General features: G+C 39.3%; 4 protein-coding genes across 12 annotated transcripts; 1 reads left to right on the top strand and 3 right to left on the bottom strand.

The window, feature by feature from the left end:
- Positions 1-613: 613 nt before the first annotated feature.
- On the bottom strand, positions 614-36,713 carry ip6k1 (inositol hexakisphosphate kinase 1). Of its 2 annotated transcripts, none has more exons than XM_062415580.1 (9): positions 36,586-36,713; positions 13,981-14,228; positions 13,304-13,449; positions 13,028-13,154; positions 7,856-8,096; positions 7,581-7,762; positions 5,468-5,643; positions 4,037-4,270; positions 614-3,326 (listed from the first exon to the last, which is right to left on the bottom strand). In XM_062415580.1, exons 3-9 carry the CDS (start codon positions 13,418-13,420, stop codon positions 2,814-2,816), a joined length of 1,590 nt encoding a protein of 529 aa, XP_062271564.1. In that variant the 5' UTR covers positions 13,421-13,449; positions 13,981-14,228; positions 36,586-36,713; the 3' UTR covers positions 614-2,813. The 2 variants fall into 2 exon arrangements, with proteins under 2 accessions (XP_062271564.1, XP_062271563.1); XM_062415579.1 differs by having other exon boundaries at positions 5,468-5,655.
- A 1,453-nt stretch (positions 36,714-38,166) lies between these two features.
- Positions 38,167-51,556, top strand: ccdc66 (coiled-coil domain containing 66). Of its 8 annotated transcripts, none has more exons than XM_062416568.1 (21): positions 38,167-38,281; positions 39,715-39,773; positions 40,287-40,312; positions 40,834-41,085; positions 41,202-41,451; positions 41,654-41,810; positions 42,211-42,305; positions 43,329-43,384; positions 43,918-44,010; positions 44,260-44,394; positions 44,926-45,203; positions 45,380-45,464; positions 45,557-45,715; positions 46,092-46,170; positions 46,553-46,633; positions 46,746-46,998; positions 47,538-47,742; positions 47,972-48,024; positions 48,471-48,634; positions 49,032-49,162; positions 49,526-51,556. In XM_062416568.1, exons 1-21 carry the CDS (start codon positions 38,271-38,273, stop codon positions 49,625-49,627), a joined length of 2,724 nt encoding a protein of 907 aa, XP_062272552.1. In that variant the 5' UTR covers positions 38,167-38,270; the 3' UTR covers positions 49,628-51,556. The 8 variants fall into 8 exon arrangements, with proteins under 8 accessions (XP_062272552.1, XP_062272554.1, XP_062272553.1 ...); XM_062416570.1 differs by having other exon boundaries at positions 49,035-49,162; XM_062416569.1 differs by having other exon boundaries at positions 46,749-46,998.
- Positions 51,557-53,578: 2,022 nt separating this feature from the next.
- Positions 53,579-85,476, bottom strand: tasora (transcription activation suppressor a). Its single transcript, XM_062416005.1, has 28 exons — positions 85,042-85,476; positions 78,411-78,556; positions 78,025-78,117; positions 76,409-76,481; positions 76,041-76,132; positions 75,513-75,644; positions 74,474-74,604; positions 72,325-72,356; positions 72,047-72,152; positions 71,015-71,118; positions 70,732-70,835; positions 70,191-70,263; positions 69,885-69,959; positions 69,355-69,542; positions 68,435-68,722; positions 68,145-68,334; positions 66,971-67,096; positions 66,521-66,675; positions 65,728-65,920; positions 64,729-65,367; positions 62,505-63,973; positions 61,065-61,187; positions 59,744-59,903; positions 59,412-59,520; positions 58,891-59,069; positions 58,597-58,746; positions 57,106-57,934; positions 53,579-55,876 (listed from the first exon to the last, which is right to left on the bottom strand). The coding sequence occupies exons 1-28, from the start codon at positions 85,349-85,351 to the stop codon at positions 55,327-55,329; spliced, it is 6,819 nt and encodes a 2,272-aa protein (XP_062271989.1). The 5' UTR covers positions 85,352-85,476; the 3' UTR covers positions 53,579-55,326.
- Positions 85,477-89,495: 4,019 nt separating this feature from the next.
- Positions 89,496-113,249, bottom strand: arhgef3 (Rho guanine nucleotide exchange factor (GEF) 3). The gene is made up of 11 exons (XM_062415061.1): positions 112,787-113,249; positions 107,712-107,774; positions 97,136-97,243; positions 96,705-96,956; positions 96,133-96,195; positions 95,928-96,024; positions 95,273-95,349; positions 94,898-95,155; positions 94,250-94,420; positions 93,940-94,129; positions 89,496-92,894 (listed from the first exon to the last, which is right to left on the bottom strand). Exons 1-11 carry the CDS (start codon positions 112,817-112,819, stop codon positions 92,128-92,130), a joined length of 2,079 nt encoding a protein of 692 aa, XP_062271045.1. The 5' UTR covers positions 112,820-113,249; the 3' UTR covers positions 89,496-92,127.
- Positions 113,250-124,219: the final 10,970 nt, after the last annotated feature.

Below are 124,219 nucleotides of genomic sequence, written 5' to 3' on the forward strand. Positions count from 1 at the left end.
ACCAGCAGGGGGCGCTGCTGCGTCACAGCCGGCCTCTGGACACTCAGTGAAGGAAGCATAAATGGACCGATGTGAATGTTTACACGTCTGATCGATCAGAGGAGACAAATGGGGACGTTTTGTTTATTAATCAGAAGGCTGGGCTGGGTGATAACTCAACATATTTATCAGCTTTCAGTGGATTCATGATGATTTAAATACATCATGTTTTATAAACTGATGTTTAAATTAATCATTCAAAGCAAATTATAATTTAAAAAAAGTTACATAAGTTTTTGTTTTATATTCTGATCTGATTTAAAGTTAATCAGTCTGATTATTTTGTGATTTTACAGATTGGCCATATTGTGATTTCTATCATAAAACATATCTATATTTATATATAAGCTATATATCAGAAAAATATTCTTCTTCGTTAATATCGATACATCACCCAGCCCTATCATAAAGAATATAGCTCTGTTTTTATTTTATATTTTTTTATTGTCAACAAATCCCATAAAAAGCCCAAAAACTAACAACGTGTTGGTTCGACCCCTCGTCATCACGTGAATCTGTGACGTCCATTTAGTAGCTTTTCTGGAGCTTTTGATTGTAGAACCACGATCAAATATTTCCTTTTTTAATTTTTTTTTTAGCATTTTCAGGACTTCTCGTTCACGTTGGGTTTAAAAATGAACACCTTAAGTTCATTGTTGACGTTGGAAACAGCTGATGACAAAACATTTGTGTTATAAAGGTGCATTTAGTAGATGTACCGGAGCTTTCAATCACCAGGAAGTCTTTTAAAAAAAAACAACAAAAAAACCCCCATAAAATTTAAACATGTATAAATCCACAACAACTGAGCAACTTCATCTGCTACAGAAGACTGAAAGCTCTGGAAAAGCTACTAAATGGACTTAATAAAGTAGATTATTTTTGTGTCATCTGCTGTTTTCAAGATCAAACTCGACCTTTTAGGCTCACCGTGGCAGTTTAAGGGGTTTAAGGCGTTGATCGTGAACCACTGACGTCCCCGTCACCTCTCTGCTGTCTGCTATTAAATAAAAGGCGTAAAAAATGTCATCGAAATAATTATATATATTTAGAAAAAGAACTTTAAATCTCACAAATATATAGTGTAATTTGTAATAATAATAATGATAATAATAAAAAAAGGCTGGACTCGTGTTAATCAAATAGGAAATGTGTTTGTTTGCTATTTTCAACAGCGGATTCATTTGAGTTATTAATTTAGGATTAATTTGATTTGGTGCTATTTTGAGTATTTCTGGCAGCAGGATGATGTTTGTGGGATTGAGTTAAAATAAACTACAGTGTGTGTGTGTTTTCATGTCATCTGGTGTAACTAACTAAGTGACTGATGTGTTTTTTTAATAGTTTTTTTGGACATCGACGGAGCTCTACGGCACGAAGCCATAAGATACTTCAGGCTTTGGCTACACAAACTAAGATACTTGTTTAGTAGATGAGTTCATTCTTGGTTTTTTGGGTCTTTTTGTGGAATTTGTTGACATAAAAAAAAGAAGAAAATGACCAGACTTATCCTTTTTGAGACGTTTCATCATGAGACAATTTGGGTAAAGTAACACTTATGCTTCCAAAATTACACAATAACCCAGAGGATGATTTTTACAGGACACCAACTACTAACGTTTCTTTGAATTAAGCCCCAAAAATGGACAATACAGCGTTTTGTTTTTTTTTTGTTTTTTTTTAAAAGAAATCATCTCTATTCTCTCCTTAAACTCTACTTCTATGATGCACTTTTATCTCCCTGTGGGGCACGACGCCGCCCCTCTGCACTGCTGAAGAAAGAAAGAAAGAAAAAAAAAAAGTCGCTGTCTATCATCGCCATCTATTGCTTTAACAGATGTTTGGATGTGTTTCCGGGAGCGTTTCCAAGGTAACGCTAAAAGAGTCTGTTCACCTGTCCAGGTTTGGTTTTTGTAGAGAAGGGAGAAGAAAAGAGGAGTGGATCTGTGAGAGGGAGTGAGAGTGGGGTGAGTGGGGAGGGTAAGGAGTGAAGAAGAAGAGGAAGAGGAGGAGGAAGAAGAGGGTGGCGTGTGGGGGGGTTAACGTGAGTGTTGGCCAACTTCAGTGGGCGGTCCCTGGGATTCAGCTGATTGGTCATCAGAGAGGACGCTCTGTCAAACAGCTCCACAGACAACTGTTCCCAGGATGTGTGTGTGTGTGTGTGTGTGTGTGTGTGTGTGTGTATCGAGTCATCTATCTTTGTGAGGACAAATCTGAATTTCAGACCTCAGGAGCGAGGACATTTTTGGGGTTTTAGCTGTTCAGTTGAGAAGTTAAAAGTTAAAGGATAGAGGGGGGGGGTGAGGAATGCATGATGTAAATGAGGGTCCTCACAAGAATAGAAGTGCAGTGTGTGTGTGTGTGTGTGTGTGTGTGTGTGTGTGTGTGTGTTGCGCAGAGCCTCAGACAGACAGGTTCTCCATATATCAGCTTTAAATTGCAGCCATTTCAGCTCCAATTGTCCCACCTCCTGGCCGTTGCTATAGTAACTACTTGACTGTCGAATGCCCACGTTGCCATGGTGACGCTCTGGGAGGACCCCCCCCTTACCCCCGCCCGTTCCATATTTACAGCCGAGGCGTCTCGGTTATTGAGAACACTGCAGTACAACCTGCACTGACTGTACGACCTGAACAAACTCACAACATGTGTTCGTGTGTGTGTGTCCCTGTGTGTGTCCCTGTGTGTGTGTCCCTGTGTGTGTCCCTGTGTGTGTGTGTGTGTGTGTGTGTGTGTTTGTGTGTCCGTGTGTGTCTCCGTGTGTGTGTTCAGGACTATGGCAGGTTGTCCTCCTGCAGGCTCTCCAGGATCTCGATCAGGCTCTCCAGTCCGAAGACGTAGCCCCGGTCCGGCCCGTCGTGCACCGCCGTGTCACCGCGGAAACCCTTACAGGTGGAGTGGGCGAAGTCGATCATACGAACGTCCACCAGGGGGGGCTGCTGGGGCTGGGAAACGGGGGGAGGCGGGAAGGGGTTTAAAACGGGAGAGGGCGCGGAGGAGTCTGGATGGGGGCGAGGCGAGGGGGGCGGGGGCAGGAAGGAGTGGCAGTCTGACTTGGTGGGCGGGGCCTGTGGGGGAGGATGAGACGAGGGGGGGAGCGGAGCCGTCAGCCCAGGTCCCTGAGAGGGCGGTGGCCCCGGGTTCTGACTCATGTCCGTTTCACAGGGGGCGTCGGGGAATGGAGGCGCGTGCGGAACGGGGACACAGTGGGGCTCTGCGGGGGCCGCGGGGGTCTTCTGCCAGGATGAATGCTGCCCAGAGCCGAGGACTGAAGGGCCCTCAGGTTCCTACAGAGAACCAGACACAGTGAGACCAGTGAGGCAGACCCGGGGGGGGGGGGGGACTTTAGAAATGTAATAGGTTACAGATTACTAGTTACTCTGTTTAAGATGTAATAAATAATGTAACTATTTCAATTACTTAATCAAAGTAATGTAACTTATTACATTTGATTATTTTTCTATTTTTCTAACCAATGTTTTCAACTGTTAGGGTAATTGTAAAAGCAACATTTATCTCTCATTTGAAAATATATTCATTAGTGTAGATTTTGGAATATAAAATAAAGATTTTATGAAAAAAGTCAAAAGTCTGGTATAGGCTTAACTGGTACTGTGACACCATTTAAGCCCATGTCATGATTTATGTACAAAATATAAAACATATTGATTTCAAAGAATTAAAAACACCAATATATGTATTCAGTAACACGTTAAATATTAAAAAATGAGGTAAAAACCCTCCTGAGCAAAATCTTGAAAGTCTGACTTCAAATATAACCTCCTTTGTTATCATCAACATTTTCATAACTAATTGAATTTCTAAATGTAACGGATAACAGTTACATTTATTTATTTATTAAAGGGGACCAAACATACTTATATATATACACTGTTGTAATGTTAGACGTCAAAGATTCAAAACTTGAGGTGAATATATGTTTAAATCCAGGGCTCTTTCACTCCTCTGGAGCCACATTTTATAGTTCTCGTCTCACCTTTCCCTCATAGATGATGAGCAGTGACGACGAGTAGAAGCGATACGACGCCTGCCTCTCCAGCACCGTCTTCAGGCTGCGAAGCTTATTCAGGATCGGCTCAAAGAGGTCCCGCCTCATGCCTTTGCCGTTATGCATGTACTGGTAGAGGGCCTGGCGGAAGCCCTCGATCGACAGGCCGCGGCCGTAGTACTTGTTCCTGCAGAGGTAGTGACCGGTGCTCAGCTGGTACACCTGCAGGGACGAGAGGAAGAGAGCAACGGCTGAAACGTCTCTCTTTAAATTCAACATTAGATTATTCAATATGTAATACATCATATCTGATAGTATTTTAACATGCAGTCAGATTCTCAAAATAAATTCAAATCATAGTATCCCTTTTTAAACCTAAATGAATACTGACATTATAATGCAGTGTTTGTGTTTGTGTGTGTTTCATTTGGGTAGGTGCGGTTACCATGGATGTATTATAAGAGCTGGATACCAGACCAAAAATGTTGCTAATTCAGTCCTATAAGAATTGCTCGGCTGGTGCATACGCCAGAAAAAGTTTCTAGCTTCTGGGTTTATGTGTCCTGTCGTTATGTGTCCCATTGAATAAGTGGTTTTGGGTTTTTTTTTTGCAGGTCTTCCCCCAAACTGTTTAACTAATGAACTTGGTCTGATCCCCTTATCCCACACACTCACTGGAGGACTACAAATCAAATCTCTTTTTGTGAAATAATATAAAAGTATGCCTTAAATACATATGACCTGTTACCACAAGCACGGCTGCTGTTTGCACCTTTTTATATTGCATATTGCACTTTATTGCCCTTATAGATTGTCAATGTTTATTTATGACTTAAATTGTTTTTAATTGTCTTAAATGTTGTTATGGCTCAGGGAGTGTTATCTAAATTGTGTGATACTGTCTGACCTTTAATATAATAAAAATAAAGCTACTAACTACCTACTAGTGTTTCCTCTACTGGCCCTGCCTGCAAGTTCCCACTCGGCCCACATGCTTTACATTGTGATGACAACACTGTTTTTTTAATAACTTTTCTTGGCTTGAGGAAAGTTTTACACATATAAAATCTCAATGGAACAAAAATTCATAACAGAAAGAGTCAATTGATCTTGTCTGCAGTTTGAGGTGTCCTCTCAACAATTTACAGACGTCTCTTTAACAGTGGTGGTCTATGCAGGAAAATGCTATTTGGGGCACTCAAGGCTTTTTTGCTGCAATACCGCAAGCGACCTCTGGGGGAAAAAAAACCGGCTGATGGCTGAGCAGCGGCGCCCTATCCAGCCCTTCTTATGCATTCATGGCAGTGACTCATGCACTTAAGACGTCTCTGTTCACTCACAGGAGTTTTACATTTCATTCATTTGTTTCGAGCTCATCACTGAAAAGCTCATTACAGTCATTTAAAAAATTTGCCCTACCTGCATGCCACACACTCTGACTCCAAGCGTCCCTGAAGTGCTCTGTTCACATTTCTTCATCTGCCTGGCCGCCTTCTCCTCGGAGGCGTCGTCTCCGTGCTGCCTGGTGCCCATCTTCAGGTCCAGGATGCAGGGGTAAGAGAAGTGGTGAACCACGTTCTCCAACAACAGGAACTCTGGTAGAAGTGCTGCCGTTAAGAAACAAATATCGAACCAATATCTTTCAATTCTAGTTAAAACACAGATTTGTCTTCTCTTTATGGAGGGTGAAGGGATAAAACCAACAGCTTATATTGTTCTATACTTGATCGAACACTTATTTATTGCAAGAAGTGGACCACATTTTTTAGAAGCAGATTATATTAAATGAGCTAATGTGACGCTGCAGGAGAGCCGTGCCAGTTTAAAGATGAATGCTCAGGTTTATTGATTTGTCTGAAAGTCAAATAATTGATTCCTATTCCATTATTTTCCTATTGTCTATTAGGAATCTATTGTTAATAAAAAAAACTTCCTGCATATGTTTTGAATTTTAAAGTCAATTAGAAAAGGGGAGGATTGTGTCCTTTGAGCAACTGAAACATCTGCAGAAACTAACAGAAAATTAACATTAACCAAAAGTGAACAAAGTAAAAAAGAATGTGTCAGTCAAGTTGTTGTACTGATGGAATTAGCACAATGGAAATGTACATTAAACTGGATTTGTCAAGACAACAGTGGAGGAAATGCTCTTTTGCCTTACACAAATATGCTAATTGTTTATATATTTTCCCCTTTTATTGTATTTCCACATCTTTGTCACAGTGTTATTGTGCTTTGTGTCACACATAAAAATGCCATCTTCTTTTTGTCTGTCTGTGTCTAAAGGATTTAAATTGAGCTCTTGTTTTTACAGAAATGGCTTAAACACTGAAAAAGCTCTTTTCTTCTCCATAAAACTCAGAACGAGAAAGTCTTATCATCCTCGGAGATGTACGCTGCACGCAGATAATTTCAATAAAGTGAACGTATCATACATCTGTTGTGATGTGGAAAGCTATCTTTCATAATACGAGCTGACAGCAGCCTTGTTGAATCTGTTTTGATAGAAGACAGACCGACGTTGTTGAGGACACGGTGTGTCACTTTTCCTCAGCTGTGTTTTCCAGGCAGCTGGAGTCTGGTCTCTTTGAAGCTTGAAGATCAAAATATGACCTTTGACCTAATAACCGCAGACACTCCGAACCCTCCACTTCATTCCTGCCCTCCTCCACCTCCACCTCCACCTCCACCTCCTCCACCTCCTCCTCACAGTCTCACTCACATTTACATACAGCGCCTGCTTCTTATTGTACAGGTAAACAAGGTTTCTGCCTACTAAAACCACTGAGTCACAGTCAGAGCTGTAGGCAGCAGTAATATGACTTTAACTGGCATCACTAGATTTGCAGCAGAGCTTTTATATATTTACATTATTTATCACCCTTTACCAGCCCTTTGTCACAGCTGCAGCTCAAATACTTTCTGTTCTGCTCAGTTAGAGGCTTTGAAGTGATCTGAGCACCATTTCACAAGTTCAATATCTAATGTGACCCTAATTTGAGCCCACAGCTTAATGAGTTCAGTTTGAGAACAAGGTCAGTGGTTTTTATTTTTACTTTCTCTCAGATGTTTGCTGTCAGATTCACACAGAAACGCAGAGGTTCCCAACAAGTACTCCTTCATCAACACTGAACTGGATTTTATTTCATGCTTCTAATTATATAAAAGAAGATGTTGTTATTCAGAAATTGTTGATGTTTGTGGTTTCTAATTTCAAAAGGTATGAGTGACAGAGGATGAAAATTTATAGATGATAAAATGTACTACTGTTCTTTTGATTGCATTATTTTTTGCATTAGTATTTATTAGCCAAAACTGTGAGCTCTAACGCATAATCTTAGGAGGTGAAAGTTTACTCTTGATCTCAGAAACAATACTTTGACATACTAATGGTTTAAACTGTATCTCATAGTCTCCCTCAGTGGATGGATGTTTTAAAAGCTAGAAAGTGAATCTCTATTTAAGATGATTTTTTTTCAAATGACAAAACAACATTGAGTATCGGTGGGTGTGACTGTCTGGAAAAGGATACTGAAGAGTTTGCGGTCCTTTGATTCGGACCTCATGCGACTGAGCTGCTGTTTGTGGCAGCGGAGGCTCCAGGGGTTGTGGCTGATCTTCTCCGAACTCAAACCGCTGTTCCAGTCCAACATCTGGAAGGGGACGTCTGAGTGGATCTTTGGGTCGAGTCTGGGACTCTTCAGCTCTCCAAGACTGCAGGGAGGAGGAGAAAGTGAGTATAATTAATACCGCAAAAATGCTGCTTGTGATCCTCTTGTTTGTGAAGCAGATCTAATATGATCTTACTTATCAGAGGAGTCTGTGTCATGCGCCTCCCTCCTGTCTGCCCGCTCTTCCTTGTGGTCTGAGGTGGAGGATGATCGATGAAGGCTGCGGCGGGAGTGTTTCCTCCTCGGCTGTTCCCTCTCAGGGGGATCACGCTCCTCGTGCTCTCCAGCCCCTCCCTCCATGTTGCTCTCTCCATAAGGGTAAGCTACCAAGTTGATGTAGCCGTCGGAGTCGCCCTCGAAACACACCAGCACCACACCTGACAGGACGGCGAGAAATACAGACAGGATGTTTAGAAATATCCGACATACCGTACCTATTAACACACCAAGACAGACATATTATAAAATACTTGGAAATATCTTATGTAATGTTTGACGTCTGAAGCCTAGAAACAGCAGAGGTTAGAAAAGTTACAGCAATGTGACTCAACAATGGAAAGCAGCCAACAACTGCATTTAAAAAAAAAAGGGGGCCTCAGTTCTTAAAAACCGAGACGAGTGCGGCTCGATCCAAATTATGTTTAGCCTAATCAAGCCTTGTAGGGTCTTATTGTGTTGCCACAGATCTGTATTTCTTTATTTATTTTTAATTATACGTACCAAAAAAAACCCAACAACTACACATCTGTTTTTAGAGATACACTAAATGTTCTGGAAATTCAATTGAGGAACTGTTTATGCATTAAATAACCAGATAGGAATGTCTTACAATGTTTTATTTAAACATTAAGCTGTTATTTTTAGCCACAGACACAGAGTAGAGCACATCATCCCCGCTGAGTGAAACGCCAAACATCCTCCCTTTTTGTCCAAATTAAATTTCACCGTCAGTCGGCTCACTGGAGGGAAATCAACTGAGCACACTGGGAAGTAAAATATTTGAAATATATAACGGTATAGAGTGGCTGCTATGTAAACAGACAGTCAGACTTCTTCTCCATCTCCACACTTACGACACGAGGCAGTAAATTTAATAAGATAATATAAAAAAAGGTTTCTTGGGGGGGAGATAAACTTGACAGATTGAGAAAGTCGTTCCTGGGCAGCTGTCTGTCTTCGGTGATTCAATCAGCAGGACAATGGTAGTGGGCAGAGATCCAGAGCTAAATATAGACTCCTTATGGACCGCTGTTGTCATGGCACTGGGACCCATAACACTACACAAGGTGGACTGGTGAGAATACTAGACACACTAGTAACTGCAGGTCAGCGCACTGGGAATTCTCCATCCACACAAACCTTTCCATTATGTCTCATGTAAAGTAGCTCAGTGCGGCACGGGCTGAATAAACCGAGTGGAGTTTCAAAATAACAGCTGATGACATTTTGATAGAAATAAACTCTTTTTTTAAAAAGGTCAGATTTTCTTTTTCTTAACCAAGTGATTAGTTGTTTAGTCTATGAAAGAGCAAAGAATAGTTTAAAAGAAATGCCTCGAAAATCGTCCAAAGTCATAGCTTGTTTATTATTGTCACTCATCTGAGACAAGAGGAAGCAAGGGTCTTCAGCTACGTATAGGAACTCTATGAGGCTGTACAATACATGCTGATATTTAGCAGGTATAATGTTTACCATGTTGCAATATAGGTTTTGAAAGTCAGTATTACATAGTTAACATGTGTGGTGTCAGATGTCAATCAAACTGCAGCGCCACAGCCAAATAAACCACTCAAGAGAAAGCAAAATAATGATTTAGTTAACGGCATTTAAAAGTCCCTGCTACCCCCCCATAGGTGTTTCTACTTATTCTTCATAATCAGGGTTCTGCTCTGGTTGAACTGGGGCTGAGCAAAGCAGGAATTACATGATGTTGAATTAGAGAGATATTAAAAAGCTATTCATTTTTCTCACCCCAAACAGGTGCAACAAAACCAAAAGGTACGGTTAATGAGAGTCAATTCACACACACACACACACACACACACACACACACACACACACACACACACACACACACACACACACACACACACACACACACACACACACACACACACACACACACACACACACACACACACACACACACACACACACACACACACACACACACACACACACACACAGTTAGAAGAGGTCTATTCAAGCACACAGGTCTAATCAGTGAAAACAACCTACAAGTGCACTCCGTGTGTGTGTGTGTGTGTGTAGGGGATTTAATATTTAATATTTTGTTTTTTTAAAATCTTTTCAAAGCTTTCTCACCAGGCTTTGTAATTTATAGACCTTTTTTTTTAACTTCAGATATTTAACACATCCACCTCTTTAGAAGCACATAATTAATAACATGAATAATGGCTGCACTCCTTTTATGTGTGCAGGTATCATATCAGGGTTCGGTGCACGCTGGCTTTCTAGGACACAAAAATACAACAGAGCCACTGTTAATGTTATTAGTTACACCTGTGCCTTTACTGCTATGACAAGTCTGCTGTTGAAAAGAAGCACTTCCACTCCCTTTATGCGCTACATTATGGGACAAGACTCACCTTTTCAAATCCAATTTTAATGTTTGATTTGTTTTGTCTTTCTATTTTGTTTCTTTTTCTCTGCATTTCTTTTATTGATTAAGTTTTAATTTATTCTCTTTGCTTTTATTGTTTTGATTCTGTAAAGCATCTTTGAGTATTGTTAAAAGTGCTCTAACAATAAAATGTATTATTATTATTAAAAGCACATTCAAAAATTCGATATTTTTTGTCTGCATGCTGATTTTGTTTTGAGTAATTGTCAGTTTTCCTGTGTGACCCCACAATATAATAAAAACCTGTGATTAGATTCAGTGCATAAAATGTCTGCAGTGTCTAAAATGCAAACATTTCGACCTCAAAGAGAGATGAAACTAAAATGATGACTCCATTCGATCTTAAGTGTTTCAGTGTCAGGGCCCGGGCGTTGTCTATGTGGGCTCACTGCAGAGATTTACAGCCACACCTAAATGGGACAGAGCCATCATTTATAATATTAGTTACACCTGTGCTTTTCCTGATATGACATGTCATCTCCCAGCCTCTCTTCATTCCTGCCTTCCTCCTCTCCTCACTTTCGTCATCTTCTCCTGTCTTACATAATTCGCGGACATGATTAATAGGTCCCATACAGGTAAAAGAAGATGAGATGTGTAAAACTGTGTGTGTGTGTCTTTAAGTGTGTGGGTGTGTTGGCTATCACAGTGTGTTTGGATCTGTTACTACAGCAAAAAAAGCAAGTGGAAACAGCCACGTGCTTGGCGATGAAGAGCAGAACAGCTAAACCACTTCACTTCCATTAAACATCCGTACTTCCTTCACTCGCTGCCTTCTGCCAGCCACTCCATCAGTCACCAAAACCCATCAGAGTAAAAGATTATTTAGAGCCATGTTTAACTTACACAGCAGTTTCCCTAAAAAAAAAAAACTCCCAGAAAGCAACAAAAAAAACCTGGATATATCTCTTTGCATCTAAATGTGTGACAGGTGCAGCTGAGGGGCCACAAAAGTAGAATTAAAAAACACCCACATGCTGTCTCTGTCTCTTTTTAGTGCTGCCTGATTTCATTATTAATGCAACTTTTCAGTGAAAACCAGTCTAGTCTTCAGTCTAGCAGTGAGCAAGATGGTGCATGAGATTTTCCACTTCTATTGAAAGCAGCTCTAATCCTTCAGTGAATTATAAAAAAACATAAAAACAACTAAATAATTTACAGTAAATGCACTACTTTTAAATGTGTGTGTGTTCGGCTCTTTGAACTGGTGTTTATCCTCTATCAATAACTGATTTAGACAAGGCAGGGTGGGTTATTATTATGTATTAGTGGCTGTGAGCCGTTTTCATTGTGTGTTTTGGTGTTAAGTATTGTTTGGATCTGCTGTCAGATTAGATGGATTTATCCAAAAGTAAACTCATCTGTAATCTTGTGTTGTGGCTGCAGAGGATTGACCGCCGCAAACCGCTGACAGTTGTTGACACTCAAGTGAAAGAGCGCTCTACGAGAACGTGTGCCACATACGAGTGCCTAGAAGTATATTTTGTATAAATGCTACCAGAATAATAATGACTAATCATCCTGCTACGGCAGACTGACTGCACTCCCCTTTGTGGCCCTGAGTCAGTGTAAAGTGTTGTGATTGAGGGTGCATGAAAACTAGTTAGCAAGTAAGCAGAAAAGATCTAAATGGAGAGCTGATAGTAACACATGGATGCTTCTGACACTCCAAGCGATAGTAGATACAGATACAAATCTTGATCAAAAAACAGCCTAAACACAACACACATAAAGCCAAGATCAATAAGTCTTCACTGGAGTCGCTCTGCTGCAACAGATCCAACACATCTGCTGTTTTTTCTGCAGTGAAATACGATAAAACAGGGATGTCAAACTCATTTCAGTCGAGTAAAACCATTGCATATACACATTATATATATTTATATATGTTGTAGCCTGTTCTAGCAGCTCTATATACATTTCTCACTTTAAAATCTGTGCATTAACAATATCAAACTCAGGTATATGATCATTCAACACCAATATTAGTCTTACATAATGTTACTTTTTTTTTTTACTACTATTGCTTTTATTGCTTTTGTACTTATTATTATATTATCTATTGTTCTTTATTCTTTTTTTATTGATGCTCTTCTATTTTTACTGCCAGCTTTGCTTCTGTAATAATGTAAATTCCTCCACTGTGGGACTAATAAAGGAATATCTTATCTTATCTATATATATATATATATTATAGCTTTACTATAATAAACCATTCAGGAGGTACGCTGATAAGAGACAGAGATAAAATGTGTCTAAGGCCCTCTCAAGGAAAAATGTGTTCTTCAAATCTGAATCACGTAGCAAGTCAATTATTAATTTGAACGTCCATGGCCAGATCAGGAGCCTTGACTGTGAGTGGTGAGTGAAAATAAGCAAGAATAACAGTATGTTTTATTTAAAATCTGTAATTACTTTTCTGCAATATTCACACTTTGCATAGTTATTCAGTGGGCCTGATTGGACCGGTTCTGGCCTGCGGACTGTATGTTTGACACCCCTGATATGAAACATGTACTGACAGGATATGATGAGAGGATACTTAAACCCATCTCATAATAGAGCTGTAGGGAAACGTCACACAGTAAGTATTGAGAAGAGTTTTTAGGTATCAACAGTTGACCAACACATCCAGCAAGCATCCATCAGAGAGTTGAGATTGACCTTTATACTCCGGAGTGAACTCCTTCATCTCTGGAGGCAGAGACTCGTAGAAGCGCTGCTCCCTGCTGATTAGGGGCTTACACACCGTGTGGTCATCGTAGCGCATCATACTGGTGTGACCCCCCACCTGAAAACAAACAAACAGACACACACACACAGTTAAGAGAGAAAAACAGCTGTTCAAGGTGGTTTTATTTGAGTAAAAGTGTTTTTTCCAGACAAAAATGAAAGAGGCTCTAACTTTCTTTCAGCCTTTCTGTAAACGTTTCTACCCACCTGGTGTATGAAGGGCTCCAGTGGAACGCCTCCTCCTCGTGAGCGAAGTGAAGCCCCTCCCCCCGGCCCCGTCCCCTGTAGCTTGCTGTCCATGTTGTTGGTGTGAGGGAGGCACATGGCTCCTGGAGGACGCACCACGCCTCCTCCTGCAGAGAAGAAGAGGAGGATTTAACAAGAAAGGTGACAAAGAGGAAGGTAGCTGCTTGTATGATGACAGGGTTTGGTTTAAAATGTATTGATGATAACGTTTTTCTATTAATCAATACTAAAATTATACTTCTTTGATATCTTACTTTGAGAAATATGAATACAAAAGTGTTTTTATTTTAATTTTAGTGCCTAAACACAGACATTTGTACAGTCAATACTGGCAAAATATGATTTAAATCACAAACTATCTGATCTAAGAGTAAGAAAACAAGATAACAAAGCTGACCACGATATCCAAAACCTAAGACAATATCTAGTCTCATATCACAATATTGATATAATATCAATATATTGCCCAAACATAGTTCATGACTCTTGGTTTGCTTGAAAAAAATGGAAATTACTTCTACTAAAACATTTTCTGCTTTGGACCAGATAGACAAATTTAAACTACAGGTGTGAACATTGAAAATTCCTCCATCACCACTGTAATATATCAGGGTCCTAAGTCCTGGTCCTGGTCTTACCCGGGGCATTGGCTCTGGTGTGCAGTGATGGGGAGGGGGGGGCGCAGGGCACCACGGGCTGCTGGGAGCGCACGCCGGCCCCGGGGGGAGGCGGCGCCAGACCGAAAAACCACCTCGCAAAGCCTCCAATTAGAGTGCTCCAATCCACCGCCGGCAGCACTGAGACCCAAACGGGACAGGGGGTGGGGGGGCAGAGTTTGGGGGAGGGCAGGAGAAGCAGGGTGTCAGCAGGGCAGGGTCACCGCTTCCTAGAGAGAGAGGAAATGACACGATGTTGAGTTAAAGCTGCATTATTTATTTTTTATTGAGGCGAGAAAGAATCTGGGTATAATACATAAGATCCTTCAACATAATTATCATTCTTTCTATTAATTACATTACATGAATTTGTTCTGCTGAATATATACACACACTTAAAGCTGCTTTAATAGAGTTTTTTGGCCTCTTGCAGTAAAGTAAATGAGCTGATTTTTATTTTATTATAATACGAATCATTATTTTTATGCTGAACTCTCATATTTTAGTCAAGCTTTTTGCTTTCTTGCTCTCTTCTTATTTTTCATTACTGTTTTCTTTTTATATTATAATTGGATTTTCTTGTTTTTAAAAAAATTGTATATTTTAATGTTTCCAATTTTTACTTTTTAAATATTGTGTATAAAACGCGATATATAAATAAAGCTGCCTTTCCTTGCCTGAAAAAACAAAAATATGAGCTAAAAGAGGCTAAAACTCCAAAGAGCTGTTCTGTACTTTTTAAATCAGGTGATAATTAATCCTTACAAACCCCCAATTTCACATTACAGCCATCTGATCCATTGCGAATATAAAATAAGAAAATATTTGAGATTTTCTTCCATTTTTCCCCCATTAAAGTGAGTTTTTCTGTATCTGAATTGAGGGATATCCCCTAAAGGTTATAGGATGTATTACTGCACACATTATAAAGACCCTGTGATTTGATATTTGGATATACAAATAAAAACTGACTTGACTTAAACCAGTAAAGGTTGTTGGGATTGACATATAGCTTGCGTGTAATAATGAAAACAGGGGAGGGGGAGGAGCTATATACGTTATCATAAATTACGTCATCTTTCTTTCTCATTTACAAACAGTCCTGACCCAAAGATCCACGCAGCTTCTACTCGCCTCACTCGTAGAAATAAATAACACACACACAGTTTTCTGGGCACGCTGCCACAAACAGTCAAATGCATGACAGCTTCCAACAGACTGTCACACCCGGTCAGCGGCCAACACACACACACACACACATATACACACACAGAAGGTACATGAATACCGACACATATTTTGATACTCTGTTCAGCTCTGCCAGGTTCATAAAAGAAATGTCCCTTTGTACATTATTTTCGCTTTATTGTTGGTTTCTAAAGATTTGGAGGGTTAACAAAAAGAGTCGCACCATTCAATAGATGAATTATTATATTATTTTAACTCATTGTGGCTCTCCGTTTGGAGAGCTTCTAAATTAAGGAGAGAACTGAGCCATTTATTAAGCAAGGAGACCTTTTATAAAACCTGCAGTGGTGAAGTCAAAATGTGGAAAACTGGGAACACTAGTAATATGATTAAACATATTCTTCTGCAACATTGCTTCATTGATTCACATGATGGGTATTAAATTAAGTTTAAACTCAACAAACATCATCGGTAATCTCAGAGGACGTTTTGTGATGATTCAGGATTTATTCCCCGACATTTTAACACAAATAAAAACGAGCAACAGAAAGGATTCAAAGCTCGTCTGTTGCTGCTAAAACAAAAAAACTGCCTCTATAAATAATTATAATTTGAAATAATGACACTAGAGACAAAAAACAATGAAGTACTAGACTGTTATTAGCACATCAAACAGATAAAAACACCCCACAAATGTAACAGGGATTGTTTCTATCATTCAATGACATGAATTATTCAAAATGATCCAGCCTTTAAAATTGTCCTAATTAGTCCAATAAAGGTTCCCAAAAAAAGAAAAAAAGGTTTTGGTTTCATGTTGTGCCCATTTTCTAAAATTGGGTTTTGTATTATTTATTATTTTAATGTGAACACGAAGCTTTAAACTCATCATGAAACTCCTAAAACTGCTTCTTTTCCAGGTTTAGAGTCGTTATTATTATAGATTACTTTACTTTGTGGTTTAATCAATTAAACTTTACATATATAGCAGGTCTGAGGCTGTTTTTCCTCGTTTGTCCACTTTAACCCTTTACATACTGTTCATATTTGGACTCATAATTAGTGTCTACGACAATTCACATTCATAAATTCCCCCTTCAGACATTGATTTTTGATTTTTAATTAACACAGGTCAAAATTACACATTAGCATATACAAATGTGTATCAGCTGCACAAAAATATATATATATTTTTTTAAATTGATGCATTTTATCTCTATTTTTGTACACACTGTGGGTCACATTTAGGAGAAGTCCAGCTTAAAGAAATATGTGTTTTTATAGCTATCACATGTAAAAATAAACAGTATGTAAGGCTTAAGGATGATTCTGGTGTATTTTAAACCTGATTTATTTCCCATAAATGTGTTTTTTTGTGGCTCTTTCGGTCACACGCATTCTACACTCGTCAGCTCTGTTGTTGAGATTCAGGGAAAATGACGACTTTAATGAGGAAATAAATCATTTTAAAATACACTTTGTCTCTGAGTCTGACTGAAAGTAAACACAGAAACTAGACATTACGGCTAGATGATCGAGGATCTACATGCAGGCTAACCTAACCACCTCCACCACCACCCTGCGTATTCATCCACCAGACGACTGGAGTCTGTTATAGCAGCAGTTTAACACCAAATGGTTTTAAAATGACACGTTCGGCTATCACATATGGGTGTTATATTCAGGTGTGTAAATACTTTTGGGTGTATTTTCATGATGTCTTTTATTTATTTATTTATTTTTTTACCTAATCTCCTCTCCCCTCTCTGTCTGTCTTTTCTCAAATCCTCTCTCTCCTCCACTCCTCTTTTAAAAATCTGCTGCTTAATTCTCCAAAGCTATCATAGACCTCAAAGCTGCCCTTCAATGACTCATCGCCTGCCCGAAGACAAGAGAAGAAAGGATGAAAGAAGAAGAAGGAGGAGAATAGAAGGAGAAAAAAGGGAGCAAAGAAGAGGATGAGTGGGAGAGAGAGAAACAGACCTGTTAATGATGTCACAACCTGCTCTTATGTGTGTGTGTGTGTGTGTGTGTGTGTGTGTGTGTCTGTCATAGGCTACTTTTGGGGACATATTTCAGAGTCAAGACCAGTTAATTGGAGATGGTTAAGGTTAGGAAAGCAGTAGTTATGGTTATAGTTTGGGTAAGCCTCCAGGAATTAATGTAAGTTTATGTAATGTCCCAAAAAGTGAGCTAGGACAATTTTCAGACTAGTCCACTTAACCAGTTTGGTTAAGGTTAGGGAAGTAGTGGTTATGGTTCGGGTAAGTCTTAAGTCTCCAGTAAAAGAATGTAAGTCTATGTAATGTCCCATAAAGTGACCTAGGACAATATGTGTATGTGTGTGGGTCTTTTATATGCTTCTTTCAGGGACAAATTTCAGACTAGACCAGTTAATTATGGATGGTTAAAGTGTTAAAGTTGTGGTTATAATTAGGGTCTACAGGAAATGAATGTAAGTCTATGTAATGTCCCAAAAAGTAACATAGGACAACATCTGTGTGTGTGTGTGTGTGTGTGTGTGTGTGTGTGTGTGTGTGTGTGTGTGTGTGTGTGTGTGTGTGTGTGTGTGTGTGTGTGTCCAGGGCTCTGGCATAGGCTGCTTTTGTTGAGAAATTTCAGACTCAAGACCAGTTAATTATGGATGGTTAAGTTTAGGGTTAGGTAAGTACTGGTTATGGTAAGTCTTGAGGAAATGAATGTAAGTCTATGTAATGTCCCAAAAAGTGACATAGGACAGTAATTGTGTGTGTGTGTGTGTGTTTCTGAAGGCATGGTCAGTGTCAAGGATTTAGCGAGGTTGCTGTCAGTCGCTGATGATGTCATAGCGCAGCCTCAAACTAATAGAATAACACGGAGCACAGACCCTGACGCAGAGCTCCATTACCCGATCTGGGCAAGTGAGTTAATTTCTCTGGGGGCAATCAGACCTTAATGTTCATCCATGCAGAGATCTGCTAGATATGCAGCATTTAAACCCCCCCACCCCAAAGTGTTAGCAAGTCCAGCTGGTTAATATAAGATTTAAACTAACTTCAGCTCCAGGCAGACTCTACTGCAGTGTTACTCAGTGTGTGGCTCACCAAGCTTTAATTGGCGGCTCGAATCGCAGCTAAAAATGTAGCCGGTTCACAGACTTCAACACAAAAAACTATGAACATAAGATGAAGTAAGTCAATTAAATGTATTTCTGCTTACAGTGTACACTAGAGGACTTTTCCCCAGATTTTAAGTCCCAGAGAAAAACTCTAGATTCATTTTCTAGTCACTTTATAATCTTGAAAGGGCCGTCGACACTGAGGACAATAACTATGACGACAACGATGTGAGCGTCCACACTTATGAATGATAACGTCCTGTAAATAGCACGCGCTCCAGCTGTGTCTGAAGCTAATTATTGATGGACTGTCACTGCTGTAGTATGTTGTATGGAGAAATAAAAAGAAAACCACAAGAGTTCAGAGGTGTGTGCTGATTCAGTTTGTTGATCAGAAGTATTTCAGACACTAGTTGCTGTGATGTTTCAGAATTTACAGACCGAACTGACCCGCAGCAGATGTTGAAGCGAGGTGTATAAATGTGCACCGCTGCAGCAGTGACACACAGTATGAGCACAGATCCCCTAACTTTGTTGTTTTTACATTATAATAGAGAACAAAGCTACAGCATCTTTGTATAATATAGAGAGACAAACCTATCTAAATAAATCACCTCTGGTTTTCATTATGCTCCAATTTACAGCGCGTCAGTCCGTGGTGAGAGAGGAGCAAAACTGCATTCAAATAAATAAATACATCAGTCAGGGGAAGGATTTCAGTCTGTCAGTGTTTTTAATCATTCATCGCTCTGAAAGTGATCTCAACGATATCGTTCTCCTCTATCGTTGTTGTTATAGTTGTGGTGTGAACTCCTCCATCCACTTGAGTGTGAACGATATTTAAAACTATATATTTAACATTATTGTTCTCAGTGTGGACGGCCCTTTAGTTGGCTTTAACAGTCCTGTGGTGCGTCCTATAAACGTAATTTTGTTTAAAAAAAAGACGGGCATTACACAGTCGTGACATGTGAGCTGCTCTATAATTCACAGACTGTGTGAAGCCTAATGCTCCTTTATAATTATTATTTATTTAAATTTTAAGACTTAAAAAGAAAACCAAATTTGGGCTTTTACAATCAAGATCTTTCTCCAGTGATGGGGTTGGGGGTCCTATCTGCTCCACATCCTTAAAGGAGAGTCCTGCCATGACAAACATGCTGATAATAAACAGTGTCAAAGGTTAAACTACCGCTCAGTGTCCACTTTCAATTTCAATTATTCATCAAGGTTTCACACTAAAAGCTTTGCAGCGGTTTACTAATGAAAGGCTCCTACTATAAATGTGTCAGTGAGGTTAGCAGCTGACTGTAGATTAATTGTTGATTAATTATTCGATAGAACATCAATAATTTTTTAAATATAGACTTTTTTGGCACTTTTTTGTCTGTATTCAGGTTTTAAACATTGCAACGAAGATAAGACGCAGCTACAAGTGAATCTGTGGTTAAATGAGGAGCTGCAGGCACGAGACGCTTCCTGCAAAACCTCCAACAATTCAGCACAGTAAGAAAATATCTTTGCGGTTCACGTTGTGCAGAAACACACAAAGAAACCACACACACACACACAGACACATCACGGCCTGCGATCACGACGGCTCACAGCAGGCAGCACGTATTCAACCACGAAGGAAAGTCAACATCCAGCAGTGTGATCTCAAGTCAGCTTGACCGAGCATGAGCCCCAGATGCAGGCTGGAGAACACACACACACACACACACACACACACACACACACACACACACACACACACACACACACACACACACACACACACACACACACACACACACACACACACACACACACACACACACACACACACACACACACACACACACACACACACACACACACACACACACACACACAGTAAACAGTGTCTCCCATGAGCGATGAATGCTAAAGTTAGCAGCAAACAGTAAACATCGGGCCACATCTGTTCTGGGATCGGAGAAATCACCTTGATGATCCATGACTCCTCTACACACACACACACACACACACACTTCAAGGTGTTTATGTATGCGTGTGTGTGTGTGTGTGTGTGTGTGTGTGTGTGTGTGTGTGTGAGAGAGAGGTCTGTGGTGCAGCTGAATATTCAAATATTCATGATGTGCCAAAAATAATTACTGCATTAATGCTTAAACTTAAAATGTATAACAGTTGATATTTTATAGCTAAAAGATATTAATGCTCCTCAAAATCTCACACAGCATAAAGCCACATTAAAAAATGATTTAAGAGGCCAAACCTTAAAATAAGTACCTGTAAGTTTAATCACCTAAAATACAGTAAACTACAAGTGATAATGTAATGCTGGAAAGTAAAGAACAGCAATCCAAAATTAACATTCCTTTTCCGGCCCTACTGCATTTCAATAGTAATAAAAACAACATCAATTCTGCTTGTTTTTAGGTCTTTAACGAAGCCAGCGGTGGTGAAGTCATTAGAAATAATGTTATAAAGCTGCTCAGCTGAATAATGTTAAAGTATTTATGTCACATTTATTTACCATACAGATCACTGAATCAAACACATTGAAACTTGCTGTTAATAGTTATTTGTGCACAAAATACTGAATTTATGATGTTTTATTTAACACTTTTAATGTGAGGGCAGAAATTTTTGTTTAAAAGTAAAAATTTAGAAAGTCAGTTAGGCTTTTTTGAGCCAAAATGTCTGCAAAATACTGTAAATAGATAGAGATAGATGGATAGATGGGTAGATGGATAGTTAGATCGATGAGTCAATGATGTGACGTAACCCAGTGTCAATTGGTGTAACCAGTATTTTTCATTAATATCTGGTTATATACACAGGAAAATAAATGTGAAAATGACATAAAACCCCCAAAATACAAAATGTACATTTGAACAAACCTGATGCTGCTTTTAAGACTATTGTTTAAGATATTTCATCTTGCCGACCCTTATTTGTTCAGTTTAAACACAGCAAAATCTGACAAGGGGCACATTTGAAGCATCTCACTGTGTATATTATCATGTAACAAAATAGCCCACGGACTAATCAAATAAACTCAGATCCTTCAGTAGTGAATGCTGAGACTCCAGATCTGGCCGTGGTTCAGATCTAAAAGTATCGGGTCAGACAGAGGTGGGATATCAGGGGGTACTCGGTGAACAGCTGGTGGTCTTATCTCTGTTAGTGGATCTATATGCGTCTCTATTGAATTCCTGGCACACAGACAACAGGTGTGTTTGGTTTCGGCACGCAGCGAGACCTGAATGCAGCGTGATGCGGAGGGCTGGGAATAGGCTGCTGGAGGGCGAAGTCAAGGACGACTCGCTCCTCTCCCTCCTCTCTCCTAAACACATCCTCCTCCTCCTCCTCCTCCTCTCTCCTAAACACACCATCCTCCTCCTCCTCCTGTTTCCTTCAACACTCTCCACAGATCACCACAACCCTCTTTCAACTCTCTGTTCTCCTGAGGCTGACGGACATTAAAGATCAGACAGTATAAATATCAAATTTTGACCTTATACTGTAACTCAATATTGACCTATATATATATTTATTTATATATGTACACTGACATATAGGGGTGGGAATTGATAAGAATGTATTGGTACCAATGCCATTATTAATTCTGTTGATCAGCCTGATTATTTATAGATTTCCTTATCAATTCCTGTTAATTTTTTGTGTGTGGAAAAAACTGTTTTATTATCTCTTTTACTATTTATTATGTTTATCATCTATAAAACAAAACTGCATAGGTAAGATAAATGGTCCGAAAACTCAAGTTAACCGCATTAATTAATGAATGAATGAATTTGAAAGCATCTTACAGTCTCCTGCCTCAATGAGAATAACAAAATAAGGGGGAGTGACCTTCTATAAATATATAAGGGTTTTTTTTGGATTTCATGAACTTTATGGACATATTTTGGTGCAGTAACTTCTACATTTCAGTAGGAAACTTCTCACTCTGACAGCTGCCTCCGGGTCTCTGCAGGTTTCTGTCCAGCGTCACGTCGTGTTGCAGCTGACGGTGTAACATCACCTGTAGGTTATAATATCCTCTCCTCTAATATCTCTGCGGCTGTCACATCCCTTCACCGCCTCTCGTCACGGAGCGCCTTTGCTTTAGAAAAAAATATGTTTTTTAGCGCCTAGCTCGACATTAAATCCTTAACTCTGTATTTATGTCACAGTGCAGAGCTGCTCTGATGACTTGCGAGCTGGATTTCATGTCCTCTAAATGTTTCAGGTCTCTTACTCACTTACTCACTCCTATATCTGATACATGTTTGTCTTCTGATTTCTGAAAGTAGGACTTGAAAGCAGGACTTTTGTAATATTGTATAATTGCTGCTTTTTGTTGTTTTATCTATTTGTTTAATGCTTCATCTATTTATGCTTGATGATTGTTTTTATTGTGTTTTTGTGCATGTTATTCTGTTAATATCGGATAGTGTGAAGCACCTTGTAACTTATTATTATCATCATTATTATTCTCATCTCACAAACATGAAACGAGTGATTTATGACAAGCAGTTCATACTTATAAGACTCGTCAGGAGAGTTTTAGGATAAAAAATAAAGTGAAATATATTGATTGACTGATAAGGAAAAAAGTAATGATAATTAAAGTTTTTGCCACATTTCTCTGCCCTATAACGACATGACGCTGCACAGAAAACTTGAAAAACTACACTAATAAATGTACACATTAAAACAACGTCAGACCAAAAAAAAAAAAGACCGAAAGAAGGAAACAAAACAAGCAAATCTCCAGGAAACTGTGGGAGAACGTCCAGTCTAGTCCACCGTCTCAACAAACAAACAACCCAATCTCTAAATCGGCCTCCTGTGTCCTAACCCTAACCCAGGTGTGTTTGAATGACCTGAGCAGCCAGCCAATGAGCTTAGTGGATCTGAGCGAGCACCGCTGACGCAATCAGCCATCAATTGGACAAAGCTGTGGGCGCAACTACGGCTCTACTGATTAAGCCGCTATTTCTGACTGACTGACTGACAATGTGTGTGTGTCTATGTGTGTGTGTGTGATTCCTCCTGCCCTTCAGTAAGTCAGAGAGAGAGCGATAGAGCCAATTAAGGACTTCCGCAAATATCTTGAAGAGTGGAGGTGTGTAGTTTGGCAGTCTGTTGCTGTCTGTGTTGAATTTTAAGGGTTACGGAGGATTTGCGGCAACCTCATCATTTCCTAGGAGACATTTTCAACCTGGTAGAGGAGTTTTAATGACTCTGTTTAAATTGAACATCACTCTTTGGTTTGTTAGGAGAGTTTGGAAACATTGTGCCGACTTGCAATAAAAAACTTCAGGAATTTATTCCAATTAAAAAAAAAAAAAAAAAAAAGAATTAGTGAGAAATACGGGTTGGCAAGATGAGCAATTCAAAAATATGTTTAAAAATTGTCTTAAAAGCAGCATCGTTTGTTTAAATGTACATTTTGTATTCTTCTTCGTACATTTGCACAATTTATTTATCTATTTTTTTAACCAGAGGTAAGCCTGAATGCTCCTGAAAATGTCAAATGGTGTAACCACAAAAGAATGATAAATATTTAATAATTTTACACTTTTTTTTTTTTTTTGCACTAATACAAATAACTTCATTATAAAAAAGTTGAAATGGTTCCCGATTGACATGATTCCCCAGATTCCCTATATAAAAAAGTTATAAGGTAAGATCATGCCAACTAGTTGATATGGTGTTTTATTGAGAATTTAGTGTTTTTAAGCAAGTTTAATTATTTGGTACAAAGTTTTTATGGTTACACCACTTAGACATTTTTGCCATAATCCTCTAATATATTCTCTCAAAATGGCTTAAAAGCAGAAATGTTATGCTGGGTCCACAAAAAAAGAATGTGTGCAAGTTATTCATACACACATTTTAACCACTTTAAATTTGACTAAACTACATGGACACAGTAAAACATCACTGACCCATATAGACATATGCATGTTCCGGAACTGTATGTATTTACATTGAGAGTGCATTAAGTAATCAATAACTCTAATAGCTCTAATAGCTCTTCTTCATTAATCTTAATACATTTTTATAGCAGAAGACGTCTCTCAGCTGCTCTCGCTCGTTTTATCTTGGCGGACACTTGACTGAATGTGGATACAATCAACAAAGACGCCTGCTCCACCTGCATGAAAATCATCTGAGGTAATCAGATTATAATCTTTCAGAGGTCGACCAGATTATAATCTGTCACAGGAGCCTCGCGCTGAGAACCGGAGGCAGTGACGACCACATTAATGAAGGACGGTCAGTCTATATGTTTACAGGGAACACTTAAGCCGAGCGACGCCACGAACACACTGACGAGTGTCGAAAAGAGGCACAAATATCATATTTCTGTGGCGGGGCGGTGTGACCTTTCATGTCTGTCATTCTGTGTGCCGCAGTAATAAAACACCAAAACCATCGCTGACATATCTGACGTTCTCTGAAGTGAGATAAGTTGCCACACAGATGTCATCCTGCTAAACTTTATTTTCTTTCTTTCTACTATTCTTATAAATAGTCTAGATCCTTAAGTAGGGCTGGGCAATAAATTAATATTACATCGATATCGTGATATTTTATATATATCATCTTAGATTTTGAATATCTTAATATGGTGATATGGAATAAGTGTCTTTTCCTGCTTTTAAAGGCTGCGTTACAGTAAAAATTAAAATTTCTGGAGTTTAAGAGACTGTTCTATTATTTGCCTTTATCCACTTGGCCATTATATCCACATTACTGATGATTATTTATCAAAAATCTTGTGTAAATATTTTGTGAAAGCACCGACAGTCATCCCTACAATATCGATATCGAGGTATTTGGTCAAAAATATTGTGATATTTGATTCTGCCCATATCACCCAGCCCTATCTTATAGACATTATTTGCTCCACAGAGAGAAACATCTCTCTTGTGTATTTGAGGAGGTAAATGTGTCTGTGGGTGTATCACACCCTCCAGACCCGGGGAGTGATCATGATTTCACCTACGTGCCCGACCTAAAGTGCCTGTTTCATCACTTGTGTGCGAGGTGGGTTTGAAGTTGAAGCAGAAAGACAAACTAGTGCACTAAAAATGATCCAAATATTGACTCTCATGCAGCTCGGTTCAAACTCAGCAGCCACACCAAGCAGACTGGAGATCTCTGTCCAATCAGCCTTATGTTTTCTGCATCTGTGACTGTATACTGTGTCGTCGTGCCGGATGTGATGTGCAGAATCTATGTGTTTAATGTGTTTAGAGCAGGAATAAATTAATTGACACGTCAGACGACTCTGTGTGTTGATTGGCTGCAGGTTCAAGGTTCAAGGTTTGTTTATTGTCATTCAGAAACATCTTTTCACATGAACAGAACAAATTGTGCACTCAGGTCCCAGCAGTGTAATTAAATGACAGTGATAGAATAAATAAAAATATTTGGCTAAAATTCGCAGCCGATGGTTTACGTAGAAATTGCACGACAGCCCGCCTCAGGACGCTTTTCGCCACTCTTCAGTGTTTCAAACAGGTGAAGCAGATGCCCAAAATAATAGTAGCAGTCGTGCCAGTTTGTAGACCATCATTGGTTATTTGATTACGGTTCACTTTGTCCTCCGATCAAACGTCAACAAGGCTTCAGTGCTGACTGAAAATGACACTGAAGGGACTGAACTGAGATTGATTTAAGAAAAACAGCAGCTAGCATGAACACAGTGTCACAAAACAGCAATTCAGTCAGATTATCAGACTGAATCTTTTCATCTTTAGTTTCACTTGTGGATTAATTTGTTAGTCGTGTCTCTGCAGCAGTAAATCATTCGTCCTTCATCGCTGCGTGACAACAACCAGCTGTGTTGTTTTTAATTTTACATCCGAGTGGTCGGCGCTCGCTGTCAGGAGGCAGCCACTCCAGTTTAAGAGCGTACTTATCTCTCTTCATGAAGTGAAGTTAGAGGGATTAAATCATCAGAAAACGGTGGGAAAGAACCACATTTAGCTGCAGCTGCTCGGTCACATAAGAGCTTTACTGATGGAAACTAATTACAGCAAGTGGATCCAAAGTGAAATAGTCCTGGTATCTTTGGTTCTCGTTTATGAATAATGATAGCTAGCCAGGCTAATCGCTCTCGTCGGACAGATTTGCTTCACTGACCTGAGGCGGTGGCCTGTGTATGTTTATTAGCGGTGTGACGATACACTAAACGAGACGAGATTTTAACACTATTTTTGACAAAACTTCCATTATGAAATATATGACTGGAAAAATAGATTTAATTTGACTGAAAGTCACAAAATGCAAAACAATGCAGATGCATTTTGAAAAGTTTGAACTAACCATCTTGTAATGAATGTCACTTCAGTTCTCCTTTAAGTATTAAGTATTAAGTATAAAGTATATAGTATATAAGTATAGATTAGCAATATGCAGCACTGAAAAAACCCCAACCTCCCATATAGGTAGATATTTTATAGATAGATCATTTTGATATTTATGGAAATTAAAACCATAAATACCAAAATCATATACAATCACAAATATAAAAAATTAAGTATGAACAATAGAAATAATTCTAGTATATAAACATAAATGAAATAAATAATCAAATTATAACATATTGCTCTTAAAAACACAGAAATAAAAGTAAATTGTACAAATCCTGTATCACACAATCAAACAAATGGATCAACATACATATAAATTGTGGTTTAATTTGGTAGTGCAACTAATTTTACTTTTTGCATCATTAGGCTCCCATACATGCACTAGATTCCTCCGCTCCTCTTACCTCAGGCTTTCAGTGTAGAGACCTGAGGTCAACCTTTCCCTGCTCATCTCCTACTTCTGAGATTCTGTTATAATCCCCAAAATTCAACATACAGCCATAGGCCTTTAGAGCTGAGACATCATCTTCATCATCATCACCCTCATCACAATGTCTTCACTCAGCAGCTTTGTGTGTGTGTGTTTATTGCTGAGTTGGTCGTATTAGTGAAGCATAGCCAGGCTAAATAATGCTTAATAAGGGCTGGAGGTATGTACTGCTGACACACACACACACACACACACACACACACACACACACACACACACACACACACACACACACACACACACACACACACACACACACACACACACACACACACACACACACACACACACACACACACACACACACACACACACACACACACAGACACACACACACACACACACACAGAAAGAAAGAACACACCGTCCTGTCAACAGTTCAGATCCGTCAAAACTACCACCAAGACCTCACGTCCACCAACTGGGATCATTACTCACCACAATCCTCACACAAACAAACAAACAAACAAACACAGAAAAACAAGTTTCAACTGAGTTCAAGTGTAACTGATAAGGAGAAAAAGGATGTAAACAAAGAAAGAAAGTGGATGGAAGAAAGGAGCAGGAGATGAAAGGAAATGGTGATGAGTCGAGGAAAATAGACAAACTTGGGGCGAGAAGGGCGGAATGAAATAAGAGGACAAAAAGAGGTAGTGAAGTAAAAGAAGAGGAAATGATAGCGTGAGGATGGAAAGAGAGAAGAGAGGAAGAAGAGAAAAAAAAGCTTTCTCTTTATCGTTCAGCGCTGTGGGAGAGAATCCCCCAAACACACGGTTCACAGTTCAGTCCCCAAAATCACAAAATATGCCGTGAAAAAAACACAAAAACATACACACAGCTGTTGCCCTGCGTCCCCCGACGAGAGTCCAACAGCTGCTGACACATACACACACACACACACAAACACACAAACACACAAACACACAAACACACACAGAAAGAAAGAACACACTGTCCTGTCAAAACTACCACCAAGACCTCACGTCCACCATCTGGGATCATTTCTCACCACAATCCTCACGGCCCATCCTCATACATGTGTGTGCGTGACGGACAAGTTTCACTCACATGTGTCACAGAGAAGAAAAACCAAACACCAAAACAACCCATCCAAAATCTATCAATCGAGCCAGCGGGAAACAGTCTGTGTCCAAAGTGGGGTTTTTTGTCCCTTTGATTAGTGAAGCGATCTCCACATGAGTTTCTATGTTCTGAATTTATGAGCGGTATCTATTATTGATTGAACAGGACCCCCTCAGTGTGGCCACGAGCATGCTGGGAAATAATTTAAACTAATCAATAATTAAAATCATGCAGATTTCTTCCAGCAGCACCACACAAAAATATTTTTGTTCAGTAAATATCTGCTATCAACTCGGTGAAGACAGTTCAGCCGAAGTTTGACGTGAACGACTTACACGACACTCACGTCTCCCTTTTCTTTGATGCCGACTCCCATTAAGTAACTATGGGATTACCACGGCAACCAAAACTTTCAACACAGTTTTCAAGATAAAGTGACCTTTCAATCTCAACTTTTCAGCCAAAAGAGAGAGTAAGAGAAGTCCTGAAATTTAGAATTAGAATTTCAACTAGGGGGAAATTTATCTGCTGCTGATGAAGATCATGTGGTACTAATGAAAGCTCCAGAACAGCCTATCAGCGTTGAGATTCACCCGACGTCACTGACGTATAGCCCCAGTTAGCATAGCTGGCTTTCCCGAGGGAAACTGACCAATACATCCAGAGCATCTGTGACTCAAATAATAAGAAAGCTATCACAACATATAATTTGTGCTCTTTATTTACTGTATTTATTTGAATAACCCCCCTGGCTGCTGTTCATTTGTTTGTATGTACATTAATAACACCCTTTGTACTGAAATATTATTGTCAATAAAGATTTATTGAAGGAAAAAAAAAATAGCTGGCTTTCCCAGCATAAAGTTACTGGTTTACTAGATTCAACAGTTGATTTACGTGTGTTTTTGTCAGCTGTTGTGTGTCGCAGGAAATGGAAGAGCCTCAGGGACATATGAGAGAAAAGAGGAAGTGATCTCAGCCATGGTTGATGAGATAAGAAGCAATGTTGTTGTTATCTAGTGAAAATGGGCGGGCTCGCTTCTCGCGCGAGTGACGCAATAACGCAAACTTACATTATGGTCTCACGTCCAAACTCGAGCGAGAAGCGCGACGGATTCTCGTTTGTCGCGTGAGTAATCTCCTTTCCATGCGTTTGGTGGGAATGCCCCTTTAGTCACTCAGCCGTTTCTCATTCAGCAACCATGAAAAGATAGCGCGAAGCAAATTCAGCCCAAAAACGTGATGCTAGTGCTACTGAAGCTGCAGTTGCTCTCCTCCAACTCATACAGTATTTTTATATATATGTATATATTACTTAACTATAATAAAGTTCAGAGAATGAACTAGAAAATTTAGTCCAGAGAATATAAAACAACATAACTAGTAATTACTATATAATAAATTTAATTGAATACCTTATCTATATAATGTACATTCACTGGCCTCTTTATTAGGTACACCTCTGCAATCCAATACAACAACTCTGCTTTAAATGTATGAAGTTTATACATTTTAAGTTTTTGTTGACATTGTCAGGAAGGTGTATACAAACATTTTATCCGAAGATTTTCCTACTAGTCATTAGTTCAAGCCCTTAATCAACTAGTCTTTGCATATTTATAATATTGATTATGGTGAATACTTGGCTGTATTAAAGAAAAATACAAATTTCCCCTTAGAGTGAGACATCTGTCCTCTCTCCCGCTCTCTGCTCTAAACACACATAGCTGTTAGCGAGCAGCTGCTCTCTCGGGTCTCTCTGTGTTCGTCTCTCGCTCTCTGACAGCCGGCTCTCTCCGTATGTCTCTACGGATGGCAGGCGGGACGCTGCAGTTCTGGCTCGTACCAGTGTCTGCGTGAGTCTCAACACGTCTGGACACAGAGGAGGACTCTCAGCCTGAAGCTCGCTGTTAGTAACATGTTCTCGGCTTGGCTGGTTCAGCCCCATCCCTTCATATGCGGAGTTGCGGACACTGTAAGGAGAACTCCAGCGCTGGACCAGGACGACAACGCTTGGTTCGGTCCTTTATAAACAGCAACACCTAACTACTCAAAATACGACTATTATTTGGTCCTAATTAGTATGTAAAACAACGTTAACTGGTAAAGCGCCATTCGGTCTGTTTTCTGATTCTTCTTCATCTTCCGCTCAGTTCGGCATTAGGGCTGGGTGGAATCATATTTCACAACATTTTTGACCAAATACCTCGATATCGATATTTGGATAATATTGTAGGGATGACTATCGGTGCTTTCACAAAATATTTACGCAATGATATTTTTGATAAATAATCATCAGTAATGTGGACATAATGAGTAAGAGAAAAAAGGCAGATAATAGAACAAGTCTGTTAAGCTCAGAAATTTAAATTTTTACTGTAACGCAGCCTCTAAAAGCAGGAAAAGAGACTTATTCCATATCACCATATTACGATATTCAAAATCTAAGACAATATCTATAAAATATCACGATATCGATATAGTATCAATTTATTGCCCAGCTCTATTTGGCATTCATACAATATAAAAATGGAGAGTTAATTAAGCAAATATCAATGTTTTGTCGGGCAAAGCGACTGAAAGATGGCACATTTCTGGATGACGTTCTGTGTTCAAGTTATTTTCCACCTGTGACAAACCAACCAATAAAATACTTGGTCAATTAAGACTTCTCATTGATTAACAGCTTGAGGAGGCAGTACTTTTGTTCCTTTTAACCCGTTAGCAGCCTGCAGCAGACGTGGAAGGAAATATACTGCATGAAAAACCAGAACTACTCGTGCTGATGTAGAGAAACTGCAGAAAGCTCTGTGAGACTAACGAGTGTCAATGAATTATTAGAGGCTCATTTTTAAACATGCAGATAATCTCCCTTTTTAAATTAAATAGCCGGTTACTGCCTGTCACTCCCGCACAGTGGGAATATTTTTTATTTATGTGATACTCTCATCTGACTTCATTTTATAAAGATTGTCTATTCATCGAGTCACATCATGTTCCTCGGGGCTGCGCTGATGAAATATAACTACAACACTGAGAAATGTTGAATTTTGTTATGTATTTCTACAGCAGTGTTTCCTCTATCATTTCCTCGGAGGGGCGGCCCACCCGGCTAGCTGAATCCCCCCCCCCTTCTAAAAAAAGGGCTACAATTGTTTATTTACCCAATTTATGTGCATTAATTTAATGTCAGTTCAGTATGAAGGTTGCTAATGTCTGAGTGCACAGTGAAAAGATGCAACCTGTGCTGTTGTTTTAATGAATATTGTAATGATGATAGTCCAAAATTATGTGAAAATGCTACCTCCTGACAACACAGTATTTTCATGGGGGGGGGGGGGGGTCAACCAATCCTCCTGACAAAAATCCCCTCTGCACAGGTAACAAGCAGCGATGTTTTATAACCAGCATGAAGCATTAGTGGTATTACAGCTGGAAGTGATGAAAAAAAAACAACCTGTTCAGCCCGTTTGTTTATTAAGAAAATATTTATAGCCGTTTTATTCTATTTTTATTTGATTTATTTTGATGTTTTAAAATTTTACTCTACTTTTTTAAATGTAATTTTATTATCATTCAGTTTTTTTCTTTTAATCGATTTGATTTACTTTGTCTTAATCTCTTTTTTAAATTTAGTTTAGCTTTTATTAAACTTAATCTTTTATTTCATAATTCTTTTGTCTTTTTAATATTTTTTAATCTTGCTTTTTAATAAACTTTGTCTTATTTTCTTTTTTTTCTAATTTATATAATTATAATTTTTTATCATTCTTATTTTCGCTCATGTGCATCGGTCTCAATTTTTTCTTTGTTAATTTTTTCTTTCATCGTTTCTGTGTTCCTTTTCTTTCTGTTGTCACTTGTTCTGTCTTATTATCAGCTTGTAAATCAGCTATGAAGCACTTTGAAGTACATTAACTATGAAAAGGTGCTCTATAAATAAAGTTTCTGCCATATTTGTGGGACCAAAGAGCCAAAATCAAGTCCAAAGTCAGTCTTGTAACTTAAACATTAGCTGATTTAAAACTCCTTCTTCATGGTTTGTTCCAGCGTTAAATAATCTACTAACATGCTGGATCTTCCTGGTTTCTGGCTCCACACTGAATGCAGTCCTTGATGTTACGATCACGCCAGATGTTGGTCGGTTGGTTGCCGGGAAAAAGGCTAAATTATCAAATTATAGACTTGAGGCTAAATTATACTTGAGCCATCCGACAGACGGTTGTCACACATCTTTCTTAATTTATAGTTTGGCGACAGAAGACGCCGACGCCGAGACCGGCTGAGGTTTGTTTACATTCCTCAAAACGAAGCAGCGGCAGCGCCCGAGAAAAGGTTTAAGAGTTTGGAGAAAGAAATGTTTTATTTGTAATTTTGTTGAGATGATAAAGTGATATGAGTGGTTGTGGTGAGTCAACAGTGGAGTCAAGCTACAGAAAATGAATCACAAACTATTCTGATATTGGTTTTGAGGTTTTTTTAAGAGGAAATGTGAATATTTTCTTGTTTATTTCATTTTCTATGATTGTAAACTAAATATATTTGGGTTGTGGTCTGTTGGTCAACACAAAAAGGCTTTTGAGGCCATCATCTTAGGTTTTAGGAAACTGATCAACATTTTTCACCATTTAAAAAAAACAACATTTTATTGCCCAAATGAGTGATTGATTCATTGATTGATATTAAATTTGATCAGGTGAGCGAAACACTTAAATAAATTGTAGTAGTGCATCTTTGTAAATATTCAAGGACAGAATAGCTTTAATTTGCATAGGTTTCATATTGTGTTGCATATACCTGTCTAGTGGGTATAATCGTCTTTAATTTAACACAAAAGAAGTTGCCTACACCTAATGTCAAGATTTTAAATTTACATAATTTATATCAAGTTCATTTTGATCTGTCAGCCCAATATCACAAATCTGTCTCAGAGGGTTTTACAGCCTGTACAGCAACACAAAATCCTTAAAACCTTGATTCAAATAAAGAAAAACGTTGACAAATAATAATAAACTTAACTCAAAGTTCAACACTCGTTTGACACTCTCCTACCAGACCTGTGTCATCATGCTTTAGTCCATCAACTTCCACAGAAACCCAGACCTTTGAATTTACTTGCACACACTTTATATCATCACTAAACTGAAGCATCAAAGCAGACTTAATGTTAAAATATTTGCTGCAGGGACGTCCCCGACTCCCTCCTCTCATTTCCTGTTGTGGCTTACTGCCAGAGACTAATGACGGCATATAAAAAGCCCAGAGATCATATTAAAGCATATACAGTATTCCTGTGCTACAGGGAACTGGTGACTTTCAGCTTATTAACTGTTATTAAGGGAATTGTACATATTTATTCGTCTCTAAATGAAAAGTTATTACCATTAATAAACCTCTATAACCACTTTAAGTATCTCTGCAGCTGTGGAGATTAATTTAAGGCGGTGAAGGATGAAAGTAACAACCAATATTTTCGATTGACATTTATTTCTCATGCTAATTTACTACTGTTCTGAAGTTATATCCAGAATCCCCAAAAGACACTTATAACCAACGTGAATAAAAAAATAATACAATATCTTAAAGTAATTGTGAAAAATCCAATCCAGGCTGCTCTTCATGACAAAATGTACAAACTCGTCATTCAGTGTGATAATTTCAAATAATAAAATATAAAACTATTACAGCCAAACCTTTTAATTAGGTATTTTTAATCAAGCAAACAGCAATTTCTAGTGCTTAAAATCCAAAATGTCAGAGTATGGAGAATTGGACATCAGCTTGAAGTCCACTGATGCTAAGAGAAACCAGACAGACATGAAGGAGGTAACTTTCTGTGCATTTAAATGTGTTATACAGTGTTATATACATCTCATCAATCACAATCAACCCTGCTGACTGGTGTGAATTATAGAAGGAATCTAGGTTTTTCTCAGCATGATATTTAGAAGAATTATACTTTTCTCATCCTGTTTTTTTTCCATGCTGCACTTCTTTAATTCTTATCTCTTGTTTTAATCTGTACACACAACATTTTAATGCATGCCTGTCTTTCCTTGGAGAGGGATCCCTCCTCTGTTGCTCTTCCTGAGATTAAAGATAAGATAAGATAAGATAAATATTTATTTATCCCTTTGGGAGAGATTAAAAGTGTCACAGCAGTGCAGTAGTAAAAAAAACGGAGCAATGTTAGAGTGAAAGTGATCAAATAAAATAAAATACTATTTCCAGTAAACAATCTCAATTTTCCCCCAGTTAAAAACACTTTTAGGGAGTTTTTCCTTATTTGAATCAGGATATAGTGGATGTTGTATTGCTGTACAGATTGTAAAAAGCATGCTGTGGAAAAAATGTGTGATATTGAGCTTTACAAAATAAAACTGACCTGACTTGACGCTGTAATAAAAAGAGATTTAAGAGCATAAACAGTATCACAGCCTCGGCTGCCACTTGATCCCACCTACAGTTATGACAGTCTGTTTATTTGCAGCTAATACCACTGTGGTCATGTGAAGAATACCATTATAACAAAGCTGTGTGACAACAAATAAACACGACCAGCAGTGCGGTCATCGTCACACACATTCACATTGACCAACCGTGCAACTTTTCTGGCTATAATAATCACACCTTTTGTCCTCCTGGGTCAAAATTGACCTGTTCTGGTTTGACTGTTTATAGAAAGTACAAACTATCACTCAATTCAATGAAACAGGGGATGATTATATTTGCAAATAATGCAGTATGGAACCATCTGTGTGATTTTCAGGCAATTCGATGAAATAAAATCCATATTTCTGATATAAAAGCTTTTTTTTTTAAACGGTCAAATTTGACCCGAGGACAACAGAAAGGTTAACTGACTGTTCATTTCAACACTGATATACTGATTTTAGTGTTTGTATTTCAGTCTTCATGCAACCCCACTACTCTTTAGCTAAAATATACAATATAATGGTCACGAATCTCATGTTTATTTATTTATTTCTAACAAGTTCATCCCTTTTCTGTGTGTATATTTGGGTACAGCTATCACTATAAATTAATTGCTTGTTCATTTTAACACTGATATACTGATTAGAGTATTTAGTATACAACTCCTTTGCTAAATTATCCAATATAATAGTCACGAATCTCATGTATGTTTAATTCCTGATAACTCCATCCCTTTTTCTGTGTGTATATATGTGTGTAATGCAATTAAATAAATAAATAAATCACACTCAATGCAGCTATGGCTAGCTCGTTAAACCTTTTAACCCAGTCAAACCCACCAAAGCTCCTCTGTTAACATGTCATACAGTAATAACCATCTATACAGCGATGCTAACCCTGTCGTACACTAGTGTACCTCTCTAATAAACCAGTCCTGTCTCAATCCAGCCTCTGATACAGGAGGGTCAAACTCTTCTTCATTCAAGGGCCACATACAGAACAATTTTATGTGGGCTGGTCCATTAAAAAGATTGAAGGAAGGAAGGAAGGAATGAAAGACAGATGGAAGGAAGGAAGGAAGGAAGGAAGGAAGGAAGGAAGAGAAGACAGGAAGGAAGGAAGGAAAGACAGGATGCTAAAATGGAAGAAAGATGTAAGGAAGAGATGGCAGGAAAGAAAGATGAAAGAAAGAAAGAAAGAAAGGATAGATAAGAGGAAGAAAGGGAGGAAGGAAAGATGGAAGTGAAAGACAGATGGAAGGAAGAGAAGACAGGGAGGAAAGATGGAAGAAAGAAAGAAAGAAAGATGGATGAAAGAAAGGGAGGAAGGAAAGATAGAAGGAAGAACGAAAGAAAGAAAGAAAGAAAGAAAGAAAGAAAGAAAGAAAGAAAGAAAGAAAGAAAGAAAGAAAAGGACAGAAGGTAGGGAGGAAAGACAGATGGAAGTAAGGAAGGAGTGAAAGACAGATGGAAGGGAAAGAAGACAGGAAGGGAAGTGGGCCGGATTGGACCCCTCGGCGGGCCGCATGTTTGACATCCCTGCTCTAATATAAAACACCTTAAATTATATTTACACGGAGCTAGCTTCAAAGCTACTGAAACTTTTAAAAAGACTCGCCTCTTTAATGTTACATACCACATCATCTACCTCTGATATTAACCTGAGAACAAGCTTATCCAGCTCTGATGATAAATACCAAGCTGCTAACACACAACAACACCTTTAAACTCTCTCTCTCTCTTTCTCTCTCTCGTTCTTTCTGTTTTGGTAGCACGTTTAGTTAGCTGTTAGCTGTCAATACTGGCCAGCTCTTCTTGACCTTAGCTTGACAACACGGCTAGCTGTAGCTATGTCAAGCTATATATAAACGCTCATCTTTAATAAAAATCATCAGCTTAAGAATAAAAAGTTAATACCTCTCATTGATCCATGTCCTCTCTTTCTTTTTAAAAACAAAGCTCTCCCTCTTCTTTAGGTGGTGTAGGTGGAGCTGTGTCCCGGGACAGCAAGCAGGAAAACACACTGACGTTTAGCTCGACAGCAGCCGCCGTTTAAGTAGCCTCTGATGCTACATGCTAAGCTAATGCTAAGCTAAATGCTAAGCTAACCCAGAGCTAGCATCCCCGTTATTTGACGTTACGCAGTCTCTCTCTCTGTCACGATAATAACAACATACCTTTTCAGGAGCACCGACCAGGGATGAGGGAGGGAGAGACACTGGGTTGGTAAAGTCACGGTGGATGTGCTTCAGATACCGGAGGAGGAGGGTTACATGGATGTTGGTGTTTAGAGAAACTGATTAAGGTTGGAAAAACAACATCCAGCAGGAGGCTAAAGCAGCCTCTTCTTACAGTTCAGGTCATTTGCATGGTGGTGGTGAGGCTATGGCGCCACCTGCAGCCTAAAACATAAAACCTGCAGCATAAACCCTAAAATCTACAGCCTTTGACCTAAAACATACAACCCACAGCCTTCAAATTTCAACCTAATAACTAAAACCACTGACAGTATATAAAGATTACAGTCATTATTGACTGATTTCATAAGATTATCTATATGCACAAACCTACAATCTTCCCCTACAACCTACAATCTTCTCCTACAACCTACATCCTAAAACCACTGACTGTATGCATATTATTTATGTATTATTATCTCTATATAGTCAATGCCTGCAACCTAAAATCTCCAGCCTTCAATCCACAACCTAAAACCACTGACTGTATATACATATTATTTCTATACAGTCAATGTCTAAAACCTACAGTCTTCAGTGTACAACCTACAACCTTCAGCCGCAGATATCTTCATCTGTCTCCTCCTCCAGGGACTGGGGGATTGTGTTGCACTCACTCCTCAATAAAGCCCTATAATATTTAGGGAAAGGGACAGTTGAAGGTAAGAGTTAAGGTCAGAAATATATTACGTGAGTCCTGTTGTGTGACAGCTGTCATAGGTGATAAATACTGCTAATAAAATACAAATATTGTGTGTTGTGTTACTTATATTATATGTACCTGTGATGGAAACAGCTACATGTAAAATATAAAGTTATCCATAAACTTTATATGGTGTTTTATCTTATAGGTTGCCTTCACTGGCCTTTAGTAAAGCCTAATCGCCGTAGAGGGTTACTGTGTCCGCGGGAAATGCCAATTGCATATGCTCTACAGATGATTTGAGCAGCTGGTCGTCTTTAACAAAGATATTAGCAGTACTAATCGTTTAATAAGTAAACGTCAACGGTAGTAGCATCAAACCGTAACAAGTAATCGTTATATTTTGGCTTACATCTCCACCACTTTTAAATAAATTCCCAGTGACTTTAAATGCATCATCGTCTAACCTAAACTTTCAAATGAAGACATCTGATTGGTTGTTAGTATCGCGTTGGAGAGAGAATCAGCCAATCAGCGAAGCCATTTTTGGTCGTTGACAGCAACCAACATACACAATTTACCAGCTAGGAACTGGCGTGAGCTGCAGGCAGAGGGGGACAAAAAGGCGTTTTCCTTCCTATTATAAATTATTTATTAACAGTTTCTGGGGTTTTATAAGGTTGTCGGTAAACAAGCCGGTAAATAAACCAGTCTCTGTCGGCATGAATCTCGGGTGAGTCTGTTTTCTTCAGTAACATTAGCTCGCTAGGCTAACACGTTGACGGTATGTGTCGCAGTCAAATGGACAAAGATTATACATTACATCATTATACAGTGTTATCTGTATGAGAAAACGGCATGATATGTTTATATAGTGTTATTTATATAACGTAGTATGCACAGTTATAATAAGAACGTGTTACCTTTAGTCCACATTTTTGCTTTTCGTTGTAAAATCACTGAAACTAAGTTGTAAACATTAAAGGACATGTTAATGATTTTTCTAGTCTGTCTTAAAACAATAGGAAAGTGCCAAAATCAACATTGACACATGTGTTTTCTTGCCATAACAATTCGTTTAGTTCATACTGACCATTAGAAGATCCCTTAATAATGGGGGCTCTGTAGATAATGCTCTTAACATTATAAGTGCATTATCCACAGTCCTCCTTCTGTTAGGACAGCATCCACAGTCCTCCTCCTGTGCAAAAAAATGTATTTAAAAGTTTATTTGAAGCTTCAGATGTCCAAATGAGTCACATCAAGTACATATATTTCAATGTTACAGTGTTTTTAGTGCCAAAGTTCCTCTTTTTGTTACTATACTTCCACCACAGCTCAACAGGGAAACACAAAGAGGGAATTTGTCTGTAAATGTAAATGTGGCAGATATCCACTTAATATGACTAACTCAGACTGCTTCAGATCAACTTTTAAATGCATTATTGCACAAATTGACTGTGTGCACACACTGTGGATTTTGGACCCCATCACTCCCATTTAAAGCACATTTAAAGGAGATCTTTTAATAGTCAGTATGAACAAGAGGAATGATTGCAGCGAGGAAAACCTCTTTCAGTGCTGTTTTAAGACACACTTTTAAAAATATGAACCTGTCCTTTTAATATAGCTGGAGTGAAGTAAAACACAAAACACAGGGATACTTAAATAAAATAAAATCAGAGCGAAATTATATGAAATAGGCCAATATTGTCTGTGGTTACTCAGTGTTTGAGTTTGATGTGCTGCACCTGCACCATGTGACAATATGTACTGTAATCACCTGGCAACCTGATCCAATATTTACTGTTGTATCTCTGCACATCAATGAAAATGACAAACTCTTATTGTCAAGCAGTAAGTAAGCTGGGTAATTGAGACCTCCGCCACCTCTGACCTCCAAATCCAGTGCTAATGAAGTACTGTTTCAGTGATTCTACTCCCATGTTAAGATTTTTCTTTTGAGCAGTCTGTTCAGTTTAGTTCATTTCTGTCCCACGAAAACATATTTTTGCAGGAAAAACAAAATAAGCCATGTTAGAGACCATTGAAATGTTGGTTTTACACGCACAATACAGAACACAATAAAAATGTTCAGTATGATTTCTACTTTTCTGTCGTTATGTTTCTGTTGTTCACTCAGATGTGTTGTGTCTTTGTGATCAGGGACGGCCTGCTGTTTGAACTTGAAAATGGAAAACCCAAGTTGATTGTACTCAGTCATGGTGAGAGGCTTCAGCTTTTTAACCTTTATCAGTCCAGGGAAAGTTCACTCACAGACCTGCTCTTTACATCAGGTCCTGTCAGTTACATTACTGTATTTCGAATACTTTTGACGATTATTAATGAGCAATTTTGACATTAGTGTGCTGCTTTGTATTTTGTAGTTTGCATTCAATGAGACTTTATCTTCAAATGACAATTTTTTTATTTTTGCAAAAACATTTTCTCACTCATTAAATGTACATATTGCACATACTGTCATTTTACACAGCTTTTCTTTAAGGATAGTTTGTTTTTTACTTTTTTAGTTGATGAATATTACATTTCAATACATTATGAACACCCAGCACTCATAGACACACGTTGGATAAAATAATTTGTTATAGATTTTCTCCACTTGAGTTGTTAGACTAAACCAGTCTTCACACATGTTTTCTGTATCGCTTTATTTCTCTCTGACAAACCTATCATGTAACATATTCACGGCTGTTCACTGTTACGTCTTTCCTCCACAGCAGGTGTTGAGAAGAATCCAGTAAAGGTAGGAATCTTCCTTAAAGTCTGATCATGATAAATCTGCATTTCTACATGTGAAACACAAGAATGGAAAATATAATCTGCTCTGCAGAAACCAGACTTCCTCACTGTGAATCAATGTCTTATTAGACATTTTAGGAAACAGCTCAGTAATTGTGCAAATTAAAAATAATGTATTGATTTTTTTTGTGTCTCTGAGCAGCTTTTATTGCATTTTGTAACAAATTTAGGCTCCCAGGAAATTAGTAAAGCTTAAAATGGAACAGACACTCAATGTGTTGCAATGTTAAAGTAACCTAGATGTGCGCTGTATGTCCAAAAGTGTGTAGACACCTGAACCTTCCAGCTATATGTGATAGTTCAAAATCATTAGCATTAATCTGCTGCTATAAAAGTATCCACTATTTTGGGAAGGCACAGGTTCATGTTTCCAATAGGGAAAAAAGCTGATAGGAAAATTCAGACACTATCTTTTTGTCATCTCTTACTGTTTTGTCTGATATCATTTTAATTTAACACACACAGCAGCTGGCCTTCAGGCCCAGAGCGGCTAAGATCCTGAGCCCCAGGCAGCCGTCCTGTGTGGAGGAGGTGCAAGTGGAGCGTCCAGCCAGGCAGCAGGCAGGGAAGCGCAGACACGCTCGGGTCAAGGCAGGAGGTGCAGCAACCTCCTTTACCTCCAGCATCACTGCTGATGGGGGAATAAGCACCTCACTGGCAGTATCCAAAACACGGGAGCATCACACAGCAGGGGGCGGTGCTAAAGCTGAACCCAAGGTAAATCTAATCCTAACCCTGCCGTATCCCATTTATTTGTTTTTTACTCTTGACTGTTCCTGACATCACATCTGTGTGTGTGTGTGTGTGTGTGTGTGTGTGTGTGTGCGATGAAGGTGAAGTCAGACAGACACCAGCAGAGCTCCACTGTTGGATCCCTGAAAGCCGGTGGGAAAAAAGGACAGCTTCAGACTCAAGGTGGTGGAAAGGAACGACTAAAGGACACGCTGGCCAATGGGGACGCAGGACTGAGGGACAGCATGGTGTGTCTGACCAGTGAGCAGCTGCAGCGCATCCTCAACACTGTCCAGACCTCCAGCAATGGCCAAAACCCACCAGCGGACCACAGGAAACAGGGGACTGATAGTGAGTGAGAGTTAGTAATGAAAAGGACTGCAGCACAGAGAGAAGTGGACATTATAAACTCAGACAATGGTGGCAATAATCCAGCAGAATCTGCAACAAAAAAAATACCAAATGATATCAATTAGGTACAAATTCATATCAGACAGTAGTCTTTCCCTCCTTGTCAATATAATGTGCAGCTTCATGTCTTTTTCTCTGTCAGGAAATGAAGCAGACTCAAAATCTGGCTCTTTGGTTAATGATCGAGGAGGAGGAGAGATTAAGGAGGAAGACGGAGGAGGAGGAGGAGGAGGAGAAGAAATTAAGAAGGGAGGAGGAGTAACTGATAGAGCTGGAACCTCACAGGATAAAGACAACAGGTGAGGAGCTCAGCAGGCAGTTTCACAAGATGTTTGTTTCCTCTGGATAAAGAAAGCATTTATGATGGTGGTTTTATAACTGCAGCAACACTTTGAAGAGATGGAAGAAAAACTTTAGTGTGAGACTAATATGTAGGAGTTTTGACCTCTTTAGAAGCAAAATCAGCTTGCTTTTTCTCTTAAATCCAAAATTACACAAATTATTATATTATTTGATTACATGACACTTTATGTTTTTTTTCCATTACCCCAAACTATGCTTCTTTATATATGTGTTTAGCTGTTAATGCTTTGGTGTTTTTTTGTGTTCTCTTTGTGCAAGAAGCAAAGTAGTTTTTTTTAAACTCTGTATTTCTAAAATGTTGGTTAAAAGCAGAATACTGTTACTGCTGTTGTTCAGGTCGTCTGGGTGTGTGTTCAGCTGGCTGGAGGAGCGACAGTCAGTGAGCAGAACTGCTATGGACGCCAAGAAGGCTCAGTGGAGGAGAGAACTCAGTAAATACACACAAACACACACTATAATCTTAATGCCTTAGTAATTCATACTTTTTTAGCCTCTTTTCGGGCGTAGTTTCGGTTTTATAATGGCACATTTACTGCTTTTGGTTCAGTCTCAGCTCTGATAAACCCATCTTACACCACCGCCCTGCACCAAACAGCAGACAGGCATATTTTTAAAATTACTAAGAAATTACTACATGTAAATTAAAAGGTGAAGCATGTAGGTCTGAACCCACAGAAAATCCACTGCAATTCTCCAGCTCTGCAGCTCTACACACATAGTTTTGTTTTTATGGCACATTTAAGATTCAGTCTCTTTGTTTTCAGTGAATCAGCTCTGATAAACTCACCGTACACCACCGTCCTGCAATAAAGGGCAGACAGACAAAGTTATAAATTGGAGCATGTAGTCGCTACAGAGATCTATGTTTTTCTTAGAAGTTGGTGGAGGCTGAATCAGAGCTAAAAGGAGAGTGATGATTGCTTATATTCACCAGATGGACACAAGCATGACTCCAATGGGGTGGTAATGGTGCTCTGTGTCTGCTGGATTTGAAAATAGGAAACTGTTTGCTAACATGTTTGATTTATACTTATACAACTTTGTACAGTGATAGTATGCCAGAGGTGTATTTCCAGCTCGGGAAGAAATAATCATTTGATGACACTTTAAATACATCAAGGTATTAGGCCTACAAACTATTTTATTTAATTAATGGCTTTTAATTTTTGATGTTGAATAATCAGTCTCCAGGCTCTCACAAAGATGTTTAAGGCTCAAACCTTCTTCCAAATGTATAATCCCACACATATATTCTCACTCTCTCTGATGAAGAAGGAGTCAGGACTAGTTTAATATAATCTGGATATAGTTGAGCTCACTGCTATAATTAATGACATTTATACCCTAAATAATTAATCAATCAAAAAAAGATACAGTTGATATTTGAAAATAACTGTTGGATGCAGCGATTTAATGAAGCACTTCTGACAAATGAAATCTTGTGTGTGTTTTAGGTGAGCAAGTGGCTCTGAAGCAGCAGCAGCAGCGTTCAGCTCCTGGCAGACTGCAGGTATGTCGTGTATTTCACCTTTGAACACTGTTGGTTGCATCGCTGTGGGAACGAGATCAACAACAGAACAACTCTGATAACAAACTGTTGCACATACTGAAGTGTGGAGATCATTGCTTTCTGTAAACTGAAATAATCACAAAAAAAAGTACTAGTTAGAATTGATTAGTACATGCAAATGTGTCTATTTAAGTAACAGGTAGTGTCAAAACATAAAAAATGATGTTTCATAGTCTGTTTTTACCTTCCTTTCTGTGTGGGAGAGACATTAGTAGAACATTTTTGGAGATTGTGTTGAAACAATGAAGTCAACAATAAAACATGTCCCTGATATATTCAGTGAAATATCAGGTTGTCATTATGACAAAGGTTGGAAACCAAAACAGTGACACACATAATATCAAACCTGTAACCACAGACAACCAGAGAAGACCAGACTGACATGAGATCAGATTAAATCCAGTGTTGACATAGCTAGGAAACCTATTTCTTGTCATAGAATATTTCATAACCTGTGTGTGTGTGTGTTTCAGGCTGAGGATGACGCAGAAAGTGTGTTATCAGTTAGAAGCTCATCGAGCCACAGGGAGCAGCCTGCAGCCATCAGATCCAGCCTCAGACTCGGGGTAAACCTGTTAATACAAATCTTTGTCACACCGAGCAGCCTTTCCCCCTCTTCCTCCTCCTCCCCCTGATCTTCAACTAAAGATTTTAGGAATAAAATCATTTTCCTCGTTTATTTCAAAGTGAATCATAGGTGTCACACAATGTGCTCCATAAATTTGGCGTTGAATAAACACATCTGACAACAACAAAAAACAAAAATATCTAAAAGATTTATCCAGAACTCTGAACTGTGTTGTGTTTTTTTGAAGGAGTTCACTCCAATGGAGGAGGTACTGAGTGTGGAGAGGAAAGAGGAGCAGAGGAGACGCTGGCTGGAGGAGCTGGACCGACAGAGAGACGAGATGACTGAACGCAAGAGACGAGAGAAAGTGCTGCAGAACCAGGTGCAGTAGAGACACAGTAGAAACTTGACAGGTGCAGTAGAGACACAGTACAAAACTTGACAGGTGCAGTAGAGACACAATAGAAACCTGACAGGTGCAGTAGAGACACAGTAGAAACCTGACAGGTGCAATAGAGACAATAGAAACCACACAGGTGCAGTAGAGACACAGTAGAAACCTGACAGGTGCAGTAGAGACACAGTAGAAACCTGACAGGTGCAGTAGAGACACAGTAGAAACCTGACAGGTGCAATAGAGACACAATAGAAACCACACAGGTGCAGTAGAGACACAGTAGAAACCTGACAGGTGCAGTAGAGACACAGTAGAAACCCGACAGGTGCAGTAGAGACACAATAGAAACCCGACAGGTGCAGTAGAGACACAGTAGAAACCCGACAGGTGCAGTAGAGACACAATAGAAACCTGACAGGTGCAGTAGAGACACAGTAGAAACCTTCATTGATTCATGTTGATATTCTTCTGTGTTCTGTGTTCTTTTTGACATGTGATAATCCGGGCTCTCTGCAGACGGAGGACCACGAGCTCTGGGCCACGCACTTCGACTCCCTGCACAGGAGACCTCCTCCCGTCCAGACTGCAGCTCCTTCAGTTCCTCCTGCAGCTCCTTCAGTTCCTCCTGCAGCTCCTTCAGCTCCTCCTGCAGCTCCTCACTGTGAGTCTGAGCGGAGGGAGTGGGAGCCCTCCTCCAGCCTGTCGCTGGTCTGGGAGGCTACGAGCAGCTGTGGAGCAGAGAGCGTCGGAGGAGCCAGCGTGGACACGACTAGCGGACACCCGACCAAAACCAGGTAGGAGGGAGAGGTGAAGACCAGAGGGAAGATCAAAAGTTTGTGATTGGATCTATTTAAAGGTCTAAAAAAACGTTTAAAAAATAATTGAATCAGGTTTTTCCTTTAATTTGTCACCTGTCTGTATTTACTGCATAAGAGTAAATGTTATTTTTCGTTTCCCTGCCTCTCCTCAGCTATCTGAGAACCATGACTGCCCTGCTCGACCCCGTGCAGATCGAGGAGAGAGAGAAGAGGAGGCTCAAACAGCTGGAGCAGCAGGTAAGAAGAGGAGGAAGGAGGGAAGAGACGAGGAGTCCATTCATATTTTATTGGTCAGCTTTTTAAATATTTTACTGTCTCTTCTCCGCCAGCGAGCGATCGAGGCCCAGGTGGAGGAGCGGCGGCGGCAGAGGGAACAAGAGGAGGCGAAGAGGAGGGAGGAAGAGGAGGAGGAGGAGAGGAGAGTGGCCCTGGAGAGGGAGATGCTGCAGAGACAATACGAGATGGACACACTGAGGGAGAAGCAGAAGGTCTGTGAACAGCGCACACACACACACATGTCTGTCTATATTTTTTTTTATTTTTTTAAGTTTTGGGGAATTTTTTGCCTTCTAATGGAGAGTTGAAAGTGGAGACACAGACAGGAAGCAAGGGGAGAGAAAGAGAGGGGGGTATGACATGCATCAAGGGTCTCAAACCAGGGAGGCTGTACTTATGTGGTTTATGCTGCAACCTTTCAGCCGGGCCGTTCAATTAAATCTAATTCTACACTGAACCTGAAAGCAAAATCTTGACTTTCAAACCAGCCAAAATGTTCTCACTGGGATAAAACTGAAAGTGTTCATTTTGCTGCAGTTGTATCAATGTTTGACTCAGTACGTGTTTGTTTGTGTGTGTGTCGTCCAGGAAGAGCCAAGCCATGAGGGAGAGGAGCCAAACGAAGGTCAGGATTATGGAAATCTGCAGGAGACGCAGGAGCCCAGAGGTAAGAAGAAAAAAAAAAGTCCCCAAAATCAGCATTAAAGTGCTTCACACCTGTGTTTAAATGAACTTTGTTAAGTTTGCTTGTTTGATTGGTTCAATGACCGACTGAGACCACTGTAAAAGGTCCAGCCATGCAGCCACAGGACATTTTTATAATAGATCTGTGATTTTGGCTCCAATTCAAAAGATAAACTACAATTAAATCAGTGATTTTGTCCTGAAGCTCCTTGAGAAATTGCATCTGCCTTTACAAAGAATTTCTCTGCAGAGATTAAATTAAATTGTGTGTGTGTGTGTGTGTGTGTGTGTGTGTGTGTGTGTGTGTGTGTGTGTGTGTGTGTGTGTGTGTGTGTGTGTGTGTGTGTGTGTGTGTGTGTGTGTAGCAGTTTCCAGACAGACTGAGTGTGTTGAGGTGAAGGTCAGCAGCCCAGTCTTCCCATTAAAAGACACTGCTGTACAGACAGGTAACTGAACCATTACTACTACTGCTACCATACACAGAGCAGCAGTAAATAAAATACTATAAAAAAAATTACTATAAAAATACTATATCTGTCTTTTTCTCTTTCTGTGTAGAAGAAGCTGCTCCTTTTCAGACTTCTGAAGTCTCTGCACAGAACCAGCCGCCTCCTTCTCTGTCTGCTGCTCCTCCAAACAACAGGAACCGAGCTGGAAGGACAGGAAAGGAGAACATCTGTCGGCCAGCAGCAGCAGGAGGTGGAGGAAGAGGAAGAGGAGGAGGAGGAGGAGGAGGAGATCCATATGAGGAGTTTGCCAGAACAGAAAGAAACAGGAGAGAGAAGAGGAGGCCTGAGTGGAACACACAGAGGTAAATGATCACTGTAATAATGTCATCAGAGATTTTTACATTCAGACACGATGTGGACAAGAGTTATAAAAGCAACTTTCTCTCATTAACAAGAAGACACACGAGTCTGGTTCTTGTGTATTTATTACCACCACCTACTGGACTGGAGTGTGGAGCAATGTATGGCCAAGAAACAGAAACAAATAAGTATCCTTTTAACAAGGATGTAACGTGTGGAGTTTAAAAAAAAAAAAATGTACGCCAATGTTTACTGCATCTGCCAGATCTAACAATTCTGTTGAATCAATTTCCTTCCTCTTAAAATATTGCAAATACTCAGGTGTGCAGATTCCTTTTGTTTTATTTTGTTAACCATGAAAAGAAAAACATTTGAACACAAAAAAGTGTTAAAATCTGGTTTTATTCAGTCCTCTCAGTCTCAAAGAAATCCTAGTCCTCTCTCCTGAGCTTCGTATTGTCTTAAAGAACGAACTCTCACTCTCTTAGCTCAGACCCATGACACCAGTATTTAGTCTGATCCCTGCTCTCTGCTCCTTCAGGCCCAGCCGTCGCTTCGTCCCGGCCTCGGAGCGTTACCCGGCCGCTCTGCAGAGGAACAGACAGGAGAATCGACTGAAGAGGCAGGCCGAGCTCCTCGCCCTGCAGGAGAAGACCCGTCTGCCCCGAACCGACCCTCCTGCTCCGAACCAGGAGCCTCGTCTCTGCTCCAACCCTTCACAGACCAGAACCAGTTCGGCCAGGAGGGTAGGAAGACTTTCATACTGAATTCTAAAAAACTGCTTTTGTCTTAATTTTCTTTTCGTCTATTTAAAAGAAGTCTATTTTAAAAAGTAACACCAGAGTGAAAGTTTAATTTCACTCTGGTGTTACTCTACTTTTTTTTGCTTTTACTTTTTACTTTTTGACAATTAGAAGTTTCTTATTTTCCGTCTCTGTCAGCTGTGTTTTATATGTTAAATGTTTTTTGTTCCAGGTGGAGAGTGTTTCCAGAAGACAGGGAGTCTCTGCAGCCGTGTACACTGAAAGGTGAGACTTTTTTTTGTTTTTTTGTTAAACATCTATTTCAGGATTCATAAGTCGGAGGTTTTCTTTCCCTCTGCTGAGTCTGTAACTTCTGGACATGATTAGAGGTGAGAATGTAATTATCAAACTCAGCTCTGATTAGGAAGTTATCTTCTCGTGCTTTTTCAAAAAATGTTTGTACATGTTCTGTTTTTATGTCAAAAAGTAGAAGATCATCACATTTTTCAGCAGGCTCTTCAGTCAGGCTCTAATTCAGCTCTAGATGAAAGGCATTCTGATACTTTTAAACCTAAAACTAAAACATTCAAAAGAGTCACACAGAACTGACAAGAAGAGTTTTAATCTAATCTTAAAAACTGGGAAGGACAAGCAGTTAAAACTCTTGGAAATAAAAATAAAACATCTGTCCAGTTATCAGCAGCTGTTTTTAATCTTGTTGTGTCCTCCAGGGGGCGCTCTCCTCCCGTCCCTGCTGTTAGACACACTGTGCAGAGCCAGCAGGCCTCCACCTCTCCTCCTCCGCTAGAGTTCATTCCTTACGTCCGGACCGATGAAGTCTTCAACCTGAACCCGCTGGACCCGGCAGACACACCCCCTCCTCACATCCCCACAGGTCTCACACACACACACACACGGTGTTGTGGGGTAAAAAGTGGACAAATATAGTCACACATGTCCTGAATTCATGGGTATTTTAGATGTTTTAAGTGTTTAGATTGAGTCAGACAGATTTGAGTGCTTGTTAGTCTTTCTTTTATCACTCTCATATCGCCAAAAATAACAAATATGCTTCATAGAGCTTTACAATTTTGGCCACATACAACAGCATTGATCCCTTGAGCCGCTGCTAAGATAAACTTCCCCAGAAACAGGAGAACAGGAAGAGAAACAGAGGAGGGATAGATGTCAGAACTGATAATAAAATGATACTAACATCTTTTCATTGAGGCTTATGGTACTTTGTAATGTCTGCTGCATATAAATAAAGTTAATTTTCTTCTCCCGGTCAGAAGCTCCTCAGAGGTCAGCGTCTCCTCCTCCTCCATCACATCGAGACCCCCTCCTCCACCCGGAGCTGCTCCGAAACTCACACACACACCGACAGCAGGAGATCCTCAGAGGCCTGGCCCAACTACGGCAGGTAACACACACACACACCCACACATAGACACACACCCACACATAAATCTGAATCTGCTGCTGCTTTGATGATTTTATCAACAGGATAAAAGTAAATATTTGCTGCAACAACAGATTAATGATTAAAATATGAATAATTATTTCAATTAAACATCCTCCAACCAAGATCAGCACAGAATATAACATTAAATGTGGTTTAAAGTCAGTAAATCTAAATCTAACTTCCAAAAACACTGTATACTACATTTCCCATAATGCATCTGGATGGGTTATTTTCATTTAACCTCTACCTTCCTGGTTAAAATAAAATTAAAATGAGGTTAAAATTGTCCTCACAAGTATAAATATGTGTGTGTGTTTTTAGGGTTTACTACAGAAGCAGAGAGAGCTGGAGACGGATCTGAACCCTCGACTGAAGCGCCATGACAACAAGCTCCGGTCGCCCTCGACAACGCACCATATGTGACCTCCTGCGACTGAAATTTCACACCTGGCTGCTCCGTGTGTGTGTGTGTGTGTGTGTGTGTGTGTGTGTGTGTGTGTGTGTGTGGATAATGATTTGTGAGTGTGTGTCCGTGCTCCTCTGAGGATCTCACGAGGTCACTGGAAACTGTTCGATGTGCCACGACATGGACAAGTTAACCGGGAGCGTTCTCGACTCACCTGAAGATCAAAAAGCAGACCGCAGCATCACCGAATATTGTTACGTTACAGATCCTAACCAACCACATCTTTACATTAATACACTAAATCACAGCTCAGTGAGAATTTAGAAATGTTTCCACCTTTAACACCTGACGTTCACCGGGTTGGGATGTGTGTCGTCATGGCTGCTGCTTTTAATTTGAAAACCAAACTACTGTTCAAATGCAGATAAAAAGGTTAATTAAAGTCACTGACAGTCTGATGTATTGATGTCAGTAAATCAGACTGCTGCTGTTGACCTGTTAAACATGACACAAAACCAACTGAGGAGTAATGTGAGGATGGATATTTAAGAAAAGTAAAATGCTGGTTTTAAAGTGAAGTAAGAAAAAAGTCTGCACACTGCAGCTCCCAATGCAGGTAGATTTAATAGGATACGACAAATGATGTTTCAAGCTCAGTGCTCTTCTTCAGACTTAAGGGTGGAGGTCGGACTTTACTTGGATCAGTTTTTGTTTCTTTTGCCTCTACAGACGACGTTCAGCTGCAGATCGTTTCTATCAGATCACAACAGCTGCATCCAGCGGACACTAAAGATTATATTTACTACAGTTCAGGCATCTCCAAACTACTCCATAAAGGGCTGTAATCTGTCGGCAGGTTGTTGTTCCAAACAATCAGCTGTCTGAAAACTGCAGTCTCCAGGGTGCAAGACAAATGCTCTTTTATAGCATAGGAAACCTAATTCAGTCAATTTGGTTCCTATATTAAAACAGGAACAAGGTTGGTTTGGACCAGACTTGCGGTTAGAAGTTTCAGGTCACCAAATTGAACACTTATCCTTCAAAAAAGAGGAAGGACCCCTACCATCTGGACAGTGTTCTTGAAAGGCCAAGGGGTTACAGAAAGGGCAGAGAGGCTAGTGAAAGGCCAACAGCTGACAATCAACAAGAAATAGAAGTATGAGCTCATCTTTTTATTTTCTCTCATTTTTTCCATTACTGAGTTGATTAAATGAGCGGAGCTTTGTGTGCTTCTGCTCGGTTGGAGTGAAAACCTGCATCCACATTATGGACCTTTATTGAGTAATTTGGACATTTCCTGCTATAGTTAATCATCATCCTGCAGTTAATGAGGATGAAATATGATCGGCAGTAATAGTATAAATGTCGTCATAGCAACAATGATTACATTTGATTTGCTTTCAGTCTTAAACATCTTTACACTACTCTTTACTCATTGTAAAATCTGGAATTTAATCAGATTGTTTTGATTTTCATCATTGAGCTTCAGTTTGACACCTGACTGAGATTTTAAATGTTTCACTACAAACATTGACTTTAATTCATCTGCTCCTTCAGTCCTACCTCACGTCATTTAAACCACCCCCCCCCCCCCCTCTGAAGACGCTCGCTGGTTTCTTTTCTGTTTTTCTTCCACCAGGTGTGATTAAAGAAACACGATTTGTTCTGTTCAGACTGAATTTATACGAGTGAGAAACTTTTAATGAGCAGATTGTATTTTAACATTGTTTTTAATGCACTTTTCAAATCATCCTTCCTGCAGAGAAGTACGATTAAATCAAGAATTTTAAATGTTGTTATTTTCCGTTTCTTTAGCTTCCTGCTGGCAGAGGAGTTACATGTTTTGAGTTTGGGTTTATTTCTGTGTTGTGTATTTTTTTCTGGTTTAATTGTATTAGTGTATTTTTATTTATTGCAGATGTAATAAATAATGTTAAGTGCATTGAGACCCCTGACTCTTGAATTTCTCTCCCCCAAATGAAATTTAATGTGTTGAATTTTAAAACTCAAGAAATGTATGACTGATGAGAATACATTAATAGGTATATCTGGTTTAAGCTTTTATAAATACACGAATAAATGAATGAATATGTTATTAATATTTAACTAAAGTAATTCCTCTCAGGTTGTTAATTTGTCAGTTTTAAAACCTCAAACATCCTTTTGGTTTGTTCTGTGTTCACATTACGAGTGTTCAGACGACTTTAGGCGGTTATATGATTAAAGTTGGTTATGTGAAGGTTACATACTAATAATATGACTTAACATCTATTTAATTTATGTCTAATTACCTTGAACAAACATCGTTATCTGATGTGAGCCATTACTGCTTCTGTATTAGTTAGCTCCAGATCAATATGCGTTGTAATAATCATAATGATATAATTATTATTAATAGACAAACTCTCAGATTACTCATCAGACTACCTGTCCTGCTCCATTTTAAGATCAAGTTTCATTCACAAAAATGTCACCGAATAATAAAAAGGTGGAAACAAAAAACTCTACTCACCAAATTGATGCTGAGATCAGAGGAGATCAGGTGTGCTCACTTTCAGGTTTAATACTTCCCTCCCAAGGCTTTGACTGTGACGGACGGAGGAAACTTTGAGCTGAAGACAAACACAAACAGAACAGATCACAAATTAAGTTTATATTTAATTATCAGATATATTTGGCAGGAATTCAACAGACTTTAAATAGATATTTGCAGTAGAGGTCCGTCTCTTCTCTTCAGGTAAAGTAAATAAACTTAACATCCTTTAACCTCAACATTTCCCCACAAGTTTTAACCTCAGCTTTCCCCTGCTGGTCTCCAGATTGGGTGGGGCTGCTTTTGAAGGAAAATCTTCTTCACTTCTTTAAAAAAAAAAGGTGATTCTTCAGGACCTGAAATAAAAGGTGTCAGTATGCTTCAAACGAGGTCAATGATGGGACAACTATGTCCACTTTAAGCAGTGATTGGCAGAGTGTAAGGCTACAAGCAATGATTGTTTTCATAACTAATTAATCTGCAGGTTATATTATTGATTAAATGGTCTATAAAATTAAAGAAATAGCCTCAAGCACAAGGTAACTATAATTTAAGACCAAGAAAAGCATACAATTCTCACATATAAGGACATGGGACCACTAAATATTTGGCATTTGTACTTAAAAAAAAAAAAGTCAATTATTCAACTATCAAAGTAGTTGCTTATTAGGGAGCTAGCTGCAGCAGCTCCAGTCAGGTGTGTGGAGGTGAGACAGTCAGCAGGGTTTGAACTTCAAGCTCTTCTTTTTTCATTTTTCACACATTTGTAATTTTAGTGAACACGATGAAAGCTTTCGAGGAGTCTAGAAGTGTGCAACCCTAACACTGCATCTCCATCACTGATCGTGTCTCTTACCATAAAAACAGCTGTTAACAATCTATCTGCCTCAAGATGAGACCTTAATACTGCTTTTTTTTCTTAGATTGATTTGTTTGAGCCAATTGATCTTTACCTTTACAATCGTGCACGCACAAAAACACCAGAAACCTCGGCTTCCCTGTGTGCAGATGCATGAAAAGGTAATTTAACACATTTTATAGTCCTCTTACTCCTCATGATGTGAAAATAAGACTTTAAACACTTCCAAGTGATCAAATACGAAATATACACACAGGAACTGATATGCACTTATTTTGTATTCTTTATTCTATTCTAATGTCTTTTTACCTTTGTGAGCACAAAACATTAAATTGTGCCAAATTTACCACATCTTATGGAGACAAGATAAAATAAAAACTAAATTATATGTTAGATTTAGTAAATGATGAAATAAAGATAAACTTTAAGTCCTTTTGAATTGGATCTAAAATGTTGTTCTCAGCCTGACTCCGTTATGAGGAACCGAGCGGACCACTGAAGACTTCCCATCATGTTAGTGACTCTATCTGAGCTCAACAAACTCTGGAGGCAAAGCAGCTGTTTACGCAGGCAAGTTTTAATAAAAAAACAAGAAAGGAAACAAAACCTCTGATGTAAAAAAAAAACATAAAAAATGATTATTTTTTTTAAGTTAAAACCTCTTACAGTCACTTCCTACATAAAACAGCAACGTGAACACCAACAGCTCCCAGGGCAACAAACCAAAACATTCAGTACAAAAAATATTTTTTACAAGACATGAGGAGTGTCCACTGGAAGACGTGTAAGGCAGTCTGTCCGTCTTATTCCTTTAATTTTTTTTATTTTATTTCTCCCACTTTTAAAGTTCTTCCATCGTTTCCACTTTAAGATCACAGGTCTTAAAGTCACAGTCTCTCTTCCATGATGCAAAAAAAAAGAAGAAGAAAATGGTTCGGTGCTGTAGAAACATCTTCACAGGTTCCTTTATAAAGAAATAACCTTTAACGAGTTCTCGGTGTTCCCAAAAAAAACAACAACAATCTGTTTGTCATGGTGGTGCGTTCAAGAAAACGTGGAGTCAACAAGGGGAGAAAACCCAATAGGAGAAAATGTGTCAAACTTTAGACTATGACGAGAAGTCATGAGAACAAAGACAGAGCTGGAAAGCGCTTTTAAAGAAATTAAATATAAGTATTTGTACAGTTTAATGTGAGTGAGTGAGATTAAATAAAGCTTAGTTATTATGAATGAAAACGTGGCACATGTCCAAAGGTGAGATATGGCCTTTTTTTCCTTCAGTGTTCTTCGTAGCAGGTGAACAGGTAGTGGTTTCAACAGGTAGTTAACTCGTTAGCTTGTAGGAAAACACTACAGCAGCTGATTGTACGCAGGCTGGTGTCAAGTGTGACTCTTTTTTAGTTTTTTGTTGTTGTTGTTGTCTCTGCTCGTCAGATGAAGATGTGGCTGGGAACTAGAGCTGTAACCAACAATTATGTTTTCATTATGGATTTATCTGTTCATTTAAAAAAAAACTTTTATTAATCGTTTAGTTTATGGAATGTCATAAAACAATGAAAACCAGGTTCGTCTAGAACAAAAAAACCCGGATAAATACAGTTTACTATCACATACAACAGAGAAAAAAGCAGCAGATTTCTACAATTAGAAAAAACTGAAGACAATTAACTTTGAACTTTTTTTCTTTTTTGCAACAAAAAATTGACTCAAACGATTAATTGATAATCAAAATAGTCGACGGTTAATTTTCTGTTAATCGACTACTTATCAAATTGGTTGTTTCAGCTCCAATGGGAACATCGCCTGACCCTGATCCAGGAACGTCGTACGGCGCATCGCAGCCTTGGATCTCCGCCTCTCAGATGACGGGATCGGGTTCATTAAATGAGGTACAAGCCGAATATTTTAAAGTATAAACTCTTCGGTTTTAAACAATCAAACCATTTTTTTCTTTACTCAGTCTTGCTTCTTCTGGCACGTCTATCAAAGTAAACGATGTATAAACCTGACTTCAACTCAACCTAAAAGTCATTGAGAGGGCGTCTGCTGGTCTGGTGGTTAAGGCGCACGTTCGATCGCCCCTGGATGGTGATTCTGAAGGTCCGTGATATGTACCGACCCTCCTGGATCAGGGCTAGACTTGACCCCCCGACTTTGTAATCATAAATTTAAGAAAAAACGTTGAGAGCTGCATGCAGTGTGGAAAATCCTTCCTTGAGTCTGGTGCATTTCCACTTCTTCATATGACTAGATCGAGACCGGGTTACTCCTCTTGGACCTGCTCCCTGGGCGGATCAGGAGGTGTGTAGGTAATCTGGGTCCTTTTACATCCCATTAAAGCCTCCTCTTTGCCCCCCTCCTCTGTGTCTATGGCTGCTCTGACCTGCGGGGGTGTGGTAGTCCCCCAGCAGTGCAGAACCAGTGACGTCTCTACCAGTCCTTTGAAATCCCCAAACCAGCGTGCCCCTCCGAGGACCCAGGCCGCCTGACCAGACAGGTGGCGTCCCCAGGAGGCCCCGCGCTCTGCCGTGGGGAGCCAGGGGCCGTGGCATGGGCGGGGGCGGTAAAGGTAGGTGGGGGCGGTGCAGCAGGCCGTCGCCCAACCACTGCTGGCTGTAAAGTGGCGGCGGCGGATACGACGCACTCTGACGGATCTGCTCGCTTGGCTGCTGCTGTTGGCTCAGTTGCTGCAGATGTTGAGGCTGTTGGATCGGTTGGGGTCCCGGCTGAGCAGGTTGATTTGGGTTGTCTTTTTGGTCTGTTACCATGGTGATACTTCCTTTTACCTGGGCGCTCCTGGAAGCTACCGTACCGCCGTAACCAGGTGTCGATCCTTCTCCCCTTACTGGCGGTTCCTGGCCTGACTGTGTGTCTCTACAGGGAGGTAACAAGAGGAGATTCATCATCATCATCATCATCATCATCATCATCATCATCATCATCATCATCATCATCATCACAGTGGTGACAGAGAACTGGTGGATGTTGAAAACTTGATATTAAACCTCAGTGCTTTTTCGTACTAAGTGAGTTAGTACCGGCTAAAACCAAAGCCTGTACTCTGCTTTAATCTTACTTTTATTTATTTATGATGTAAGCCCGTAGGAGGGCACACTATCACTCTTTTTCTGTGTATTCAAGCAAGATAAATGGTAAATGGACTGTACTTGTGTAGCACTTTTCTAGTCTTTTAACCTGCTCATCAGGAGGGAGCTAACATTCATTTCACACCCATTCACATACTGTACAGTTTCCTGGCTCATAACTATTTCATGTGAGTTTTCCTCTATCTATACCGGTCTTATACGTCAATATGCCCCAATTTTGGTTTTCAATTTTGGTTTTCCCTCTCTCTGATAATCCTTGGGGTAGTACTACATGGCCTCTCCTTCTGGGATGGGATTTTCATTGCCATTTATTTGGGTTGAAAAAGCATCTTTGTGGCATTTTTTGTTCCTCAGAGTTACCCAATCTGTATCTCCTGCCTGAAACACAGGAGGAAGAGGGGTTTGTGGCTCTGGGTTGGGGTTCTACCAGTTTGTGCAGCTGGACTTGGCTGTGCATGGTAATCAATCCCACTAGGGTTTCCCAATCATTAGGGCAACTTTTAAGTATCTATTCCTTGTTAGTCCTTATTGCTCTTTCTGCTACCAGTGGTCTCTGGTTTGTTTGGTATGAACCAAATAGGCTGAATACCTATTTTCTTGGAGCTCCAACACCCTCTTATTTTGAAATGTGTCCCATTTATTTGAGGGTATTAACAAATCATTCATCATTTAAAAGGACCAGCCACATCAGCACTGAAATTGACATACGCATGTGATTGGATGTGGTGTATAAGAGGTTTGTTTGAATCTCTCGCTTAGTACACATTGACTCATTATTCTACCTTTGGCACAGTTATTTTCTGTTTGTCTAACTATATTCTAACCCTTTTATTTCCAGGGTGTACTAGGGCCTTGTGCACTTTAGTTGGCAGTTTAGTGGTTAGTCGGTTCATGACATTTTAGGGTGAGCGCCCACATATGTGCATCTCACACTAAAGTGTAGATAAAGAGCAGAAATCAAAGTATGTCTTCAATCAAATCATGCAATTTACTAACCTTGATATGTCACCCTCTAGAGGGCAGGAGGTGGAACTGGAGGACATGGCACCATCTTTAGCTGCTTTGGATAATGCACATTCCCCTCGCTGATCTGCTTTTTCTCTCTCGTAACTGGTGGAGTCTGTCTGGCCACTTGGTGCTGCAGCTGTGTTTTGATTGGATGAAGTGGTGGACGTACGGACGGAGCTGGATATGTCACTATTACTGGGACCCTGGTTTCTGCCCGACGACCCCACCACTCTCACTGGAGTATCACCTCTCTGACTTCCAGCCTCTCCTCCCTTCCTCTGTCCCTCTGTGGGCGGCTTCGCACCATCTCTGTGCTCCCTCCTTTGCTCCTCCCCTTGCTCTGTCTGCAGTTTGGAGTGAATTAACTCTAGAGTGGCTGCCACTGCTTTCCTTCCAGGATTGATCTGGACTGAATCACTGAGAACAGCCTGAGTTGAAGGAGGAAACTGACTGCCATCTGTACGAACAGGACAGGGAAGGAAGATTTTGCAAGGGTTAATGCTGAAATCAGCCTGGGCATCGAATTGCTTCTGTAGCTGTTGTTGCTGCGCCTGACGTTCAGCCCGTAACTGTGAGATGGCCATTTGCAGTATTTCAAGGTCTGTGTCTGAATGGTTTGGCATTCCCTCCTTACAGGAAGCTTCTGGGACTAGCTGGTCAGATAGATGGGGGGGGTGGGGGAGGCTAGAGCCAGGCTGTTGGAGAAGATGTTGGGCTTGTTCACCAGAGGAGAGGGGGTGGATGTGTTCTGGGAAGATAGACGGAGAACGTTCAGAGCCTGACACACAGTCACCATCACTCCGCTGTTTAATGACACCTGAAAACAGAAGAGAACACTGAGTAAAACACTGAGGCAGAGGTTCCCAACTTTTTCTGACTAAACAGACCCAATTTCAGTTGTGAGATTATTTGTGATCCAGGCTACTTAAATATGGACATTAATTTGCCATTACAACTTTTGAAGTAAATGACGGGAATTTTAATAAAGCATCATTTTAGTACATCAACTTCAAAGGAAAACTGCACCAATTTTCCACATGAAAGTCTGTTTGCAGATGTCGGGCAGTAGTGTTGCATGTATGGGAAAAAAATTCTACAAAGCCTTTTGCTACAGAGGCGCAAAATCTGGTAAATGCATCTCTCTAACTCCACTTTGATTTCATGCCAACAAGCGCATTTGATCCAGCTTCACAGTAAGTGTTGAAGTTTTAAAGTGTCTCCTCTCGCTCTAAACCATAGTTCCAGGTGGTACACAGCAATAGCGGCATAGTTGAATGACTTTTTATCTAACTTGTAAATAACAGGAAGACTCACTTCCTTTACTAAATATAAAACTTTGCTGATTACCAGATCCAATCAACATGCTCAGTCGTGTGAAAGTCAAAGCTTATATAGTTTAAGCATCACGGAATATCATTTACATTTTCTTAGCTGGGTTTTTTTTATATTTTCTAATTTAAATTAAATACTACAACTGACCTTTGGGTGCAATCAGGTTGTCTATGATTGGCTGCTTGTCCTTGATGTCGTGGTAACCGACCAGTTTGGTGAAGTTGTGCAGAATTTCTTCGATACTGGCCACGATGATACCGCTACTGGAGTAGGCAGGGAACTTCTCAAAATGATGATCTGAGAAAAATAAAAAAATAAAGAATTTCAATACTTAAGTTCAGGTGGTAAATCAAGTTTTTCAAACCTCAGCAGCTAATCGGGTAATCAATGAATCCCTGGTAATGATAAACAACCCAGGAGGGCCAATGCTGACGAACGCACCAGTCAGGAAGATTGTGTGTCGGTACTGTGTGTATCGGGCCTGGAGCTCGATAAGACAGTCCAGGTCAGATGATTGATGGTTCATCATGTCGCAGTGATGATATGGGAGGAATTCAACAACCTGCCGCTTCTGATAGACTGACAGTATGTCCAGTAAGTTGGCTGCATCTCTCCTGAACCTGGCAACCCAACGAACACACACACACACAAAAACATTAAAAAGACTGAGTACCACATGAAGGCATTTTTGAGTCATCTTACTAAGTCAGAAAATAATGTATGAAACGCCAAGTTATGACACGCAATGACTGCTGCAAGCCTGTAAGTTAAAGGAGTGAAAATCAAGCAGCCAGCTTTGGTTTACGAGGGTTAAAAAGTTCAATGCTCTATGTAACAGGCTAGAAACACCACTGTGGCTGTAAATCCATTCAGCTACAAACCATTAACCATGTTACAGTCTCATCTTGTGTCTGTCACGCTGTAGTGTCTGCCATTATACAGTGCAGCCGTGGAATTAGTACCTGGCTTGTTCTTTTAATTTCTTGTGTGTTTTGCAGTGAACTCTCCATCTCCAAACACTGTCTAGAGAACTGTGTTTTTCCAGGAACATCAGCAGTGAAGCCAGTCGATCTGCAGAACAACATCTCATCAATTCAGGTGAAATAAACACAGAATGTGAGTTCTATACCAGTAATGCATTTCACTCATGAGATCACAGATGCAAATATTACCAAAATATGTTTTTGTCAATATAAGACTGATGTAGGAGTTAGAAAACTGCATAAATTGTTCCATTATTAACTTAAGATACATTTTGCTGGATACTGCTGTTGGATTCTGATCCTTGACCTACCGGGACTGATGAAGTCCGGATTGAGGAGGAACTCGTCAGAAACGATGCAGCCTCCAGAAACAAACAGCTCGTTGTAACTGTTGTTCCTGATGTCGTCCAGAGTGTCGATCCCCACAAACACCACCGACGAGCGTCGCTTCAGAGACATCAGACCTGGGACCTGATGTGTACACAAAAACACAAACCCACCTACTGTTAGTCCACTTTCATCCAGTACATCAGCATGAAAAAAAAAAGTCAGTCAGACTGTAATCAGTGAATTCTTTCCTGTGACAGAACACAAACTGGAAACGTCTCCTCACACACAGATTATGATCTATATGAACAAGGTCATACAAGATGTAAGCCTCGCTATCATGTAGTGTCCTGACTCCTAGTGGTAATTATTTTATTGATTAATTGACAAATCATTTTTTCTATAATATCTCATAAAACAGTGAAAAATGCTTGTTATAATATCCAATAGTATACAATATCTTTAAATTGCTTTATATACAGTTAAACTCCAAAATGATCAATTTACTATTAAATAAGACAAAGAAAAAAACAGCAAATCCTAACAAGTGAAAAGCTTGTTTTACTTGAAAAACAACTTAATAAGATCAAATTAATTTGTTTTTTAGCCGACAAGAAACAGGGAGAGAGAAAGAGGGGAATGACCTGCTGCATATGTGCCTGGCCGGATTCGAACGAGGGACACTGCGATTATTTGGCATGTGCTCTAACCACTCGACCACCAGGACGCTCCAAGATCAAATGATCAGTTATCAAAATAGTTGACTAATCGTTTCAGCACTACTGTCAGGTTGTGTATTCTGGTTCATGCCTCTGAGAACTGCACGTACAGCCATACACACTGGGAGGTGCTGTGATACCATTTGCTCTCATTCCTCTACTGGTGCAGACACAGAGCTGATCTCAGTGCCTCGGGGGCTCCGGCACATTTACAGACATGACTGATTTCTGCCAGTCCCAGAGCGGCTCAGGTTCATTAGTCAGAACACACATCTGGCAGAGCCTCGTTCCCACCCTGCTGGAGGAGGTCAGCTCTACTCCTGAAGTGTATTAAACTAAATTAACCAAACAGAATCATTAGTTAGTTTTTTGGAGTGGCGGCTCCTTTGACCTGACTGCTACACACGATTTGAACACCTGGCAACCCGAGGACCTGAGAGGGCAAATCAACTGTAGTCATGAAAGGAGACTTTGTTCAGGTGAGATCTGAAACTGCACAAAGTGTGAAAAGGTGCTTTCACTTTGTCTACTGCCACTTTAGTCAGGATGGAAAGAAACAGAAGTAGTTGTTAAAGTGATCATTAACCTTGTGTATGTGTCCAGCTATGTCCTTGTTCTTAATGACGACCAGCAGCTTGTTGTCAGAGTTCTCTTGGTTCATAAAGGCCACAGGACTCTGCTCAACGTTGCCCTGCTTCAAGAGGTATTCCTACAGCAAAACAGTACACACACACACACAGTATGTAAACTACACAAAAATACGATTATACATCAATTAGAGCATGACTGATGCTGATGAACTGGACATCATCAGCACATCTGTTAATACAAGTAAATGATTATCTAGTGTTGGCAAAAACCCTCAAAGATTCAGCTTCAGCATGATCAATTGTTGATAAACTCGAGTCTCTACCTGAAAATGAGCCGAGTGGGAGAAGATATAAAATGTAGATTAAAAATGTAATTAAAAACTGGGAACTACTGACTTTTTTTATTTTTACAAATTGCTTAAAATATATCGATACACATAAAAGTTTAACTGGGAGATTTTAACCCCTGACTTTGATGAGATGCAATTAAATTGTTTCAGTTTATTTTCTTGAACTTCTAGAAAGCTTACAGTGTGGTCATCACTCAGAGAGGTCAAGGGTCTTTAAACTTGCTGGAGAGGGCGCCGACAAGTTAGGACAAAAATACTTTTGGAGAGGCCCCAGATCATATTTTGTGTAAGTCACCCCGTTACGTGATGGAAAATAGCCGTCATGCTGGGAATACTATACAAACTGCCCCTTTTTCTGTTTGTCCATGCACGAAGATCCTAGTCTCGTCTCATCATTAAAATAATTCAGCATCATCACAAATCATCCTCACACTAACAAATGCTCTGTGAGAGTACAGACAGAACATTTTCACTTTCACAACAACACCAGCACTGCACCTTCTTTCTTAATTAAGATGGTGATGTAACTTGGGAAGTGGTGCTCTCTGAATTAAAAGAAAATACTAGACGTCTAACAGTCTTTGTGAGTCTCTGCCATCACAATATAATCACTGTAATTGATGTCTAGGTTTATTCATTTATTGTACGTTCTTTTAATAATTTTAAAGCAATTATTTTATGCTCCAGTCATAGTCTAGCTTTTTCTTTTCCTGGGGTTTGTTCCCTTTTTTATTATAATTTTCCTGTTTTGAATTGTATGTTTTAATGTTTCTAAGTTTTAAAGTTTAATGTTTTGTTTTATGTAAAGCACATTGAAACACTCTGTGTATGAAATGTGCTATGTAAATAAAGCTGCCTTTCCATGTCTATTGTTTGTTTATTGAGGTTGTTATATCATTACCTTTCAGTTTTCACCGAGCTCTATAATTTGTCATATTTTTCAATATCTTCAATCAATCACTGTCCTAACATTCATTGATAAAGGATTAACTGTAGAAACTAAAATATAAAAATCATTGTATGTGTTTATCATCTACTTTTAATGACTTATGAATTAAATGTGAGCCATATCGCCCGTGTGGTTACCCTGACGTCTTCATACACCTGGTCCTCTGGCTCAGTGCTGTGGAGGTAGAACTGCAGCGAGTTTCTCTTGACGTCTTTGATGATCTCCACCAGGCTGTTGAACACCTCTGGCTGCAGCTGGCTGATGAGGGAGCTGAGAGCTGTGACAGGGGGAGCGGGGCTCGTGCCGGGCCTGGTTAGGGGCCCTGAGGCCGGGCTGGAGACGCGCTCAGAGGGTGGTGAAGATTCTGCGGAGGGTTTAGAAACACTAGAGAAACCTGGAATAGTCACCTCGCGTTTTGCACCCGCGAGGCTACTTCCAGCTTCTATTCCACTGTGAATATGTACAGCCAAGTTTGTGCTGTTATGTGGTGTTTGTCTAACGTTGTGAGATACTGTCCTGTTGATCTCTAAGGTGCTATGGCTTTGCTGTGGTGTCCAGTGACACTTTGAGGACTTGTTAGGAGGAGGATGGAGGACGGCAGTGTTGGCAGGTTCTTGGCTACAACCAGATGCCGAGGTAGGAACAGATAAAGTGACATTAGAAGTTGGGGGATTCCTGTTGTTTGCAGCATCAGGAACCTGTTTGGTGATTGAATCCGGCCGCCACCCTTCACTTCCTTTCGAGAGTGCAGGAGTTACACTAACTGAAGCACCGACACCGGCAGCCGTCAGTTCGCCGCAGGGAGCAGAAGCCTCATCATCGCTGCCTGTTTTAGCATTGCCTGCTCGGATGCCGGCCACAAAAGCACTTACATTGTTGGCCAACGTGGCATCAGTCTCAGTCCGCCTGGTGTCAGGCTTGCTGCTCTGCCAGCCATCAAACTCTGTCATCATGCAGTCAATGCTATCCTGTAGTGAGCTCACGTAGTCCTGAACCGGCGGACAGGTGTGGTAGAATGACACATACTGTGAAAATTGAGATATTGAGGTGTTTGGGAATGTTTGTTTAGGGGCGGAGATCTCTGTGTTTGAAGTGGAGTGTGGGGACTGTGGGCAGCTGTAGTACACGCTCTCCTCCTGCAGCAGCAGCTGTAACTCAGAGGAAAAGTCCCCCAGATGTTTGTCCACAATGCTGTCGATATCTCTGAGAGGACGAGCAGAAGGTGAGGAGGTGGAGAGAGAAAACGAAGAGCCACCTACCAGTTCCTTTGAGTCTCCCTTTTGCTCCTTATCACTAGATTCCTCACATATCATGTCCACCACCTCCACTTCATCCTGCTTACCCTCTTTGACCTCATCTTCCCCTCGTTTACACACTTTTTCAACCTGCGTTTCTTTTCGCTCCCCCAAAAGTTTTGTCTGTGTGTCCTTCACTTTCCCCATTTCCCTTTTGTCTGCATCCTCCACCTCTCGCTCAGGGAGTGATGGTAAGCAGCTTGTCCTCTCTGAAACTGGAGGGATAAAAGGCTGGTTGGATGCAGAAATGGATGGTTCCCCATTTTTCTTTTCTTTCCCTTGAGGTTTCTCTTCTCTGTCCTTTGATATTCCTGTATGAGACAGATGTTGTTAGATGTTGACTGGTAACATATTGCATATGAAGCATATTGACTAAAGAGTCTGTAAAACAACACAAGTCCTGACTACTTTGGTCAAGGCCTATCTTAAAAAATATACCTAAGAGGTGAAGTGAAAGGTTTTCCAATTGAAGTACATACACACAGATGATGAATTAAGAATAAACAATCGCTGGTGACAACAGAAGAAGACGTAAGAAGAATGAAGCACTTTTTGTAGTGCCATGGTCAAGGGTATTGATGGGAGTATTAACTACAATATACGTGTATTTGATACATGCCACATAACTGCAGCCTTTGTTGCATTTGCTATTTTAGTTTCTAACTCAAAATCTGACGATGGGAAGACACACTTGGAGCTGAGGTTGAGGTACTGAATGTGTATGGAGGAGGGAGGGTTGAGGTGAACAATAAATCAAATATATGACAGACTGTAAGACTTCTGAAACTCATGTGTTCAAATGCAAAATAAGTGCATGGTGGTCCTAAGATTTCCCAAAAAAAGCTGACAGATGTGACATCAAACTAAGTCTGACTGCCATTGGCTTTGATAAACACTGTGACAGGAAATAAACTTGGTCCCATTTTCAAACTTTGAGATAGAAACTGAAATAACAAATATCACATTAGTGGCAATCAAATGAAAAACTGTAGGTGGTGTTACAGTCTAAAACGTGAACAGGTGCAACAAGCTGACCCTGAGAACAACTCAGTGAGGCTGAGATTACCTGCAAACTCCCTGGAGGCTGTGGGAGCTAACCGCTCCTCGTTAGCACGACTGCGATCCTTGTTAAGTGGGCTGAGCTCATTAGACTCGGGGGACTGACACCGGGATGGGGAAGGGGGAGGGCTGAGCTGAACCGAGGGGGACAGGGAAGAAGGAGGAGGATGGCTGGGCTGTTGTGTTGGGCACTGGGAGGGAGAAGGGTGAGGACTGGGCTGTGGAGATGGGCACTGGGAGGGAGAGGTGGGAGGGCTTGGCTGTGGAGATGGGCACTGGGAGGGAGAGAGGGGAGGACTGGGCTGTGGAGATGTGCACTGGGAGGGAGAGAGGGGAGGGCTGGGCTGTGGAGATGGGCACTGGGAGGGAGAGGGGGGAGGACTGGGATCTGGGGACGGGCACTGAGACGGGGATGGGGGAGGGCTGGGCTCCGGGGACGGGCACTGGGAGGGTGAAGGGGGAGGGCTGGGGTCAGGTGAGGGGCACAGAGACGGGGAGGGAGGAGGGCTGGGCACAGGAGACGGGGTGGGGCTCTTCCTAGGGGGTTTGGTTGACGTGGTGATGGCTGTTGCCGTGGCGAGGTGGTGGAAGCGGGGGTCCTGAGGGATGTTTCTGTCTCTCTGGGTGTACCTCTTCGAACACAGACCTGAAGACAGAGATCAGAGTTAACCTGGTGAGGATCTGCTGCTTTATATCCAGCACTGTAAACCACTAGTAGTGTGCTAAATAATGCATGTAGTAAATGTCACTAAACTGTTAATGGACTTAGGACTCTGTATTGTTCATCACAGATTTACATTATGGCAGTTGGTGTGTTTCCCTTTATATTTTCCTATGTAATCAACACTGAACCATGCTTCCATAGTCTGTATGCAAATAAAGCAAATGACTCCACTTCAGTGGCTCTAAGTCAACTTAAGGAAATATAAATTACATATGTTAAGGGAGTCTGTGGCATTGTTTTTTTGCCGATTTAAATTTTGAAAATTCAGGTCGGCAGACAAACCTGTAATGGGGATGAGGACCCACGGGATCATCCACTGTTCTTCCTCCTCTTGAAATCCTCCTGTTCTCCTCCCCAGCCCTCCTCCTCCTCCTCCTCCCCCTCTACCTGCTGCTCCGTGGTGATTCATCATCTCCCCGCTGTGGGAGCCGGGACTGAATCCCTCCAAACTACTGACGCTGCCGGCCGTCTGCTCCTAGAGACACATACAAAAAGAATTTGCCTTTATCTCTCTAGTGTTGCCGATCAAATAAAAAATAAAAATTCAAAGAAAGACAATCTAGAGTTAGACATTTTCAGCCGGTGTATTCCAAAACGGTGACATTGTTTGTTTTTTTCTTCAATAGAATTAGAAATCTTTATAGTCTAATCATACACTGCTTCAATTGCCAAGTAACCCCTAACAATCATCATGATTTACACACAATGGCTGTGAAAAGTTGCAGGTTCTAGTGAGAAAATGAGAGTGTTAAAAAAGTATCTCCACATGATAAAAAATAGCACTGACACTTCTAAGCGTCACTTTCCAAAACAAAAAGTTCTCAAATGTGTGATCATACTTTCAATGCATATGTCTGCAGCATCTTAGTTCTTGCTGGCTTCATTTTGACACTGTGCTATATGTAAAGTACAGGTAACTATAGGTCAAGGGAAACTGAAGGACACAGACAGAAAGGTGACCACCACACCACAAGTAGGTGTTCTTAGTATGTGTCTATACAATGATTTGAGGAAAAGACACCATAAAGCTAAAATACCCAACAGACACAAACATGTACTTTAACCCCTCAGTTACCTCCAGCTCCTCCTGCTTCCTCAGGTCAATGTCACAGTTGGTGGGGAGGCCCAGTTTGGTGGCCAGCCTATCAAATGGACAGGATTCCCTCTGGCTTTCCTCTTGCACCTCAGAAGGGCTCTGATTGGCTGTTCCTGTGGCAGCCTGGTTGAGGCCTGTTAGCAGGTAGAGAAACGTTGGTTATGTTGATGTTAACAGTGTTGTGAAAACAGTGATAAGCAGATTTATTTTTTTACAACCCATGATTTCATGATGTCCTACGATCGTCTTCTAGTGTTTTGATGCAACATGAGTTCATGCATGACAATCTGAATAAGATGAGGTGGCTTTCACTGAATTGGTGCCAGAGAAGAACAAAGAAAACTATATTACACTGGCTTAATAGAGTAAAGACTCCACATGTGTTATTCTGTAGTAATTGGTGTAGTCTAGCAGACCGTCTTTAGTCACCTGTCAGCAGGTTGAGAAGTTTGGTAGCGAGCTCAGATCCGTCTCTTAGGTCAGTGTCCTTCAAACCCACTGAGCCAATCACAGACGCGAGAGAGCCAGGAGGGGCGAGGACTTGGCTTCCGTCAACTAGGTGAAAAAACAGAGAAAACAGATGTCAGTAAACAACACACTGACCATCGATTGTAAGATGAGCACCTAATAAGGTGTACTGAGACTGAAAGCAAAGCAAAAACAAACTTCAGAGGCAAAGCTAATACACACAAAGTCAATAAAAAAAGAGATGATGAAAATAAAACATGAGTCTGCTCAAGTTGAAAATACTTCTATTGAAATCCTTCTAATCTAAAATCCTGGGCTGTAACACACATTCTCAAAAAGACTTCTTTCCTACATCTACCAGAAAATTAAAAAACATCTGATCAGACTCTGTGGAACAGAAATTTCAGATTGTACAGATCCATGTGTGTGGTAGTAATTACTGTAATGTACATGCAAAACTGCTGACTCATTGTTAGATCACCTGTTATGTAAATCATGGGAGTGTCCGGTGGTAATGGTGAGAAGACTTTAAGGGTGTCTCAGTTTTTTGAGATGTTTTTTGTTGGACTGATTTTGACTAAAATTTGTTATTTAGAGAAGAAACGAGAACGCAGCTTATTATGACCTCGTTATAAAGTCTTGTGTGTTTCTGATTGGTAAATATTATACCACCTGTTGTGTGATGATCTGTTTCCTGATAACAGGCTTAAATAAATACATTAATCTAAGTCAACAGAGGCTGGCCAGACAGTCGTTAAGGTAGGGTGTGTTTGTTCCTGACATCTCAGAGTACATTTTACACCCAAAAAGCTCCGTTCTTTAGTCAAGGATCACTCAAGTCCTTCACCTGCCACTCGACTGGCAAAAAAAACAAAAGGAAAGCAGTTGCCTCTAAAATGGATTAAAAACACAGCCACGGACCTCCCTTTGGTGGAGTCCATTGCTGTCAGGAGGAGATAACAGTGACAAAGACCAGTCCAGTTTGACTGAAAAGGATTATCTTTTTCAGTGTTTGTTAAGTTATTTTTGGCATAGGGAACTTGTTTGATGACATTTTATCGCTGTCTTTGCTACGTTCGCTGTCACAGTTTTGTTATCCCACATTCAGGCTATTGGCTGACTCTTGTCACTTCACCTGCTATCTGTTCACTTCCTCTGGGTTCCTGCGACGCCTTCAGGAATTTCAGCGCTCTCTCTGCCGTCTCCTGTTCCAGCTTCCTCTTCCTACCGGGTACTTTCAACCCTCCGTCTCTTCCTTCCTCTCTTTTAACCTCATTCTCTGCATTCCTCTTACAGGTTAAAATGAGGTCTAGCAGTTGCTGCATCTGAGGGACAAACAACAAACATTTGAGCATCATGACAAAAAATAAAATCACACACTCTTCTGTGCACAACACTGGTCAAAAAATAGACTGTGTTTTTTACTTTCTCCTTGGTCGGTCTGTCTCTGGTGTTGCTGGTTGCTTCGTTCCCCATCGCCTCTCTCTGGCCTCCACAGCTCTTCCTGGGCTTCACCTCCTGTGGCTCCTTGGGGACACACTGTGCCTCCACCATCTGCCTGGCCCGGGCCACTGACAGCATATAGAGGGCGGGGCTGTACAGGTAGGAGTGCAGGTAGCCGTCCATGTTCAGACGGTGATGCTTGGGAGCAGGAAACAGCTTCCCGTCCTCATCCAGTTTAGAGTCGTACTCGCCCATGGGGTACTGTCGAACCTGGAGAGCAGATACAAAAAGATGAGCTTTTAAGTTATGAGGAACGATTTAATGAGCAAATGTAGAATCTACACTGACTAAATAAACTCAACCTGACAAAGAAATGTTTTTCTACTCGTTTATGTGATTGTCATTTTTTTGTTGTGACATCAGAAATCCCAGGTTCCTCTATCACAAATGGCTGCTAACTATTACAGTGCATCTAAAAACCCATTTAGGGACTCTACTGTTAACTGCTAATTAGAGATGGGTACCAAAGTCGGGTATTTAAATCGAGACCCGGGGCTAAATTATATAAGACTAGACTGTGGTATTGATAAGTTCTGACATTACAAGTACTGCTCTTGGTACTGGAGAAATAAAAAAAAAACAATTTAATATTTATTTAGGCTACATAAATGTAATTGTGCACATTTTATCTCACCAACTCTGTTCCTGATGTACTCTGATGTATGTGCGAGGGGCGGGGGCCAGTTGTCTCCACTACCACTACTTGCCTAACCCTAACTTTTACCCTAACATTAACCACTGACCCAGAAATCAGCTTTTGTCCCCATATTGGACAACCTGTCCCCAATTAACTGGCCTTTAGTCTGAACTTTGTCCCCGACACCTGAACTGTTCCCACACACCTTGCCGTCGTTCTGGCCGATGAGGTACTCCCGTGCCTGGCGCTCCACGCCGGCAGACAGCTCAGGAGGGGGGTTGGCTCGGGCCTTCACCAGGGCATGATGCAGTGCTGGGATGAACTGGTTCAGACGCGGCATCACCGTGCTACCAGACTCGGTTGCATCATGGGAAGAGGAGGCACACCTTGATGCTACGAAATAGGAAAATAACAAAGTGATTATTTTCAAGTCGAAGCTTCAGTTTGTACTGATGTGTTGTTTAGTTACGATTCCATCAAAGTTACAATAATCAATATCATTATATTCACAGTGGAGGAAACGACTATACGACTACGTGTAATGGCGAAGGTGTTGCTCATAGTGATGGATCAATTCTGCAGTTCTACTTGTGGGAAAGAAAGAGCCTCTCTTACATCATTCTTTTCTATTTGTTCCTTTTCAACGACAGGCATCCAAAGATGAGATAATGGATCACTTGGAAAAATGTATAAATGGCCCGCCCCACCCCACCCAGCAGTTCCTGTGTTACTCACTGGCGTTGGCCAAATCTCTGGACTCTGGGAAGATAAACAAGGCCTGAAGACACCTCTTCCAGTTCTCTTCTCTCTCTGAAAAAAACACCATTGTCATTTTTAGAAGCAGTAAAATCTTCTATGCCTCATATTACTATTACGGACATTTAATAACATCACATTTGTAGAGAAAACTGCTGGTTCTCACGTCACACTCTACAAAGACACACTGTTGTGTGTGTGTTATTTTTAACAACCTCACAGTTAATCAAATAAGATCCTCTACGTAATGATTCACTAATACACCCTATCTGATCCGTGTCATACCGTTGGGTGTTGCCATCTGAACACTGGACAGCAGGAAGAGGAAGCCTTTCTCTGATAGTGGAGTCACCAGAACCTGTGTGCAAAAATAGAGAAATGTGATGCAACAGTTCTTATTTGATTCACCTTGTCTTCTTCTCTCTTTTTTGCTTGTTCTTTTCTCTCATATTCTTTCATATCTTTGCTATTGGATTCCCAATAATGTGCAGTGGTGTCTGTCTTACAATGAACTACTCTTTGGAGGCTGTTAATCTTTCTAATCTTTAATCTAATCTAATTCATCTTTGCAGCAGTTTCTAAACAAACTAATGTGACTGTAATCTTCGTGGTGAAGGAACATTTCACCCAGAGCAATGTTGCAGCTTGTTGACATGAATAAAGATAAGCAGCCACATCCTTTAACCAGGGAAGAGGAGGCTGGCTGTCTCTGCCATTACGGTTAATGAAGACTCATTAATCACCCTGTAATCTAGCAGCACCCAAAAAGAATGCACTCAGCAAAATAAACGCATTTACAGTATTTAAAAAAGGACACCAAACCCACCACTCTCTTCATCTCCAGTTCCTGCAGCAGTTTAATCACACTGTTCATTGACCGACTTCTGTCAATCACCTCCAGAAGACTGCAGCAATGGCCGCTCTTCACAACTACACACAAAACACACAAAATCCAACACAATTAGATTGATTATACCAATATTTAAACAATACAACAGGGACAATACAAACAACAAATCACATATTTCTTATAGTTAGTTATAGTTACATGATGTTGTAAATGCATTTCTTTTTCAGTTTTCATGTGTATCAGGTTAACTTGACCTCACCTATATGGCTGCTCTTGTAGAGGTTGTAGGAGAAAAGGTCGGAGGGGAGGAGCTCGGTCACCTTGTCGAGCCTCATCAACCAACCAATTTCCAACTTCTCTGGTCTGAAGAACAAGATGAGTATTAAAAAAAAGAGAATTGTTTTCAAATTTGAGAAAGAACTGGTTTAAACTCAACATAAAACAGAGAGATGCACTTTCCAAACGTGTTGTTGCCAAATTATTTTCACATTTATGAGATGTGTTAGACACTACTAGACAACTAGTAGTTCATACAACCTCCATCTTAAAAGGTTTACAGTCTGGTCTTGATCAAACCTTCATATCTATCCATGTTTCAGGTGTTCGGGCAGACTGATGAACAACGATGTGTCACCTCATTTCTCCTGTAAAAGCTGCACTCAAACATACTGTGAAACCTCTTTTAGAGATATTTCTTAGATGGTAAGAAGCAACCTTGGTGGTGTTTTTGAGATTCTAAAATCTCAGATCACCATTCATAACAACTCCTGAGATTTTAATGTGTCACTTGTTTTTAATGACTGAGTGTCCAAGTATACTCTGGATGCTCTCTTCATGCCACTGTGAAATGTGTTGTAAAAATATGGACTCAGTGTGTCATATAGTTAGCCCTAAAGGTGTTTACACAAAGCTACTTTTAAATAAACCAATCAAATCTGCAAACAGAGAGCTTCTATGTGAATACCTAAAATCTGAGGCAGGCAAATAAGTTGTTTTAATAACAAATCAAAGCACCACAGAAACAAAGCACTGGTGAATAACATGAGCAGCACGTGACTGTTATGAGAAAACAGGTGAGATGGAGAAGGAATTTCCTGAGCTAAATTAATTTGAATGGAACATATCAGTAACATTGCCGCCCTCCGTCTGGTTTTGTGCCTAGAGAAACAAAAACACCCACCGAATTTGATCTGATCCTGTCGTATGACTCAATTGAAACACAGCTAACAGGAATATTTTTAGAGTGTTGAAACTTTGCTCAAATACTTGGAGAAGTTAGTTAAGTACTCACAGTCTGTGGGGCAGGAAGGGAGGAGAGAAGGAGCGAAGGGCGATCTGATAGAGAACCCGGTCGCCTTTTACCAAATCTCCAGTCCACACAGTGAACTGAGTTTGCTCTGAGAGAGTAAAACACAGTGAGAGAAAGAGGAGCAGAGAGAGGAAGATCATCAGGGTGAGTTTCAGGACAAGATATGAAGAAAAAAAAAGAAGAGGACTTCCTTTTTTATCCTGTAGCTGTAAGTGTGAAAGTCTGGTGTAATTAAATGAAAAACACGGAGCAGTGCTCACCTTTACTCTGCTCTGCTGACTGACTGTTCGACCTGTCCATCAAACACAGCACACAAACACCATGTCAATGTATTTATCACCATGTATTTAGTGTGTCTGTCTGCTTTATAAACTTAGATTTGAAGAATCATTTGCAATAAATCCTGTAAATGACATTACTAACAAAGCAACCATTTTGCAAAGAATACTGTACCTTGAGCTGCATTTCATGTATCAATCAATCTTTACTTTTAGAGCGCCAAATCACAACAAAAGTAATCTCTAAAGTCACTTTAAAGAGACCCAATGTTCCCACATGAGCTAGCACTTGGTGACAGTGGCAAGGAAAAACTGTTTTAAACGGGTGCTGTACAAATAATAACTCTTTCATTATACTTATCGTTGTCCCTCTTTCAGACACCCAAATACAGGAAACACTATCTCCGTTAAAGGGATAATCACTTGCCGCGCTAAAGCTGCTGTACAGTTTGTGTGGGAATAACAAACAGAGAATTGAAAAGGAAAAGATCGCAGCACTATCCGTTGTAATAAATATTCTCCCCTTGCTCCCTGCTTTCTAAAAAGGTGGTAACCTGGATACCCTCTGGCTTTAGAGGGAGAGAGAGGCTTTCTGGATCTTTAGTCCAATATGGATTAAAAGTTGAGTTTGATTTAAAATGTTTCCTCTGAAGTACAAAGACATTCTCTTTTTTTAGGATCTCTTTTAAGATCTGATTTTCCTGATTGACTGTTTTCTGTATTTATGATGTTCACAAGATTGATGTATTGCAGCAGCATTGTCTGTAAGATCAGATATCATGTGTATAAGTGTAAATAATTACTTTGTTTTTTTACTCTTTTCTATGATACTATCTTCATGATATCTCAGTCTAGTGATATATACGGTCACACATTCTGCCCTCAGGACACCCCAGGTGTTAATTATCTATTGTGGGAATGAACTACACGTGTTGCACCTGATTGTGATGTGAAGAGCCACACCTGTGTGGACTAACGCTCTTTAAAATCTATGCAAATCTTTGCGTGAAAGCGTTGTCAAAACACAGACGATTAAATGAACTAAAACTGGAGCTGAGTGTGTGTCACTTTTTCCTATTGAAGCGGTCTGTATTCTGCTATTAGTGTCAGCACCTCACAAGATCTTTGGTGGGCTTTTATTGTAAACGACTTAACCTGTCACCTGCTGTTAAAATCAGCCCTGACTGTTTGGAGGTTCCCTATCATCAGATTTATATGAATGGTTGAACATTAACGTTCACCTCCACCAGCTTCCATCCTTGAGTATGAGTCAGTTAAACCATGCAGCCTGCTTGCACTCATGTTCAAATATATGCTTATCTAAAACATTTTATCGTCAGTAGCTAACAGCAGCACAGACGGACAGATTTCCTCCAGCAGGTCAGTGCTGCTGTTAGCGCCTGAAGCTAAAACTGTCTGCATGTGAAAATAAACCAGTTCAACACAGACAAGTTTATTTAAAAATGATTTCTGGCTTGTTTAAAGCTCGTCGTACTGTTTTGTCTTCATCTTGTTATTATAATAATTATGATTATTGTTATTATTCTATTATTATCCACTCTCCACCCTGCCACTCAGCTCCTTTTTAGTATTTTTCAGGAAGTTATGCAGTGGGTGGAGTTCACCTGAGATGAACTCACACTTACAAATAAAAATACACCAAAATAAATGGAAAACAATGGCTGTCTGGAGGACAGAAAAAAACACATTCAAAAATATAAATATAAAATATATGAATATAAAAATACAGAAAACTATAATTCCCTGGGACATGGTTGGTAGTAAGTATGAACGTACAGATAAGACTTAAATGTCAGATGTCAGAAAATGTAAAAACTTGACCGGACATTGTAATCTAATTTAACCAATTTTCTGGAGACACAATGCTCCAACTTAATTTTAATCCAAACCTATCACTGAACTTTTCATTTTTTATTGGGACAAAATTAATCATCAAAGTTGGGACTTTTCAACGACCCCGCTCCTTTCCCCTGGTCAGACTGTTCTCTCCACTGACCTATTTACTGTTTCATATGTTTCTGGATATTTTAACTTAATTATTCTGTGTAATCTTTGGCTTTCTGGCCGACGTGGATCATTGCAATCACACAGACCTTCCAGATCTCCATACCTGATGGGGGCCAGAGGTTTGCTGGGAAGTGGGGAGTCTTTTCCTTTAAACTGGAAGGAGACGACAGCATACGGACAAACCTGACGAGGCCGCTGCCGCAGTTCATCAAATTCATACTCGTAGAAGTATTGCTGAAATAAACAGCAGAGCAACAGTATTTAATAAAAGATGTAAAGATATAATGTTAACAGGGAACCTAAAGCTCTTACACATAAAATCAACAGTGTAACAAGTGTGTGGTGACGTGAATGATCTGCTCAGTGTGTTTCTGATTTAAGTTTAAATACATATGATGCTAATTATAATTTTTCACTTCCTGTAAACACATTTATATCCGTTTTGTGAGACTTGGGAGGGAAATTCCACATATACCACACATATAATCAAATTTGAATATCTTTATTGCACATGTAATGATGTTTAATTTCCACTGTGTTTCATCATTCTGAGTCTTACCATGTAACCTTCAACTAAGAGGACTTTAGCCTGATTACATACTAAAGTAGTATCCATGTAACTGAAGGGTTTATAGGATGTGTATTGACCCCTGTTATCTTGGTCTTTGGGAGTGTGAAAAAATATGTGCCAACTGCTAATTGTTTAGAAAGGTCAAGGCTAAAAATGGTGTTTCAGGAAGTGACATGATTGCCACAGTACTTTAGAGGTGACCAAAACCAGATAAGGATATTAATAGAAGCAGTTTTGACAAGCGGAAAGAGTTTGGTATAAAAGACGTGATCAGTTTTTCATCTTTGCGCAAGAGATTTTTTTTTGTCTTGTTCCTCTTTGTCAGATGAAACTACAAAATTGCCACGACAGACTTTAAATATGATTTAAGTGCTGATTTCAGTGCTGCGTGTATGTCTGACACAACTCGACCCCGATAAGAACAACAACTGTAAAGGTCATGCCAATCACTAAAACTTACACTGTTTAAATAATCATTTTCACTGTCAAAGAGATAAAAAAAAAAGGTTCTGAAAAACTGTTTCGAGTCTGTAGCTGCACAGACGTTTTTCCTTCTTGTGTGAATATTTACCTGTGTGAGCTCAAAGGCGCGGAAGGAGTTGAGCGATGTGACCTTGCTGGCGTTTTTGGAGAGGTGGCTGTCGAAGCGAGGCGTTGGATCTATAAGGTTCTTCATGTTTTCATAGATGCTCTTCACTTTACCCTGAAACCAAAAGCAGAATATCATCATTTCAAATCAGTACATGCTGACAACTAGTTAATCAATACAATGACTCAGCTGATAGTAAGAAACTACAGAGGCAGAGTTTCCATCAGTCCTGGGTTGTGTCCCAAATTGTTTACTTTTACCTACACAGTAATATAAAAGTATAATAACAGACTACCCTCCTTCAGAAGCCTCTACTGAGATACCCATAGGCAAAGCACTACAACCCCACCCACACATTTCAGAGTAGTCAATAATGATTTCTGAGCTGATAACAGAACAAAGTGACATCACATGTGACCTGTTTTGAATGTGTCAATAACATGTGTGAGCTTACTGACGTTGTGAAAAGTGTAGAAAAAAAAACTATGAAAATGCAGCCGGCTGATTTACCTTCATCACTTTGAAGATGATGATCTCCCATGTTGCTCCAGGGGTGAAGTGATTAACCTGGAGGAGGTCTGAGTACCTGGAGAGATACACCCCTAGAGGAAAAACACACACACACACACACACAAACACACAAACACATTTGAGTTGTGCTGATTTTGTGTGCAAACAAAAGACTGATTCAACAAGCATGGTGGATTTTAGTGAAATCCCTCATTAGTATTATACACAGAAATTACACTTTGTGCCTTTCCCTTTCAGAATACATTAAAAAAAAAATCAGATTCAACAATAAACAGGTGGAAAATAAAACATGTTTAATGTTGTGTTAATGTGTTTATATGTATCAGTATTCATCTGTTCATTCCTACCTTTACTCGGGTGTCCCAGCACTGTGAGCCAGCTCTGACCCACAAACAGCCCTTTCTCACAGAGCAGGGGAAGCTACAAGAGAAACATTCAGAAACATGTTAATTTACACATTGAATTAAAAAATCAAGAATAAAACAAAGTGACATATATGAAGTGATCAAATGACTCTGGTTGATTATTTTATTGTGTTTAGTGTTGATAACAATGACAGTTTTTTGTCTTTGTTCAGAGACATTTATTGTGATAACTGTTGATATTGACTGATAAACATTTTTATCATGATAACATTTTTGGCCTTATTGCCCAGCCCTATTTTGTTGCAGTGAAACACAAACTACAGCTACTTTCAACCAAGCTGCAGCGCCAGGACGTGCGTTACTTTCAAAGCATACATTCAGAAGTTGAGCATCATGGTAAACTCGACAGTGTCTGTTACACTGAAGAAGTTCAGAGCATCGCATCAGGATTTAAAAGACGTTTCTCAGACTTTGCTTCACTCAAGCCAGACACCTCCTATATGTGTTTCCTGTTGTGGACAGATACTGATGTGGGTGACGCTGCCTCCAAAGTGGGAACACTTTCCGAATGATGTTCAGATGAAATCCACTGACATGAAGGGTAGATTTTGGCTTCTGCTCTCAGAGGAGAAATGTGTCTTTTGCCTGTGAATCTGCAATCAAGTTCAGATCCACCATGACAGATGACCACCTATCCACCGACTACTACACCCCTGATTATGATGAACTAGCATCCCCCTCCCAATGCAATGCAATTGTGCTTTGTTTATCTACAAAGCATGCCCAGTTAACTTTGTTTGTTAATTACATTCAGATACAACACCTATGACGTCAGGTCTCAGGATATTTTAAAATTATCAGCACCTCTTGTACGCACTGAAATTGCTAAATCAATCTTTATTTATATAGCGCCACAACAAAAGTCATCTCAAGGCACTTTACACACAGAGCAGGTCTAGACCGTACTCTTTAATTTAATTTAAAGAGAACCAACATTCCCGCATGATCAAGAGCTTGGTGACAGTTGTGAGGAAAAACTCCCTTTTAACAGGAAATAAATGTGGTTTCAAATATTTTGCTGCACACAAATGGAGTTTCAGAAGCATCTAAAGCGGGATTCTCTTATTTCCTTCCAGCTTTTTAAAAGACTGTACTTACATGCTTGCACATGTTTTTCTTAATGTGCAAATATACGTCTATGAATGATTTATTGTCTCTTTATCTATGTGTATGTGTAAACTTCTTGTACACAGGTCTCTCTTGAAAAAGAGATCCATATATCAATGAAACTACATGTGTAAATAAAAGATTAAACACATAAAATGCAAAAAAGATCCCATAAAAGTAATCTCTCCCATCTCTGAAATGGAAAACGTGTGTCTGCTGTATAATGGGAACTTTGTGCTACTCATCATGAGACAGAGACTGGGATTTAGGACTGGTAGAACTGGTAGATGATGTTGTTGCTGATGAACAATGCAAAAAGTAGATCTGAAAGTAAAAACGTTGGGCGTCCCCCTGCTGTAGGGTTACTGCCAACACTGCCTTCATCTATCTTGACACAATCAATTCACAACATAGCTGAGTGTTAATCTCACCTTAATAGCATCAGATAACAGGAAACAGTAGCTCTCCTCCAGCTCCTTGTCAGTCCTCCCATCCGCCTTCATCTCCTTCCTCTTCTCTACAAACTGTAACACACACACACACACACACACACACACACACACACACACACACACACACACACACACACACACACACACACACACACACACACACACACACACACACACACAATTAATAAAAAAAGAAATCAATTCATAAATTAATAAAGGAAGCTTGGCTAACAATTAAAACAACCCTTGAACCCTTGAACAACCCCTAACAAATCAATATTGCACAATCTGGTTCATTTAAAAGTTTTATTCATCAACACTTCTCTATAATTTCCAAATTCTTGTAGCTAGGTTCCATCTCTCACCTCTTTCTCCTGCAGCTCACTGTGGACGAGCCGAGGCTTGCAGTAGGTGAAGCAGCCAGCGGAGTTGGTGTCAACGTAGCTGGAGGTCAGGATGGTCATCATGTCTTCATACTCTCTGGACTCAGTGGAGACGTACTGGAAGAGGGCTGAAAAAAAAAAAAAAAAAAAAAAAAAAAAAAAAGATAAAGACAAGAGAACAGATAGAAAGGTCAGCACATGTTTACTAATCTTACATCACTTTTTCCACCAATGATCTTTAAAATAATACTTTTATAGTGAGTTTTAACTGTGAGGGTCACCCAGTGAACGGGGTTTGCTGTAGGAAAGGTGATTCACTTCTATTATCTGCCTTTATCCACTTAGTCTTTATATCCACATTACTGATTATTGCGTAAATATTTTGTGAAAGCACCGATAGTCATCCCTACAATATCGTCAAAATATCGATATCGAGGTATTTGGTCAAAAATATCAGGATATTTGATTCGGCACATATCGCCCAGACCTATCCTCCAGGTGCACCGGATTCCTCCCATTGACAAAAAAACGTGTGATAGGTTAATTCTCCTGTCACCTGTCAGCGCCCGTGATCAAGGCACTGACAGATATGGAGTTGGTACCCAGGTGTTGTACAATGGCTGCCCACTACTCCTAATACTTAGGATGGGTTAAATGCAGAGACTGAATTTCATTGTACAACTGTATGTGTGACAAATAAAGTGCTTACAGTTTTGAGGCACTGTTCAAATGTGGATAAAAAAAATGTGCATTAAAAAAACCCACTTGGAACCTGTGTCTAAACTATATAGCACACTTAGGGCCATAATGTGGCTGCAGGTTTTCATTCCAACCAAGCAGTAGCACACCAGGCTCGACTTATCACTCAGCATTTAATAAGCTGATCTCACTCTGCAGCTGACAGCTGATTGGTGCACATGTGTGCTCCTGATTGGTTGTGGCAAAAACCTACAGACACACACCCCTTTTATGAAATAGGTTATCATGTCCCCAATCCTCTGTTGTGGTTAACTTTCATAGAATTACCTCTGTACAATGAAATGCTTTGTGCAAACCTATTTGCTTATTAAAATATTGGCCATACACACATGTAATGTTGGAGTTAGTTTCTTTAGTCAGTGTTATTCTATGTGAGCAGCCTGATGGTAACGTGTCCTAAAAAAGAAGAATGGCCCTTCTGTTTCCCCTGTGTCTGATGGCATCAGCAGTTGTGGCGTTGGCTCCCTGGTAGTTCTCTAGTAGGGTTTATGATAATTAGCGAAGAGTTCCCTGGAAGAGCTATGAGTAGTTCTTCAGTAGAGTTACACAAATAAACTGGATGTCAACATAATGCCTGTGTACTTGTCCCTCGCAGGTCTCTGTATGGTTTAACACCACTGTTATGGAGTTATGATTGGGGGGGGGGGGGGGGGGGTGTAGCCTTGTCACTTATGGACAGTATAGCACAACAGTTCTGGGATATGAAGAGATACACATCATTATAGGGGGGGGAAGAAAAACTTTCTTCATTCTGATCTCGGGGTCTGACTCTGGCTTTGTTCCTGTTTTTGAGTAACGCTAGATTTGCACTCTCTACATTGACTTCTTTTGAGCAACTTTGACACTTAATTATTAGTTATATCAGTTGAATTTTAGTTCGCCCTGATCTGGACTTCTGACACTCCAACAACTGCACCGGCTCCCTGTTGAATACCGTATTTGTTTCAAGGTTCTTCTTCTTTTTTTGCCTGGTCTGGCACCTCCTAACCTGTCTAGCCTTTTCTATCTTTACACACGTCACTCCTCTAATGCTCATTTACGTATTATCACTCCCACGCTCCAGGCTCTACACAACAAGCGACAGGGCGTTCCAGTGTGGCGGGTCCTAATCTTTGAAAACTGCTCTCCCTCAAGTAATTTATAAATACTAATCAGTGACTTTGTTAAAATCACAACTTAAAACTCACCTGTTCAGATTTGCCTTTCCTTCTCCATTTTAACGAGTCTGTTATAATGTTCTCCCTTAGCTCTAAATTTTAAGGCTGTTTTTATAAATGTGCTTTTATCATGAGTGTGAATATTTAAAGCATACATACTCGCTTATACTGTGCTGCTGTAAGAAATTAACCATACTCTTCTTTCTGGATCAATTAAGTAATGTAGCATCATAAATAGTCTCACTATCATATTCAATGTGTCGGTAAATTGTCAGCTTTCTAGTTGCACTTGTAACACCTTAGATTTGTAATGTTTTTGTTTAGCTTACGTATGTATTTGTCTGTATTTACTATTATTACTATTTTAGTTTTTATGTTTTATGCATATATATCTCACCATTAGGAGGGCAACCTGATATTATTATTTATTGGCTCTTTTTGCACATTTCTGTTTTTATTAGTTATTGTTTTATTTTCTTAATCCAAAAACATTCTGCATATATTACTTTTTGTGTTATGTATTTTTTTCAGTATATGTAATAAATAAAACAAACAAAGATTTCCCCAACTTTTAATTTTACAAGGAAGCACTCGAGATGAGAGCCACTGTTAATAAATGACGAGCACTTTCTTGTATAAACTTAATTTGTAGTGATTACCACCAAAAGCAGAATTAGATGTAAAGGAAGAGAAACCTCGACAGCCAACAGACCAACCTAAAGCTAAGTGATTTTAATAAAATCTTCTCTAAATATAAAGGCCTCCTTAATAAATGTGTTGTATCATTCACTTTCTAAGTAAATGAAGTGAAGGAGGGCTGACCCAGTTCACCTTTCACATGAGCTTCACCTACACTCACACAGAAGGTTTAAGGCCCTCGGGGAGCCGACAGAGGCGTCAGCACAACCGATGCAGCCTGCTGTCCCCCTCAGTGTGGAGTGAAAGGGCTCAACTGGAGCGTCACACACCTGACAGAGGTGCAAACACATCCTCGCACATGACAGAAAGTAAACAAAAGATCATTCCCTGCACACTGGTGTATAAGACGCACCTTTAACGCGATTTAGATAGATAGATAGATAGATAGATAGATAGATAGATAGATAGATAGATAGATAGATAGATAGATAGATAGATAGATAGATAGATAGATAGATAGATAGATAGATAGATAGATAGATAGATAGATAGATAGATCTTTATTCTCATTGTCACCAGTACAACGAAAATTTAAAAGTGCTCACCAGTCAGTGCATCATTCATAAAATAAATTAAATAAAACAAGAAAATAAAAGTTAAATAAATACTATATATAAAAACATATACATTTGGTCATTGCACGGCTCTATTGCACAGTCAGTTGTAAACAGTATTCATTTGCAGCATTGAGCGTAGTGATAGCTGTAGGATAAAAACTGTGTTTGAATCTGTTTGTACTTGTTTTGACTGATCTGAATCGTCTGCCTGATGGCAACAGTTCAAACAGAGAGTGTCCAGGGTGAGAAGAGTCCTTTATAATGTTCTGCGCTTTTTTGATGCAGCAGGAACTGTGTAGTTCTTCCAGTGTGGGGAGAACTACAAAGTGAGATGCGTCTTATACACCGGTGTGTCCTATTCACCAGTAAAATACAGAGAGAGGTTGGATCTAGATATGATTATAGGTATGTAAAAGGCCATCCACACTAAGAACAATAACTATAACTTTAAACATAATGATGTGAGCGTCCACACTTATGAACTATAACGTCCTATAAAACAGCGGCACACTCCAGCTGTTTCGGACTGTTTTCAACAGACTATAGATGTGTTGACCTGATGACCTGAAAAATCATTGCGTGTTGATACACACAATACGTTTCAGTATTTACAGACCAAACTGATGTTGAAGCGCGATGTGCAAAAGCGTGACTTGGGTGCAGTTGTCTTTTTGCGTACAGTGACAGCTCTGATAAAGAGTTTTTGGGACTCGAGTAAGCATACAGGTGCACACTGTATCAAATATGTAAAGTGACTGTGTTCTTTTAAAAGGTTTTATTGAAGCTCAGCCTAACCTCGGTCCAGTTCAGTTAAGTTAATCATTACCGTATCATTAAGCATTAACCTGACAAGAGCTGGTTCTAAGAGCTGGTATAAAAATGTTAAATTCATCCTAATGTGAAGCGACCGAGTCAGGTGTTAGATGTAGAGGAGTGAGAGACACACCTGCTCCACCACAGGCTCGGCATTCACACGAAATACTTTGCATAATTAACTGCTGCGTGCCTTGAACGTACTGAGTTAAAAGAAAGGGGAAAAGCTGTGAGGAAGGGCATAAAACACAAACTAAGAGAGTCTGTCTAAATTATCTGTGGAGTGTTTGAAAATGTGATCCTCTGTGAATAAAAAGTTTTATTTCTCTCATTCATCTTTGATCTCACTACTGCTGCTCGCACTCTTCACTCAGCTGCTGCCACACACTTTCTCTCTTTCTCTCTCTTTCTCAATTGTTCTCTCTCTCTCTTTTCTCTTTCTCTTGTATGTTCTTAAAACAGACCAGGAAGCTGACAGCAAAGCCTAATTGACTAATAATGGATTTTAGGGCCTGATGCTGATTTCGATATTAGGGAGCAAAAAAATCCCGATATCTATATATATGCCGATAAAGTTATACAGAATATATCTACAACACACTTTTTTTATTTTCGCTTTTTTTTGGATCCCTTAAATGTGGTTATTAATCACTTGTGACAAAGATATGTAACGGGTATTCATATATTACATTTTAACAATAAACTATATTGTATAAAATGACATAAGTGCTATGAATAAAAAAAACATACATATATTAAATTTGAATTAAAAAAATAAATAAATAAAGTGCTGCTTATATAACTAACATTTTTAAAGAAATAGCGGCATACTTCGGACAACATATTTGCAGATATTGACATATCTGTGATAGGCATATATCGGCTGATAATATCAGTCGGGTTCTAAACTTTATTAGACTAAGAAACTAAGATAAATGTCCTCCCCTCACCCTAATTCAGTACTAGTTATTCACTTGTTTTCTGAATAAAAAGGCAGCCACAGTTTCAAATCAGTGATTATCATCCCTTCAGACACCACCACCCAAGATCTTGTACTTTTGGAAAGTACCCCACAACAAAGAAGAGAGATTTTGGGAGGGTAAAACAATATCCCTGGAAATTAATTTGGATCCTGGTCTCTCCGGTGGAAACACAGGTAGAGGTACTGAGTTTTCCAAAAGGTTCTTAGTCTCCTGAGGAAAGTTCCCGCGGTCCAAACACGGCTAAAGTCTCTCTTTTTGTGACCCTACTTTAACCACTGCTCAACAGGGAACCATTGAGTAAAACTTAGTAAAACTAAAACTATACGCAGATATCTTCCAATGTTGCACTATTTTTATTGCCTACTTCCCTCTTTTTGTTACTATATAAGGAAACACTGTCCGAGGAAACAGAAATTTGAATTTAAATACAAGAAGACTGTCAATGTGTCAGATATCCACTTGATATGACTAACTCAGAATGATTAAGCTGAATATAAGCTTCACATCATCTTTTAAATGATTGTGAGGACACACTGTGGATTTTGGTCTCATCGTTTACACTGAAAACTCATTTGAAGGAGATCTTTTAATAATCAGTATGAACAGGAGGAATGATTACAGCGAGGAAAACCTCTTTCAGTGTTTATATGGACACCTGACTGCTGGTTTAACGCTTTAAAAAATCGCTTATCTCAAACTACTAAACTACACTACAAATTATTTGGTAAAGTGTCTCCAAAAATGTCTCACATTACTTAAAAAACGTCCACTAGTGCAGATGACACAATGAATGAACAGAGGAAGAAAAGACACAACAAACACTGTACATGTGGGCGACAACACACACACACCCACACACTCTCTCACACAAACACACAGAGGGAGACACACACACACTCACACCACACCACACCCCACACACACACACACACACACACACACACACACACACACACACACACACACACACACACACACACACACACACACACTGTAAACAGAACGAGCTATCTCTTCCGTTAGCATTAAGGCTAGCTAACTTCAACACAACGCTGACATCAAGTTTCAGCCAAAGAGAGAAACACATTTAAACTTACAATCAACTATACTCTCATACAATTATCTAGAGAGTGAAACTAAGCACCAGGTAGTAACTTATCTGCACTTAATTAAACATTACAATGATGACATCATGTAAACCTGTTTGACTTGCGTTAGCCGCACGCTTAAAACGGACATCATAAACACAGCTTATTTAGGGTTTATTTAATGTATCATAATGAATATATATATAACTGTAGAGTTAACACACATAATGTTAAATATGTGTAATACTATCTCCTGTAACTAAAGTTAAGCTAAAACACCCAAACAGGTTAAAAATACACTTTGTCCGATAATGGATGCTTAGCTGTCCGATAATGGATGTTAAGCTGTCCGATAATGGATGCTATGCTGTCCGATAATGGACTCTTCCCGTTATAAACATTAAGGGGACTGATATAACTTAAAAGGTGACAATTTAGACGAGAAATAAAACTGTTAAAATATTTCACATAAATCATAAAATTGTTATTAATTAATTTGTTTGTATAACTTGGGTTTGTTTGGGGTTAATTTCGAATAAAAACATGGACCTGCCCACCTCTCTTCTCCTTAGTTTTCCTCGGTATGTGGAACTTGAGCGGCTCCATCGGCATGTGTCTGTGGTGGACATTTGCTTGAAGTGCCGAGTTCCTCCGGTCCGCAGCACTCGGTCTATCCGCTCCAGGGTGCGTTTCTCTGGGGGAGAGAAAGTCAACCACCTCGATCACATCGTCACTTTCACTAGCTCCATGGTCCTCGGCAGCAGCAGCAGTAGTAGATACCATCCTACTCCTCCTCCTCCTCCTCGGGCGAGCTGCTGAGTCTCTGTCGTCCATTCTGGAACCCTCCAGCGGACCGACCCCTGTCATCCAACCAAGCCGTGTCTCGGTCACCGTTTCTCGGCTACCAGCCCCGCTCTGACCCCGCTGTTACCTCCGCAGGGGATGGAACCAATGCACAAGACGCACCATGCTGTTTTGGCTTGGGACGCACAAAAAAAAAAAATCTTCTTCATGAGCGCTTCAGCTTCTTCTTCGTCTTTAGTTGTTTTTTTTTTTTTACTGACTGATCACAAAAACAACGTTAAAGGGTGCATACTGCCACCTACTGTATCGGATATGTAAAATTAAACAACACAAACTAACAAAAGGGGGGAAACAACTTATTTTCATTTAAATGTTGAAGCCTCTTGAACGAGCACTGGAAAAAATATTATTTTAATTTTACAATAAATTACTATAATTAGTGTTTGGGAATAAGTCATTACTTGTAATTTAATTACAAAATAAATGTAACAGTTACTGAGAAAAAATGTGTAATTAAATTATTAAGGACCGAGCCGAAAGGCAAGAGGGCGAGGATTCCAAAAGGGAGTCTTGCCCTCTTGCCTGGAGGCAAGGACCCTATTGTATTTGTGTCGTTTTTCTTTATTATTCTACCACCTCTTTGAGCCTTAATTTGACCCCCTAAACCTTCTCCACAACTAACCAAATTTGGAACGCACATCAGGTCTGGCGAAAAATTCGATAAAATGGAAAAACAAACAACGTCGAACTCTCTAGCGCCACCTAGAAACAGTAAAACGGACACTACGCCTGATAGGAAGGGCGTAGAAAGATCAAACCAAAACTCAATTGTTTGTCTTATCAAGACCTACAAATCACGCGCAGACACCCCTGACCTAAATCCAACAGGAAGTGCACAGTTTGCCGTTACATGTGGGATCTTCGACGATTTTTCAGGCTTTTCAAAATATATGTATTATTCCTGCATACTTTCAGTTACAGACTCCATTCAAACGTCAATGTAGCCACAAGTCTCATCTATAGATGTGTGTAATTTGGTCTGGCTATGCTTTATACTTTTTAATCTGCGGACACACATATGCACCCTGTTCCTCTCCCATTCAATCCTGAATCTCCATTCTGTCTGTGCATGCTCTGTTGTCATGCTCTGCAGTCGTTAACTACCATGGCAACGACTGTGTGTGTGTGTGTGTGTGTGTGTGTGTGTGTGTGTGTGTGTGTGTGTGTGTGTGTGTGTGTGTGTGTGTGTGTGTGTGTGTGTGTGTGTGTGTGTGTGTGTGCAGCTGGCTCAGCCAGGTTCATTTGTGGTCGTAGTGTGCCACCCAGTGGAGAAAACTTGTCATTATACCTGATGAGGAAAAGATGCCTCAGTTTTCTGATTCTAGTTCAAGTTTATTGACTGTATTCTTATGTTTTTAGATATCTGTGCAGTCTGTCAACTATTTCACTGACATTGCTGTCAAAGTCTAGATCAAACACGAATTACATGAGCATGAACTACAAACATATCTACAGGTTTCACTGGAAATAAGTTCCTCTCCTGTTTGACTCATCAAAGTGTTGGAGGTTCATTTCATTTCAGTGGCTCAGTCTAAATGTCTACACAGACAGAGAGAGGCAGAGAGAGAGAGAGAGAGAGTGTGCGTGTGTGTGTGGCTGCGTGTGTGTGTGCGTGCGTGTGCATGTGTGAGTGTGTGTGTTTGTGTGTGTGTATGTGTGAGTGTGTGTTTGTGTGTGTGTGTGTGTGTGTATATGTGTGTGTGAGATTGTGTGTGTGTGTGTGTGTGTGTGTGTAACGTATATCTACTTATTGCAATGTCTGATAAATGCCCGGGTCTGAATGCGTCTAAATGCACCTGACGGAAACCTTTCCGCTTCACCGCGGCCCGACGTGTGCAGGGGTGCGAGGTCCCGCCCAACGCTGCTTGCAGCTTTAATTTACTTATGAAAATGTTGATGATTACAAAGGGGGGTTACATCTGAAGTCAGACTTTTAAGATTTTGCTCAGGAGGGTTTCAGTGAGTTTGACTGAAGTCAATACACTGCAACTGTATTTCTGTGCCTTTATGTTAAGTCCATGTGGACACTTTTATTTGCATGATACACCAACTATGTATAGTGATGCATAGTGAAATAAAAGAAGAGAAAATCAATTAGCCAACATGGAAATCTTTTACATTTTCCAGGTGTTTTATGTTCTCTCTCTGTCTCTGTTTCATTGTTGGGGAGTAACTAGTTAAATGTAACAGCATTATGTGTTTTAATGACAAAATAAATGTAACTGTACTCCGTTAAAGTTACTGAAAAAAAATGTGTAATTAAATTAAAGTTACTTATGAAAATGTTGATGATTACAAAGGAGGTTACATCTAAAGTCAGACCTTTAAGATTTTTTCTTCGGAGGGTTTTTACCTCATTTTTTAATATTTAACATGTTAAATATGTTAAATAAACAAGATAAATCTTGCTTTATAAGAAATGATCTCCCTTATAACTCATGTCAGTATGCCAATATGATGATACTGTAATTAATTTATGAAATTACTGTAAATTCACAACAATTCACAGTAATATCACAGCAAAGTATTGTGTTTTCATGTTACTTCTTTGTAATTGTTTGTTATTACCGTTAAATTCAAATTCACCGCAGCCTACCATGCATTGAAAAAGTGTGATGACAGTAGTTTATTGTGAGAATTTACAGTAAAAACCTGGTGATCGTTAACAGTAATTGTTTTGATGCTCTGCTCCCCTCCTCTCCCGTATCTACCACCATGAAGTCTCTCTGCATGTCTGAATGTCCTACTACCTGTCAGCACATGTTCGACCGGTTCCTTGCAGTTAAACGTTTGTCTGACATTATCTTTTTTCCACCGTAGGCTATAAAAAGTGGCATTGAGTCATGTATGTCCTAATCTCAACCAATAAAAAATAACATCTTTCCTACATTTTCCTCACTTCTCTCTATGACAGACTTTTGAATTGTGTAATAATCTCTACCCTTAGTATTCATTCTTAGCAAGTTTTCAACATTTCCTGTCAATATCTGTAAGGTAATTATTGTTTATTTTTGAACCAAATTCCCATGTTATTATTCCTGTCTGTCCACTTTTTGGGGTTGATGAAATATCTGCTTCTTGGGATTGTTGTTGTTGTTGTTCTTCTTCTTGTTCTTCGTGTTCTTGTTTTTGTTCTTCTACTCCTCCTCCTCCTCCTCCTCCTCCTCCTCCTTTCCTGGAAACGACCTTTCAGACTTCCCCTGTGTTTCAACAGCACAGTTAATAATTATGCGTGTGAATGCCAAAACTTTATGACCTCTAACAGTAGCTGCTAAACTAAATGATGCTTTACTGCCCCCTGCTGTAAATATTAAGTTTTTCATTTATTTACTTCCAGAGAAATAAATTATACTTCAGAAATTATTATCATGGCAAAATTACAAAAACAACAACACAAAAAGTGATTACTAACTAAAAATTATGAGATACTAAGTTTGACAATTTACTTTTTCAATGCTTTTAACATTTAAAGGCATCTTTGACTTTGGTATATCACATATTGATTCATTTAAAAAGAGCTTTGAGAGAACTTGGCGTAAAAATACTGGAAAGTTGTAAATAAATGTGTCCAGTTTATATTTCTCCCTATTTTGGACAATGATGATGGAGCATCTCTCTCTCCCTCTCTCTCTCTCCCTCTCTTTTTCCCTCTTGTCCTTGTATCTTAAATTCCCCTTTAGCTCAGAAATGAATTGTACCCGTGCTCTTACTTTAGAAATTCACAGAAAAACCTCAAGAAAAATCAGCTTTTAGTTATATTGTACCCTTAAATATGATACAAATGTATTAAAACAAATAATAGCTGAAAAGTAATTGTGTTCAAATTAAATGTATATCCACTATTTTTTAGGGAAGATATTTATTTTCTAGCATTTAGTAACACTGTCAAAACTCACAGGAACTGTGATAGTGCAGACGATCTACCCACTACACTAAATAAAAACAAAACCAATTTTCATATGTAGCTCATTTTTAAAACAAACTTCATTCACCAGGTTTAATGTGTTGGAAAACCAACAATAAAACCTGGTGACTTTTTGACAAGAAATGGAATGACGGCATTTCCTTTTCAACCACCAATAACCATTCATCCATTGGTTTCTTTTATGACAATTTATTGATGCTTTGGTCTTGTGACAATCCACAATATAACTTTTTATTGAATAGAATTAAGTGCAACTGAAAGTGTGCGTGAGTTTTGTCTGGTACATTTTCATTTAAGTTGTCTCTAAGATGTGCAAATAATCCACTTTTTAAAATTTGTAAAAATGATAGTCTTTATCTTTTGTCATCATCATCACCATCATCATCACCACCACCATCATCATCATCATCACCACCATCATTTTCAGTATCACAACTATGCTGACTAATATCCAAAAGATTGTCTTGAGATTGTAAATCATGTTTCATGTGTTATATATAACAAACAGACATGCTTGGCTTTATTCCTACATTCATATACAGACACACTTAATATACATTATTTACATACATACAGTACATACACTCCTCCCTCAGGATTTCTTTGGTTGCCATGACAAAACACTGAACATTTCATTTTGCAGCAGCTTTTTAGTAATACCTGCTGCCGCTACAAGCATGTTTCAGTTTTACAGGATAATAAAGCAAATAGATTATCAGAACTTAAAATCTGCTCAAAATGCATTTAAAAGGACCAGTGTGTGAGATTTAGGAGGATCTACTGGCAGAAACTGAATATAATATTCAAAGGTATGTCTTTATTAGTGTATAATCAACTGAAAATAAGAATTGCTGTGTTTTCGTTATCTTACAATAACCCTTTTATATCTACATAGGGAGTGGGTCCTCTTGGAGCCCATTATGTAGCACCATCATCTTTCTACAGTAGCCCAGAATGGACAAACAAATCAAGACAGGGCCTTTTGCCATTTTTGCGGCCACTGTTGGTTCTCCTACATGGTTGCAAGGGGAGAGGGAAAGGGATTCAGTTAGTTGCAATCAGCAACCTCAACAGTAGATGTGACTAAATCCTACTCACCGGTCCTTTAATGTATTGAGGACACTTTAGGGGGACGAATTTGCTAAAATCACAATACTGTAAGAATTTTGTTCATATAGAACTATTTGAAATGCTTATGTTTTTGGGGGAAACGTCAAACCATGCCGATAGCTAGTTTTTAATTGAAAAATGTTCTTATTGTACATGTCTGCCAAACGTTCACTGCCAACATTTTCAGTTATTTGTTCTCAGCAATACTCCCACATAACCGCCAACTACTGTAAACCCTGCATTGAATAACTTTTTGCCACCAGATAGAGAATCGTCAAACTGAAAGATACACAGCAACCACCTTCCCACTTTATAAACCAGTTAGCAGACGTATGATAAACTTCTACATTCAGCAGACACAGAGCATCCTATGCGAGTTATGTTTGCTTCAACCTGATAAATCTAAGTCCAATATTCAGTCTCCTTTTAGCTCTGCTTTGGTCTCCACCAGCTCCTGAGAAACATATTGAATTCATTTCAATTCAGTTTTATTTATGTAGCGCCAAATCACAGCAGAAGTTATCTCAAGGCACTTTTTACATAGAGCAAGTCTAGACCGCACTCTTTATATCTGGCTCTTAATTGCTAAATGTTGCCTTTTTTTCACCAGCTACTCTCTAACTTAGTCTGCTGTTATTCCATCAGAGCAGAGCCAGCACAGCTGTTTTCTCCAGTGTTTTCAGACATTATCTTAAGTTGAATTAATTTTTTTTTTTTTTTTAATGTGTTGAATGCATTCCCTTTATCTAACGACATTTGCAAACGTGATTTTAAAAATGTTGATACCTGTGATATTTACAACCATGATGACATAACTTTGTTATGTAACAGTTGTAAAAATACTGGTCCACCTTTGTACAAGGTGGCCAAGACTATTGGCAGCCAACCAGAGATTGTACAACGACTTATCCAGTGCAAAATACAAGAGAGCTAATGTTGGCAATAAAGAAACAAATTTAGTATTAATTAAACAGGGATCAAACAAACAAGGAAAAAACTATCACGCTCTAATCTGGTGCACTATGATTAGAAGAGTAACATGATGCCACTGACACGGACGACAGTGGCACTCATACTGTAGTTACATGATAAAAGGTCAAGTCCCCAGGAACAGTATTGGGCTGTGAGGCAGTTTTTGGCTACAGTTGCAGTTGGAGCTGTTACTTGACACCCACTAAACCAAAACATTTTTTTCCATATGCATGAGCGTCACAAACACACCTATTGGTTGTATTAAAGGCTGCAAATCAATCAATGTGCTCCAGTAGTTTTTTTCCTCTGGAGCAATGCAAACAGTCTCACTTCAGTCTTCGTTTAAAATCTGAATTTGTGTAATTAGGTCAGATAAAAATTACAGCCTTGAGGAGCCGTATTAGTATACAAGTAAATAAACTGGTGTGCGTGGAGTCTGTGGGAAGTTGCTCTAATTTTCTATATTTTTGTAGCTTTCATTGGAGCGAATGGGGCACCATCTTGGATCTTAGTTAGTAGAGTCACATGGGGGCCAGTGTTCCGTTCTGTTGCTGTGGCATTCTAGAATCAAGTGGTTACTGTGGTTACCGTGGTTACCGTGGTTACAAGTGGTCAGGCTACAGCAGCTGCAGAGTTCCAGAACACGTTGGTTAACGAGTCTTGACGAGTTTGTTTGAGTGTCGATGTTCTTTGGCTTTGTTCAGTGACATCATCGTGAAATCAGAAGTTTTGATTGGCTGCGTCGCCAGTCCTTCAGTGTGTCGTCCTAGCATCAGCATCTGAGGGTCAGCTCCTCGCCCTGTGGTGATGAGTCAACCTCGCTGGTGTCCATGACAACCTCATCCTGCTCCTGAGTGCCACTCTGCTCCTCCTCCATCACCACCTTCTCCCCCTCCTCATCCTCTTGACAGGGAGAAGGAGAGAAGGGAAGGATGGAGGTGGGAACATCATTAGCACCTCCACTAAGAGTCTCTTCATCTCCTTCTCCTCCTCCATCCATCTTCATCCTCAAGTCTGCCCCCGTCTCATCACCTGCACCCTGTCCTGCCTCCGTCTTTACACCCGCCTCTGTCTCACTCATTTCCAGCCTCGAATCACCGTTCATCCCTGTTTCTCCATCTGATTCCAGCACCGTCCCACCATCCACACCCAAACTTGTCTCCACCTCCTGACCAGTCGCTGTCTCAAGAATCAAACCCACCCCTGCCTCTTTAGCCAAATTTTTTCCCCCACTCAGACCTACCTCACCTTCGAAACCCAGCCCTGTCTTCATCTCCGCCCACATTGTTTTTTCATTTTCAAACTCTGATTCGCTCGGCACACTCAGACCTGTTTCAGTAAGCGGCCCTATCTGTCCACCCAGCCCTGTCTCCAGACACTGTCCTGTCTGTGGTGGCTGATCTCCTGTCAGTGCTGCTGCTTCCTTGGCTTGTCTGATGCAGTTGATCCACTGCTGTTTGTTGAAGGCGTCGCTGGCCTGGAAGCAGTGGCTCTGCAGTTGACCTCCGCTGCGGGACGAAACCCGAAAGAAGTTCTTTGCTGTGAGGAGAAGACAGACAAGAGAGACAGTGGGAGATATAATGGTTATTATAGTCAGAACATCTGTATGATCTGTAAAATTGTATTTTGTAATCTCAAATTCTGATGTTAAATTCTGTTAAACTGGATCTGTGCTTCATTTTCATCCAGAATGGGTAATAGTTTTGTTTATTTTTATTTTTGAGTCAAACATCTGACCCATCTCACAAGGGATTACAAGATGCTGCTATTTTACAAAACATGCATCTTCGGGTTATACGAGTTTATACAAAAGCATGAGGAAAAAGAAGAGAAAAAAACCCCAAAAGATCCCAAGAGTGCATCTTGCTAAAGGTTTTTTTTTCTTCTCCCAGGGTTTTCCAAGTAACAGCCAACCCAGTCTTTGTTATACTTAAAAAAATAAATATATATGTTTTCCTCACTAAACAAAGTATTGCACACTTTCTACTAACTGGGTTAGGGGGTTAGGGCGGTAGAAAACCAAACAGGGCTCATTTTCTACATCATTCAGACTGCATATTAAACAAATCAGCTTTTCTTGTTCTAGGTTAACATACCATCCAGTTTTGACATAAGTGGTAAAATATCAGATCTCAGGTGGGAACACTGAGATCTTTCTATGCAATAGCCCAAGACCAACTTCCATATTTATATCCAGTTTTTTAACTCCATTACAATATATAACTGATATTAGTTTTTTCAAAAGCACACAGAAAAAATAAACATTTCTGAGAGATTTAATGAAAGAATTGTGGACAAGATATACTGTATATGTACTGAGTGGGACATTAGATATCTGTACTCTCTGGTTGACAAACTAAAGTATGTAACAGAGAGACTGTTTCTAAACAAACTGAAACATTTCTTCATATCTCATTTACAAAAAAATCTGTAAGGCCATAGTACACACTAAAATATACTCAAAGAAGTCAGTATGGATACGATTTTTGGGTTGAAGGATAATATTTGTCTCAAAGCACAATGTACAACAGAAAAACTAGGTGCTATTTACAACTCAAAAAAGTTTTTAAAACAGTATACTGACTCCGCTCGTTGTTGCTGAAGGCCCCTCTGATGGACCCGCCCACTCTTATCTCTCCGTCTGATAGGTCCTCCAGGTCCAGCTGCCGGATGGGGATTGGCTGGCGGCAGAGCTGGTAGTTGATTTGCTGGTCGTAAAGCGTGAGGGACCTGGTGATGACGAGAACGTCCTGGAACAGAAACACGTGGAGCTTCTGGAAAGAGAGAAAGAGAGACAGAGAATGGACATGAGGATTCAGGATGACTCCCCATTCAATATGTTATACATATTTCAAAATAATCAATGTAAAAGAAATATGTAGAAATCTACTGACGAGTCCTCTGTTGTTTTTCAGTTCTCCGTGACAGCAAAGGGTCCGGGACTGATCAATGAGTCCGTCCTTCAGTCCGTCCTCCGCGTACAACAGACGGTCTTTGTAGTACTGACACTCAGACTCTCCCGTCCGTCTGTTGATGTCTGCCACCACACTCTGAACCATCAGCATCTGTGGAGCAGACACACACAATCTGTTATCAACATTGCTGTACAACTTTATTATTGATGATTCAGTCAGGAGAGTAGCTCCAACTCTCAGTCACCTACAGTTATCAATAAGAAACTGAATGGGTTTTTTACTTCCAGACAGTCAAAGGTATGAATTCACATATCAAAGTTAAACTTGATACATGGATTTACTTCTTACTTGCTCCTGCAAGCAGGCAAGCAGGGATTCTGTTGAAACTCATTCAAACTTTGAAACTCAGTTTCAAAGTTATTCCTGACATTTTGGGGTTCCAAACTAGTCATCAGTGTTACTCCAAACTTTTATAGTTGTCTCTTAATGTTCAGGGTCATGTCAGCACAGTTCAGGCATGTGCTTGACAATTCTGATTGGTTTTAAGCAGCAAACATTCTTAAAAAAAAGACTGGCAGTGGGTTAAACTAGATCTGAAGATGTACACAGTATGTTGGTTTTCCTCACCGCCTCGTCCAGGTGCTGTCGATCCGGGTGGTCGTTGGGCGTGTGCTTCAGGATCTCCCTCAGCAGCAATGGGTATTTCACCACCCGGCTGCGGGGGATGTCTAGGAAGTTCCACAAGTCCAACTTCCTGCTAAAGGGCGACTGGAGGCAGCGCTGCAAGAAGTCCTGGACCCGCAGATCCTGCTTCTTCTGATCCAACAGGGCTTTAGCCTTCACCTGGTTACTGCAGTACGGAGTGTAGGAGGAGAGACAGGGCAGCTGCATAGACACAGACACAGAGACAGAGACCTGGTTACTGCTGAGTCTTTAATGGCTGAAATATGTAGACTGCAATTAAATAGTCATTATGTCATGTCTAGAAAAACACTCACTCACCCAGTCAGTCAGGATTTGTCCCACATGTTCTGTGGACCCGTCAGGTTTTCTGGCGTCACGGAGGCGACTCAGGAGGTCTGACGAGAGACAGGAAGTTATGAAGTAAGTGATCAAGACCTCAAGCAGTGTGGTAACATTGCAGAGACACAATGGCAACTTTTAAGTTTTTCAGTGGATTTCAGAGATACTGAGAGAGCTGCACTACATGAGCTGCACTACATGAGCCTGACGTCAATGTCTGAACTCAACCTGCCACTGATAGTGCCGGTGAGTGAATTTTTCAACACTACAGCCTATATGATACCTGAAGTTCCAAAAAGATCTTCTCCAAAAATGTTTTTAAAACTTTGTGAAATGTATATAAAAATGTATATTTGTCATGACACAAGAGAAACCAAAGTTCTCAAATAATAAATGTTGTCTAAATGCAATGTGGTGACTTAATACATGCAGAGATTTGGGTGGGTTTCCACATTCACTTTAACACAGTCACTATCTAGTTGCAAGTAGAGGAACTTAAGCCTCTTCAGCTCTTAATGCAGCTCTGGAACCAACACTCAGTTCTGGAGGCAGTGGCGTGTAAAGCGTGTTACACCCCTGACAACACTCCACCCAGTGATGTCATAGTGTTTTCCACCCAGTGCTCCCTCCCTACCTTCATGCAGCGGTATCAGGGAGTCCAGAGTACCGAAGATCTGGTTCAGTTCCTGTTCAGTCATGATTGACAGCTTCAGCATTGGGTCATGGTAGGCCTGCAATACACACACACACACACGTACATTTAGAAAATACCTGCACTCAGAGGTGGGAAGTTACAAAGTATTTGTAATTTGTTACTGTACTGTAAGATTTTTGTTTACCTTCTTGGCCAACTTGAGGTCCTCTACCAAGTCTTGCTCACCCTGGGCCAACTCAAATATAGCCTGCAGGGAGAGAGAGTTTAAAAAAAAGACGATCTTTAAAATAATACTTTGAACCCGTCAGACATTGAATTTGTAACATTGCTGGCTTCATCTATCTGTTATGGTTACGTAAGCGATGGCTTTTAGGGTCATGGTCATAGATAAATATATCAATAAACAAAATTAAGTGATAGACACAACATTAAAAGGCAGTAGAGGATAACACAGTTTTAACTTTGCTCTTAGAGGCAGTTAGAGTTGGGGCGATCCCAGATAAAAGTTCAACCAGTTCACTCACTGATGGATTAGGATTAAATATTTTAAGTGTATTTTGTAAAGTTGGTTGCAGTGTTGGATGTTTTTTATTCATGGTCAATAATATTTCTCTTGTGAATATCTTATTGAGAGTATTCACACGTCCATGTTTGGTGAACACGACATGTTGTTATGGAGAAGAGGTGTTTTAATCTTGGTGGACTTGAACTGAAGCTCCCACTCATTGGCACTGTCATAGTTAGAAATTATCTCACCTCTTGTCGTTTTATCTCTTTCGGGCTCAGAGTTTGCGTCGCTCCCAGCCGGACGTCAAACGTCTCGCTCCAAAGCTTGCTGTCACGGCGCTTGGCGGCTGGGGCTGTTGCTGTGGAAACCCGTGTTGCAGTCATGGAGGAGGAAGGGTTGGAGACGGTCGCTGAGATAACCCGATTCTTCATCGTAGAGGATGAAGGGGGAGGAGGAGCGGCTCTCTCAGTCCGACCCTCATTACGAAAACTGATGGTGCGCTGCAGAGAGGAGAGAGAAAGTTAAATCAGTTAAAAACAGAACTGAAATGATATTGATGTTTTTCAGATTATATTCTTTTCTACTGTCACAGCAACAATTATTATTTATTATTACTTATTATTTAGTATCTTCAGCATTGACTTAATACATAACACAAGTGGAGGTGTTTCTGGCTCACCTGCAGCGTCTGACCGATCCTCTTCAGCGGTGCAGTCTTGACAGGCGGCAGCAGGTTGGCCAGAGACGTAACCCTGGATACAGGTTTACTCCGCTTGGTGCTGGGCTCCTGCAGGAGAGAACAAGCCTCTGTCATCCATGTGTAACTTCACACAGCAAATTGGGTCCACAACCTGCTAAACTGACTTGAACACAGACCTGCAGGTCAGATTAATACTGATGCAAACATGATAGAACATCACAGAAGGCAGACATGATACACTTCTGGGTTTGGCGACAACATGCAGCCTGCAATCACTGGCAGAGCTTAAAAGTCTCTGCTATTCAGGGAAAAACAAGGCCAACTACTCATAGTAAAATTACTTCTATTCTATACTTTGACAGTAGGTATTTATCAATTAATACAATGTCAGCAAATAATGGGAAATGGCTATCATTGGAGAAATGTTCAAATGACTTATTATTTCTGAAAAACAAAGGTCAGTTGGTCAAAATAAGGAACTATTCTCAGTGTAAACACGTCTTTGGTTTGGAGGACAGTCTTGCAGTTTCAGTTTTGCAGGTATTGAGTCATCCTAAAGTACTGGTCATATTGAAACTCGAACCTCATGGTGCCACGAGATAAAAGAAAGATCACGGTATTACCTAAGACATTAAGATTTATCATCTGGGGACCATGAATGCCCAATCCAATAATAACCCATCCAATAATCGTCAAGATATTTCAATCCGGACCAAAGTGACCAACCAACCGACTGACCAACAGATTGACATTGCCAGTAAAAATAGCTCAACAAAATTTCTCACCAAAATCTTAATGCCAACTGACTCCAAAATTGCTTAACTTCCTAAGTAGATACAATCTCTGCTCAACACTGTTAAGGTAAGGTAGATAATTCAGTTTACAATGATAATAAAACAGGTAAAAGCTGCAAATCATCACCAAGAAGCTGCTATCAGACCACATTTGGAGGTTTTGCTTGATAAATTAATTACATACAATAAAGTTATGACGTTAAAACTATTCATCTGTAGTGACTGATTCATTGGCTTAATATTTTCTGCAAGGATTTGTCCACTGAGTCTGAAAACTGTTTATAAGAAGCTGTGTGTGTGCAGACTGTTCCTGTAATTTGCGGGAAAGCTGATTTTGTTTTGTTGATATATTGCAAGTTGAACAATAGTGTGACTCAAAGTCTCTCCCTCTCTGCCAGACTCCCACACACAGATATCAGGCCTATTGTCGGGCTCTGTTTCTGTTTGTGAAAACGCCACCAGGCTGTTTGCCCTGGTTATAGACTTACAATAAATCAATATGTGTGTTTGTGTGTATCTTCAGCTCTGCCCTGCAGCCCGCAGTCAGCTGACCTACTGGAACACAGGAGCCATCAATCTGTGTTTCCATCAGAGCTCAAAGTCAGGAACCAGTCGACCAAAAATAAATCGACCTCTGACAAACGTTTTTTTGTTTTTTCGCCCTCAATTGCTCAACAGTTAAGGCCTAACATTTGACAGCAGATTTGACTGTCAGTAAAAAAGAGACCAACAACTTAAAGGATAGGCTCAGAATTTTCAAGTCAGTCTTAAAACAACAGTCAGGTGTCCATATGAACAGTGGAAGAGGTTTTTCTTCACTGTAATCATTCCTCCTGTTCATACTGACTATTTAAATATCTTTAAATGTGCTTTCAGTATAAGTGATGGGTCCACAGTGTGTCCACACAGTCATTTAAAAGTTTATCTGATGCTTATATGAGGCTTCAGCAGTCTGAGTTAGTCATATTAAGTGGATATCTGACACATTTACAGTCTTTTTAACATCATAATCCCTTTTTGTGTTTCCCTGTTGAGCTGTGGTGGAAGTATAGTGACAAAAAGAGGGACTTTGGAACTAAAAACACTGTAAAGTTGAAAGATATCTTCTTGATTTGACCCATTTGGACGACTGAGTCTTCATATTAGCTTCAGATAAACTTTACAATACATTTTTGCACATAAGGAGGACTGAGGATTTTGTCCCCCATCACTTACATCACGAGTACAGTAATTGTTTTTTAAAAGATTTTTGGGGGTTCAGCGAGGATGATAAGTAATCAGTTTATTTGCTTTACACTTGAGAAGTTTCCATTGGACATGTTGTAATGGGTTTCTGTGTGTGATGGCGCTTCAGTTGATTCAATCTGACATAAATCAATTCAGTGCAGTTGGTCAACAACAGACTGGTTATCTAATTACAGAAAGGTTTATAGGAGACTGAGGCTAGGACTGCCCCAGAATAAGTCCTGCAACAACCTGCAGGCCAACTCTCACATTTCCTGTAGTGAAACCCTGATCAGCAGATTGTATTTACATTTAATTTCACTTCATTATTCAGTCAGAAATGGGGTTATTTTGCTTTAAACGATCCAACCAATCAGTGACTTTTGGCGTGTTGATTGAAGAGATGATGGTGATTTAAGAGTTGTTATTTAAGACTAAGTCAACTTACAACAACCTGTATAGCTGCCTCCATCTCATCCGTACTTCTCGCCATTTTCTTTATCATTTTTCTTTCCCTATTTTACTGGCTGTTCTTCTGCCATTCCTAACCTACAACAATCCCATTGGCTCAGTTGTTTTTCCAACCAGAGAAACAGCCGTCAATAAGTACAACAGGCCAGTCAGAGAAATGCAACCAGACTTGATAAGAGGCATTAGACGCCTGACTAATGGAGGACAGTGTAGGACTGATGGATTGAGTGAGGAAAGAGCAGAGCTGAGAAGACAGTCAAAGCTGGAGGGAAAACACAGAGAATCTAAAAATGGCTTAACATCATGAGAAACAAAACGTGATGTTTTTCTTATATACTCTGTCACTGTTCTTATAACAGTTGGAGAAAACAAACCCTGAGGACGTAATGCAGTGTTAGCATGAAGCACTGTCTGTTTTGAGGCCCTAAACAGAGAATGACCGTCAACACTGTATCACCAAAGCAACCAATCATTAAGAGGTACAGGGTCTGAGGTCACAACACTTTACTAATTGGTGACCATTAATAGAAACCATTAAACATGTAACTTTTAACAGCACCAGGTATTAAAAAACAATCACACACCATTAAATACCAAAGACACACAACAACAAACTACATATATTCTGATGTGTTCTTGATGTGGAAAAATATTGTTATAATCCTAAACTGACTGTGGATGATACAGGAATGATGACGAATGAAAGAAAACATTAAGAGAAAGACGTTTCTAAATTCAAATAAAATACTTCAGATCAAATCAGATAAGACTACACATTGAGATCATATAAAATCATAATAGACTAAACTGGATGAGATCAAATCAATTCAGATAAAATCAGATAAAATCAGACCAGATCATTTAAGATTAGACTGGAGTTCAACTGGATTCAAGTAGTTTAGATTAGAAGAGATTAGATTGAATCAGGTTATGTTAGATTAGAACAGATCAGATTATTATTAGTTATTATTAGTTTAGATCAGATTATATCAGATTAAAATAGGTTGAGTCAGATTAGATTGAATCAGAGTCAGATTACAAAGTGAAAAATACAGCAATATAACTACTAGAGATTTCAGTTTGGTAAATACAACATAAGTACTCAATCATTCATCATTATTATAGTAGAAAATTAAGATTTACATTTACTAAGGAGAGCTGAGGCACCAACCACTTCACACCCGGCCTAAAATAATTACATTTAATCTGATTTAAGCTCCAGAGAGGCCTTTCCCTCCATCTTACCTCCACCTGCTTCCCCATGCTGTTGATCCCCTTGCTGAACTCCACAGAGCATCCAGACTTAAACCTCTGTACCAGAAGGCATAGGGGGCTCTGCCCCACCACCATAATGCTCACCCCAAACCCTGCCGCAGGATCTGGATCTTTCCCAGTACCAAGAGAGCACGCAGAAATTCTTCAAAACTGGTAGAGTGTCCAGAAAGAGTTTTGGGCTGGTGGAGCATTCAGAGGGTGTGAGGTATCAGCAGAGCGTCCACAGGAGGGTTGCACCAGTAAGGAGTCTGGAAATAGTCTGATGTAAAGAACTAAACTCGAGTTGAGTACTGACGATACTGGTAGAAAATCTACAAGGAATTCAGAGTCTAGAAAGAGTCTGGTACTGGTTTTGTGACGGTAGACAGTCCAGAGAGAGTCCAGTACATTTAGAGTGACAGCAAAGCTTACAGATTTGGTCCTGATAGATCAGCAATAAAGTCAAACACTGGTACCAGTAGAGTTTAAAGTCTGGTTCTGGAAAGAAGGAGCTCGATACCAGCAGAGTTTAGTTTAAGACAACCCGGCTCTGGTAGAGTAGAGCGTCCTGTCAGATTAAACAAAAGATCAGTACTGGTTGAGAATTCAGATCAAGTTTTTTTACCAGTAAAGTTTCCTGACAACCCGGCTCAGATAGCGTCCTGAAAACTTCTGGATCTGGATCAGGCTCGATACCGACAGTGATCCAGAAAGAGATTCAAGTTTTCTGTCCTCTTCTTTGTTAAATCCCTGTTAAAGCTTCCTCGCTCTCAGTGGTTCAATCGTCCACTTCTGACTCTGTTTGAAAACTCACAGCTTGTTAACGCTCTCTCTCTCTCTCTCTCTCTCTCTCTCTCTCTCTCTCTCTCTCTCTCTCTCTCTCTCTCTCTCTCTCTCTCTCTCTCTCTTTCTCTCTCTCTCTCTCTCTCTCTTTCTCTCTCTCTCTCTCTCTCTCTGTCTGACTCACTCACTCATTGCCTCACTCACCCACTCACACTACTTCATTTCCTTCCTTCCTTCCTTCCTTTCACCCTTTTCCTCTACCCTACCTATAATTGCTCTCTATTATGCTCACACGTCTCTGTATTGTTTTCGACTATCTAACTTGGTGGTGCAACACCTTTTTATTATCTAGTTTTTAAATTGTTATCTTGGGTTTTTTTATCCCATCATTTTGTTCTATGCCTATCATAACAAATAAAGTGTACCATACTTATCTATGTCATGTTTTTTTCTTTCATCAATGAGGTCAAATCCCATAAAAAGACCGAACCTGAACATTGAACTGACCCTACTAACACATATTATCTGTGTATTTAAAGCCTGATTTCCCCTATGTATAGCTCCACACTGTTTATTTTATCATGTTAACATAAACACCATAATGATCCTGACTTGCATTGGAGTTAATACTGGAGCTACTGGCGGTGCTGGGACTTTACTGCTCAATCCAACATAGGTCAATGTCAATCTGAACTGTAATTACAAAAGAGAGATAGAGAGAGAGAAGATAGCCTGCAGGCAGTTGATCCTCTGTCCTGGTTTTCTAGCAGATTAAGTCAATTACTGTGTGTGTGTTTGTGTGTACTTGTATTACTCATGTTTTGTGGATATACATCTGTTAACACTATAGGTGTGATTTAATCCACTTTTTATTATATTGCAGAAAAAGTTTTTTTCCACTTAGCTGAGGTGGTAAAGTTAGTGATTACATCATGATGACCAAATCATCGATCATGTGACTTAAATATCCACTGAAGCGATGACAAGCAGCAGCGAGCGAAAACATCAGATACTGTTTGTAAGGACTGATGAGGAGATTGTAACGTTCCTCAAAATACAGTATAACATGAATTATAACATGAATTATAACATGAATGCCATATTTCCATCTGGTTTTATACACTTTCTGTTGTTGTTTTTTAAATGTGTGTTATAGTGTTATAGTGTTATAAGCAACTGTTGTTAGCATGCTATACCTTTTTGGTCAGAAACTGCTTTCTTTCTTTCTTTCTTTCTTTCTTTCTTTCTTTCTGTCTTTCTTTCTTTCTTTCTTTCTTTCTTTCTTTCTTTCTTTCTTTCTTTCTTCATTTATTTTTTATTTGTTGTTATTTTCTTTATTATTTTTGGTTTGTCACTATTTCAAAGGGAGATGAAGAAAACAAGGACATATGATGATTTACTTTATTTATACGTGTGTATTTGAGTTTAATGACCGAAATAAACTAAACTACACTAAACTAGTACTTCAATGGCCCCTAATTGGAAAATTAGCCCAATTAAATGTTTATCATAACAACCCAACATCTACTACTCGCATAGTAGAAGTGAATAGAAACATGCTTTAATCCAATTTTCTTTTGTAGATTTTTGTGAGAAATCAGTTAAAATGTTCACTACATTTGGATGGAAACACAGCATATTCACAACGTGGCAACTCACTTTCCAAAAAAAGCAGGTTCTCATAAGACAAAATCATCAAGGTTCACAGTTCATTAAGTAAGTTATGAACCAATACACAGATGCCCAGAACATCCCTCCTACTCTTACTGATAATTAGAGGATCTCTTCCAAATGTACTGACAGTGTAAGTGAATGGGGGAGAAAAGATCCACAGTTCTTTTATTGAGCAACAAGTGAGCTAATATGAAGCTTCATCCCTCTGAGCTAGTCAAATAAAGTGGATATCTTCCAAATTTAAAGTATTTTTAGTACAATATTCCCTGTTGTCGGACAGTGTTTTCCTGTTCAGCTGCAGTGGAAGGAGCAAAACAAAAAGAGAGAAAAGAGGGGATCTGGCACTAAAAAAGACTGCAACTTTGAAAGATAATGATTCATGAAAGCCAGTATGACCAGAAGAATGATTACAGCAAGAAAAACCTATTTCAATGTTCATTTGGGCACCGATGCACTATTGTTTTATGACAGGCTTGAAAAATGATGAACTCGTCCACTAAGACTTCTGGTAAAGTTTAAGGTGAGGTTAAGTCTCCGGGGAAATGACAAAAATAAAGTGTCTTAGTGCATTTTGGGTACCGCAGCAGACACAGAGCTGTTGTTTCCTTTGGATGCAGTGACTGATATCAGAGTCAGAGCATCAACGCTGACCTCCGACATAACATGAGACACTGCTTATATTCAGCTGACAATAGCTGCCTCCTCTGAGTCAGCTCCATTGTCTGTAAGAGGGGCCGTCGTGCCGTGGAGACCCAGAGAGAGAGAACAAGAGTCGCCTATTGATCCAAGTACAGGCTGATATGGCTCTAATGACTCAAACAGCCCTGTCTCATTTCATCTGTACAGTGACACATCGGCTATTCGGTCGGACATTTCCGTCAATTTGGTGGGCATGGCTCTGCTATTTAAGGCAACGATGATGATTCTGGTGAGAGAGTTACGGTAATTCCCCCGAATAAACAGACATGAAGATAAAAATCTCAGTTAAAACAACAAAAGCAAAACGCAGCATAAAGAGCAGATTGGAGGGGCAGACGGAGAAAGCTGCAGCAGCAAAACAGTGTTGACATAAGAGTGATGATGTATAATAAATAAACAAATAAATCACTGACAATAAGACACAACAAACACGAAGTAAACACCGTTGAACTAAATGTCAGCAGTAACCGGCTCAGTTTAGTTCAGTTTATGATACTGTTATAAATAAGTGATTTAATTTAAAGGAGTGTGATTATTTAATGTAAACTGTTAATCTAACATATGACCCTGTTGGGCTCATTAGATTATACAGTAATTAACAAGTGAAAAAGTCTAAAATTACTATATAATTACAGCATTTTGACACTTTACAGGTTGTTTGTTGTGTTATTGAGTCTCTTTGTTATGTTTCAGAGCTTTATCTTATTCATGTTCCTGTTTTTTCATGATACTGTTATGTGTTGGAGTAATGTTTGATTTGGTAACTCATTTCACAGTTTACTTTAATTTCCTAGAAAGCAGCTGATACATTATGTCATTGTAGATTCATAGGTTCTTGTAGATTTTGATCCTAATTCTCAATTAGTACACTAATTAATTGGAACTGTAACTCTGAGTAAGTCACAGCAGGTCACATGAACATGCACAAAAGATAATCCGTCTGCAGGTAAGCATAACAATCAAAATATGTTTAAAATAAACTTTCCAATAATACATTAAAATGAAAGAATATTTATTTTGTTTTAAATAGAAGTTCCTGTTTGCTCTAGACATCAACAACCTCTTATAAACTCTCCCCCTCTATAATTAATGCCACATTAGGGCTGCAACTAACGGTTACTTTCAATTACGAATAATCTGCTGATTATTTCAAATGTCAAAAAACAAAGAAAAATGCCTGATATAATTTCTTAAAGCCTAAAAAGACGTCTAGAAATATCCTGTTTTGTTCGATCGACAGTCCAAAATCAAAATATATTCAGTTTACTATCACGTATGACATAGAAAACCTTCAAATTCTCACATTTGAAATCCTGCAAAGCAATTATTTAATTATCAAAATAGTTGCTTTTTAAATTAATCTTCCATCAAATGACTAATCAATTAACTGACTCAATAATTGCAGCTCTATGCCACGTTTCATATTCCTTTACAGCCAACATCTTCTGACATTGCTAAGGAGACTACAAACTCATAATATAAATCCTTGAGCTTTGATTTTAGTCATTTCCAGACAAAGACAGAGTTCCTCCAGAAGTGAATATGCTGATAAAAAATATGAACGCCTATCGTGACCTCTGATCTGTAAATCCATTGAAATAGTCCCCAGGTCCTGGGGGTTTCAGTAAGAGCACAATACGAGTCTCTGTGAGTCACTGAAGTAAAAAGGGAGTAACAGCAGAGAAACAATAGAGGGTAAATTATTCCAGGTTCACTATCTGCCAACGCTAGTTTGTAAGAACATAAGACTGATGGAGTGTTTGGGTCTGTTTGACATAGTGCAGTGAACAGGGTGGACATCCTGTGTTAGATGGAGCACAGAGAGGGGGGAAACGCCCGGGAAGGAACGGGCTGCCCGTCTAAAAATACAGACACATACAGGAGGGGCACAACATGAGGGCCAAGGGCTGCGGGCCCCGAGGGTCCGAGTGTACAATAATCTACAGTCAGAGCTGCAGACAGATAAGTACATTTAGTCAAGAACACATGCTTTGTCCTACATTTCAAAGGGAATTCATTACTCCTCTTGGTTTCAGAAGCATTGGAACACATGATTGTACCTGTTTAACCCTGAATCTGTCCTGTCTTCTCCTTTTATTGTCTTATATTTCATTTATTTTATTGAAATATATGAACCTGTGGATGTGTCCCAAATAAAGCTTCTTCTTCACCGTCTTCTTCTTCTCAGTGTAAAATACATTTTTAAGGATGAGAGAGACATTTGCACTGTTGCATTTAATCATTTTTCTGGGACCGTTTTATGAATAAAGTTGTAATTTCTAGACAAAAAAAGTGATAATATTACAAGAATAATGTTGTAAAATTATGAGAAAGAAGTCCAAGTATTGCAAGCATACAGTAAAAATTGTATTTTATGAGGAATAAGTTGTGATATTTCAAGAATTAAGTCATACAGGAGCAAAAAAAGTGAAGTTCTTTGCTCCGTCAGTCTATTTAACTATATCTGATGAGCTAGTGTTATCTTTTTTAATAATTTTATGGTTTGGTTTTTTGTCTTATTTTTGTTGTTTGTTTCTTCTCTCCTGTTGCTGTTGTTGTTGTTGTCAATTGCTTTTCTATGCTATCTAACTCCTGCATAATTTTGCATATATAATTTCTTAAAATACAAATTAAAAGTCCTTTGCTGTCCTCTCAGTACTGAAGTCCAGCTGGTGGAACAAATACAATGAAATATACACTGGGTTGCAGATAAACACCTCCCTTCTCCCTTTCCCCTGCACACTGACTCTGTGTGTAAGAAAGCACAGCAGTGCCTCCACCTGCTGAGCAAAAGTTCAGGACTTTTAATGCCAGCAGGGTCATTTTAACCCTGGTTTGAAGGACACCAAATGAATCCATAATCCCCTATTCCACCTAACATTTCATCCTGGTGCAACGCCATCGCCGGCAAATATAAGACAAAATCAGGGCAGCAAAATAATTGGATCACCCAACACTCCCCAATCTGAACTGTACTCCCAGTTTAGTGATCAGGAAAGCCACTCTGATTAAGCAGGACTCCTCTCGAATCCTCCACCAGTCCTTCCAGTTACTGCAGATCATCAGATAGACGCTACAAAGTCCTGCTAGTCCAGAACAACATCTACATAAAAATATCTTATTCCCACTGCGATCTTTACCCTAAAAAACTAAAACAGGTGCTGCACTCTGTCCTGTTTAATATCCGTCTTTCCAGTTGTAGTTTTAACTGTATGTGTGTTATTTAATGTGTTTTTTAATGTGTGGAGCCATGTCAACGGAACATTTCAGTTATTTTGTGATAGAGAATAAAGGTTTCTTATCTTATTCTCTATAAAATGATTGAACATTTACACATGTTAAGAACTCAAACATGGGTTTAGTGTTAAGTTACTCTTTTAAGCTTTGTGTAAAAACTTCCTGCATGAAATTCTGTGACAATACAACGGACAGCATCACTTCCTGAACATCACTTGTCATTTATATATCATATGAAAAGGTGTGAACGTACTGTCACCACAGCATCAGGAAGTACTTAAGCCTCGTCAAAGTAAATGTACACTAAAGCTTGTCAGAGATATTTCACCATGTTTTTGAGACCACAGCAGAGTTTAAACTTGTGTAAACTCACACTGATGCCACAGCAGAGACGTTTAGTTAAGAGGAGCTGAACTTACGTTGATGTCCAGACTGCAGAGACTGAGGGAGTCTGCATCTCTGCTGGCCTGCTTCCTCTTCTTCTGCAACACATAAAACACAACAGACTTCATGTTAGAAAGACAACATTTATAGCCATTTATAGCTCCATTAAATTTGTTTTTTTTTATTTCACATTGAATCATATGTAATGTGACTGTATCAGTTGTATCATGAACACCAGACCTGCAGCTCTATGTAGCTTTTAGCTCATTATTTTATCAGTTTGCAACGCTCTTTGGATTTTTCTTTTTCTTTTTATTGGCTTTTCATACAACTTCAATTATGACATTTCACCAAAATAATTATTTATATATGAGAGGGTACTCTCCCCCTCCCAACTCCCCTGTACATACCCGAGTACAATGCCAATCAGACAAATAAATGAAATAAATAAATAAGTGAAAAAGGAGAATGAAAATTAATAAAATAAAAATAATAAGTAAAAACGCTCTTTTCTGTCCAGTTAGTTGGTGCTGCTTGCTGGAATTGTTTTGCCCAAAATGTGCCGTACAGATAACAGAAAGTAAACAAGTATTAGTAATAAAACATCTCCAGATTTGCAGATTTTCAAACTTCTAGATTAAGTGAAGAAGGAAAGGAGGGTCGAGAAAGAGAAAGAAAAGGACAGAAAAAAAGAAAGAAACATAATGTTTAAAAATTGTTGTTTCATCACAATGTAGAAGAGTTGTTTGTCAGAGTTTAAAAGTTGACATTTGGGAAGTAACACATTCATTTCCTTTGTTTTATTATAATTAGAGGTATTTTATGCCTTTATTCAGTAGCACCAGTAGAATAGTACCAGTTTAATTTTTATCATTATATAACACACACACACACACACACACACACACACACACACACACACACACACACACACACACACACACACACACACACACACACACACACACACACACACACACACACACACACACACACACACACACACACACACTCACACGCTCCCACTGTCCACTGTCCACTAATCAGAAGGTCAGTGGTTCAAAATTGTATTAGAAACATTGTAAAGCACTGATGCTCCTGATGAGCAGATTGACTCCTTGCATGGCAGCCGTCAGAGTGTGTGAATGTCGGCATGTGTTGTAAATCACTTTGAGTGGTTGGTTAGACTAGAAAAAGCGCTATATAAATACTGTACAAACATATAGAAAAGAACAGCTAGTGTTACTAATAAACATAAAAACAAAATAAAGTCAGAAGAAGTCAGGCTTGAACCAGGGACAGAAGATTTTTGTCTAATTAACTTCTCTCATGTTTTGACCATTAACTGCTGACATTAGATAAATGTAGTGGAGTACAAATAGAAAGGCTATAAAATATAAATAGTTAACTAATGTTAAATATTATAAGTCTGAATAATATCTTGAGTCTTTTTGACTGTGTATCTTTCGGACAGTGGTTACCTCCCAAAAAGGGGTCACAAGAGAAATCTGAGGGTGATGAACAAGAAAGGAGAGCAGAAAAAATACTCCTTTAAAAAAAAAAAAGTCCTTCTAATCTTTGCTTTTATTCCTGAGAAATCTTCATTATCTTAATTTATTCTGGCCTTTAAAATTTACAATGAAAACAATTTTAAAAAATCCTCTGTGGTTGAATTGATCAACATCAGGAAACAGCAATTAAGACCTTAATGACTTGTTGAATGGGAGTCAACTGGAGCCAACATTTAGCACTTTAAGGTTCCTACATATCGACTTTTGTCACTTGGGAACAATTTAAATTCTCGTACAGAAGGTCAGGAGAAAAGATTTGAGTTAATGTTTCCGTTAGTATTTGTGTTGCTCCTGTTTCTGAAGTGATGCTAATCGTTGCTCGGATGCTGCAATTAGTATCAAAGGTTATACTGTCAATACGATCTGTTGCTTTTCCTTAAGTTAATAGTCACACGTTCATCACTGATACTGTTTAGGCCAGGTAACCTCCGTTGTAACTATGGCGACCACGATTTTATGGGATAGGAAGCTGTGCAGGTGCAGCTGTGTGAGAAGGAGGAAAAACAGTTCCTGTCCGCTGCCATGACAACAAAAACAGGAAGAAATCACATATCTGACCCGCCAGGTCACCGAGGACAAACAGCTGTATGTGTGAGATGAGGAGGAGGAGGAGGAGGAGGAGGAGGTGGAGGAGGAGGAGGAGGAGGAGGAGGTGGAGGAGGAGAGGAGAGGAGAGGAGAGGAGAGGAGAGGAGAGGAGAGGAGAGGAGAGGAGAGGAGAGGAGAGGCGAGGAGAGGAGAGGAGAGGAGGAGAGGAGAAAAGAAGATAAGGAGGAGAGGAGAGGAGGAGGAGAGGGAGAGGAGAGGATAGGAAAGGAGAGGAGAGGAGAGGAGAGGAGAAGAGAGGAGAGGAGGAGGAGGAGAGGGAGAGGAAAGGAGAGGAGAGGAGAGGAAGTAGAGACAAGAGGAAGAAGTGAAGAGAGGAGAGGAGGAGGAGAGGGAGAAGATAGGATAAGGATAAGCAGGAGAGGAGGAGAGGAGAGGAGATGAGGAAGAGGAGGAGGAGGTAATGAGTGGAGGAGAGGAGAGGAGAGGATGAGGAGTAAAGAAGTGAGGAAGAGAGGTGAGGTGAGAGGAGAGGAGAGGAAAGATGAGGAGACAGTGGAGTAAAAGAGAGGTGATGAGTGGAGGAGGAGAGAAGAGGAGGAGGAGGAGAGACAAGAAAGAAGGAGAGGAGGAGTAGAAAAGAGGAGAGGAGGAGGCAGAGAGGAGAGAAGAAAGGAGGAGAGGAGGAGGAGGAGAGGAGAGAAGGAGGATGTTGGGAGCAGTGTAACACAGAGAAACAATAGCAGGATGTCTGCTGTTTGTTCAGTATTGTGTTCAGACTTTGTTGTCGGCCGGACGTTATATAACCTGGCAGACTTTACCTTTAACTCACTCTCTATAGAAACCAGAGGAGGAGGAGGAGTCTGTTCCTCCTGCCCGTATAAGGTCAACTTCCTCTAACATTCACAGCTACCTTTAAACTAGTCTACAAGTTAAATATTAGAGGGAATAACTTATAACATGTTTCTGTTTTATCACACTAATATCTCTGTGAGGCTGAATAAACACACAGAGATGCTTTACACTTAATTATCACATCAATATGCTAACATGCTAATATTTAAAATGCTAATTCTTTATTTAATATTTACCAAGATCACAATATAACGTCTGCTAATTAGCACGAAAGACAAAGTGCAGCTGAGTCTGAAGGGAATGTTAATAGTCCTGCAGATATTTAGTCATAAATCAAAGTATTCATTCATTCATTCACTCATTATTTATTTTATTTATTTATTTTATTTTATGCATTTGTTATCCTATTTCATTTTATTGTAATTAAAAATAAGTATATAAAAATAATAAGTAAATAAATAAATAAAGTATTGGACACATTCATTTTGTACCTGATGATGTTGCTAGATGAAAAATTATATAATAAAAGTTAATATAATTAATCGTTCTGAGAGGAACATGAATGTATGTAGCAATTTTATGGCAATTCATCCAATACTTGTTGAGACATTTCACCTAAAACTATGAATGTGGCTTCACGTTGGAGAAGAAGTCATCAGAGTCAGCAGGATTCATCCTCTGGGGATCATTAATGTTTAAGGTTCATGCACATCCCTCCAACTTTTGTTAGAGTATTTCAGCCTGGACCAAAAGTTATGACAGACAGACAGAAACTACCATCCTGGCTGTAAAACCCTGCTGCTACCACAGATAATAAAAATGACCATGCATCCTATTTTTCTTCCTCTTCTCCTCTGAAGGGTCACAGGGGGGCTTTAGTCTGACCCTGCGTGGCCACATAAACCTGCCTCTGGAGCACAAATTAGCTCTGAGCCACTATTCATCACTGTGTGTGTGGAAATCCTGTTTAACACCAATGCATTTAGGAATACGCACCATTTCCCATGTGGACCCCCCACAAGAAAGCCTCAGTTTATAATGAACGTCAGTGGTATGTAGTACACCGCTAAACCTCAAACCACCTGACTCACAGAGGATACTGGGCCTGCAGGGCTCCTGACATGCACTGAATATACCACCCTGTCATTACTGATCATTTTTGAAACCTACTTATATTTTAAATGTAATTTTAGTGTCATTAGCAAAGTAGTGCATGTCATTAAATAAAAAATAAAATAAAAAACGATCATGCCACAACACACTTTCTCTGCATGATGGAAATACTGCAAAAACCCTCCATGCATTGTAAAAAAAAAACCCAACCTATATGTTTTTATGCACATATGTTTATACACACAATATCTGAACAAATAGTAAAAGTAGAAAAAGAAATCAGTTCGCTGTCATGCATATCGGTATATTATCAAAATGAATATATTTTCTTTAATTTAACAGTGTAACACTGTGTGAATAAATGATAATTTGGTACTAAAGTGCAGCTTGAATGACACTCATTCAAACTTTAATCATGTGAATCTTTTACAGCTTCAGTTAACATTTATTGTGGTGCTTTTATAACAGTTTTATGGATTTTGTTGCTGTATCAATGACAGTGAATATCTGGAAATGGTTTCTATTGTGTTGGATAATAATCCCATTTGCACTCTGACATGAGTACCTGTAGATAGAGTCTGTGATCATTAGACTCCATCAGACTGATTTGGATCACAATAACATTACTGCATGATACAGTACATACTTTAAGGTGTTTGGTATCTACAAGGAAAATCCGTGTAAAGTCATCCACAGTAAATGAAGTGTAACCAAATAGACGGCGTGCAGAAATTAAATAAAATTGTAGACAGTCTGTAACATTGGATGACATCTTGATTTGATTCATTTGAGCAGCTGAAAGTTCATATTAGCATCAGATAAACTGGAAACTAGGACTGTGGATTTTGTCATTCATCACTTATATTAAAAGCACATTCATCTTTTAACAGGAGGAATAATTAATTACAACAACCACAACTTGTTTCAATCATCACGAGGACCTGACTCTGGTTTTCAGACACACATGAAACATAGTGAACCTTTGATTAGAGGATCTTCTTCCAGCACACGCTCGCAGAGACTCACCCGATAGTAAACAAACAGACAGCAGCCCATCATCAGGATCAGATCTGCTCCTCACACACAGTTCAAGTGTTAGTTAACGCTCTGCAAACAGTCACATCTACTGCTCCTCGTCCTCCTCCTCTTCTTTTTCTTTCTTTTTTTCTTTCTTCTCCTCTTCCTCCAGGTCACTTTGTTTTAATCCCAAAAGTCACATCAGCTGTCTTCTATTTTCTCCTCCTCACATCTGCAATCACTTATTATTTCCCTTCTTTTCTTGCTTAATTCCTCCGTCCACCTTTCAAATCACCTCCTTCCCAGTCACATCGCTTTTCCCCCCCTCTTTCTCCTTTCTTTGTTTCTAATCTTGACTTTTCTTTGCTTGCTCTCCTTCTCTTCACCTCCTCATTCAGTTTCTCCAGCGTTACTCCAAGCTTGTTTCTCTCTCTTCACCTCTTGTTTTTTACCTTCTTCTCTTATCCTTTTTCTCCTCTGCCTTCTCAGACAAAGTCTAAACCTCCTCAGCTTCACCTCCTCTCTGAGTGGATCTACAGACCCTCAGGAACCCTTCACATTGTGTGTGTGTGTGTGCGTGTGTATGTGTGTGTCCACTCAGTTCCCATTGGACAAACAGGAAGTGACGGTCGTCGGGGGAAACAAGCTGCCGCTATAATTAGGAGCTACAGGAGACACTATGACACCAAAAGTAGACTAGAAGAAGACTATTAACTCTGGTTTACAAAAATCCTACAAAGAAAATAATCCGCCCATGCGTTACGAAAAGTGACGAGTTAACACAAAACTATTTTTATCAGGTAACCACGGCTTACAGGAAAGTCCATTATTACCTGTTTTTATAGTTTTGGCTGTCATTCAAGGATTTCACGTTAATGTCTTTGTCTTTTTATTCAAACCTACGATAAAATAACGGCAACATAATAAATGCCACAATGAAAATAGAAATCAGAGTGGGGGGTTCCTGGCACGACTTTACCTACTTCCAAGATGCACAGAGATGGGAAAAAAAGTCTAAAAAAGTCAAAACTCCAGCAACACTTATAGTATAGATCATATTTATTATTAAAACAATGCATTTAAGCTTGCAGCCTTCATTAGGGTTGAAATGTGTTGGTCTTACTATTAACTTGTTCTATACTACACGTGTTGCTGCAGACTTTTTTAGACTTAAATATAAAATCAAGCAAGGTAGAACTAGATTAATCAATCAGCAACTATTTTGACAAATCAAATCATTTAACATTCACATTTAATTCATCTTTAATCCTTTCATTCGTAGTGGTCACTACAGTGAGCAGCTATTCAAAATATGTGCAGAAATTATACAAACAAGTCTGAAACCTTAGATGATATCTTGATCTGACTCATTTACAGCATCTGAAACTTCATATTAGCTTCAGATAAACTGGAAACTAGGACTGTGGATTTTGTCTAAGTCTAAAGTTTAAATACATTTAATTAACTTTTAACCCTTTCATGCATAGTGGTCACTACAGTAGACTATTTAAGCTATTTAAATGCTGTTTTCTTATATATGCATTGATTTTGATGGCATAGTTGTACTTCAGCCACCACATTGCACACTAGTGCATCATCCCATACACTACCACTACATCTGCAGTCAAATTTTTTGATTGTAAATCAGTTCATTTATATTATTATAATGTAATATAGTTTAATGAATTAAAAACAGAAGTTCAGATATGTCTTTTTCATGCCTAAAGAGAAATAAAAACACTTAGACTTAGATGATCATAATTCATAAATAAAAGGGTTCATGAACAAAAATGTCAAAATTCATAATTTCCAACTACTCAGACAAATAATCTGCTGGTTTTCGTTGTATTTGATGATATTAAAGTAAATATATTTGAGTTTTGGTAAGAAACAAAACATCTGAATATGTCAACTTGGGTTTTGAGAGTTGTAAAGAGCATGCTTTATTTTTATCTGAGATTGTATGACCTATGTATGTATGTATGTAATCATATTTAAGTCTTTTTATGTCTTTTTATTTTGCCATGTGTTGCTCTTATATCCTGTCTGGATGCATTTTGTTGTATGTAAAGAACTTTGAATTGCCTTGTTGTTGAAATGTGCTATACAAATGAATTTGCCTTGCCTTGAATTACCAAATGATTATTTACAGTCCTAAAGCAGAGGTAGTGACCTGTTTCAACCCTGTCTCCTAAAAATGACATTAAAAGGAGGCTAATTTGCGTTAGTTGGACATCAAAAGTGTTTGCGGTGCAGCACCTCTGAAGAAGCAGGTCAGAGAGGAGGAAAAGGTCAACAAAGGCCGCCGTTCACTTCCTGTTTTTTCTACCAACAGTCAGCATTGTTTTCTTTCACACATGAGGGTCATTCCCTCACGTTAAACTGCTAATTGTTGTGCCTGAATCCTCAATCAGACGCATGTTAGCACTGAGTGAAAAAACAGAGCCGGCTCTTTCATTTAAATGGGACTGAAGCCATAAGACAAACAAGCTGAACCTGGCTCAACTGTTCAGGGTCTAATTTGACCTATATTTACATTTGAGAGAGGAAAAAACACATTAAAGACTTTCCCTTTAGCCAGGAATGTGATGATGTATCCTCATGTGAACCAGAATATACAAAAAAAGAAAAATTTCAACTTTCTAAAAATGGTTTTGAGCAGCTTATTTTGAGTGTTTGACTCATATTTAATCAGAAATACTATTTACTAATCATTCATTTAAAGCATTATCTTCTAAAGACAAATTTGCACTCAGAGGTGCAGAAAATAACAGACAATAAGGAGTTTTTTTAATTCCACCTCACTCAGGATCATCTAATATTGAGACATTGTGTCATGCAACATCTATTATCATGATGCAGTGAATACTACTAATAATAATAATGTCTTACCCCTCTGAGCAACCAGCCATCAGCAGAGAGAAGAGAGAAGGAGGACGTCTTCTTTTGCAGCTTCCACCTGAAGGAAGGACAGAGAGAGAAAAGGAGACAGAGAAGGGAAGATTAATTGATCAGTTTTCACTCTTCCACTAAATTTTACTGGGTACACACACATAAAGATATTTGATCAGATTTTTAATCAAATAAGTCATGAAAGCAAAACAATACCCCTCAGTGTACACTTCATATACAAAGAAACAGTGTTTATTTTATTTTACATTATTTTTTTGGTTGAGTTATCGACCAGTTGTAGAGGAAAGGAGCAAAGATTAAAAAAACTACAGTATGTTTTCTAATGTGTGATCTTCTAATATGGAGAATATGGATTCTGAAAATGAATTAAACATTTTTTTTTAAAGCTTATTGACTTCAACCCTTATTTAATGCGTTTGTATGTGCTGTCTTGTTTTTACTGTTGCTTTACACTGGTGTTTTATTTCAGCATGTTTTCATTCTGTACAAGCACTTTAAAACTATGTTAAGAAAGGTACTATTATGATTATGATTATGAATGTATTAAGGTTGGTATATATAATACATTTCATTGTTAATTGATCTGGATTTTTTTTTTTTTTATAACTACCACGATTAGTTGATCAATCACCCATCAGAAAAATTACTTTTTAAATGTCTTCAAAGGTGTTAAATTGTTGATAAAGAAGCAGGATTTGATTTATACAGTTTTTCACTTGTATATTGAAGGTAATGGTTCAACTTGGAGTTTGAGTAGAGCTCCACCTGCTGGTATCAGTCGGTCAGTGCGTCACATAAACCCCAAACAAAGAAAAACTTGTAGAGATTCTGACAAATGTCTCCTAAAAGATTACTTATATTTTAAGGGATTTATCTTTTGTTGGACAGAAAACAAAGCAGACAGGGAGGAAACAGAGAAAGCTGAACACACACACACACACACACACACACACACACACACACACACACACACACACACACACACACACACACACACACACACACACACACACAAAGGTCAAAAACAGTCCCAACCCATTACATCATTACACACCCTTGGCTGGTGTGTGTGTGTGTGTGTGTGTGTGTGTGTGTGTGTGTGTGTGTGTGTGTGTGTGTGTGTGTGTGTGTGTGTGTGTGTGTAAGCGAGAGAGAGAGACATCGAGGAAGGAGTGAACAGATGATATAGATGAGAGGTGAGACAGAGAGCAGAACTCCTCTGTTTCCTGCCTTCTGATACTTTACCTAAAAAAGGAAACACACACACAGACACACATACACAAACACACACACACAAACACACACACACACACAGTAATGTTTGAGGTATTTACACTGACGTACATTAAATCCTTTCAGACTAACTCTAACCATAACCATAATCACTTCTTTCCTAACCCGAAACCAAAGACCTAAAATGTTGATTCATCTCATGTTAGACTTGCTTTTCGTCCCTGAGGCGTGTCCCCACATTGTGACTGTGTGATCACATTTATGTCCCCACAACGTTCAAATCTATCAACCTCTATAAAAATCAATCTGTTACTTAACACAATCTGGAGCTCTCTGATTGGCTGCCTCTAACAGCGATGATCTCTGGGTGTCGTTGAGATAAGCTGTAACTTTATTGATCCGCCTTTGGGAGAAATTTAAATTGACACAGTGGTACAGTGGGAAAAAAGTAGTAGAAGCATAAGGGTGAAACTGTACTAAAAATAAAATTAACAATAAATAAGACAAAATAGGATAAAACTACTATATACAGTAAGCTAGATCTTTGTGTGAATAAAACTGCAATAAATAAATGTGCAATATGCAGAAGTTCCTGAGATTTACATACAGAATGTATCCCATATATATACATGTGCAGTGTTCCTGAGATTTACACAGTAAGGTAAATTTAATACTGTAAAAACCATCTCATACACATTTATTTTAGCTGGACTCGTCCCAATATGACCCACAGTTCACAAAAATGTAAATAAAATGCATAATCTTTTTTATTTTTCTGCAGCTGATGTACAAGTTTAACAAATGATCCAAAATCAGCATTCCAACATGTTGTTGTATGCATCATATTCTATAAAATGTTCTCCTGGACCATAAAACAGTGATTGTAAATGTCTTTTAATCAAACAGAGGGATTAATCAAATATTTATGACTGACTGATGGGGGAATTTATGAATGTGAATTGGTGTAGAGACTAATTATGAGTCAGAATATGAACTGTATGTAAAGGGTTAAAGGAGGAAGCTGGAGTTAAAGGGGCATTGCCTTGTGCAGAGCTGAGATTTTTCTTTGTCTTCTACACTTTTTTGCATTTAGTTAATTCTTTAGTTTTTCAGTATTGTTTAAAAAAAAAAGTTCTTTTCTTCTTTTTTTTTTAACTTTCTGCCTAGCCTGCATTATATACTGTTGCACAGGATTGCTGATTTACACTGTTAAATAAATACACCTGGACTGCATACTGGATTTTTGTCTCAGTTTTTTGCTATAACCACTCGGCCAACCTTACAAATACACTTGTGCATACTGTTGTCAGTCTTTATTAACTGTGAGTGAGTGGTTTATGGGTTGAGTCTCAATCCTATAGTCTTAGTCAGTGGAGTGGGAGGTGCTGGGAGCTGTGGTGATGTGCAGTCGGATGAATGATGGTATGAAAGTCGTAGTGTGTTCGTATGTTGTTATGGACACAGTTTCGTCACTTCTGTTATTTTCTTTTCAGTCAGTGAGTCAGCTTTTGTTTTTTTTTTCGGTTAACTGTCTCATTGTTTGTAGCGATGATACAACCAGGAGAGTTTAAAAAATTAGCTCTCTAATGTCTGATCAGCAGCTTCAACCTCACCCTGCCCCTCCTTCTGAGGTCAAAGCAGGTTTGGTGGGAGGCAGGAACTCATCACAGTCAGTATGATGAAGGAAGCCCAATCTTAGAGGGTTAAACCTGACTTCCATTAACATATTACACTGTTCCTGTCACTTTACACCCAAGGCTAATTAGCCACTGATATACCTGCACAGGTAAAACTAAGCTGTTAAAACATTTGACTGTATTGTATTACAGTGTAATTACATTGTGTCTCATTGTCTGTTGCTTCTTTTAGGTTTTTAGCCACTGGGGACATAATTTTGTTGTATTGGCGTGCAATGACAATAAAGACATTGAATTGAATTAAACTGTATTGAATTACTGTAGGAATAGATTCATATGTAACCATTCAAAACTCTCAGTAAAGTATTTCTGAATGCTTTGCAACTGTTATCCATCATTAGACCTGTCACAATAACTACTTTTGTTGGAAGATATATTGTCTCAGAAATAATTGCGATAAACAATATTATTGTCATTTGAAGATCATTTTATACCACTGATATAATGATAATATAACAGCATAATAATGCAAAGGAGGGGTGGGGCTGGGATTGAAGAGTGGGCACTACACCTCTGTAAAAACACAGACTGCCATTATGGGCCTGTTATAGCTGTTAATGTGAAGTGTGGCAATGCTGAGGTCAAAGGTCATGTCCATGTATCATACGATAAGTCGATATATAGACATGATGACGTTGATAATTATGTTATTGTACGATAAGTCGATAATTATTGTGACAGACCTATCTATGATATTTGTTAGGTTGAGCTTTAGTGCATCAGTTAAAATATAAAAAGTACACAAACATTTGCACTACTGTAAAGGAAATGTTTGCTGAAAGTGGAAGCAGGATGTGAATCTAAACTTTTATGCATTACATGACAGTAACATTAAACCTGTGACAGCATGGGAGGTGAACTTTTTGTAAAACTTTTAAAAACCTTAACTGGTCGTCTACAGTCACGATGGTACATGGAGTCTTTTTGTGGGATAATTTAAGGTCTGCTACACATGAGGGAACATAAAAACAAGCAGAAACTTATTCTGCATTTCTGTCTAATCAGAGCTTTATAATCCTCCCTGTGTGTGTGTGTGTGTGTGTGTGTGTGTGTGTGTGTGTGTGTGTGTGTGTGTGTGTGTGTGTGTGTGTGTGTGTGTGTGTGTGTGTGTGTGTGTGTGTGTTTAAGTATATGACTAATTCATTCCTGGGAGTTGCTGTACTTTTTCCAATGGCACAAATCATCCCACTGCACACACACACACACACACACACACGCACACACACGCACACACACACACACACACACACACACACACACACACACACACACACACACACGCGCGCAGTCACGCACACACACACACGCACACACAGAAGGTTATAATCCAGATCAGAGGTGTGTTTGGCTGCAGGCTGCTGCCTCTCTCATCTGTTTTTAATCTCTCTCAGTAAACATTCAGCTGTCAGACTCAAACATTATGTTCGGTGTTCAGAAAGAGGTTAAGAAGCTCTCGTGAAGACTTTAACTTTAACTTTAGTAAAATAAGACAGACTTAAGACGGATTACAGACATCTGAAAGTTTTGAGGTTTGGGTCTATTTATGGGATTTGTTGAAAAATAGAGAATAAAAGCAGCTTTACCATTAAAACTGTGCAAACATCGACAGTTTTATTAAAGCAAGAAAACCAAAGAAAACTGTGTGTGATATGATCAAAAGCTCCACAACGAACAAGCGAGTAAGTGGATCTTGGGTGGAGTTGGCTTTGTGATCTGCTGCTTCCAAAGTCGAGAGGCAACAGTCAGAATCAGTCATTGCATTAAAACTCATTTATATATGATTACGAGGAACAAAAACCCTCCACCAAAAAAAAATCGAAATGTAATTTACCGCTGAACGACAGGACAATGATCCTGCTCCTCTGTAAACAACGACTTTATTTTTACAGCAGGTACGATTACATTGTTTCCTGCTCTCTGAGGAAAAAGCTGAACATGATGTCGAGGGTCGTTGTTCAGGAAACAGCAGAGGAAACAACGCTCCTCTGCCTGACAGAGACAAGCTCATCTCTGTCAGACCTGAACCCGATGCACCAATCTGACATATTCTCATTGTTCTACATGCTACTATGAGTATTCATTTAAATCATTATCATATCACGTAACATCTATAAAAGCCTTTTTTTCAAAACTGTATAATGAAGTTATCAACTGTTAAATGTCGTTTAATCACAAGTATCCATAGGCCTCAAATAACAATTATTTAGTCAGGCTGTGTTTCACATTTTAAAAAGCTGCATTGTGGTATAATTACAAGGCTTGTTTGGTAATGGAGTACTTATGTCTATTAGTTCACTACATAGCTGCAATTAACATTTTCCTTTTTAAGGATTAAGCGATTAGTTGTTTGATCTGTAAAATGTCAGAAATGTGAAAAATGTTGAGCCTAAACCTGAAAATGCAGCAGTCCACAACCCAAAGATATTCAGTTTACAATCAAAGAGGACGAAACAAACCAGATATTCACATTTTGACATTTCTCCTTTTTTTAAAAATGCCTCAAAACAATCAATAAGTTAAATTGTGAAACATATATCACTTTAAAATCTGTGTAATATCAATATCACACTCAGGTATATTATCATTCTGACAACACCAATATTACTCTTGTACATAATGTTACAGTTTTTTTTATTTCCAATTGTTCTTATTGCTTGTTCACTTACTTTTTATTTATTGTTCTTTATTCTTTTTATCCACTTTGCTGCTATAACACTACATTTCCCCATCATGGGACTAATAAAGGATTATCTATCTTAATAAATTATCATAATTGTTGGCGATACATTTTGTGTCGATCAATTAATGTATTAATTGTTGCATCTCTACTTCTGAGGACACTTTGAATGAAGTTGTTTCAGATCTAAGTAACTCTTCAAAGCAATAAAGTTACACATTTTAAACAGTATAAACCACATTTTTCATTATATATGTAATTAAAATCACTTATTTATCTTCTCAAAAATGTAATCAAAGAAAACACAGCTTTGTTTTCAGCTTCTTGTAAAGGAGCATTTTCAGACATCTAATCACCACCTTTCACAGACACACAGACACACACACACACACACACACACACACACACACACACACACACACACACACACACACACACACACACACACACACACACCTCCTGAACCAGCACTTCAGCATACTACAGGTGGAAACGTGATGATTAGCGACAGAACAAAGAGCACCTGAACAACACGCTTATTGTCCGTCGACAGCAGCAGAACCACATTCCTCAAAAGTTCAACACTGAACGCTTTAAGTCTCCTCGTCTAATATCACGACTGTAGCCTACGGCAGCTTTCACGCAAAGAGTTCACTGCTTCAGGCTTCATTAACACTTTGGAGAATTTATCTTGAATATTTTTAAGTAAAAACACAGCTTATCAATATTTCTTATATTAATAATAAATCGAATGTGACTGACAACAGTATAGTGGTGCTTAGTGTGAAAAACACATGTATAACTCAAGATTCATAGAAAGCTGCGATGTTCACCGTAGTTACAACGTCCTCGACCGCCATTTCCAGTTTGAAAAGTGGTCCCTCCCCTTCCGCTACGGAGCCAAGATGGCGACCATTGAGGGCGAGAAATGTCAATAGTTATGGTGCAAACCCTGAAGTCTGATCTCTGACACGGAAAGTTGGAAAAACCTCACCAGCCCAAACGTCAAAATCCAATATGGCTGCCCCGACCATCAACAGTGTGAAAGTTGTAGTAATATCCGGTTTATTAGCAGTTTTGGCTTATCTATTTCTCGTTAATCAGTCGTACACACAACACTGTCCAACTTCCATCTGTGGATGCGCAGCGATTGATGTGTGATCAGAAAAGTAAAGGGTAACAAATGTGTGGCCGTCCTGTTCAAGCAGCGGAGCCTCTGTGTTTTTATCTAAGTAAGGTGTCTGTAACGCTCGGTTACACAAGTATCTCCCTAAAGCTAAACCCAACTGAAAAGCACAATTTGATCAGTTCTTCCACGGCAGGCATAATCCACGACAAGCGACGTCTCTCCGGTTTTTATTTCTGGCAAATTTGCGACTTTATAATGTCGGTGAATATCCGACATTTTTTTGGCGCAAATTTGCAGCTTTATAATTGTCGTAAAAAACTCAGATATTCCCCCCTCCGGGTCAGTATATATATTTTTTTACATATATGGCCGTAATACGCCATCATAATAAGAAGCGATAGAAAACTTTTGCACGCTACTTTTTTTTCTTTTGGTGTGTGCGCTCAGTGTTGTCCCCGGTAAGAACTGAATATCAAAATCAGCTACTGGAAGGAAAGTCCAACAATGTGTGCAGACAGTGCAGGAATATGACCAACACATGCTGTGCACTGTGCACAGTTTACAGAGGTCGATAATAACAGCAGTCTGTGACAGTGAGTGAGTCAGTGAGGAGAGATTAACGCGATTAAAAAAATTAACGAGTTATGTTCGGCCCTTAATGTCATCACGATTAACGTGTTTTTTCGTTTTGTTGAGTTATCAGGCGAGGGATCGTTTATCATTGACGGTAAAAATTCATTTTTACTTTTGTACTTCTTTTTTACTGTACTTCTGAATGTACTTCTGAATGTGTTTACTTTTGCCACCTCTGATCTCTGTCTGATTGTTTTAGGGCTGCAACTAACTATTATCTTAATTATTGAATCATCTGTTAATTATTTTCTGTATTAATTGTTTCATTGTTTGGTCTATAACATGTCAGAAAACATGTCCCACAGCCCAACAAGACTTCTTCACAACCCAAGAAAAATATCCTGTTACAGAAGACAAAAGAAACCAGAAAATATTCACATTTAAGAAGCTGGAATCAGAAATGTAAAGATTTTGATTCAACAACAAGTGACAAAACAAAATAAACACCACTTCACACCAGACTCTGTGTGTGTGTTTACAGACTATAAGTCACTCTCAGGCAAACTTGTGACTCAAGCTGCTGCTATAAAACCTCTTCTTTCTTTCTGTCTACCCACTGCTCCTCCTTCTCCCCCTTCTCCTCCTCCTCCTCCTCCTCTCAATGTTTAAGTTCATGTTTCTGAAGGTTTCTCCACCTCAGATCATTCACAGTGATCAGAGTTAAACTTCTGCAGATAGATAGATAGATAGATAGATAGATAGATAGATAGATAGATAGATAGATAGATAGATAGATAGATAGATATTGTTAATTAGTTACATAGATAGATAGATAGATAGATAGATAGATAGATAGATAGATAGATAGATAGATAGATAGATAGATAGATAGATAGATAGATAGATAGATAGATAGATAGATAGATAGATAGATAGATACAGTCCCCTCCAAAAGGGTTGGAACAGTGAGGCCAATTCCTTTATTTTTGCTGTAGACTGAAAACATTTGGGTTTAACATCAAAAGATGAATATGAGACAAGAGATCAACATTTCAGCTTTTATATCCAGGTATTTACATCTAGATCTGATACACAACTTAGAAGATAGCATTATTTGTAACGGAACACCACATTTTTAGGTGAGCAAAAGTATTGGAACAGATAGACTTAAATTAGATTAAAATGAATAAGACTTAATATTTAGTTGCAAATCCTTTGCT

Source organism: Scomber scombrus, chromosome 3, assembly GCF_963691925.1.
Source record: "Scomber scombrus chromosome 3, fScoSco1.1, whole genome shotgun sequence".
NCBI lineage: Eukaryota > Metazoa > Chordata > Actinopteri > Scombriformes > Scombridae > Scomber > Scomber scombrus.

What these genes read in the sequence shown, in the direction of transcription:
- ip6k1 (XM_062415579.1), bottom strand. Translation starts at nt 13,420, where the DNA reads ATGTGCCTCCCTCACACCAACAACATGGACAGCAAGCTACAGGGGACG. An exon ending in AAAGGACCGCAAACTCTTCA is followed by an intron (nt 5,656 to 7,580) that starts GTATCCTTTTCC and finishes TCTTAACGGCAG; the next exon opens with CACTTCTACCAGAGTTCCTG. An exon ending in TCAGAGTGTGTGGCATGCAG is followed by an intron (nt 4,271 to 5,467) that starts GTAGGGCAAATT and finishes TCGTCCCTGCAG; the next exon opens with GTGTACCAGCTGAGCACCGG.
- ccdc66 (XM_062416568.1), top strand. An exon ending in TTGAGAAGAATCCAGTAAAG is followed by an intron (nt 40,313 to 40,833) that starts GTAGGAATCTTC and finishes TAACACACACAG; the next exon opens with CAGCTGGCCTTCAGGCCCAG. An exon ending in GGAGACGCAGGAGCCCAGAG is followed by an intron (nt 46,171 to 46,552) that starts GTAAGAAGAAAA and finishes GTGTGTGTGTAG; the next exon opens with CAGTTTCCAGACAGACTGAG.
- tasora (XM_062416005.1), bottom strand. Translation starts at nt 85,351, where the DNA reads ATGACAGGGGTCGGTCCGCTGGAGGGTTCCAGAATGGACGACAGAGAC. An exon ending in GCGCCTTTGAGCTCACACAG is followed by an intron (nt 74,605 to 75,512) that starts GTAAATATTCAC and finishes TGTTTATTTCAG; the next exon opens with CAATACTTCTACGAGTATGA. An exon ending in ACTTCTCAACCTGCTGACAG is followed by an intron (nt 66,676 to 66,970) that starts GTGACTAAAGAC and finishes ACCTGCTAACAG; the next exon opens with GCCTCAACCAGGCTGCCACA.
- arhgef3 (XM_062415061.1), bottom strand. Translation starts at nt 112,819, where the DNA reads ATGATGGGCTGCTGTCTGTTTGTTTACTATCGG. An exon ending in GTCTGTTTGTTTACTATCGG is followed by an intron (nt 107,775 to 112,786) that starts GTGAGTCTCTGC and finishes TATGTGTTGCAG; the next exon opens with AAGAAGAGGAAGCAGGCCAG. An exon ending in GACAGCACCTGGACGAGGCG is followed by an intron (nt 94,421 to 94,897) that starts GTGAGGAAAACC and finishes TCTGCTCCACAG; the next exon opens with ATGCTGATGGTTCAGAGTGT.